This window comes from Alligator mississippiensis, chromosome 3 (assembly GCF_030867095.1).
Source record: "Alligator mississippiensis isolate rAllMis1 chromosome 3, rAllMis1, whole genome shotgun sequence".
Lineage (NCBI taxonomy): Eukaryota > Metazoa > Chordata > Crocodylia > Alligatoridae > Alligator > Alligator mississippiensis.
The window spans coordinates 224959726-225103497 of record NC_081826.1 but is presented as its reverse complement, the minus strand read 5'-3'; the positions used below and the strand labels follow the sequence as shown (position 1 = coordinate 225103497).

Here is a 143772-nt window from a genome sequence, read left to right as displayed (position 1 = left end):
CAGGACATTCAGAACGTCACACCATGACAAACACCTTCGCAGTAATACACATCGTGTCTAACATGCTATTTATATATATAGCCCTCGAGAAACGAACAATTCCACCCTTCCCTGTCCCATAGTACACGTACAAAAACCTTCAACTTCTCACCCCGAGAAAAAAAACAAAAGCAGCCTGGTGAGGGCCCAGGGCACGGCACAAGCCGGAAGCCACAGTCTGCCACCGCGCCCGCCTGGTCGCCCAGACCGGTCATGACATCAGAGCGCGTATTTGAGACGGCCGTCCTCCACGTGGCACAGCGCTCCCTCAAGGGCCCAGAGTGCCTCGAAGGCAGGAACCCCCCGCCGGAGCACAGCGTGCTCAAACTCCAGCGAGAGGCGCGCCCGCACTAGGAGGCTGAAGAGCCGCGGGGCATCGTCTGAGCCGGTGCCGGCAAGCCGGTTACGGCGGCTCTTGAGGACGGCCATCTTGGCCTGGCCCAGCAAAAAGTTGGCCAGGCAGATGGCGCCCCGCTCGGCCGCCCGGTACAGGTAGGAGCATATGTAGGTGGTCTCTGAGAGGCTCCTGCCCAGCGACCGCAGCGGCAGCTCGAGGGTGGCAAAGAGCGGCCGCAGGCAGGGACAGTCCAGGAAGGCGTGAAGGAGATCCTCCTCCACGCCCCCAGGGCAGAAGGGGCAGGCCGTCGAAACGGCTGGGTCAAAGTGGGACGCAAACATGCCACTGGCTAGGATGCCGTGCAGCAACCGCCATTGCAGGTCGCCAGTCTTCTTGGCGGTCGGCGGCTTATACAATGTGCGCCACGCCGGGTGGGCCGGTGGGGAAGCCGGTGGCCCCAGGCGCCGTTGCCACGGTGTATCGGGGTGGCCCGCCAGCACCTGAGCATGGCGGACACAAACCACCCAGGCATACAAGCTTCTACGCGATAGAGAAGCAAAGGGACAACCTGTGTCACTATCGGGAGGCATGGGGAGCCGCAACAGAGTGCCCGGCCCACCGGCCAACTCCGCGGCCACAGCCGGGGTGACCGGCAGCGAAGGGAAAGCCTCGCTCGCGGCATCCGCGGCCCGTGGGATCTGGTGCGCACAGAGATGTTCGTCCAAGGCGGCCGCCACCACCGGCAGGAGGGCGGTGCGGATGTCACGCAGGAGATGACCCATGGTGCGGATGGAGCGCACGCCCAGCCGTGCGGCCAGCGCCTCGGGCGAGAGCCAGGCTGAGCGAGCGGGGTCCAGGAGATGGTGCAGGCGGAGGACACGCGCCTGGATGAGGGTGGCCGTGAGGCTGGCAGAGGCCAGGCTCGGCACGGAGCCCCACAGGGCTGAGTTGTGCACCAGAGGCTCCCTCAGCAGCTGCAGGAAACACAGTGTCCGGGCTCGAGGCTGGAGCTGGAAGGCGGCCTGCCAGGCTCGTACCATGCTGCGATAAAAGGCCGGAAGCACCGCCCAGTTCAGGAGTGTGGGTGTCAACAAAAAGAGCTCCCGGTCAAAGCCAAGGGCGCCAACCCTCTGCAGGAACCGGCACGCCAGTTGTTGCCATGGCAGCTGCTCCTCGCTGTAAAGCAGTTGCTGAAGGGCCTGCAGGCGGAAGGCCGCCACCCTGCTGGCCAGGTCAACCAGACCCTGGCCCCCCTCGGCAACAGGCAGGTGAAGGACGGCTCGTGGGAGCCAGTGGCGCCCATCCCAGAAGAAGTCCACCAGGTTGCACTGGAGTCTTTCCAGTAGATCCGGTGGGGGGTCAAGCACGGCGCACCGGTGCCACAAGGTCGCTGCCACCAGGTTGTTGATGACAAGGACGCGCCCCCGGTAGGAAAGGCTGTGCAGGCGCCAGCGCCACCGCTGCAGGCGGGCTTCCACCCCGTCCTCGAGGTCATCCCAGTTGCGCGCCATGAAGGTCGGTGGCCCCAGGAACACGCCCAAGATCTTGAGGCCCTCGCGGCGCCATGTGAGCCCCCCTGGCAAGTCCGGGGGGGGCGTGCCAGTCCATGCACCAAGCAGCAAAGTATCGCTCTTGGCCCAGTTGATGCGGGGGGAGGAGGCGCGCTCATAGGCACGCTGGCAATCTGCCAGGGCCCGCACGTCTTCCTGAGTGTTGAGGAAGATGGTGACATCATCCGCATATGCCGACAGCCAGAGAGGAGGCCTAGCGGACGGGCCGGTGGCCACTGGCAGGGCCACACCACTCAGGCGGCGTCGCAGTGTGTGCAGCAGCGGCTCGATGGCCAGGGAGTAGAGCACGCCCGACAGCGGACACCCCTGACGAATGCCCCTGCATGCGGGGAACGGAGCACAAAGCACACCGTTCACCTTGAGCAGGCTGGAAATGTCTTGGTACAAGACCCGGAGGGCCCCGGTGAAGAGGGGCCCAAAACCAAAGGCCTCCAGAGTCCGGAAGAGATAGGCGTGGCCCACCCGGTCAAAGGCCTTCTCCTGGTCTAGAGAGATGAGGCCGATGTCAAGGCCAAAGAGCTCACTAGCCGTGAGTAGGTCACGCAGCAGGAACAGGTTGTCTTGAATGGTCCTGCCCGGCACGCAGTAGCTCTGCTCGGGCCCAGTGAGAGAGGCCATGACCGCGCGGAGGCGGGTGGCCAATGCTTTGGCCAGGATCTTATAGTCTGCACACAGCTGGGAGACCGGCCGCCAGTTCTTCATGTAGCCCAGGTCTCCCTTCTTGGGCAGCAGGGTCAGCACCGCTCGGCGGCAGCTGATCGGCAAGACCTTGTCGGCGAGGCTCTCCTGGAAAACGCGCAGGAGGCTGGGGCCGAGGAGAGGCCAGAAGGTCTTGTAAAACTCAGCAGGCAACCCATCAAGGCCCGGAGCTTTGCCGGAGGCGAGGCCGGCCGTGGCAGCCGCCAGCTCTTCCAGGGACAAGTCCCGCTCCAGCTCGCCGGCCTCCAGGGCATCGAGACGCGGTAGGCCCTCGTGGAGTTCCCGCGTGGCCTCGGGGCACAACGGCTCGGCCGCAAACAGGTCACGATAGAAGGCGACGGCATGTTTGCGTATTTCGCTGGGCTCTGTAATTACCCGGCCCTCAAGAGTCTTGAGATGGTCCAAGACTTTGCTCGCTGCCCTCTGCCGCTCCAGGTTGAAAAAGAAGCAGGTCGGGGCATCAGTTTCCACCAGCTCCTGGCAATGGGCACGGATCCTCGCACCGCGGGCCGCGCTCTCCGCCAAGTCGCGCAGACATCTCCTGCGGAACTGGAGGCTCTCGTTCAGTGCCGCATCGCTGCCAGTGGCCAGCAGAGCAGCCTCAAGCTCCGCCACGTCCTCCTCCAACTCCTGGATACGTCGGCGCGTCTCATTCGCGGCCAGCTGGGTGTACTGCTGGCAAAAGGCTTGGATCTGTACCTTGCCCACGTCCCACCACAGCTTCCAGGAGGAGTGGCTCGATCTCGCAGCCTCCCACCTCCTCCAGAAGTGGGCAAAGCAGTCCCGGAAATAGGAGTCCTGAAGCAGGCTGACGTTGAAACACCAATAAGGTGCCCGTGCACAGGCTCTCCCCGGCAGGCTCAGTTCACTGAAGGCTAGGTCATGATCTGACAGACCCGAGGGAGCAATGCAGCTGCTGCGCAGGAGTGGCAGGTGGTGCCTGGTGACATAAAAGTGGTCAAGGCGAGCCATGGTGACACCACCAGCACCCATCCTGGCCCAGGTGTACTGGCGCGCATCAGGATGCAGGGCTTGCCAGATGTCCACGAGGTCTGCCCCCTCCAAGGCAGATTGCAGCTTGCGAGCGGAGGGCAGATGGGGCTCAGGTCCTGTGCGGTCGAGGCGCGGGGCAGTGGTACAGTTGAAATCCCCACCGAGGAGGAGCAGGTCATCATCCTCACTAGCATCGCGCAGGAGGGCAGCCAAGGTCTCGAAGAAAACGACCCTCTCCTGACCATCGGAAGGCGCGTAGACGTTGATGAGCAGCAGGCGGTGTTGTGCGAGGGTGACGCGGACGGTCAGCAGGCGGCCGGGGATGACCTCCCGCGGCACCGCCGCGTCAAGCTGCAGCTGCAGTGATAACAGAGTCGCGACCCCAGCGCTAAGGTTGGTGCCATGGCTCAGGAACACCTGTCCTCACCAGGCAGCCCGCCAGGCCGCCTGGTTGAATCTGTCAGAGTGTGTCTCTTGAAGGAAGGCGACGGCCAGCCTCTTCTGTCACAGGAGCTCCAGGACGGCTTCGCGCTTCACCGAGTCTCGACAGCCGTTGATGTTGAAGGTGCCAATGGTTGTGGCTGCCATGGGTGTGGGTGTGGGAGAGGAAGAGCAAAGCAAGGTACGGGTGGAAGAACGAGCACCCAAGAGCAGAGCAAGGCAGTACAGACAGGTCAAGGAAGGCCTACTGTGCCCTACTCTAGTCGAGGGACCCGCCCAAGTCCCACTCAACTCTCACCCTCTGGGCAAGCTTCTCCAAACGGTAAGCCATCTGGCGTGTGCCCAGATCCTGCTGCATGAGCTTGGCAGCTGCCCTGGCATCCTTAACAAACACTTTGGGGTCTGCACACCACTGAGTGATGTGTCCCGCTACGTTCCTCTGCCCCTTAGTTAACTTCAACAAGGACAGGAGTCCCCCATAGTCTGGAGGGACCTAAGGGGGCTCCGCCAGCTTGGGGTGGATGTAGCCTAAGGAAGAGCGGCGAGTCCGCACCCCCGGCGGGAGCTCGTCCACAACCGCAACATCGACACCCTCGATGTCTAGACACATCAGCCGCCTCTCATCGTCCGAGTCAAGGACCGGCTCCACGAGGGCATTCCCTGTCTTCTTGGGGGGGAGAGGCCATCCCACTCATGACGCCTCTTGCGAGACTCAGTGAGCTGGACCTCCATCTCGCCAACTTCTCCATCTGATCCGCCAGGCTGGGGCATGACCAAGGGGGTAGCAGACTCTCCCGCCACCCCTGAGGCCAGGCCACCAGAAGAGAGGCATTCGCCACCATCCCCGCCGCCGCCTGACTCTGGAGGCTGGGGGACAGGCGAGGGGAGAGGGACCCCTGAAGCCCCCTCCCCCTCCGCCAAGTCTGCCCCGCCGATGGCTACATCCAACGGGGTGGGTGGTATGGGAGCCAGAGCGGGGCCAGGCTCTCTAGTGGGGGGTCCCTCGGCACTGGCCGAGGAGGGTCCTGACAGGGATAGGGCATCCTGAGAGGCCCCCTTCATCTTCCTCTCTTTGTCCTCCTTCTTCTTCTTCTTGGTGGTAGTGGGCAGCTGCCCCTGTGCTGGGGATGGGCCAGACTGCCCTGCCCCCCCAGCCGGCGGGGCCCCCGCACTGAGGGCAGGGGGCGCCACAGACGGGGGAGGCGGCGGCAGGGCCTGGGTAGTAGCACCAGCCTCTCCACTGGACGATGGTTTCACACCAGAGCCCCCAGACCCCTAAGATGGAGTAGGGGTGGAAGGAGGCTGGGAGGAAAACCTCCCTGCCTCCCTGGGCCTGCCGTGTGCCCCAGAAGTCGGCACGCCGTCTCTCGGCGCTGCCGCAGGTAGCGATGGTCCGGCCGCCTTGCCCTGAGGGCACTGAACAGCCAGGTGGGAGGAGCCACCACACTTAAAACACGTAGTCTCTCCCACAGACAAATAGATAATATACCTCCGACCCTCAAGCGTGAGGCTCAGGGAGCGAGGTAAAGACTGGGGGCCCTCCTTGAGGAGCATAAAGACCTGCCTCCGAAAAGACAGGATGTGCTTCCGCTGAGGGTCCTTGCTTCCCATTGGCAGCAGGCGAAAAGGACTCGTAGGAACTCCATAGGCCTTGAGTCCCCTGGCCAGCTCCCAATCAGAAACATGTGGTGGGATGTTAGAGATCACCACCCTCACTGCCTGAGTCTCTAGGGGCGTGACAGGGTAGTGGATGCCCGCAATGTCTAGGCCCTTAGCACACACCCCGTCAACCAAGGCAGGCGTGCTCAAATAAATCATCGGGACCGTGTTCACACAACCCGCATAGCGGATGGTACGCCATCCCAGGAGCGCAGCCAGAGCCTCCATGCAAACCTCGAGCCCCACATGGAGAGGGGTATGAACCCTCAGGCCATGCGTCAGCGGGAGGTCCTGAGAGACATCCTCATGCCAACTGCCAGGTGTAGGAGCAGCCATCCTCTCTAGGACAGGGTTAAACTGCAAAGCGAAAAAAAAAACTAAGGGAACGAAAAGAAAACTTAAACACAGGAGCTCAAGGCCAAGCTCCCGGGAATGCGGCCAAAACAGAAAGTGAAGATAAGCCACTGAAAGAGAGGGAGGGATTTGGGGGGTGAAAAAAAAAGCATGGATAGAACAAAAAAAGATGGGGGGGGAAGAAAAATGCACCCCTCAAGCGGCAAATGATAATAGAGACCTCCCCACAAAGGGGGAGGAGGGTGGAGGGGAAAAAAAACGGCAGGGGAAGGAGGGGGGGGGTTAAAACAGCGAAAAGAAAAAAGAAAAGGAAAACTAAGGGGTGAGGGGGGGATGGAGGGTTAATTAAAAGCACCTCTGGAAGGCAGGCTAATGGAAAAGGTAACTCCCCGTAACAAGCAGACAGAAAAAAGAGAAAGAAAGGGAAAGAGACAGTAAAAGAGAAGGCTGAAAGAAGCGTCTCACAGACAAAGAAACCGGAAGCAGAGGGGGAGGGAAGAGAGAGGAGAGAAAAGTGGGGGAAAAAGCTGCAAAAAAGCAAGAAAGGAGTCAGAAAGCGAAATAAACAGAGGCTAGAGACCTTTAGAGAGGTGGGAGTGAAGGAAGAAAAGAGATAGGAAGCCGGGGAGTCTTACACTCGGGATCGCCCCACGCAGCTCCAAGCAAGCATGGTCCGAAGCGTCCAAAGCGCAAGGAAGGCAGACAGACAGACAGACAGACAGACAGACAGACTTTGACTTTTAAAAGGCGTTTATTCCAGGGAGGGTGACAAATCGGGGCCAGTAAAGTGTATGTACAGGTTGGCCCGAACACCTGGGCCTCACGGACATGGTCCTGGGCTCACGGCCTGCCCGTACACTCTAGACTAAAAACCATAGCAAGCCAAAGGTCTATTGACATATTTACATTTCCGCAAGTGGGGACACCCATGGGGAGCCTCAGGGCTCGACCCGCGTCAGGCAAAATCCAAGGCCTCGGCCCGCTGGATGTGTGTCCGCAGCTTGAGCAGCCAGGGGTGTTACAGGGCGAGGAGCAGGCACCCCGCCTCGACTCGGCAGAGCGCCCCCTCGAGGGCCCAGCGTTCCTCGAAGGTGGGCACTGTCCGCCGCAGGACCGCGTGCTCAAACTCGAGCGAGAGGCGGGCCTGCACCAGCAGGCGGAAGAGCTGCAGGGCATCGACCATCCCGGTCCCGGCAAGTCAGTTTCGCCGGCTCTTCAGGGTGGCCATCTTGGCCTGGCCCAGCAGGAAGTTGGCCAGGCTGACCACGGCCCTCTCCGCTGCCCGGTAGGGGAAGGAGTGGACGTAGACATCCTCAGAGAAGTTCCGGCCCAGCACCCGAAGCAGTGCGCCCAGGGTGGCAAAGAGCGGCTGCAGCCGGGGGCAGTCGAGGAACGCGTGGAAAATGTCCTCGTCCGGCACCCCCGGGCAGAAGAGGCAGGCCACCGAGGCCGCTGGGTCCAGGTGGCAAACAAAGGTGCCGGTGGCCAGGATGCCGTGCACAAGCCGCCACTGCAGGTCGCCGGTCTTCTTGGCGGTGGGTGCCTTATACAGTGTGCGCCACGCTGGGGTCCCGGGCCGCGCCAGGCACCGCCGCCACGCAGTGTCAGGGCGGCCGGCCAGCACCTGGGCGTGCCGGGTGCGCACCACCTACATGTAGAGGCCCTTGCGGGGCAGGGTGCCAAAAGGGCAGCCCGTATTGCTGCTGGGGGGCACCGGGAGCCTGAGCAGCATGTCGGGCCGCTCGGCCAGCTTGCCGGGTACCGCTGGGATGACGGGCAGCGGTGGGAAGGCGTCGTGCATGGCGGCCATGGCGGGGAGGGTCCGGTGAGCCTGGAGATGGACTTCCAGGGCGGTCGCTGCTTCCGCCGGGAGGGCGCCCCTAACGGTCCGCAGAAGCCAGCCCGTGGTGCGGACGGAGCGCAGCGCCAGCCGGGCAGCCAGGGCTTCGGGGGACAGCCACGCCGACCGAGCAGGGTCCAGGAGGTGCTCCAGGCGGGTGGTGCGTGCCTCGATGAGGGCTGCCGCGAGGCTGGCGGAGGCCAGGCTCAGCGCGACACGCTGCAGGGCCGGGTTGTAGACCAGGGGCTCCTGAAGCAGGTGTGGGAACCGCAGGTGCCTGGCCTGGGGGCAGAGATGGAAGGCCACCCGCCAGGCCCACACCATGCTGCGGTAGAACGGGGGAAGGACCGCCCCATTCAGGAAAGTGAGGTCCAGCAGAAACAGCTCCCGGTCAAAGCCGAGGCCCCCCACTCTCTGCAGGAACCGGCACGCCAGCTGCCGCCACGGGAGGTGGCCGTCGGCGTACAGGAGCCGCTGGAGGGCCTGCAGCTGGTAGGCGGCCACCCGGCTGGCCAGGTAGATCAGGCCTTGGCCCCCTTCCCCGGTGGGCAGGTAGAGGGCAGCTCGGGGCAGCCAGTGGCATCCGTCCCACAGGAAATCGACCAGGAGCCGCTGCACTCTCTCCAGGAGCTCCGGCGGAGGGTCCAGCACCGCGCAGCGGTGCCACAGGGTGGCCGCCGCCAGGTTGTTGGCGATGAGGTCCCGGCCGCAGTAAGAGAGGGTGGGCAGGCGCCAGCGCTGCAGGTGGGCCTCCACTCCCTCCGCCAGGTCCTCCCAGTTGCGGGCCGCAAAGGCCGGCAGCCGCAGGAACACGCCCAGGGCTTTGAGGCCTTCCCGGCACCAGGCGAGGCCTCCCAGCAGGTCCGGAGGCGGCGTGCCGGCCCACGTCCCCAGCAGCAAGGCGTTGCTCTTGCCCCAGTTGATGCGGGCTGAGGCAGCAAGCTCGTAGGCACGCTGGCAGTCCACCAGGGCCCGCACGTCCTCCTGGCTGCCCAGGAAGACGGTCACGTCGTCTGCGTACGCCGTCAGCCGGAGCGGGGGGCCGGTGGCGGGGCCCGGTGCTGGTGGCAAGGCGAGGCTGGTCAGGCGACGTCACAGAGCATGCAGCAGCGGTTCGACGGCCAGGGCGTACAGCGTGCCCGACAGGGGGCAGCCCTGGCGTATGCCGCAACGCACGGGGAATGGGGAGCACAGCGCACCGTTCACCTTGAGCAGGCTTGAGGCGTCGTGGTACAGGACCCGGAGGACTGCGGTGAAGAGCGGCCCGAAGCCAAAGGCCTCAAGGGTGCCGAGCAGGTACCGGTGGTCGACGCGGTCGAAGGCCTTCTCTTGGTCCAGGGAGAGCACGCCGACATCCAGGCCAAAAAGCTCCGTGGCCGTGAGCAGGTCGCGCAGCAGGAACAAGTTGTCCTGGATGGTCCTGCCCGGCACGCAGTAACTCTGCTCGGGCCCGATGACGGAGGCCATGACGGTGCGGAGACGGTTAGCCAGCGCCTTGGCCAGGATCTTGTAGTCGGCGCACAGGAGGGAGACGGGCCGCCAGTTCTTCAGGCAGCCGAGGTCCCCCTTCTTGGGAAGCAGGGTGAGCACGGCCCGGCGGCAGCTGGTCAGCAGGGTCCCGGCGGCGAGGCTCTCGTGGAAGACGCGGAGGAGGCTGGGTCCGAGGAGGGGCCAGAAGGCTCTGTAAAATTCCACGGGCAGGCCGTCCAGGCCCGGGGCCCTGCCCGAGGCAAGCCCCCCCACCGCGGCCTCCAGCTCCGCCAGGGAGAGTTCGTGCTCCAGGGCTTCGGCCTGCGAAGCGCTCAGGCGCGGCAGGTCCCGATGCAGCTCCTGGGCGGCCTGCGGGCAGACGGGCTCAGCCGCAAACAAGTCCCAGTAGACGGCGACGGCATGCTCCCGCACTTCGCCCGGGTCTGTGAGCAGCCGGCCCTCCGGGGTCTTGAGGTGGTCCAGCATCTTCGCCGCGGCCCGCCGCCTCTCCAGCCCGAAGAAGCCAGTCGGGGCGTCGGCCTCTGCCAGCTCCTGGCAGCAGGCCCAGACCCGCGCGCCACAGGCCGCGCCCTCTACCAGCTCTCGCAGGCATTTCTTGCGGGAGCAGAGGCTCTCGAGGAGCGCCGTGTTGTTGCCCGCGTGGAGCAGGGCCGCCTCGAGCTCCGCCACGTCCTCCTCCAGCTCCTGGGTGCGGTGGTGGAGCTCGCTCGCCGCCAGCTGGCTGTACTGCTGGCAGAACGCCCAGATCTGGACCTTCCCCATGTCCCACCACAGGCGCCAAGAGGGGTAGTCTGCTCGCGTCGCCTCCCAGCTCCTCCAGAGGTGGGCGAAGCAGTCCATGAAGTGGGTGTCCTGCAGCAGGCTGACGTTGAGGCACCAGTAAGGGGCCCGCGTGCGTGCTCTGCCAGGCAGGCTCAGCTCGCAGCAGACCAAGGCGTGGTCCGAGAGGCCCGATGGAACGATGCGGCTGCCGCGCAGCAACGGCAGGTGGTGCTGGCTGATGTAGAGGTGGTTGAGGCGGGCCATGGTGAGCCCGCTGGCGCTCATCTTTGCCCAGGTGTACTGTCGCGCGTCGGCGTGGAGGATCCGCCAGGCGTCGACGAGGTCCGCCACCTCCAGCACAGTCCGCAGCTTGTGGGCCAAAGGCAGGTGCGGTTCTGGCCCCGTCCGGTCTAGCAGCGCGCCGACGGTACAGTTGAAATCCCCGCCCATGAGGAGCAGGTCGTCCTTCTCGCTGGCGTCACGCAGGAGGTCGCCCAGGGTCTCTAGGAAGGCGACCCTCTCTCTCCCGTCGGTGGGCGCGTAGACGTTGACGAGGAGCAGGCTCTGGTGTGCCAGGGTGACGTGGACGGTCAGCAGTCGGCCAGGGACGACCTCTCGCACCACCGCCGAGTCGTACCGCAGCTGTGGCGAGAGGAGGGTCGCCACTCCTGCGCTGAGGTTCGTGCCGTGGCTCAGGAACAAGCGGCCTCTCCAGGCAGCGTGCCAGTCAGCTTGAACGTACGCGTCGCTGTGCGTCTCCTGGAGGAAGGCGATCGCCAGGCGCTTCTGCGGCAGGCCCTCCAGGATGGCCGTCCGCTTCACCGGGTCTCTGCAGCCGTTGATGTTGAGCGAGGCAATTGTGGTAATCGCCATGAACAGGAGAAGGAGGAGGAAGGGTAGGCAGGGTACCGGTGGGAGAGAAGGTGACGGACGCCGGGCAGAAAAACCGCGGAGACAGGGGAAAGGCCTAGCGTTGCCCTGCCCTATTCTGCGGGCCCGCCTTGGCCCCACACCTCCCTCACCCGGGTCACCAGCTTCTCGAGCCGGAAGGCATGCCGACACATGCCCAGGTCCTGGCGCATAAGCTTCGCCACGTCGCTAGTGGCGCGGACAAACTGCGCGGGGTCCGGGCACCATTGCCGGATACTCTCGGCCACATTCCTCTGGCCCTTGGTCTGGTCCAAGAGGTTGAGGATCCATAGCTGGGGGCCACCCAAGGGGGTTTCTCCAGCAGGAGGTGGATACTGCCGACCGAGAACCGGTGGGGCTGTACCCTGGGAGGGGACTTCCCGGTGAGACCGGTGAACGTGCCCTCAATGGCCAGGCTCCCTAGCAGGCCCCCCTCTCTATCTGGGTTGAGGACCGTCTCAGGGAGATCGATCCCCAACCGCTTTGGGGGGCAGATGTCGTCCCGCTCCCGGGGCTGCTTGCAGCGCTCAGAAGGCAGGCACTCCATCTCCTCCTCCCCATCAGCCCCGGCAGGCAGGGGAGCGGGCGGTGGGGTGGCAAGACCCTCCACTGTCTCTCCTGCCCGCCGCCGCTCGGGAGGCCGGCACTCTCCCCCTGCCTTGCCGCTCACAGGCCCCACTGGCTGGGATGGGGGCGAGGGGTTGCCAGGCGTCTCCGGGACACCCTCAGTCGTGGCCGGAGGTGGCAGGGTTTCCAGCGGGGCAGGCAGAGTGGGCTCAGGTTCCCTGGCTGCCTTTTCCCCGGTGCTGTCTGAGACAGGCCCCGAAGGGGCAGGAGTTCCTTTAGACACTCCTTTATTCTTTTTCTTATTCTTTGCTTTTTGGGGAGTAGCTTGAACCCCCCCTGTAGGGGGTGGGCCAGGCTGCTGGGGTGTTACCACCTCCAGGTTCACCACCCCGGTTGGGGCAGGGGTGGAGGGAGGTGGAGGGGGGGTCTCGGGCGCTCCACCCGACGGGGCCCCAGTGCCCGAGACTCCGGCCACCCCGGGGAGGACTGGGACAGGAAGGGACTGGGAGGACTCCCCAGCCCCTCCACTGGAAGGGGCATCTGCCACGAAAGGGGCGGGAGAACCCTGGGAGGATGTCCCAGGCCCCCCCCTGGGTAGCATGCCACTGCCAGAGGGGTCGAGCCCCCCGGATGGAGCAGGGTCAGAGGGGGGCTTGGCAGGTCTCTCAACCCCACCCTTTGATGAGGGCCCTGCACCCGAGGCGGGTGCACCATCCTCCCGGGCGGGCGCAGCAGCCGGTGCCTCGGCTGACTGCCCAAATGGGCACTGGGCAGTTAGGTGGGAGCTGCCGCCGCAGCGGCGGCAGGAATTCCCCCCCAGGGAGAAATACACCACATAGGATCTCCCGTGTGAGGCAAAAGTCAAGGAGGGAGGCAGCTTCTGAGTGTCCCCCATGAGGAGCATGAACGCCTGCCTCCGGAAGGACAGGATCTGCCTCAGCTTGGGGTTCCTACTCCCTATGGTCAGCCTGCGCCAGGGTCTGGTGAGGACACCATAGCACTCGACCGCGTTGGTGAGGTCCCGGTCTGACAGGTGCCAGGGGCGTGACCAAGTGGTGGACCCCCGAGACTTCCGGCCCCGCTGCACACACCTCCCTCACCAGGTTGGGAGAGCTCAGATAGATGATGGGCACCGAATTGACCCGGGAGGCATACCAGACCCTCCGGCATCCCAGCAAGTCCACCAGAGCTCCAGCGCAGTCCTCCACCGTGACGTGGAGAGGGGCGTGCACCCGCATGCCATGGCTGAGGGGAAGGTCTGCAGAGACATCCCCATGCCAAGTGCCTTGGCTGCTGGCAGGCATCCCGGCAGGAGAGGGTTAACTCTCTCCTGGGAGCGAGGGGGGGAAAAAAAAAAAAAGCCTCAGGCTGACACGGGGGACTGGGACTGGGAGGGGGCTCAAAATGCCCCAAAATCGGCCTGAGGGGGGGCAGAGCAACCCTGCAGGGGCTCAGGGCAAGCCCCAAGGCAGGGGGAGATGGCAGGGACCAAGATAAGGGGCCCTGGGGGAGGGAGGCAGCAGAATCACAGGGAGAACTCAGGTGGGGGAGGGGCAGAGGCAAACAAGGCTGCCAGGGCCCAGGGGAAAAACGCTCAGAAAGCGGGGGAAGGGGGGCCCCAGGGACAGGGTGGGTGGAGGCAAGGTTTTTGGGGGGGTGGGGACAGGAGAAGGGTGGCACGGAGTGCAGGGAACGCGCAAAAAGGCACCCGAGCTGCAGGAGCTCAGAAGGGCTTCACCTGTCGGCGGCCATCTTGAAAGAAAGAAAGAAAGCAAGCAAGCCCACTGTTTATAGCATTTAGAACAACTGGTCTAAGAATGGAACAGCTCCTCAGAAAAGTTAGAGGCAGCAAAGCTCTGGGGATCTTTGGTATCCTGTACTAAGTAAGCCAGTACATTTGCCTTCAACTGTACTATTATTACATGGTAAAACTTAAGCAAATGCTTAAGTGAGTTCCTCCTTTGGCCTAACTGGTCAGTATCTTACTGAGGTATGTACAGACATTCGGGGAGGTTAGTTCAAGTTAAAAATGTACAGTTGTGGGTAGAAAAAGTACAGCCCCAGGGCCGGGGCCAGCAGCTGGGCTTTCCCAGCCCCAGGGCTGTACTGGGAACTGTATAGAGTTCAGTTATATGGGTCTCACTGGACCTGATCTAAGTCAGACTCCCTCTGATGTAGGGTTAACTTAGATCAGTCCACCATTTTTAGATTTATCTAACCTTCCTGAACTTCTGTACAGTTTGCACTCAGATCCCTAGTTAGGTCAGTCTAAGTGTAAGGTTTGCACCTGGGTGCACTCAGTTAGATCAGGTGGCCATTTTTAACATGTGTTAACTTCCCCAAATGTCTGTACCGAGCCTGGATCTAGCTTCTAATGCAAAAGACTAATCCCTGTTAGATATGGTCAGACCGTAAGTAGAGGAAAAGCAGCATGATTTTACATTTTGTGATTCCACTGAGCTATACAGATATGCAAAGTCCAATAGGACCATAATGTGTAAAACTCTGAACTGAAGTTGCAAAAGAGATCCTTGGAAAAGAAGAAAGAGGGAACCGCATGACGAGCATGGAATTATGCTTACAACTGCTTTTTATAAATTCTCCAATGACCAGTAGGGTTTTGCTCACAGAAGTGAGATTATCCCACATTTGCTATAGACAAATCTTCTGGATTAAAAAGGTCCTATCTTATTCTGCTGTATTTAAGAGCTGTCTTCATATACTACTCACTTTTTAGAATATGTGAAACATGATTATTGCAGACTGTAGCTGCATATGCTACACACTGGGAGAAAGTTTGCTCAAAGTAAAACACCCGTGCAAGCTGACTAAAATCTAAGTAGTTTCCAGAATATAGTGGAGCCAAATCTGGCCCTTTCTTTTTTAAGTACTGAAAAGCATATAAAAGGTTGAGAGGGTGCTGCTGAATGTTTATATACTTCTTTCTATCCTCCCATAATTCTTGAGTACAACTATTCCATCCATGAGGTAAATCTGTTGTGTCATTCAGTTATACTGATATACGTTACTTGTTCTTCTTGAATTTTAGAAATCATTAACTTGCAGACTGTCAACTGGTGATGTATAACAATTGTCAATTCTTCTCTTTCTTTTGGCCTTCAACCCTCTTTCTTTTGGCCTTTTTTAACTTCTCTTATCTTTTCTGACTAGTAAAATTGGAAAAGTCTTAACATTCCTTCTGCTGTGAGGCATGAAGATATTAACAGGTCTATAAATGACTTGTTAAAATAACAAGTTTTTGTCTGTCCATAACCAGGGTTCAAATTACAGGGGAGATTGCGGGGCTGAGCCCCTCCATAAGAGACGAGAGTTCCCCTGTCAGATTTGAAAATCATAACCTGGGGGCGTCTCTGATTCTACTAGGGCATTGTGATGGGCAGCCCAATTTTGTTTGCAGACCCTCCCTAAGAGTCACAGTGTAATTCGAACCCTGTCCTAGACAAGGGTTTTTGGCGATATTTTATCAGCATCCGATAAGAGTAATAATTAAGTGCTACAGTAAGGCTTAGAGGCATAACAGTTTAAAAAGTTATAGCAAGTACTTTCTCAGCATTGCTGATCCTCTCACTGTGTACTGGAATCTATAGATGGTACTGCAGAATTTATAATCAACCTGAGCATGATGGAATTGGAGTAGAAACTACCCCCAAATCTGAGATTATGAAAAAGGTTGACAACTCATGAGTTCTATTAAATGTTTCAGGAGAACGTGTTACTTTGAAAACATTTTCATAGCATTTACAAAAAAAGTAGGAACATCCCAGATTTAATCTGGACACTATGCGCGCTGAGAGGGATAATTGGAGTTTTCCAAAGTTGACTCATCTTTCGTTTAAGAGTGTCTTTTAATCCTTAATAGTCTCAAGTATGTATTTTACGATTGGCTGAGAGGCTGGTCAAAGGCCTGGCTGCTGCAACTGAAATAATTTAGATTCCAGAACTGCTTTTCCATGCAAATAGGGTAATTTCCTTGTATTTGCAGAACTGAGGTGAGACAAGTTACCTGGAAGTATTATATAACATCAGAAGTCCTCAGTTAAATCATAAAACCCCACTCTTCTAAAAGAGGGGATTAGAAACGCAAAGTACCTTTGCAATGCAGAAAGTTGTGGCAAGTCCTCAAGCATTGTTTTTTAATGGTCCACTAGCAGTTGAGCACTACAGCCTTCCATCTACTCATGAGTACACAGAGAAGACGCACGGTTACCTCTACAGTTGTGCACCTGTGAGGCAGGCCTGTGGGAATGCACAGGGTGCAGATTGTGGACTGTGGTGTGATTGGCTGCCTAGAATTTTACTAGTTTTAGTAGAAGGGAAATTTGCAAACCTCAGGCCATCTACATTCAAAGGACTCCGCAGATTCTTTCTGCTCCGTTACACAGGTGCATACTCAGCATAACTCCAGTGCTTGTAATGTATTTAGTCCGGATTCATAATCAGCATTTGTCTCCAATCTTCTTCTTGTACAAACAGCAGATTTGCACAGTTGTTGAGAATAAGCAATTGCCTTTTCCACCACCATCTGTTGCCTGAGCCTTTCAGTGGGGTAAACACAGCCTCAAGGTTATTACTTCTTCAAAGTAGCAGTACCGTATGTAGAGTTTATGGCAACTCTTAAAGGAATCATAGGGAACAGTAACATGTTCCATCTTCCAACCTCCTCTACTGCTGTGCTGACTTACACCTTATTCTGATTTGATAATGTAAGCTGAGCAGATGGAATATTGGTTTATGCACACTGGTGGTAGTAAACATTGTCCACCCAAGTTTATACTGTTTATTTGCACTCTTATTCCTTTCCATACCTGGGAAGGACTCATTTAGCATTCAGAAATAGAATTGTTGCTGTACATTCTGGTGAACTTTTCTAATATTCAGAGTAGCTGCATCAGAAGTTTGAAATTGCACCTCACTGTTGGTACTCATCACTTCCACAATTTGTCTTAGTAAAACCACCGACAACTGGCCCAGTGGTAGCTCTTGCTCTAGATCACTGTTGAAAAGCGTGACACATTAACTTTCAAATAACCTGCAGGATGTATTTGCTGTCACAGAACTCTTTAAATATTGACCTCTTTAAATGTGAAGCATTCCAGGCAAACACTCCAGAATCCCTGGTGCATGTATTGTGAAATAAATTACTGTTTAAGCCACAGAATGTGCAGCATGACAATTCAGCCTCTTGCTCCCTCCTGTCAGGACTACCTCCAACCACCTTTGTGAGAAATGTTTTCACCCTCTGCAGCATATGGGAAACATTAGTTTCAGATTAGTCTTGTTGTTCCATAAAATGTTATCACCAACTATCCAAGCCAGTTAACTGCTTTAGCTTTAATGACAGCAAATGCATTTCCTATCATTCTCTAATCTGTGGGGTTATTGCTTTAACAGTTCATGATGTCCTTGGTGCTTCAGAGACAAAATGACAGGTGTATGGTCCAAAAGGGTTACATTTTGAGTGGTAGGAATTATTTCTTGAAACACTTCCTCTCACTGCCAGACTTTATGGGCCAGCTCTTCAGCTGTGGGAAACCACTAACTCAACACAGCTTTGCCTTTTCACACCAGTGGTAGATCTCTCCCCTTACATTTAAAAAAATACAGAAATAGCTCCACTCTGGCAAGCACTGGATGAAAATAAATAATTTGGCTAGTATGTGCTACAATTTACCTTTTACTTTAGCTCAGAAGCAAGCTGAAGGACACTTACAAAGTAGGACTCTAAAAGAGAGAAGAGTTTTCAAGACGGTCAAAGCTGACAGACCTATTGCAAGATATACCCGTGGTTATCTGCTCTTACCTGGATAGCAGGGATGACTGAGTTATCCTCTGAACCTTTCTGATCTGATAAACTGCTCTCCTGGCCTCAGCTCATCCCGTCAGGTTTTCAGCTTGAATGTCAGGTTTTGTAAGTTTTAATTAACATAGAAAAGACACCTAGCCTTTTAGGGGCCCATGGGGGCTGCCAAGCCAAGCTTGATTATAAACTTTCTAACTTGTCAGACCTACCCTGAACTTTGGGATGTTTCCAGCTCTTGGGTGCCTGGGAGAACATTTTTAAAGATCTTTCTAGTTGTAGTTCATCAGGTTGCTGAGGAGTTTCTTGAAGGCAACAGGAGGGAACAACAGCAAATTGCTTTCCATTTATTTTTTTCTACTAAGACATGTGGGAAGGATGGGAAGCCTAGGCTAGCAACCAGAGACCCCTGTTGCTTTGTTTGTCAGAGCAATGCTGATCAACAGCAGATGAACATCTGGTCCAGTCACATCTTCCTAGAAGTATTGACCATATACATATTTAAGATTAGACTATTATCCCTCATTTGCTGTAGGCAAGTCTTCTGGATTAAAACAGTGCTATGTTATTCTGCTGTATTTAAGAGAAGTCTTCGTATAGTACTCACTTTTTAGAATACATGAAACATGATTGTTGCAGCCTGTAGCTCCATTTGCTGCTTTATTCCCACAGTAAAATTAAAAGATTAACTGCCAAAGATATGCAAGTGTACAAGAAGTATTTTATGTATGCGCCAACTGTAGCCCAGACTATTCACATTAACTGTTTTAACTCTTTTTGAATAATAGATTGATTCCAAAGTTTTTCACCAAACTTTACTTTTGCTGCTTTATTTTTTATACAAAGAAAGCATCCAATACTAAGAAAATATGTGAATAAAATGAATGTATGTTTAATTGACATAAGGCCCTGTGGTGAACAGATTGCAGTTTAAAAAAAATACTTGAAACACAGAAACCATGAAAATTGTCTTGGTAACCAGTCAGCCATGGTAGCCTGTCAGAACAGATTAGCTGACAGTGCTTTTTATCATGGATCCTATCTTTCTTTCTTTCTTTCTTTTTGTTGCCAAAATCCATGTAGCATAACTATAAAAAGAGTGCATCCACGCTCCTTATTTCAGCCAGTTTAAACTCCTTCCCATTCAGCATGTTGGGCAGATAGTATAACATTCCCCAGCCAGGCTTTATACATTTTGGGATTTCTCCCACAGTGTTTTGTCATAAGCTAGTTTAAATCTACTGGAACTCTGAGATTTGGCGTCAAGCCAAAAAAAATTTCCAAGAATACATTTCTTGGCATTCCATAATTCATCTGATTTGTGAGCTAACATAATTACTGAACCACTGTCAAAATGGAATATTGCTTAGTGTGTTCCCGATTCAATGCGAACAGGCTGCTCCATACGAATGGCTGGATGAAGAGTGAAGACTACTTTCCTAGAGATCTGTACAGATTTCAAGCCAGAGCCACAGTGGGCAAACACCTATATGATCATTCCCCTTCATTCTAAGAAGCATGTGTCCAATTTCACTTACAACCTCTGCACAAAGTGCCACTTTTCTGTAGCTAGCAGCTGCCAGAACTGCTGTCTTAAAGTTGCACGCTGCTATTGACAGAGTGCTGCTAGACATGTGACAGCGCACAGGAAGTCACTAGTAGATTTTGAAGTTTGGGAGTCTCAAATTGTATTGGAACATTGATAGGCCCATGTTGCTATTGTTTGGCCCTCATATCAGGCTTCAAGATTCATCAGCAAAATAGGTATTTCTTGATGGTGTGACAAGACTTGGTTCATCAGCATCAAAAGTTCAGCAATATTAGGGAGTGGGGGTGATCTGGAAAAGTCTGTGATGCCAGAATCTTCAGAAAACTTAGCACTGTTTATTGCAATTAAAAAGAAAACTTTTATTCTAAGAATAAATACTAATGGTACTGCAATTGTACAGCAATGGTACAGCTGCGAAAGGTTGGTCAGGAATTTCAGCTTTGTTGAATACTTTGTTGATGTTTGCCCCTTATATACTTAAAGGCTGCCACCAAGACCCCTCTGAGTCACTTCCTTCAGAGATTTTTTTTCAGATGCTCAGCTGAGAATGCCAGCCCCTGAAGGTCATTGCACTCCAGGTGCTAAACAAATAAAGAAACACCAGAAATCATTTGCCAAACACAGGTCTTCATACCCATAATGACAAAAAATTGCTTTGTTGTCAGTTTTGAAATGGCATTACCATACACTCTTAGAAAGGTGCTTGGAAAGGGCAAGAGGTTTTCTGTTTTTCTTCAGGGGTTAAACTAAATGACCTTCCAGGCCTACTTTTCTATGATTCCCCTTTCTATAGGATTCTCATACCCATCTTTGGCCTGGGGTGGAATGGGAGAAAAGAGTAGGTGTTAATAACTGCATGTGTATTTCTATAGACTGTCCTTATGTTTAAGAAAAGTCTGAGGCATATCCTCAAGATGTAGAGAAGAGTCATGTTCAAAAAATGCCATGGGAAAAATCAGGAGATAACATAGCACTAGTACTTAGCAGGTAGTTCTCTGGCAGTTGGTGCAATAGTAGAAGGGAAACTTGTACAAAAACATTTTGCCTCAATGTTTTTTTCTTTTGTAACAACTGCAGATGTGCAAAGTTCACTGCAAAATAAATAGATGGTTGAAGTAACTGGTTTGAACCTACACATGTCACAAAGCTTAGGTTCTGATTAAAAGTGACCTTGAATGCTTTATACCCTCCATGTATTGAAATGTCTTGGTAGCCTAATCTTGGTAAATTTCCTCCTAACATGTTAAAACAGCTTAAAATTTGGGACACCAATCAAACTGTGACCCAAAATACTTCTTTAATTGTGTTTTTCTCTTTTTATGTATGCCATTAAAAATACATATGCCCATGGTACAGTTGTTTCTTCAACCTTCATGTTGTCAACTTTAGGAGGTGGGGCAGATAGCTTGAATCACAACAGGATACATCCCCTGGAAAGGTGACAGTCAGTCAGTCCCAATCTCAGAACAATAGAGGGCACACACCGAATGCTGCCAGCTTCAGGAGGCGAGGAGAGAAATATGTTAGAGTTTAAGGCTTGTGATACAAATGGCATTTTAAGTCTGCTTCAGGGTGGAGAGCCAAACAAACAGAGAGGAGATCACACCTTACAGCTCCCCAAATTGGTAGCACCAAAAAAAAAAGTCCCCTCCAAGTCTTCTGTTCTCCAGCATGAAGAGTTCCAAGGCCCTCAGCCTCTCCTTGTATGGTCTGTTCTCCAGACCTCTAATCATTCATATGGCCCTCCTTTGGACTCTTCCCAGCTTCTCCACATCCCCCTTGAACTGCAGCGCCCAGAACTGGATGCAATATTCCAGCTGTGGCCTCACCAATGGTGAGTAGAGCAGGAGGATGACATCCTTAGTCTTGCGTGTGATGCATCAGTTGATACATACCAGAGTGTTGTTCGCTTTGTCTGCTTCTGAGGTCTTTTTAAAAAAGTTAGACAAAAGAATGGTGATGTTGGGCTACACTTTGACCAGCTGCAGAATTGTAGTGGCAGGTGCATTTGGGAGACAGAAAAGTAAAAGAACATGCCTCACAATAAAGCTGGAAGATTGTGAGAAATATCTGCCTTGTGTTATAGATACTTGCTGGGGTTTGGACACCTCTAAGGGCAAAGGAGAAATGCTGTCCAATAGCCGGGAGGCAGAACTAGAGAGGTTTTTCTGGAAGTTATGAACAGGCACAGATAGTGCCTTTCCAAGGTTTCCTAACAGGTCAGGGATGCACTGTGCTCCTAACTTAAGATGAGAGTATAGGGGTGAAAAATGAATGCACTGAAGTCAAAGGAAGGAATGAATGAAGTGTGTCTCTGTAAACATTTGTTTCAAGAATTGCTAGTACTGGGTGAAATTTGTACTTTGGTGAACTCTCCAATGTAAGATTTCATAATAAAAAATTACTGATTCAAGTTAACAGTAGAGACAAAACCATAAAACTCAGTAGATCATGGCTGAAGTGACGTGCTCACATTTATGCCAATGGGGTCACAAATATAAATTCATGCAAGTCCAAAGTGTTCTCTGGCCTCTAGTGTAGTGCTATAGTGCACAAGGCTCCAATGTTCGGGGAAAATGAAAGATGGTTTCTAGTATCCTGTATTCCCTATAGATTAGGTTTGGGGGTTGGTCCTCACAATAATGTCACCATGTTTTCCAGAAGAGCCATTTGCTTCTGCCTCATTTCCACTAGCCTTTCTTCCGTGTGTTACATTTTCACAGCTAGGCACTTCCTTAAGTTTAGAGTCTCCCTGGCTACAGTGAGTAGTCTGACCTACTGTGCTTTCCTGGGCCTGCACAGAAATGAACTCGAAGTTAGCAAATATTTCCTCTCTCCCCTTCCCCCCATCACTTCCTTCGGAGGTTTTTTTTCAGATGCTCAGCTGGGAACACCAGCCCCTGAAGGTCATTGCACTCCAGGTGCTAAACAAATAAAGAAACACCAGAAATAATTTGCCCAATACAGTTCTCCATAACCATAATGACAAAAAATTGCTCTGTTGTCAGTTTTGAAATGGCATTACCATACACTCTTGGAAAGGTGCTTGGAAAAGGCAAGAGGTTTTCTGTTTTTCTTCAGGGGTAAAACTAGATGACCTTCCAGGCCTACTTTCCTATGATTCCCCTTTCTATAGGATTCTCATACCCATCTTTGGCCTGGGGTGGAATGGGAGATAAAGAGTAGGTGTTAATAACCGCTTGTGTATTTCTATAGACTGTCCTTATGTTGAAGAAAAGTCTGAGGCATATCCTCAAGATGTAGAGAAGAGTCACATTCAAAAAGGCCATGGAAAAATTCAGGAGATAACATAGCACTAGTACTTAGCAGGTAGTTCCCTAGCAGCTGGTAGAGACTGAACAGGAGATTACTTCCCTGAAGGCTCTTTCAGCCAATACCAGAGCCAAAATACCTTCTTTTGGCTTTTCTCTGGCAATCTACTGTTCTTGCCCTCTTATCTCCTTCTCTTTCTCTCTCTCTGTTCTTCTCTCAACTTTTCAGACACATGCATGCTTATGCACAACCCAAAGCCCAGCTGGCCAGATAATAATTCAAATTCTTGAGTGGATTCATACCCACTTTTGTTTGGAGCAAGAATATGCAGTAAACTGGTCTCTTACAGGTATCTTTAAAGGATCCTGATTAGATTCATCACTTCAAATGCCATTTACCATACCCCACCACTCCCCATCTACAACAAAAACTTGTTCCTTATGTTCCCAAGGGCAGAATTTCAGGTTATTTCTCTACCTGGCATCTCTGGATGCTGGTTCCCTGGCTTATGCATGCCTCATGTCAAAAGGATCTTAGCTGATCCAGAGTCATTTGGGTGCTTCCTTCCAGAACACCATGCCAGGATTCAGTAGTAATCTCCCTCATACTGTGGGTTGGTGGCAGGAGCCTTACCTGGGGCCCTGTTCTTTTTCCATGCTAGACCTCCTTTCCTTTGAAGCTCTCCTCCTGGTCTTTGTCTCTTCTCCAGTTTTTGTTCTTTAAAGTTGCTCCTAAATCTTGGCATTTCAGTGACTGGTGTTCAAATAGCCCTGTAACTGCTCTACCCAGAAGGCAAAAAAAATAAAAAACATAATAACTGATCCACACAGGAGCATGGATCAGAGCTGCTACAAGAGGAATCTGACTCTGGTTCCAAGAACTTACCACAAACTATAACTGTATAAGACACCTCCTTGAAAAGGAGACACTAAGTTAAGATAACCTCAGTGTTATAGAGGGCACACAGATAAACAGAGACTGATTCAGGTGCAAAGCTATACAGCACAGAATAGTACTCAGAGGATTGAGCAAGCGGAATAGTCAATCCGAAATACGACAGCTGTGACATGCATCCATATAGATGTTATTCTTTAAAAAACAAAGAAACAAAAAAATCATGGCACAGGGCACTAAGGTTCCTGCTACTTTAAGGGCATAAACTGCCTAGAGAGAGGGCCCTAGGAGCCAGATAGAAACCACATAGGTGCAGGTTACCATGGCAGTAGGCTAATGAGGGAATGAGCCTGCACCTACACCCGATCAGCTGACCAGAAGAAGGCAGGGCCCTGGGCACATATAAGCCCCAGGGCTGGGGACTGAAGGCAGTTAGGGCCCTGGCAGCTGCCAAGGGGAGTGGAATTTGTGCAGAAAACCTCCATGGAGATATCTGGGTGCCTGTGCTATTGCTGGTGAGACTGATGAAGTTTAGGAGCTCCTAAAGTATCCAGGGCTAGGAGGCACACATTGTTGAGGGAGAAACTGGCCCTCTTAAAGCGACAGAGTGTAACCTCCATTGTTATGGCTACTGTTGTGTTATAGCCCATGGGCTCATATTTATGTTGTTGCTTTTAATCTGGTGGATCAGGCTGAGGCTATTGGGGAGGAGGAAGCCTCATTGGGGTCCACTACCATGCAGAGCCCCAGTGCTAGAGGGCACAGCAACAGGGGGTGAGGAGACCCCAGCGCCAGAGGGCACAGTTACTAAGGCCAAACTAAACTGAGGCCTCATCATGAGAGACAACTTCTACATAACATGTGTGAGGCATGGGGCATGATAAAGGGGTGGTTTTGGAGTCACACATCTAGCCCGTAAGGCTTGTGGTGTCCCAGGAGGCACTTACTTAGAAAGAGACCCAGTAAGGGGTCTAAGAACCCACAAGGTTTAGTGCCGTCCACCAGGACCATGACTGCATAGCACCTTGAGGGCAGCTTCCCTATCTACCATCTATTATCTTAACCATCAAGACATGGCAGGTGAGAATAGAAGGCACCTGTAGGGCAAAGTTGGCACGGTCACAGGGCTGTAGGTGCATCATGGCCATCCCTAGGGATCTCACCCCTTGATACCCCAACAACCACCACCAGTCATCATAAAATAGTCTCCCATTGGAAGTGAAATTAGTCTAATTAATGTGGGAGAAGACAGCTGTTCATTCAAAAAAGAAAGTGTGCATGTGTGGATATAAGGCACTCAATTCTGAAAAAAATAAAGGTATTCTATCAACAACAAATTTTTCCCATGTGCATAGATCTATGAAAAAAGGTCACAAGTTTAATTTCTACAGTAGAACTTGGGCCCACTGCCAAAGCTAAGCAAGCATCACAGCAACATTGGTGAGCTGTGCTCATAACAGTGCATTTGTGATCATTGTATCATCATACGCTTAAAAAAGAAAAAGAAAAAACGGTGCTGGCTGTTACATGGGAAACTCACATTCTTCCTACCACCTTTGACAGAAGACAAAAATCCAGAACACTCAGTAGTAGTAGTAGAGGGTAACCTGGCCTTTTTAGCCAATATTCCCTTTCATCAAAACAAGGTTGAATGATCAAATGTTTGAGTATTATTTTCAGGCACATAATGGCTCCATTCAGTTATTTGCAAAAAAAGCACTAGCTAATTTGGCTCAAACTGGGACATTTTTAGATACGTCTATAACAAAAAAGACTATAGAAATAGCACACACAATTTTCTTTTTTTTATACATGACTGTCATTTCACAGCCTGCAATACCTGATTCATGGTTTTTTAAAGAAATAAATCTTTTCTCTTCTCACCTATTTTGACACCTGGCAGAGCTCGTAATGAATAAAGAATTTACTCTGTGAGTGGCACTCTCATTCATTTCAATGGATTATTCAACAGAAGGATAGCAGAATAAGGGCACCCTCTGTGATCAATTGCAGGATGTCTTAGAAATTGATATGACAGCTTTTTGTATTTTAGATATCAATTTAGTAATGTAAGCATTTATCTAACTTTAAAAATATGATTTGTTCCCAGTTACTCACATGCTACAGTTAAACATATCCTTGGATGACTTGCTGAATCAGGGGGATTATACTGGAAAGTTATTTTATAGCCCAAGATCAGTTTGGCCCCTTTTTATTGCTGCTGGTAAGTCAGAAAGAGAAATCCTTGACCTTAAATCAGCGTTTAAAGAAAAGACCAAAATACCAGTTTATCCAAGTAGATGAATTATTCTATTTTATTTGTGGACTTGATTTTTATTTGCAATTAAAGTACCACACCTGATTGATAGTATGGAAACTGGTCAGTCTTTTGCTAAAGTTCTTAGGGAGACAATTTAGCAAAGATATGTGCTGTGGTCCTTGCACTGATCAGGAATTTCTGCTTTGTTTTTAACCCTCGTTCAAAAGATTTTTTGTTTGAGCTCAGATGTGTGCTTTCAAAGGCCTGACAGAAATAGTCACAAAAGCACCATTCATGTTTCTATTTAACTATTAAGCAATGCCTCCTCTCCTGCCCTCTGGTGAATGCTTGCCAGATTGTAGCCTTGACCCTAAGGAGCTCTTGGTGAAACTAAACCACCATTTGGATACCCTGACTATCCATTACCTTTCGAAACAAGGGCCAGGTATTGGAAGGTATTAAAGTGACAAACAACCAGGTGGTAGTGAAGCTCATTTTATTTGGTCTTTTGCTATTATGGGGCCTAACTCTAAAGTCTGCATTCTATTGAGATATTTCCATCATGCTCATCAGTGAATTCTTACAAGAGGAAGTTCCTGAATGGTTTACTCAGCCTTCTCTCCCTTACTCAGCTGACAGAGAGAGTGGTTTAGTGTCTACTCTTCAAGGTTTTTAAAATATGTTACTGTGAGAAAGCTAAAGAGAAGGAATAGGTCTGAGGTTTTAAATTATTTTGAGGTTTTAAATTATTTGGATCTCCCCCTGATGTCATAGGTAGCTTTGCTTGGCCAAGGAATGAGACATGCTTCTGGGGGGTGCTCTCAGAAGCACTGGGAAAGCAATATAAAATGTTACCTACCTGCCAGGAAAGATATGCTGCACTTTGCCATTCAGATACATAGAAACATTGTGGTATTTTATTGGGGGGTGGGGGGATGACAGTACTAAGGGACACAATGGGGAAGGTTAGACACTTAAGAGACTGAGAATTTCATACATTAAAAAAACTTTTTTTGTGAAATGATGTGTAATTGTTGTAGCCTATACCACACTGGAAGGAAAAGGCATTGGAAAATTGGTAATCTTATTTCACTTCATTTTACAAAGTTTCTTCCACTCCAGCAATCCATAAAGAGTGAAATTTGAATAATTTAATGTGCAGAACAACCTGCATTTACTAAATATGAAAATAAATGAATTATCAGCATTAACAAGATGGGAGCTTATCAAGCAGAGGAGGAGAGTAAAAACAGGAAAGTGTACTGTCATAATTTCTTGTTCCTAATCCAGTAATTTGACAACCCACCAACCACACTGTACTGTGTACAAGATCCACTTGTCAGCTCCTGAGTTTGTAAACATTGGTACAGAACCATTTATATATCTGCTGTCTCAAGATTCATGGATTATATACATATCCCCCCATTGTTTAATGTAATGCAGTCACTTATTCTTTGCATCAACTTGATTAAATAGCAAAAAGCTGTGAAGGTCAGAAGGATATACCTTAGAGTGGGACTCTCAGCCCAGACCACAGGGTAAGCAAATGATAGATGCCTCCTTCTATTGCAGTAATGATGACGAAGATCATCTTTGATCCATACAGCATTGCAGTCTTATAGTAAATATCATTTTAATTGTATAACAATATGCTATAAGCACTTTGTGAAGACTTTTTGGAAATAAAAGGATAAAGAATAGACTTTAAAACAGTTTCCAATTAAACAGCTGGTGATATATGCCATTCTTCTACCTTTGGTTTCATATACACTTAACACAGAGAATAATTTAAAGAATTTAGAAATATTTTCAGAAGGCTGTCAGACATAACTGGGAAACTGTTCTTGCCAAACAGAAGGAGAATTCCACCTCAGGCCATACAGCCATCACCTTGATAAAGCACGTGCAAATACCTTACAATGAAGGGATTTACCTCACATAAAGGGATATGACAGAAATTCAAAATGATTTCTTTGAAGGAACTGCATATAAACGTCATTACACTTTGAGATGCAGAAAGGAACTGCTTTTCCTATATACAATGCAACTTTGTCCTACATTTATCTTTTCCTTCAAACAATGGTCTTGTAACCTTTTTGTACAGAGTTTTTTTAGTCAAATAGACAGATATACTTTGGCATTATAAAATGACTGACTGAAATTTTCAGTTCATTGCTGTAAGCATTTACCTGCTTTCAATGATCAATATAGTTCATATAATATATATATATTCTGTGAACTTATATTTATATGATATGAATTGTTATATATATATAGTTGAGTCCCAGTCCAACAGACATTCCTGAACATAATTAACTTTAAACAGTGTTTGTAGGATCAAGACCATATGATAATCACAAAAATCAACTGCTCTACCCAGGTATTTGGAAATGCATTAGCCTGTCTGATCCCACAATGACTTCAATCTAGCTTTGAACCAGCAGAGATGAAAAAGTGAGTACAAGTGAGTTGACTGGAAAGAGTCCCATTGCAGCAAGTTTTAAATCAAGCTCATAATAGTTGCTCCATCCTGAACTTTGTTTCTAATAAAGGGATCTTTTAGCTTCTTGCATTATTCATTTGCCATGATTTCTGTACTCAGTATCTTTGTTTGCAAGCAAAATGGAGACCCCTTGCCTGCCCCCAACCCTGTCTTCCCACCACTCTTGACATTTCTGAAATTCTACGAGTTTTCTATTTCAGTCATCATCATCAATAGGGGGCACAACATTCATCCTTTCAGGCTGACTTTTTCCCTTATTTGTTTATTTATTTTATATGCATAGCCCAGCCAGAATTTAAGCATTGAAGTCTAGGCCGCTGATCTCAAATATTTCAGTTCATTACTGTATGCATGTCATAGATATAATAGATTTCATGGACATTAGGGCTGGAAGACACCTCATAAGATCATCAGGTCCAGCCCCCTGCCCAAAGGACAGGAAGTCAGCTGGGATCAGATGACCCCAGCAAGATGAACATCCAAATGCTTCTTGAACGTGTCCAGAGAAGGTGCTTGCACCATTTCTGGGGGGAGTCTATTTCATACTCTGAAGACTCAGACAATAAAGAAGTTTTTCCTTATGTCCAGTCTAAAACAGTCTTCCAGCAGTTTGTAACCATTGGACCTTGTCTTCCCTTGGGGTGCCCTGGTGAAGAGATGTTCTCCCAGATCCTGATGCACACCCCTGACATATTTATAGGCTGCTACTGAGTCCCTAAAGAGCCTACGCTTTTCCAAACTGAAGAGTCCCATGCCTCAGCCTCTCCTCATAAAGCCCGCTCTCTTGACCTGTGATAATGTGTGTGGCTCTCCTCTAGACTCTGTCAAGCTGCTCCATGTCCTTTCTAAAGTGTGGAGCCCAGAACCGGACACAGTACTCCAGCTGCAGCCCCACCAAGCCAAATAAAGTGGGAGGATGATATCTTGGGTCTTGCTTGAGATGCATTGGTAGATGCAAGCCAGGGTTTTATTTGCTTTGCCAACTGTGGCATCACATTTGTGGCTCATATTCATCTTATGGTCAATCATGCCCCCAAGTCTCTTTTGGTTGTAGTGCTAGTGGGTGTAACACTGCTGAGCCTATAGGTATGATGTGGGTTCTTTCTCCTGAGGTGGAGCACCTTGCATTACCCTATGTTGAAAGTCACCAGGTTTTGATATGCCCACTTTGCAAACCTTTATCTGCTTACAATACTCCCTGTAAAAATGTTGTCCCATAGCATGGAAACAAAATAAAGAGATGGTTTTGTGGATAAAGACGAGACAACAGGGCTCAGCCTTCCACATTTTTGTGCAGCTCCAAGTACATCAGTTTCTCGCTGCAGATTACCCGTGAAAGAGGATAATAAATGCTACCTCCTGGGCATGTCTACATGAGACACATTACTGTGCATTAGCTTCATTTACTGCACAGGAAGGGTGAGTGTCTACACTTGAGTGTCCTTACTGTGCAGTATATTCCCTTAATTGAGACTAAATTTGCAAATTTAGTCACTATTAGTAAATGCGCAGTAATGCACACGTAGACATGACCCAGCACTAAGTTTGGTGCTGGGTTTGGCCAGCCACTAGGGAGCTGGCCTAAGATCAGCCCCAGGGCTCTTGGCTGGGAGCCTCTCCTGCTCCAGGGCTGGGCTGGGTCTGTGACAGCTCCTAGCTGCAGGCTATAAAAAAGCATTCAGCTATTTTGTGCCCTGGGGCACAATTCACCAGAGCCTGAGGGAACTGTGAGCCCTGCATGCCCCCCTGGGCAGGCCACAGGCTGTCTCTGCCTGTCAGCCTGTGACCCTCAGCTGGTGCTTGGCCACTGCTGGGCAACACAGCTGCCATGGCATCCCCATTGGGCCAGGTGGGTGCTGCTCAGGGCTGCAGGCTCCTGAACTCCCTCACCAGCCCAGGCAGTTCCCAGGGCTGCTTATAGGCTGCCTTTGGCAGTAGGGGCAGCACCAGCTCCCTGCTGCTCACCACCAACAGCCTGGCCTGTGCCTCCAAGTGCTGTGGGGCATAGCCTCTGCCATGTGGCTCCCAGTCCCTTGATGTGCCCCTGGGCTGGGTGCTGCTGGCAGCTGTCCAGAGCTGGCAACAGAAAGACAGCCGTGCAGGGACCCGGAGAGCTGGTGTGGGAAGCAGCATGTTATCCTCATCGTTCCCATCAAGGCCCAGCCTAACCTGCATGCGCACATCCATGCCGTCCACCCGGGCCTCAAACTGCAGCCGAGAGGTGATTAGGGAACTCGTGGTGCTCTGGGGTGATGCAAAGGTCCAAAGGCAGTTTGAGTAGGGCAGATGCCATTGCTGATAGGGAGGCCTGCACCGAGCTGCCAACCACACCAGCCTCATCCATGTGGTAAGTCCCACATTGGGAGGAGGGTCCTCCCAGCGCTAGTCCCTGTCCCCAGGCCCCAGCCCCCCCGGCTCCTTGTTCCCCCCCCCCCTCCACAGCACACAGAGAGGCAGGACACAGTTCAAAACTTTATTGAGCAGTCTGTATCACCACAGCTGGGTGGGCACAGGCTTCTCACACCCCAAGGAAGTTGTCAATGTCAGCAGCAATGTCCTCCTTGGTAGCTGGAGGCAGGGATGTGTAGCACTGCCACAAGTAGCTGTCTGGGTGGCAGCAAAGGTTGCAGGGCAACCTGGGTTTGCCCCCATGCCATCATAGCTCAGGGTCCCAAACCAGGAGTGCAGGTGTGCCCAGGGCACAAGGAGGATCAGCAGCAGCAAGGTGTAGCTCAGGCACCCATCAGCCTGCACAAGCAGCTTATCATGCACTGCCTGGGGCACATGCAGCGAGGGCACTCTTGGGGTCCAGCAGTGGTGGTGCCTTCCTGGGCTACCAGCCCTGGGGTGCCTCCCTGGAGAGGCCCCAGATGGGGAGGTTGGGAGCATGGCCAACTCCTCACTTCAGTCGACCAGGAGCCTTGTGTGCCCCAAGCCTAGGTGCCATGGGCTGGGCGGCAGTGCAGCAGAGTGGCTGGCCTGCAGGGGGAGAGGTGAGGGAGCAGGGTCTGGAGCCTCAGAAGCAGGTGCTTCCAGGAGCCTGGAGTCTAGCCTAACCCACTCTAGGAAAAGGGCAGGATAGGCAGGCTGCCTGTGGCCAGCACCCAGCAGCCCACTAGCCCCAGGGGAGCATGTATGGATGGGGGGCTTGGCCAGTGGCTCCCTGGGCCAAACTTACCATGGTCCCTGGGCACCTGTATATGGCCAAGCCTCGATCTGAGGCTAGGCAACACATGGCCCCTGGTGCAGAGCATCTTATCTCTGAAATGTTACAAACTCTCACAAAAGGCTTCTGTCTCATTGCTCTGCAGAGCCAGCATCTAGATGTGGGGAAGAGGCCATCAGCTCTAGTGGGCATGCGCTCAGGGTCACTCACTACCACCCAGTGCTGGATACCTCCACATGTGCCAGCTTCATCAGCAGTGCACACAAGACCAGACCCTCCTGTTTCAGCAGCTGGGGGTGGTGGCTGAGGAGCAGGAGGAGCAGGCTCAGGCCAGGAGAGGTGGATGGTGGAGGATATCACCCAGGAGACTGCCTGGGAGGAAGCGTGGGACTAGATGGAGAGGGAGTACTGGGCCAAACCCCTGGCCCTGAAGAATGAGCACCTGAAGATCATGCAGGAGCAGAATGTCATCCAGGCCCAGGCAGTGGAGGCCATGGACAATTACCCAGAACACCATCTTGGGCCTGGCAGTCATGTGCATGTTGCCCACTGCTCAACCCCCATCCCCCACAGCAGGTCCCTGACTGGGCCTGGGGTGAGGTCCTCCAGCATCTCCCACCCACGGGATCCCCTGGCCCAGCCCCCCCCCCCCCCCCCAGGTCTGCTGCCACCCGCTTGGGCCTAGGCCTGCTGCTTGCCTGGGCCTCACATGGGTATGGAGCCAGAGGTGCCAGGATCCTCACCACAATCAGATGCTGGCCCTGCCTGCCCTGAATTCAGGCAGCTGGAAGGAGGAGCCACTTACCCCAGAGGAGCACTGGCTGCCATTACCCCTGGACTAGTCCCCCACCCGCTGTGGTCACCATGGCCCCCAGATCCATGGGGGAACAGCCATAGGCTGGGGTGCTGGGTACCTGCCCCTGGGCTTTGCCCTCTAGGCACCCCCACCCCACAGGTCCCCACTCTGGGACTCACCAAAAAAGCACTTTGTATATAGTTGTCACTTGGAAGAGGGTGCTGGTCATTGCTGCCAGAAGCCAGAGCGGAAGCATCCAAAGTGTGGGGAGGTAGAGTGGGGAAGGAGGGAGCTGCCACATGCTGCTCCTGCACTGACCACATTGCTCCTAGGCAGGGAAGGTGCTGCCCAGAGAGCTGAGAGCAGGGCTGGCTTCTACAGGTGGCTGCTTGGTGCTGCCAGCTGGGGCCAGAGCCTAGAGCTCCACCCCATGGCTACAGGGGTGCACAGCAAGGCTGCAGGGTACTGGGAGCAAATTTGTTGCCTAAGCTCTACACGCATAAACACCCAAAAACTTTTACTCAGCATTAGCTTACTGCACAGTAAATTTAAGCTGGAGTAAATGCATGTATAGATGTGCCCCCTGTCTCCTAATTCTTTGCCTGTCACATCTATATATTGTAAACCCTTGGGGGCACAACATTTCATTGTTAGCACAGTAAGGACTCCATTTTAGTTGGACCCTCTAGGCACTATCATAATACCCATCATATTAAAAACAAAAGTACCTGGACATTTGTTGAGGCTTTTCAAATTAGTAGTAATTTAAGCTATTACTTTGTCTTGTTATATCAGATAGTTATTTAAGCTGCTGACTCATTATACCAACATAGCAGGGAAACACTAAACCAATTAAGGAAAACAGGAATTTAAGAAATTAAACCACTAAAACAAGTCCCCACCAGAAACCAATATTTTCATGAGGTGCTTTGTCACAGAAAGTTTACAGCAAGGATTGATGTAACCAAGTTCTTGTGCAATGGACAAATGGGGTCACCAGTACTGGCCACAGTCTTTGCTACAAAGAACATATCTTCCTGTGTCAACAGCGAGAGGTGACCTGCCCTCATCCTCTGATGCAAAAATACTGGAGAGTTTACTGAACTACAGCTGGCCAAGCAAGAAGCTGGCTCTGTGGCTTTTATTTGGGGCCAGGTCACTGAGGCTGAAGAGCATAGCTTTGGTTTAGTTGCTAATCCTGTTAATTTCCCATCTCTTTCTTCAGATATGTTCAAAAAGATCCCCAGTGCACAGAGAGCAAAGGTTCTTCTTGAAAAATTACTAGCAATGGAAGTTTAAAAGGAAAGCAGCTTAGATATCTCCATCTAGGCAAAGCAAGTCAAGGCTAAAAGGTAGACTGGTCCCAGGTCAGATTCTGAACCTTGCTGCATATGTTTGGCTCCCATTGTAATCAGTAAGGACCACAGGTATACATATTATATATCCAAGGACAGAGTTTAAAGCTGATGGCCACAAATTTGTTCTCCCTATTGATTTCCACAGGGCTGTATGAGTGCAAGGCAGGGAAGAATTTGGACCCCCACAAATGGCCTTAAACTTAGATTAAAATATGGGGTCAAATTCAGAAGCAAGTTTTATACTACTCCTAGTCCCTTCAGTGACCAAGTTAGACACGAAACCAATTACCAAAGTGCAACTTAGATATTACCCCTGAATGCAATGCTCCAAGTCTAAGGGACTTTATGCTGGTATAACGTACATGCCAAAAAACCAGAAAAGAAGACTGTAGGAGGAAAAGTAATTAGAAGTGATTAGAGTACATATACATATATACACACATACATATACATATATATGTATATATGTGTGTGTATGTATGTATGTATGTGTGTGTATACACACACACACACACACATATATACATACATATACATTAGTAGCATTTCATCTTAGTCACTGACAAATATAGATTTTGGGATACTTTTTTTAATCCAAGAATTGAGGATTTTTTTTTTAAATCAGAGAAAACCAGGATCCCCGATGAGGATTAGAGAATCACAGTTCAATTTTGGAAATATTCACTTCAGTATGCATTTCAGCAAATACCAAATCTACTAAACTAAAGCTAATATACTAAACTAATTTCTTGAACAGTGGGAGACAGAGTTAAACTAATATGTTAGAGTGGGAAGTGAACACAGTTAAAAAAAAACAAACCTCTTTAAAAGGTTAAATAGTTTGGTTTTTTGTTGTGGGGGGGAGGTTGTATATGGTTCTGATGGAATTTGAATATTAAACAAGCACTCTTTAGAAGGTTTCTGGTCCCCCTTATTGAAGCCAAAGGATTTATATGAGAATAGTTTACTATGTGTACTGCATTATGAGATAATAAAAGGCTTGTCTGCTAATGGAAGAGCTCTCATGCTTGGTGCAAACAAGTAAGAGCATAAGTGTCAGATGCAATAAAAATTTCATCTAGATGAAGAAACTTCAGAATCAAAAGACAGGGATTTGTAGATTTCAGACTATGGTACAATTTCTCTTTTGTTGTAATCTCTTCCCTCCTCAATATATGTGGAAACCATGGCTGTACCACAGCATCCACGCAGGCTAAGGGCAGGAAGTCTGGGCACTTTTTACACATGCTCTGGGGGTAGTGGAGATGGTACTTTAATTAAAGCAGCTCCAAGAGCCATTCTAATTAAAGCACCACTGCTTCTCATGTGTCAGCATCCCCGTGCTTAAAAATGGCAGTTGGGGCATTTGCACTAAAGGTTGTTCAAGGAGCTTTAGTTCAAGTGCCCTCACTACCATTTTTTATGCATGGGGATGCTGATACATGAGACACAGGAGGCTGCTGAAGGATGGTAATTAACACCTTCCAGCATAGGCGGTGGAAAGTGGGGACTAATGCACCTAAGCCCCCCCAAGCACCAGGGCAGACCAGCCGCAGGCTGCTGCAGCAGGGGAGGTTGTGGGGAGCCAGGATAGCAGCCGGCCCAGCAGAGCATTCCAGTAAGTTTCTTTTGATTGTCTGGGCTTGGGGGAGGCAGATCGAGACCCCAACAGTGCAGGAGGGAGCGGAGTAGGGGCAGGGGCAAATCATTCACCCCTGCCCTGCTCCCTGCTGCACTGTGGGGATTGCCCCATGAGCCGGCTCAGCTGGGGTGGGTAATGGGGTAATGAGAGCCTGGTGGTTTGTCCAGGGGTGTGGGCGGGTGGCTCCTGCCACTGCATGCACCACAGGGGAGCTGAGGAAGGAGGCACATGCCACACCCCTGCACGAGCCGCTGGGCTCTGATTGCCCCACAACCAGCTCAGCCAGGGCCTTGTTCACAGTGAATGAGGCCCCAGTGGGGTCATGGGACAATCAGAGCCTGGCGGCTCCTCCAGAGCCACAGTGCAAGGTAGCCAAGGTGGCAGGGGGTGGGGGAGGGGCGGCCATGGCCCCTGATCTTTGCATGGGGCAAAGGCAGGCTACAGCTGCACTGTGCCTTCTCCCTGCTTCTGCACCTCACTGCAGCCTTTGAAAGCTGCGCCATGTGCCTTGCTGCCTGGCTTGCTCAGCAGCGGGATGCACATGGCACCAAATTGCTTTCAAAGGCTACAGCGAGGCGCGGAGGTGTGGAGCAGACAGAGCGCAGCTGTAGTCCACCCTTGCCCCATGCAAAGATCAGCTTCCTGATGCTGCGGCTCTGGAGGAGCTACTGGATTCTTCCTGGGGTGGGGTGGGGTGGGCACAGGTGTCCCGGGGGCTCTGTCCCCTCTGGCCTCAGCATACCTACTGCCTAGGAAATGACCTGCTTGGTGGCATGGAAGCGAAAAGGGATCTTGGAGTCCTAGTGGACTCCAAGATGAACATGAGTCGGCAGTGTGACGAAGTCATCAGAAAAGCCAATGGCACTTTATCATGCATCAGCAGATGCATGACAAACAGAACCAAGGAGGTGATACTTCCCCTCTATCGGGCGCTGGTCAGACTGCAGTTGGAATACTGTGTGCAATTTTGGGTGCCGCACTTCAAGAGGGATGTGGATAACCTGGAGAGGGTCCAGAGAAGGGCCACTCGTATGGTTAAGGGCTTGCAGGCCAACCCTATGAGGAGAGACTAGGGCACCTGGACCTCTTCAGCCTCTGCAAGAGAAGGTTGAGAGGAAACCTTGTGGCTGCCTATAAGTTCATCATGGGGGCACAGAAGGGAATTGGTGAGGCTTTACTCACCAGGCGCCCCCGGGGGTTACAGGAAATAATGGCCACAAGCTAGCAGAGAGCAGATTTAGACTGGACATTAGGAAGAACTTCTTCACAGTTCGAGTGGCCAAGGTCTGGAACGGGCTCCCAAGGGAGGTGGTGCTCTCCCCTACCCTGGGGGTCTTCAAGAGGAGGTTAGATAGGCATCTAGCTGGGATCATCTAAACCCAGCACTCTTTCCTGCCTATGCAGGGGGTCGGACTCGATGATCTATTGAGGTCCCTTCTGACCCTAACATCTATGAATCTATGAATCTATGGCCTGGTGGCACAGCTGAGGGTGGTCCTGCTCGAGGTCCAGCCCCACCTCCCCGGCAGTGTGGGATTGAGGCTGGGCCAGGGCTGGTGCAAAGAGGCAGCCAGGGAAGATGCAGGGCTGGGGGACAGTGGACACTGGTGCCGGGCAATGAACCTGGCACAAGGGAAGGGGCAGCTGCATGGGTGCAGTGGGCCCCAGGCCTGATCCCTGCCCAGTCCCAGCCCCACCCTCACTCCCTGCCCCCCTGCCCCTTCCCCCACAGACTTTGGTGGGGTAGCATGTGTGTGCATGTGCGCATGTGCTCAGCCCCCCCCCCCCCCCCCGCTTTTTTTTCTCCCTCCATCTATGCCTTCCAGCGGACATGCTAGAATTCCAGTGCATGGGAGCAGCCTCTGCACTTATGTATAGGTCCCCTCCATTTCTTCTGACACAGAAATATAATTCAAGGCTGATAGGGTTGCCTACAGAAATGCATGTCTTTCAATTTGAAGGCCCATAGGCCCTGATATATTAATGTCATGTGAAAAGAACCTGGCAGAAAGAAAAACAGAAGTCTTTGTAGAGACAAGGCAAAAGACACTCTGAGTTCAGTACAGTTAGTTACTTACTAACTTTCAGCCTTTAAATATAGAGCAGTATGTTTCAGAAGTTGTGCAAGAACATTTTAGAAGGACCTAGTGGAGAAATCTATGTACCACCATCTGAGATGGCTCTCTCTTGATCCTCAAGAGTAGCATCTTCCCTCACATGAAGCATCATTTGTCAGCTGCTCCACTGTACACAGTCAGATTCCCCTTTCCTGTCTGCAACCTATGAGAGAGAAACACTAAACCAAAATTGAGATGTGAAAAGAAGAAGCAGAGAAAGAGAGAATAGGAGACTGTAGGTGGGGAAGTGCGGAGGAGAAAATGTGAAGAAAAACAGAGTATGCGAGCTAATGTCACAAGTCACATACTACCAGTAAGTGGTAAATAAAATACTAAAATATCAAGACAAGGTTCCTTGGGTGAATTTGATATCTTTTATTAGACCAACCCAAATAGTTGGAAAATAATTATTAAGCAAGCTTTCGGGTTCAAAAACCCTTCGTCAGGCTAAGGAAGTTCCAGCAGTTGGTGTGTGCTCTTCCTGGATGGAATGAAAAGTAAAGAAGCCAGCGGCTGGGCTGGTATGCATACAAGACAGGTAGTCAGTGAAAATATAGATTGAGGAGTCAATGCGTGAGAGACAGGCTGGGGGGGAGAGGGGGGGGAGAGAAGGGGGATGAAAGTGGAGAGATACCTGGGGAGTCAGATGTCAGGCAGGTTTTAATGTGTCATAAATCCAATGTCTATATTTAGTCCATGATTTTTAGTATCCAGGAGGCTGATGAAGTGGAGTTCATAGGCTTGTCTCTGGGAAGTGTTTTGTAAGTTTCCTTTGAGGATCAGGACTGAGAGATTGGAGAGAGAGTGGTTTTCTTGTGAGAAATGTGCCCCCACCGGTAATTGGGTATTCTCGTCTTTAATAGATTCCGGTGTGCATTCATTCTGGTGCGCAGTGGTTGTTTGGTCCTGCCTATGTCCTTAGACCAATACAGCTACAGCCTACACCCCTGTAGAAGGAGAGATACTTTTGTTGCTTAAAAATGCATTATTATACAACATTATGCATATTCTATTAATAATGAATAATAATGAAAAGTAAACTTAAGCTACCTGGAGATTCCCACTGGAGAGGGGGAATACTGAGGAGTTAATGTAGCAGCTGCCTCTCTTCCTAGATTCCAACACATAGGATATCCTTGAGCCCTAGGTGGTCTGACATAGTGCCTGTAGTTATCCCCAGCTACTCCCGTGGTGCAACAATGGCTATGCAGGCATTAATTATAGGTACAGCTTCCCAGAGATTATTCATGGCAGGAGCCAGGCAGATTTCTGGCCTGCAAGGACCCCATGCAGATGGTATAAGGTTGTCTAGGAAATTTATGGAATCTCCTTCACTAGATGTTCCAAGAAGAGGTTGGATGAGCATCTCTGGCGGTTAAATTGGGATGACTGAACTAGCAGTCCCTTCCAACTTTCTGACTCTAGTCTGGCTAACATTCTCTTTCTCTCTTGCCTATTGAGAAATTGTATATGTATAATTTTCTGAATATTTTCATAGTTGTTTATATGCGATATTTAGACAAAGGGCAAAGAGCTGGGCCTTGATTGAGGAGATACGGACTATAATTCCGGTTCTGTCACAGAATTTGGATACAACTCTGTGAGGTATTAACGCCCAAAACATCCACTCCTTCCAGGACTGAGCCCTCAGTGTGTGACCCTGATCAAATCATGTCACTTATTTGTGACTTGGTTGCTTCTGCTGTGCTATGGAGATGTATTTTCTCCCTCTCTCATAAGAACACATTCAATTAATGTTTGAAAAGTGTGTTCTGATTTTTGACAGAAGTACTATGGAGGCACCTGCTTGTGAATTAGGTAGTAAATCCCTAGTTAGAGGCATAAATTCAATACCCTCCTCCCCACCCCACCCCCCCGAAAAAAAAAAAAAGGGGCCAATCAGTAAGGAAAAAGAGCTTTACCTTTTCACTCACTTTTGTTGTTGACTCCAAAGGGAATAATACTTGATTCAATGAGAGTGAACCCTTTTCTCTTCCCTGGTAATATGTGTAGTCATTTGCTATTGCTAGGATTAGAAAGAGCAATGGCAACAATACAATATCCTTTGTGTTGCAAAAAGCTCTTTTTATTCCAGTCATCCCTCACTGTTATCTGTTGACTCTGTTGTGAAGAATAAAAGACAAAATGTTTTTACAGAAGGTGACCAGGTCAGTACCTGGTGTCTTAGCCAGAATTCAAAACCTGCTGTTGATTTTCTTACACTCCTGATTCTCAGGTATCTCTGTGTCTATGTTGTGTTGTGTTACTGTTCGGGCCGGGAACTGTTTGCTGTAGTGGTGACTGGATTTTGAAGTGATTACTGGAGAGCAACAAACTATGACACAGTAGACCCATGAAGATTTTCATATCTTGAGAGTAAAATTAATCTTTATTGGTGGGCTGGGATGGTGCCGATGTAAGGCACATTGTTGACAGCTAGGCATGTGAAAGGTTACATGATTAATTTTTTAGCCAATAACAGCAGTGATAACCAGTTATCTTACCAGTCATCCTTTAGCTCTGGGTGGTCACTTGGAGTCTGGCAAGGAGGTGGGGAAGGGAAGCTGTGGGGTGCCCCAGCAGGAATCAGAAGGTAGCAGGGCAGATGGGAGGGAGGGAGGGAGGAGGTTAGAGGGAGAATAGTACCTGTAAGAGGAAAACAGCTAGCATCCTAATGACTCATCAGTTAAGCAATTAGTTGCTCATTTACAGGTGCTCCTTCCCTCCCAGGGCAGGGCTTCACACTGTGTTGTCTGGCTAGGCTTGTCTCCTCCCCCTCTTCCTGTTTATCTTTTAATCATTTAACCAATATAATTAGAATTTTACTTTAAATTATATTTACATCCCTATTGACAACCCAGGAAGTCACAAGTTCAAGGCCATACCAGGAAATTCTGCTAAGTACCATGTCACAAGGACATAAAAAAGGAAATGAGGTCTTGTTTGGTCTCTCCTATGTATTTTCCATCAGGGCATTTAGTGCATTGGATGAGATGCTTTACATTTCTGGAGGTACAGCTGTAAGATCCTGGGATGCTGATGGCTCTGTTGTGGGGTGTAGTAATTGTGGGGTGGTGGAGATGTGTTGGCAGGTTTTGCATTTCTTGTCATGTCACGGTCAGGATCCTTTTGGTGTGTTCTGGGCTTGAGGAAGTTTGCTTCTGGTGATAAGGTTAGCGAGGTTTGGTGCTTGTTTGAAGGCTAGGATTTTACATATGGGTTCGAGGAAGGGGTATTGCACACCTCTGGTTATGACATATCACCCCTCCCTTGAACCTGTATAGAAAATCCTCAAACAATTGCAACCCATACTAGAAAGAGACCCTATTCTTAAAAAGATCTTCCCAGAACCACCCATCCTAGTGTTCAAACAAGCACTGAACCTCACTAATCTCATTACCAGAAGCAAACTTCCTCAGGCCTGAACACACCAAATGGATCCAGACCGTGCCAGGACAAGAAATACAAAACCTGCTAAACACATCTCTACCACCAGCACAATTACTACACCCCACAACAGAACCCTGCATCTTACAGCAGTACCTCCAGAAATGTAATGCATTTCATCCAATGCACCAAATGCCCTGATGGCAAATACGTTCGAGAGACCAAACAACCACTGCGCACCAGAATGAATGCACACCGGAATCTATTAAAGACAAGAATATCCAATTACTGGTGGGGGCACATTTCTCACAAGAAAACCACTCTCTCTTCAATCCCTTGGTTCTAATCGTCAGAGGGAATTTACAAAACACTTTTCACAGACGAGCCTATGAACTTCGCTTCATCAACCTCCTGGATGCAAAAAAATCATGGACTAAATATTAGGGCTGTGCAAAATGGCACCATTCCATTTTGAATGGTATTTTGACATTTCAACAGAACAGCATTTCATTTCAAATTTCCTTTCGATTCAAAACCGCTGTTCATTTCAATGTTTCGCCCATAGGCTATAATGGGGAAGCGTGAAACAACCTATAAAACTTTGTCATTTCTGGCCTGATTTGGATGAAACTTGCAGAAATGGTAGCCCCTTCTGAGAGCAAAAAGTCTGCCAAGTTTCAGGGAGATAGGTACAGGGATTTTGAAGAAACTGCACCTCAAAGTCTTGAAAGCAAAAACCTCATGTCATGTGTATGTGTTAAGCCACAGCAGGGTCAAAACTGCAAGCATGCTAGCCCCTGCTGAGCCCACAAAGCTTGCCAAGTTTCAAGGATATAGGTGCAGGGGGTTGGGAGAAACTGTACCTCAAGCTGCGGACAAACACATGACATGGGTGACACTGTGTGCGTTAAGGCACAGCAGAGTGAAAGCTGCAGGCTTGCTAGCCCCTGCTGAGGCTATGAAGCCTGCCAGCTGTCAAGGAGACAGGTGCCGGGGTTTTGGGGGAACTGCACCTCAAGCTACGGACAAGCAAAACTCATGACATGGGTGACACTGTGTGTATGTTAATGTGCAGCAGGGTGAAACCTGCAGGAATGGTAGCCCTTGCTGAGGCCATGAAATGCCAGCTGTCAAGGAGATGGGTGCAGGGGGAGTCTGGGTTCTGGGGCCCTGCACCTCTGGCTGCTGACAGGCAAAACTTGTGACATGGGTGGGTGACACTGTGTGCGTTTGTTAAGGTGCGCCCTCACTGAACTGACACCAAAGCAGAAAGTAGGGCAGTTCAAATGACGCTGCCTTTTATGCAGTTTTTCCATCCCTCCCCCAGAGCACTGGGATTGGAAGGGACCTCAGGAAAGGATGATAGTCACTGGCCAGCTACACAGTCCATAATGAAAGCACTCCTTCCCCCCTTCCCCCTCCCGCTCCTTACTTTAGTTTTGTTTCCCTGCAAACAAGCCCAGCTTGAGCTTCGAAATTCAAAACATTTCAAAAATTTCGAAATGTTTCGACTTGCTGTTTCAAAGCTCTCCATTTCATTTCGATTTTGCTGTTTCGAGCTCTAAATGAGTCAAAACGAAACTGCTGGTGAAATTTCGCGCAGCCCTACTAAATATAGACATTGGATTTATGACACATTATAACCTGCCTGATATCCGACTCCCCAGGTACCTCTCCTCTATTTAACTGCTACATTCATCCCCCTTCTCCCCCAACCCCCTAGCCTGTCTCTCACCCACTGACTCCTCAATTTACAACTTCACTGACTGCCTGCCTTGCATGCATGCCAGCCTCTGGCTTCTTTACTATTCATTCCATCCAAGAAAAGCACACACCAACTGCAGAGACTTCCTCAGCCTGACAAAGGGTTTTTAAACCCAACAGCTTGCTAAATTTTTTTTTCCAACTATTTAAGTTCGTCTAATAAAAGATATCAGATTCACCCAAAGAACCTTGTCTGCCTCTCTCCTTCTACAGCACTTACAGTCTGAAGTCTCATTGATTGATATACTTACTTAGCCTGCTTGGAGCCAGGCAAATCAGAATTAAGAATCCCCCCCCCCGCCGGCAAAGGCTTCAGCCAACTGTTAAATCTTCAGTTGGTATAAAAAAAAAAAAAAAAATCATAGTTCATTTGACACCAAGGGCACTGCTACACCAATTTATAGCATCTTCACTTAGCATCCAAACCCAGCAGTTCCCAAAGGCTTCTAGCAGCCTCTTTAAGTGAATTTAGAAGCTTTGTGCAGTGCCCTTCAAGAAGGTTCTTTCAAATACCATTTTCCTCTCCAGGAACAATCTGGCTTCTAATACCAGCAACCCCAGATCTCTTTCCTCCAAAGTCTGAGCTAAACTACAAAGCTAAATCTGTGCCAAGGGCACAATCCATATTTTCTTATACACTGCTATCCAAAAGGTTAAAAACAGACAGTCTCTTCATACTGAACTTCTTTGCATTTTTAAATCTTATCTAGAGACTAAAGGCATAGCATTGTGCGAGGTCACAGAGCATGATGGTCATCTCATTAACATCAAAAGTTCAAAATCTGCTTTAACCATACCAGACCAAAAAAAAAAAAAGCCTACTGTAATGTTATCAAATTGCCCTCCACTCCCATGGTGGACATAGCCAGGGAGGTGGAACCTTAGGGTGCCTGTAGAGGTGATGGGAGGCTGCTCCAACGTGCTGTAATTACATTAATCAAGTCTGCTGGAGTGTGCTAATCAGTGCCATGGCAAGGAAGTGTGGCACCCAGGGCAAAGCCTGCAGTGGCAGCCCACCCTCGCCCTGTGCACAGATCTGGGGGGCACACACCCATCCCATGCGTGCCTGGGAGCGCATGCAGCAGCAGGAGCCACCCTCCCCCCATACAAGCTACTTGTGGCTCCATCCCGTACCCCACCCTGGCTGGGCAGCACTTGTTGGCACCCCTTCGCTTCAGTGCCCGGGGTGGTCTCCCTGCTCACCCACCCTTGCTATGGCACTGGTGCCAATTAGTGCACTTCAGCCAGCCTCCATGTCTTGTGTGTCAGCATCCCCGTGCTGCAAAATTGCAGTGGGGCACTTTAACTGAAGCTTGTTGAATGAGCTTTAGTTAAAACACCCCTGGCATCATTTTGAAGCTCAGGGATACTGATACCCAAGATGCTGCAGGCGCTTTAATTAGAGCAGCTCTGGTGCCACTCTAATTAAAGTGCTTCCACCCCCACAGCTCATGTAAAAACACCTTTAATCTGCAGAGCAACTTCTGTAAGCCACCCAAACAAGTGTATTGCCTCTGCCTTGGCCATCTAGTTCTGGTTCTCCTTTTATGCAGAAAGTGCATGCTACTTTTTTCCTATTACATGACTTAAAGGCACCAAGCCCCAAGCATTCACGGGGCTGTTTTGCAATTCAGTTAAGGGCAAAGCCATGCACTTGGCTGCAGTGAGAGAGTTGCAGAAACACATTCCCTCAGCATATTTTTTGGGTAGAGCTCTGACTGCAAATTGGTCGTTTGTGCCAGGGAAACATGTTTCCAGTTCGGGAGAGGCAGGGAAAAAAAGAAGAGGATTTAATTTTATGGCTTCTGCTCTCAAGTCTTCCCAAAGCAAGCAGGATTTGCAAACCAAGCCAAGAACTTGGCATGCAACAGCGGAATTAAAAAAAGTGATTTTTCAGGAGCTTAACCAGAAAACAAAACAGGGGCAGGACAGCAAGATGCAACTTGTTTTCATGGTAAAGCAAGCTCTCCTTCCCACCCAAGGAACATAACATTCTCCTGGTAATTTCATGCATCTTGCTAAAACACCAAGAGAATGACAGCAAGAAAATAAACAAGCAATGATAAAAAAGCCCTTACAATTTCTAGGGCACCATTTCTTAGTGTCAGAAGAATTATAATGCTGTAATACTCCCTGCATGTTAGGAAATTGTTCTATCTAGATTGCGGGGAAATGCTTCCTTCTAGAGGTTGTATTGACTTAATTTCAAATTAGCACATAAAGCCCTTTACCACTTTGGTACAAGGGCTAATCAGCCAGCCTATTTTCATTTCTTGTGAAGCTGGGATGGACACTGAAAATGCACTGACCATATTCAAGGAGTTGCGAGGAAACTGAGATAGGGAATAGCTGCTGATTATTTTGCTTTGGTTTGTATTTCTCATGCTGCCTAAGAGAAAGTATGTTTGTTTTAGATACCCTTCTGCAAAGTATGGGCATCTTTTTTCTTCATCTGTCATGTGTCCCTGGGGAGATAAACTGTAATGTAAGACATTGTGCCTTGAAGAGTCAGGAAAGGATCCTAAGGGCGCAGACAGAAGTGACATTTTTGAGCGATCTGACCCCTGAAAGCACTCTAAAGCTGTTGTAACACATGTGCACAGCTGCAAAGTGCTTTTAAAGAGGCTGATTGTGTGAATAATTAACCCTGATTAAATAAGGTGCTCAAAATGCAAGTGCCTTAGGTAAATTGTGTTCCCTCCAGGGTTAATTTTTCATGTGGGGTCAGGGCTGGGCTGGTGCCTAGCCCCACTGCCAGGGGGAAGGAGACAAACTCCCAGCTGCTGAATGGCCAGAGCTGTGGAGGGTGGGGGGGAAGGAGGCAGGGAATGGGGCTCCCTCACCTTGCAATCCTCTCCCCAGCTCCCCTGGCTGAGGTATTGAGGGAAGATAGGTCAAAGTGCCTGAGGTGAAGGACCTCCACTGCCTGCCTCCCTCTCAGTTCTGGCTATTCAGCAGCCAGGGAGCAGCCAGCATGGGAGCACTGGACTTCTGAATGGTCTGGGGGGGTTGGAGAAGACCTCCTTCACCATGAGTTGGAGCGGGACCCTAACATCCATCTGTGCCCTGCATGTCTTGGGGAATCGGACTTAGTCTGGCATACCTGGACCCATGAATGACCGTTGCCTCCCAAGACTAGGGGGGCACAATTTGTGGGTGGCAGCATCAGTGGTGGGGTGGCAAGCAACAACTATGCACAAAAGCGGTCAATGGGGCGGGGGGGAGCAGCGATCACCCGCAGAAGCTGGTGGTGAGCAGTGTCTGCCTGTGGCCACCACCAGCTTCTAATCTCAGGGAGGGGCACATGCCCCTCCTATGAGTTGTCTATGCCTGGACCAGCAGACAGTGTAATTCCACTTCTGGAAAGAGTACTAGGCAGAGTCTGTACCCAGGGACTATGCCAGAGATGCTGAAGCTAGAGTCAATGAACTGAGCCGATTCACAGACCAAGGAGAGTTGGAAAGTGCATGGGCTCAGCATGTACATCCAAACATGGCAACTGAAGTGTTAAACCAGTAGGGAGAGCTTGGCCAGGGGTGTGATAAGAGATTCTCCACCTCCACCCTGTCTCTTTCATGTGGACAGATTAATTTAATGTAAGATTTATTGGGCTGGCTGGCTGGCAGGGATTGCAGAGGTTTCACAAGCCCCAAAGGAAGCAGTAGAATCTCATAACTCTCCCCTTCCCCTCTGCCCACACTGATAGACCACCACCACACATAGTCTGATAAAAACAAGCCAAATAATTAAAAAGAAAGAAAAGAATTCTTTAAAACAATGAATGTTCCCAACTGATTGAAAGCAAGTCACCCAGTTTAACCTCAGAAGGTTACACCCTGGCAACACAAACAACTTTCTCCCAGGCATGGGAGGGGGCATGAAAAAATAATTTAAGAATAAGCCAGTGAATAGATTGTACATCTTGTATCCTTAGCATTGAAAAACAGGAACATTTTATTATTATTAAAGAAGTGTCTATAGTATGAAACTTGGCTATTGCAGTCCAATTCTGCCTCTTTCTACATGAAGAGATGAGGGGGAAGGAGGAATTGAGCTCTGGCCCACGGAGGGCAGTTTCAATTTTATCCTGCACATGCTTCTATTTAGAAATTGAAAATGGGTAACAGAAAAGCAAACAATTAGGACAGTGATTACGGCAGCATAGAGATTACTGAAACAACTGGTGGAAAGTTACAGTGTTGCCCTTTCTGCTCACATGAAGGCTGATAGCTATTGGACCAGCAATCGTAAACATGCACAAAGGGTGTCCGTCCATCCCCCCCCCCCCGACACCACACTTTTATGTGATTAACTGTTTGAGCTTCAGAAAATACAAGCGTGAAGGTACAATGCCACTGAGAAGATGCAAAAAGAAAACAGGTGGTGGCAGCTTTTGCGGGGAAAGGGCTATTTTAGTGCATTTATAGTGCTTTACAAACTGAGCAGCGTTAACCCCCATCTTACGGGTAGAAAAATTGAGGCTCAAGAGCAGAGGCGGGCAATTATTTTGGGTGGAGGGCTGCTTAATGAGTTTTGGCAAGCCATTGAGGGCCGCATGATAGGCAGCCAGGGGCAGATAAATATTAATTTTCTAAATTTTGTAAGGGCCCCGCAGGCCAGATAGAATGGCCTGGCGGGCCGCATCCAGCCCCCGAGCCACGTTTTGCCCACTCCTGCTCAAGAGTAAATCACTTGCTTAGGTCACACAAGTCAGTGGCAGAGTTCTAGTCTCCTGATTCTTAGGCCAGTGTCCCAGGCCATGGCCTTACAGCTTCACTTATGGCCAAAGAAGTTGCATTATCATAACTAAGTTATCCTCAGCAACATAAATCTGTTTAAAACCTGCTTAAGCTGGTCTTATTTGGATCAGTAATTTACCAAGTTGAGATAAAGCAATTTAAGACAGGCTTAAATTGGCTTAAGTACAATTGCACAGTAGGAGTGCTTTGGTTCAATATCAGTTCTCTCAGACCAGTTCAATTATTCCTGTATAGACAAGGTCCAAGGAAGAGAGAAAGATAACACAGCAAAGGGATGGGGTGGAGCAGAGCCACAGGCAACTGGTAAGTGGGGCATGTGGCCCCCTGACAGGGCCATCCCCACTGTCAACACCGCCAGCGGCTTCTACAGATGCTCACCAGCTTCATCCCCACCATCAGTGGCTTCTGCAGGTGCCCCCCCAGACTCGAGGCACCAATCACCCATGGGGAGAGCAGCCATAAATTAGCAAAGAAATTGATCTTTTTAAGAACACAAATTGGATTTGCAGAAGACTAGCCCTGCAAGGTAGAGAAAAGAGATCATTGATTCTCAGTCACTTGGAAAAACACAAACAGATCATGCCTGTACCTGCTGCTACAGCTTCTGAGCAGCATCAGGTTCTCTGGCTCCTATACCCCACCCCTCCTGAGAGGCAAGACAGCCCCTGGCTCCTCATTAACAATAAGCCCACTCCACAAACTTTTTCAGTGTTTTTATTGAGGAAGTAATTATACAGCACGTGTGGACCTTTAATAAAGCAGATAGTTACCAGCCCTTCACTACCAATACAAGGAAAGCAGCGGCTAATCTTCCACAAAACAGATTATGTATAAAACCAAGGCTCTTTAACAACTAGCATGTCCTCATAGTGAATTTGCAATTATTTCCCCCCAAAAAAGAGGCAATTAATTAGCCACATAAAAACTTATTCAAGCTTTTCCTTCACATTTTCTCCTTCACCTAGCTCAGATTCCAAGATTTTTAAACTCCACATTCTTAGAACAAGGTCCTGAGCTCACTGATTAGGAAAATTTTATTTCCTCTTCTTAATACAGGGTCTATGGGAAAACCCATGTAGGTTTAATAAAAGGGAACATTCCCCAAGAGTGCTTTTCCAAGTTAAGGGTGAGAATATGTTAGAAACACTCACTGCTTCTATTTTGAAAGAGAGTATAACCGTCCTGCATAAAGCCTGATCCACCACAAGGATCTGAGACACCGAACACCTTTTTCCAGGCCAGTGAGAACTAGCGATCTGTCCACAGAGCAGCAATGCTACATCATTAGCAGGCCAATTAGGCTTAATCTGAAACTCATGCTGCCTCTCATGCCAGAGGATTTAGTAAATTAACCAGCTGCTCAGCCACAGTTAATATACACGTGCTATTTTATTATTGTGGCTTTCTGTATTTTAAGCTAATTCAAGATTTTTGGAACAATAGAGAGTCTATCTAAGAGTGTGATGATAGAAGTTTATCACTCTGCACCTAGGTATTTTTAGACATTGCTGCTCCAGACAGCTACTGTCTTCAAATGTGTGATGTGACCAATACCATAACAGTGCTTAATAGGTAACATAAAATAAGCCACAGTACAAGCCCTAAAGAATTCTAGACTGTATTTATACCCGTAGTTGGTCTGAAGGTTTCTGGTGTTAGCACCTCTGTTCACTGCCATTTCTTGTCCGATTTGTTGAACATGCCTCTCCAGTGCTGTCTGGTGACATATGCACTAACATTGCAGTACAGTCATATTCAGTGAAGATTAAACAAAGTCCCTGGGCCAAGACTGACAGATGCCTTCTATCTCTGGAGTTGAGATTTCCTCTTTCTTACCCCTTTGCCACTCCAGAAGTCTCTTGGTACCATGTGCCAGGAAAGTCTACAGATAGCTGGATTCCCATCATATCTACCGAATGAAATACCTATACCAGCACATCTCAGTGTAGTCTTTCAGCCAACTATTGTCACATTGCTTCCCTTCCTCAGTTGCTATTTTTTTAAGTTTTTGAACTCCTCAGTTACTGACCATCTATAGATACCATATTTCTTGATTTTACAAGAAGAGCAAAAGAAGATGGAGTGAAAATGAACTTGAGTCACTTCTTCTGAAGAGCACTAATGTGCTGCCACTATAGCAGTACCTCCAAGCTGGAAAACTCAGGACAAAGGTTCAGGTTGCACAGGATTTTAATCATATATCAGATCAGGACAGACCATGGCGCCCTTGAATAAATTAGAGTCCACGGCACGCATCATTAGGCCACATTATATATGTAAAAGAGTTACCCTTTGCTCCCAGATTCTACTGCTCATTTCCCTTCCCACTTTGGGCCAAACTTGTTCATGTAACCCACAGATTCTCTAAAGGGAAAGTTTCCAAAGTAGACATTTTTCACAAACTTCTGATCTCCTTATATTTACCTTTAGTAAGGGGCAACCTGATGTTTCTTCTTTCCCACTCTCAAGAAGAGAATTATTGTAGTGTCAAATTAACCCATTGTAAAATTTTGGTGAGAGTTTCTAAAGTGCCCAAAGTAACTGACTGTCCAAGTCCCACTGACTTCCAAAAGTTGCCTAACTCTTAAGAGCTTTTGAAAATTTCCCATAGTCTAATTTTAAACAGACTGTTTTTTTTCCAAAAATTTGAAAAATATCCCAAGATTTAAGCAGTGTGTAGGTATATTACAAGATATAATGTAAATGGTTATTACTGAGGTAAAACATTTCTGTAGTGCTATAGCCAAGGATGAGAGGATCTGTAACTCATTTGAAACAAAGCACTATTCAAACTTTCTGTTGCTGCTCAGTGCAGGTAACAGTCATGTAAGAAGAGTGTGAAATATTCAGCAGGTTCTATAGACAATCTCATTTTCATCTAACTTTCTTACATTTAGGCAAATGGATGTGGGAACTCAAAGAAAATTAACCTCATTAGTTCTTGGTAAATTTGTTTGAATTTTATTTGTGAACCCCTGAATTACATCTGTTTATTATAGCCAAGAGTGACATGTAGTGGGTGCGTGTGCACCCCCTACAAAGAGGCACTGCCAACACTGTTGGCAGCACCTACAAGCAGTCGCCACTTGCCACCGCCGTCTGTGGTTGGTCTGTGCTTGCCGCTATTGACACTGCCAGTGGCACCTGCGGGTGGTCACCAACCCCAGTTAGCACTCGCTCCCCCCCCCCCCCCCCCCCCAAGACAGCACCGGTGGCATCTGCAGGAGCTCTACACTTACCACCACCGCACTCCCGCCACCGCCAGTGCAGCCATGTCCACCCACCTGCCAGGGGCATCAGTCATTCATGATTGTGGCTGCATCTTACAGATAAAATCTTGATTTCAGTGAAGTCAATGACTAAATCCATATTAACTTAACTAAGGTCAGGATTTCATTGTACATTTCAAATGCCTTGGCCTTTTGAAATTACTTTGTAGAGCATGGTAAGATTTGAGATGTTTATGAGAGAAGATGACACTAATCAGTGAAACTTATCACACCCATGTTTTAGTTACCATGAAAGAGAGGCTACAGGTTTTGAAATCTGTGCTCAACTCCAGTTTTATTCAGGCTACCTGAAAGGAATTCAGCAACTGTAAAGAGTTCTCTGAAAACTGGCAGTTGGCCATGTTAAACATAATTAGTCCTGTTAAAAACCCAGACCTTTGCCCAAATCAGTTCACTTTTCAAACTCCATTGTCCCTGAAGCATATAATTGCTCCTATTTAAAAAGAAATCCGACAAATGCGATTGTAAAAAATAAAAAAAATGCACACAACTATCAAAATACTCTAAAGTGTTCGACCCTAAAAAGTTTAATAAAATAAAACCCTGCTTCTAACATCACTGAGTACACTATCAATGGATACAAGTGTCTAGTGACTGGAAGGTATAAGTTTATATCATTACTAATTACATTGAGAGCATATGTACAGGTAGACCTGTTAGGTACAGTCAAATGGCATTTCAAAACCCTACTACTGATATTCCAGTACAGTATCAAAAGAGTGGAATTTTAAGGAGGCTTGAATAAACTACTCAATTCTGACTTTTCAATAGTCTAAGAAAAGGCCTCTGACCTCTGAAGTAGTTTATAGCACTAGACAACTTCATGTCCCATAATCATCATTCATTCAAGATAACTACACATTGTCTAGAAGCTACCCTATGTTCTATGTACATATTATTCAAATATAGCTGGCTATGGGTATCAGCTATACAATTCTTCTGTTCTTGACTGAACATTCAGCAGGTCTTGCACAAATGCCTCCTGGCACTTCTCAGTTGTTCTCTTGAGACACTGCTGTTGCCTAAAAGAAAGAGGAGAAATTCATTTTTTTAAAACAGACTTTACAGTAAACCCTTACTCTACCTCTGCTTAAGGCCCTTACACTGTCCCCATTAAGATACAGCCCCTCTGTCTCTAACATATTTCTCTTCACAAAATTCTTTGCATGGTAGGAAAAGTATTATTCTCATTTTACAAGTAAGGAAGAGAGACTAAGTTCCCATTAGTTAGATGTCTAACTCACACTGAAATCAAAGAAAATATGGACACAGAAGACTTCCTGTGCAACTCTGGGCAAATCCTTGGCAGGACAGGAAACTGGTCTCCAGTTTTCCAAAGTCCCAGGCCAGAGTCCTATGGCACCTCTCCTTTCAGACATATTGAGCTGAGTTTGATTCTGTCAGAAAAACTGGTAGCTCAATTTGCTAACAGGGAAGGAGAAGAATCATTTAAATATATTGCATAGGAACTCCCAGAAGCAAAACCTTATGATATGTGACACATCTCAGAAGGATCTGATCAAATTAATTCTATTTTCCTTGGTGTGCAAGTTTTCCATAACATCATGTCAGAGTGGTACTCATATGGTGCCACCTATGTCCATGTAGCATACTTTAGCTAAGCACATAAGAAATTTTTCTGAACTAAGTCATTGGTAAGTTAATAATAGACATGGTAATCCTGTTGTTCACTATTAGGTAGGTAAAACTAGGCACATGTACAATACCTGCATAAGTGGTCAGCTAGTTAAAATACATTTCTACCACAATCAGATGCCAGGTTCCTCAACTAAACCATAAAAAATACATTTTCATTAAATATATGTTTAAATAAAAAAGGGGTACGCCAAAAGTTTACTAGCACATATTAGCACAGATTTAGTTTCCCTTAAAAGAAAATCCAAAAGAAAGTATATAGTTTTCATATTTAGTGTGCTATATATCCTTTCCTCCCCGTATTCTTTTGAGATGTGGTAAACAGCAGAAGGCAGCTTCAGTTCCAATGAGCTTTCCAGAAACCATCAATGAAACTAATATTTTTTTTTTTTTTTTTTACCATTTGGTCATTTCAGACAGTTGAATGATCAAAGCCACATCCAGCCTTCATCTGTTACCTAGCTGCAGTTACAGAAGTTTAGTGTAGAGCCCCTACCGATAAAGATGTTTCACATTCCCAAGTCAGGCTGGACTTCCCACCTAAGTAAAAGTGCCACCAGTTGTTCATTCAGCAAGAGGGGGTAAATATTCTAGATTAGTGTAACTATTTTCCAAGCAATTCACTTGTTATCTTACTTACACACGCAGGCACCTATTCACATCAGCTAAAGCTATTTAAAACAAAAGAAATTCAAGCATCAAAAGTCTTGAATTCTCGTTTTCATACCACCATGGAGGTCACTATTATTTTCTTCACTATACTTTACTTTTTCTGTACGGCACAAACTCAGATTTGAGTGAAGTTTGGGAGGCCCCCACAATTTAACTTAATTTAATTTAATTTAGTTGTTATTGCTTTTATGTGAGAAAAGTGCACAAAAACAGTTTACATTGTGTCTGCTGCTCTAGATGAGTCTGCCTATTATTTAAGGCCTTAGCCTCATTGAGGGCTTGATTCTGCAAGGCGTTAAGCAATCAGTTCCAACAGGTTCTGATGAGTAGTGAGGGGTTTCTGCACTCCTAAACTGAGCCCATGGCTGACCCAAATAAGGTCTCAAGATCTGCCCCATTCCTTCTCCCTCTGGTGAATATCTTCGTTCTTATACAGTGCCCAACAATGGCCAACTTTTCTAAGCCAGACATACTAGAACACTCCAAAGGGAACTCTATTAACTCCATTTTCAGTCCTGACACAGACTGTTCTAGACAGAGTTAAACTTTGACTTAACACTGTGCTGATAAGCTGGTACAATGCCTCAGGGTTTGTTTGCCACCCTGGTTTGTTACATTCCAGTCCCACTGTCCAAGTTATGCCTTAACATGAACAACGGGCAGCTGGCTTACAGCTTCTCTGAGAAAGCGCTTCTGTTTTCAAAGATCCTGTTTCAAGAAGTCAGAGAACTTTACTGGATTTTGGTGCCAATAAATTATATGGAGGAAAACAACTTTCACTTGAAACGCAAAACTGCTCAGCCAAAGAGCTGAGGCGGAGAAATTACTTTTAAAAGTTGGCTAAGAAATAATCTAATTATGTGACATTTTCCATAAGATAAATAGTTTTCTTCATCTGTTTAATGCCTGAAGATGCTTTACCAACACCAAGGTTCGGATTGTTCCCTCTGCATGAAAGCAGTGTGTATCCCAATAAACTGCAGAGCAGCCTTGACCCTTTTTATTATCAAAAGGCTTTACAGCACTTTGAAAGATTGGACCCATTTGAAGGAAGGGAAAGAGAAAAGATGGGCGAAAAGAGCCTGGTGCAGCCAAAATCCAGTCTCAGCTCTAATGAAGTGCAGTCTCTCTGCATCAGTTTCCTTATCCATAGAGATAATGCTTGCCTCTTCCCTAGGGATTCTGAATGAGTTATATTTGTATAATATTTTGAAGGAGCAAAGAAAGAGTGGCAATGTAACTACAGTAGGATTTTAAAAGTCAGCATATGGGGAGTGGGGGACAACCTTTTTGGTAGGCACGCCACAAGTTATCTCCACACCCTCCCTGAGTGCCACTCCAAGACCCCCTACCCCATCTGATTGACTGCTCTGCTTTCTGTTCCCTACCCTGTTCTCCCTGCCCAATCTGCTGCTCTGTTTTCTGCTCCCTGCCCTATCTGTCACTGTGCTGTCTGTCCCCTTCTCAGTCTGCTGTGTGCCACACAGTGACTGCCCATGCCATTTGTGCCACAGGTTGGCCAACACTGATATAGGAGATGTTGACTTTACATTGCCCAATACTGAGCTCCCTTTTAAAATGTTTCGACCTTAATCTAAAAGATAACCAGATGCTCTACAAACAGGGACTGTGCGACTGCTGGAATTCCAGCTTGTGCTGAACAGCTCACCAGAGCCAAGGTTTGGTATACAATGCTGGGCTCTTCTGCTTCCTCCAGGAACAGAGAAGGAGCTGAACACAAAGTTAAGGCAGGGTGTGAGTTTTGCTCTACTTACATAGGGAGTCCTTTCTCCAAACTGGCTATAGAATGTCATTTTGACTTTGTGCTTATGCCCAGTTCTCTGATCAAAGGTGTTGCAGCTGTCAAAGGGTGGGCTGTACAAATGCAGACTAACAGCAGGTTCTGTGTGGCTTGTGTTTTCCACACGGTGCAGTCCAATGGAGTCTAGACAAGCAAAGACACGAAAGAAAGGGTTACATCAGCATGCAGATCTGATAAAAATCTTATCAGTATTTGGAGAAGCGCCATTAGTACTGGAAGTGATGAATAAAATACACCCACACTTAAAGGCCAAATTTGTAACAGTGGAGGGAATTTGTTTTTTATTCTCTACAGCAGATTACTAACTCTTGGGATTTCAGAGGGCTTTGCTTCTTTTGACTTTTCACATGACTCATTTGTTACCTACTACAGAACACAGGCTAACAGCAATCTATGATCGCTTAAGGAAGAACACACTGTCAGTAAGTTATTGGCTGCAGTCCCCAAAAGAGTTCAAGGTTATTTTCTTTCCTAGGAGACACTGCTGCTTTGAAGAAGCTGAAAGATTTGTTTTTCCAAAGAATCAAAAATAAGACATTTCAGAAGGGGAGAGGATTTTGTAGCACTAGTTTTCACCCTGATAACAAGGACATTAGTCACACTGAGACTGGGCTACTTGTACTTTGAGTGTAGACTCATGGGCAAGGAGACAGTTATTTTCTTCTGCAGTCATCTGTCTCCAAAATGCTGTTTCCAATATAGAATAGAACCATCTCTTCATTTGTCTGGCCTTTTGATTAAAGTGACAAATTACCAGTGTGTGGCCTGCATCCAAACTTAGTCCAAATAGCAAATATAATTGAACAGATAATAAAACAAGGCACTGTCTGTTGAGTGGCTATTAACAAGATAATGGGAACACATTCTGGGGCCAAGGGGGCAGAAAACTGAGGCGTTACAAGGTATCTAACACATGAAAATTAAACCTACAAAATTCCCCTCATTTTGATTCAATATGAAGGTAAAGGTTGTAAATAGTCCCTGATTTTAAGTTAATGGTTCCCACAGCAAATGCACAGCAAGCACATATATGACAGTCAGGCTTTAATTGTGCCATGCAGTCAAGTCTCAGTTACTAGGAAAAACACGGGAGCTTTCCCAGCTTTGGTACCTTTCAAATACTGACTGTAGCATTAATGTAATTATTATATTTACATAAGAAAAAAATCCCTAAATTCACATTCATATCATAAGAGTGTCAAACAGACTTACTCATAATAGCAAGTGAAGAAACAGCCAAATCACTTCTCTGTGCTAGTATTGCTTAAATTATAGTATGCAAATATTCAGATAGAAACAAAGATGTGATGGCCTTGTTAAAGAGTTAAGATAATACATTATGAATTCATAATATTATGCTTTCTTTAACTTACAACTTTTTTTTTTTTTTTTTGCTTTAAATCAGAAAAAATGCAGGCACGTCAGAGAACTGTAAGTCATGTCTGAAGCATTTTGGTTGTTTAAAAAAGAAAGATAAGCAGTTGGCATTCAAGATCATACACCCATAAAAGAGTATGATTATTTCTGACAAATTCTTCCTATTGGCGGCAAAAAAGGAACCTAAACAATTGACCAGATTGCTATTCCCATCACTCTCTTTTGTGGCCCAGATCTTCAAAGGCATTTATGAAAATAACCCCCGCCTGATTTCAAGGGAGGCATCTAAGGGCCAAATCCACAAAAGGACTCAAATATATCAAGACTGAGTCTCAGCAACACTCATGCATAATTGCTGTGTGTCCAGCTCCCGAGGGGAAATTTGCAAACCTGAGCTATAAGCTGAAGTTCCTTTTTGTAGATATGACCCACACATCCACCTCTCCCATTTCATAAAACCACCAGACTAAGGACCAGGTGAGGGTGGGGAAACTATCCACCTCTCCTGTCAGATCTGTGCCACTGTTCAGCCAAGAATTCAAGATTCCTGGGACCAGATAATGAACAAGAAAAGAGGAACATGACTGTTGACCATGACTGGTAATTTGCCTCGAAGGGAGAAATCTTGGGTTATCATCTACGCTCTAGAGATTACTCACTAATTTTCCAATGAAGAATGATTAAACAGGATGCACAAAACAGAGGCCAGAACCCAGGACTCTTTGACACAGGCTCTCCTCATTGGGCTACAGAGTCATGCTTCCTCTTAATTAGTTTCTCTTTGGCTTTGTGAACTTTGAATCCTTTGCATTGCATCAACAGGAGAGAAGAACACCCCATTCTAGCCAAGGCCCTATTGTGGTGGTTTAGACTCTCCAGGGAGCTGGGAAATGATGGTTGGAAACCCCCTAGACTGAGGAGGGCACTGAACCTGGGTTATTATACAATAAGCCTGGCACCCCCTCTTTTCAAATGGAAGTGACAGCTCCTATGTTCGGTGCCAAACTCAGTTTTGTCTATGTGTATTAGGCATGTTCCAAACACTTTTGGTCCCTCAAGGTACTTAGTTGGAGGGATGCCTTCTTTGTGATTTCCAGTCTCGGGTATAAGCTGGGTGCTAAGATACACAGCTCAGCCCAGAGGATGGTGCCTCTTAGCATGCGCAGTTACAGAACTTTAGGGGTTGCAGGAACTTAACTGGGAAACATGTAAGTACACAGTGATTTCCAGGTGTCTAAGTGGTTTTGGCAGAGTTTGCATGGATCACTTGGACTTCAGCACTTAAATTCTGCCCAAGTTGCTCTTTAGGCACCCGAGGGTTTTTGTGCATCTGTGCTCCTGGCTGGTAGACTTAGTAAGTGATTAAGCTTCCCACTGTAGAACAAAGCCAAAGACTATTCATAAATGCAACTAAGTATTTCTATATGAACTTAGTGTTCTCTTGCTTTCACTGATTGGATTTACTTGTACTTTTATTTTATATTGTGTGCTTACATGCATTTTCTAACACTTATTTGGGGCTAATTCCTAAAAACTTGTACATATTAAAGAATTGTTCAAGAGCTTAAAGGATCAGGCCTTTCCTCCAGTCTGCTTAAATGAATTGACATGAATGAAGGGTCTTTTAGATCAAGTCTAAACACAGGTCTGAGGGGAATTTAAATAATTATTTCCCAAGCAGGATGTAAAGATGCTGATATATGAGAGAGTTAAATGTGATATAGCAACCTAGTTAGGCAGGTTTCAAAAGGAATTAACTCTTTTGCTGAGTTAAAATCACTGATTTGTAGCAAGAGAACTGTAGTATGCAAAGCACTCATCTATCTTACCGTTGATGTAGGCACACTGATTTTCCCTCAGAACTCGTTCTGATTTCTTAGTCATCTCGCCAGTCCCTTTTTTCCCAGGCCATTCAAATAAAGTCTCCTTTAGATTCCCCTGGAGGATCTTCATAAAGCAGTGCGAGTCAGTGTGATCATGGATACTGCTATATATATACACAGAGAATAAATGGCACTCAGTGTGATGTACATATTTAATTTCACATGCTAGAAATACAGCAAATACCCTGCTATACTGCAGATTATAACAGCATTTCCCAACTGGTGTGCCATGGTGCACTGGTGTGCCATCAGGTATGCTGCGGCATTTTGAGCTGGAGCCATGCCTTCTGCCTGGCTGGAGTCATGCCCCTCCACCTGCTGCTGCTGTGGATGCAGACAGACAGGGAAAGTGGCTCCAGCTAGGCAGGGGTAAGGGCTCCAGCCCAAAATGCCGTCCAGCTGGCTGCACAGCACTCCTCCCAGTTGGCATCTAGCCAACTGTGCACCATGCACCCACTCTGCCCGCCCCCCCCCCCCCCCAGTGTGCCCCAGTGCTTTTTTATTTAGGTAAGCATGCTATGGGGTGGGAAAGGTTGGGAAATGCTGGATTATAAAATTATGGACAAGAGATTTTGGTTTTGCACACTTCTCACATAATCAAAACCCCCACAAATCTTACAGAAACATTTACTGGGAGTCAACTAAGGCTAATGTACTAGTTATTTCAATAATCTAGCATTTCACAGCATGCCTAGAAGTACTTAGCAGATCACTATCAGTGAAAGGATACCTAAGAAGAGGTAAAGTCTAGGGAAGAAAGCCTGTCTATGGGGAAACAAGAGGGTGCTGAGGGCTCTAGCAGGCATATATCAGTTGCAGGCTAGCAGGAAACTAATAAATGTGCAGATCCACACCTCTCCCTGGGAGAAGGAGCTTCCTAGCTCTTCTCCATCTCCATGACCTCTTAGCTAGTGTCACAGGCATGAGGTACACAGATGAAAGGAAGTTTCACTGTTTCCCAGTGGTTCTAACAGCATCAGTAAAACTGACCAGACCAAGCTCTTAATTTCACTCACTTAGGAGAACCTGGGCATCAGCAGGGGTGCTGGAACAGTTTACCTCTTTACTCAGAAATACTTCTGGAATACCATATTTGTAGTCAAAAGGGTAATAAAGGTGATTTAATTAAAGACATCAAAGCTTCCTTGCTGCAAAAACAAGTGGCTTTCGGACCCAGGCCTCCCAAGAGAAAGCTTCCTACTCATCCCAACAAGTGGATGGGTTTTGAACCCTGATGTACAATGTTTAATGCAGAGGCGTTCAGTGCTTATGCACAACAAGTGCTATCCAATAAGAACAGACATTGTATTGCTTTTGATTTGCAGGAAGCCCAGGGCAGGGCTTGTTTTTTGGCATAGGAAAACTCATGAATGCCACGTAGTCACTCCCTCAGCAATCTCCTCTACTAAATCCTGGTAACAATTTGATCCTGCTTATTTAGACAGTGAAAACAAACTATGGTATCATTCCAGTCTCCAGCAAATGCTTCTGCAAGCCACAAACAGTTTGATTTAAATCACAGTCTCTACCTAAGAAAACCCCTGTAACCATAGCTGGTGGGCTGCATGTCTAGACAGCACTTTTACTTTCATTTGGGGAAGTCTACATGGCACCTTCCCAACTGGTATCTAGCAATATTAGTTCATTTTCACACTTAAAACAAATGGATAATTTTCTCTTTACGTGCAGATCCAATGACCAGCAGCCAAACTCTCGCCCCCACAAAAAACCCAACCCCCACAACCCCTCCTCCCCCCACAGGCTCTTAAAGCTATTTTTTAAGCCAACAGCACTGGGAAAGAAGGAGAAACTGATCCTACTACCACAGGCTTGTACAATCTAACAGGTCATATCTTCAGCAAGGTTTGCTCTGCTAGAGGCAGCATAATGTGTGGAATATATGCAGGAAGGTCCTGTGTCTCAGGGCTCTGGGGGGGCTTCAGTGACTAAGGTAAGGGCTATGACTGCAGATGCACTAGGCATTTCCCCAGACTGGTCACAGCAGCTGCAAAGGCTAATATCACATAATGGCTGTGAAACCAACAAACAGCACAGCTGGAATAGGATTCCACTTCTCTCCAAACTCTAAGCCTCCTAATCCCTAGTCTATTTTCTTAAATCTAGCCTAACAGACTTGATTACATGGAGCAATGAAAAACTACATGAGATTTATTCTACTGTACAGACCTGATCCTCTAGGGCATATTCAGGCAGAATTCCCCTTAAAGACAAGAGGGGTTTACTGCAGGATCCTGTACATTTAAAAAAAAAAAAATCTAAAAGATAGAAACTTCAAAAATGCCCTAAAATCATAGACAATGAGAATATTTTTTGATACAGCAATCCATTATCACTATTAATGTTTGTGATGATCAAGATTTTGCCCTCTACCTGTTTTTTTATGCTACAACAATGGCACAATCTTACAATGGACCAACTGAAAAGCAGTGTGCCTTTCCTTTTATTTCTCTCTTTAAATCAAGATCTTTGGATACAAACCTGCCATGCCCTTCAGCCCAGCATAAGACCATCAAGTTGAACTTTCCATTTCCTTTATCCACAAGATTTCTTGTGTACCTGGAGTAGAAAAAAATCCAAACATTTGTATATTTTTAAAATACACAATATATAAAACCATACATTATGTATTTGCATACAAAATGTAAAGACTACAAGTATGGTACATCACAGTATATAGGGTCTGTTTCCCTTGGAAGAAAAGCTGTATTTAGAGAAAGTGAAACTAAATTTTAATTGTTTCTGCCCATGTATTTTTTCTGGTTGGAAAAAATGAGACAAAATTCACATATTTTATCACCCATTCAGCTTTTGGTTTACATCCATCAGTGGGATTTGGAAACTGTGGATCGGAGATTGAAGAACGGATAAAATCAAAATAGTTGCTGAATGAAGTCACTCCAGCGGCAAGTTTATAATTAGAAGCAGATTACTGCCACGAAGAAATGAAAATAAAGAGTGACATTCCTCTACAGCTCATTTTCAGAGATTCCTGGCTTTCCGTTCTGTTGAATGGAGCTCCTTTGCATGAGGACAAAAAATAATTAAAATGTAGGGATTGCCATAAACGGTAAAGGTTACTATTTTGTGGAAAGTTCTGTTTGTACTTGTAACATTTTTGTACTGATAAAATACCTACATAGTTATGTCTGCCAAACATCTGCTCCCAAAACAAAGTCCTGTATGGTGGAATATACTAAAAATGTTTCCCATAATAAGATAAAATAAAAAGGCATAAAGAAGTTTACTGTTTAAAAACATTAACTAATAGGTTATTCTAGGGTATTTGCCAGTCTCAGGACCTCTTTTACCCACAGTTACACAGCTGACTGTTTCCTTGTGCTCTGGTGTTGATTTATACATGTCAAATGGTTGACTATTGTCCTGCATGTATTATCTTCCTCTCTAAGGCAAGGACTGTCTTTTTGTTCTGTGTTTGTGCAGCACAATGGGATCCTGGGCTGCTGGAAGCTATGGCAGTACAAATAATAAGGCTCTTCACCCTCTGATTTGTAACTGAAGGCCCAATCCTGCAAGTGTACACAAGCATCTTTGGTCACACAGCTAATCTCACTGACACTACATAGCATCAATGCAAAGCAAATGCTTATGTCCTTGTGGAACTGTAACTAAGTAGTATGAGAGTCTATAACAAAATGACACACCATGTTCTCAGTCACTGATAAACTGTGGGAGATTTTCAATGGCATGCAGGAGGAGGGGTTTTTTTTATTCATGTTAACTAGCTCTTTGTTTTACATACCTTCCCCATGAGATGGCTAGGTTTATTTTGCCACGGTAAGATGGTGTAACAAATTATTTTCATTTGATCACATTTTCTTTTACCTTCATTGCACTAAAGTTAGTTCCTTTACTTTCTCTCATTGCACTTCCACCTTCTGTTGTGTCGATACAATTTTCCCTTGTATGATGCTGGTACTGGACCAAATGTTTCATAATCTGTTATTTCTTTGCTGCATGAGTGACTGGTCAAGAGGGAGGTCATCATACAGATTTCTCATGTTACAAGTGTTGTAACAGAACACAAGATTGAACTGGAGAAATGAAGACTTTTGAACTTTGTTCTGAATGAAAAAAAAGTCAAAGTGAAAAGAAATAGAACTGATCCAAGATAATGTTTTCTTGATAAAGGGAAAAATAGAAAGGAACAAAATGTAAAAGTGCTGAAACAAAATAGTCAGCTGTAATAACAGATTACAAGGGAAAAGATACCAGAGGCAAGACAGAAAAAAAAAAAGATAAAGAGCAACTTAAATTCTTAACTAATATTATACTTCCTATCCCTTAAGCAAGAGTATAACAAAACAAAACAAAACAAAAAAACACTAGTCCAACAATATCTACAGAAACTAAGAAGAAAGAATTAAAGGAATTAAAAAAAAAGAAGGGGCAGGATGCTTCTTATCACAGACAGGCAACAAGACACTACACCCAGTTACCAAGTAAACAGAAAATCAAGGGTCCAATAAAACTAGACCCCACACTTTAAGATGTTGTGTTTTCCCAAATCTATGGTAGATACAGGTATGTTTATGTACACATACCATGATGCTCACCAACTAAATGAAAGTGCCTGTATCTGTGTGAATACAAGACTTGTATTAAAGGGCTGAAACAATCTGAGAGTCAGTGTATTACTGGGTAGGGTGGCTTTGAGCTTAAAGCACGTGACTGAAATTCAGAACATCTACATGGTAGTGTAAGAGTAATGTTGCCATGATGCGTGGAATTTTGCAAGAGGTAAAGATTTCTTAGGGTAATAACTACATAGCTGGTTCAATAAAAGGTAAGAGTCAGACATTCTAAAATAAAGCTGTTTTTAGATTGCACCTTAGGTGCATTTCAAGATACAATTCCTGATTCCGACAGAACTAGCCTGTGTGAAAACACATCGGGTGCCTCTGTGCTGGGAACTGTTAGCCCACCTCTCCCAAGAAAGCAGATCTGCCTCAGTCACACTCTCCCCTGTGGGCAGGCAGAGTGCAGTCAGCAGAGGAAGTGCTGCCTGGAGGCAGAACTCCTGAACTTTGCAATGGAGCTGCACCGATTCTGGGCTGAGTGCCAGGCTACATCTCCGTGCCTTAGTCCTTGGTCTCCAACACATTGCTGACACCTCTCCTCCCATACAGCGAGATCAGACACTGCTGAGAACCATGGCAAATCCTACAGACATGTGATGTCCAGCAACCCCCACTCTGGTGCAACAGCATAGGTCAAAGGTGCCAAACTCATCTGGCCCCAGGGGCTGGATGAGTGGTGTGGGCCTGGTCCAGGGGTCAGCCCCACAAGCCACCCTGGACCACCAATACATACTCCAAACCCTGCATGCCAAATCTAGCACCTGCTCTGGGACCCACAGCGTCCCAGACTGGCTGCAGCAGGGTGCCGAGTGCAGCTTGCGACCTGGACCGGTCATAGTGACCCCACAGGTACTGGATGTGGCGGGGGGGTGACGACAACACAGGACTCCTGGACTGGCCGGGTGCAGGCGCTGCATGGCTCCGTGTGGGCATGAAGCAGGTCCCGTGCGCTGCGTGGGGCTCATCTTGAGACCCAGGGCCAGGGGCTGGGGGTTGCATCTTTGACAGCCCGGGGGGGAGGTGCCTTCCCATGCACTGGGGAACCGCAGGGGAGGCGCGGAGGGAGCAGGGATCCAGTCCCAGCCCCAGCCAGGGCACTGGGTTCCTCCACCTTCCTGCTGTAAGGAGCGTCATGTGCCCAGTTTATAGGGGCCACAAGGGTCCAGATAAAAATAATCGATGGACTTTTGGCCCGTGGGTGGGGGGAGGCAGCCGGTATCACGGCAGGCACGTGACGCCCGCCCCGGGCTCTGCAGCAGCCCGCAAACAAGCGGCGGGAGGGCGGGCCCTGCTGTCACCCAGGCCAGGCGCTAGGCTCGGATTGGGCGACCGGACAGGGGTGTAGCTCGGGGAGCGCCCTGATTGGCTGCCGGAGCCCCTCCCTCTCTCTGCCTCTGCGCAGCCCGCGGCGGGGCAGCCTGGAGCCCCCGGGGGATGTGGGGGTGGGGGGGCGGCGGAGCGCGGGAGCAGAAGCGCCCCCCGGGGGGACACGAGGAAAGCTGTCGCCGCCACCGCCGCCGCCCTGCAACAGGCCCCGGCTGCGCCTTGTCTGCAAGGCACCGGCACCTGGCGGGTCAGCACCACAGGCGATGGGGAGCGGGGGGAGACGGCCCCGCTCCGCCCGCGCGCGGACGGGCCCCCTCACCTGAACTCGTCGAACTGGGCGAAGCCGGCCCAGTCGGCGGGGTTGCTCTCGTAGGACTCCATCAGCGCCTGCACCTCCTCCACGTTCACCTCGTCGCCGGCGAAGAGGCGGTGCAGGAGCTGGACCAGCTCGTCCAGGCTCCGCGCCTTCCACACCTGCGTCTGCTCCATCGCCGCACGCCGCCTGCTACTGCTGCTGCTGCTCCTAGGCTGCGCTTGGTGGCAGCCGCCCCTATTTATGCTCGGGGAGCTCCGGCGGGAGCGTACCAAGTGCCCGAGGAGGTGGGGACGGACACGCGGGGGAGTTGCCCGCTGCGGATCCAGTGGCTGGGCCGGCCCAAGAGCGGAAGCCCCCTCCCACCCGCTCCAGGCGATGGTCCCCATCTCCACCCGCGCGGCTGCTCTCTGCCTGGGCCGCATCCCAGTGCCACCCCGGTCCTTCATAGCAGGGGAGCTGTTTAGGTGTGCACGCACGAACACACACACACGCACACACACAGTCTCTCTCTCACTTAATATTAACACGCGCACACTTTAATATTAACCCTCTCTCTGGTACGATATTAATCATCTTCCTCACTGTCCCTTCATAAAAGCATCCCTCCCACTTTGGGACGTTGCACTGAGGTGATGCAAACGTCCCTTTTTCTTTCCTCCAACAAAGGGAGGCGGAGGTGCCACATTTTGGTGTGCGCAAGGCTCTTTGGGTAAATCGGAGATCTTTGATTAGACCAACTCACATAGTTGGCAAACTTCTTAGCAAGCTTTCTGGTTTAAGTGCCCTTCATCAGTCTGAGGAAGCATTTGCATAAAATAAGAAGAAGTTTGCCAACTATGTGAGTTGGTCAAATAAAAAGATCTCCAATTTAATCTGGTCTGCCTATGTCCTTAGACCAACACTGCTACGTCCTACACCCCTGTCACGTATTGGCTCAAGGGCAGTCAGAGGGCTGGGGGAGAGAACCAGAGAAAATGAGGGTTGGAAGGGACCTGAGGAATCATCTAGTCCAACCCCTGCTTGAAGCAGGACTGTCCTCAGCTGCATCCTCCCAGCTCAAGTTTTGTCTCTCCAAGTCTTAAAAACCTCTAAGGATGGAGCTTCCACCACCTCTCTGGGCAGCCTGTTCCAGTGCTTTACTACGCTCCTCAAGAAAGTTTTTCCTTATAGTTAACCTCAGCGTCTCTTGCTGCACCTTGAGACCATTGCTCCTTGTTCCGTCATCTGCCACCACTGAGTCCAGCTCCATCCTCTTTGGAACCCCTCTTCAGGTAGTTGAAGGCTGCCATTTCACAGTCCTCTCTTCTCCAGACTAAATAAGCCCAGTTCCCTCAGCCCCTCCTCAGAAGGCACGTGCCCCAGCCCTCTAACCCTTTTTTGCTGCCCTCTGCTGCACTATCTCCAATTTGTCCACATCCTTTCTATAGTGGGTGGCCCAAAACTGAACACAGTACTCCTGTTGTTGATGCTCCAGTGCCAAACAGAGAGGAATAATCATTTCCCTCAATCTGCTGGCAACACCCCTACTATTGCAGCCCAGTATGCTGTTAGCCTTCTTCACAACAAGGGCACACTGTTGGCCCATTTTCAGCTTATTGTCCACTGTAACCCCCAGGTGGCTGTCACTGACAGAAGAGGGCATCACCATCAGCATCTCTCTCCTGCTCCTGGATGGCCTCTCTGTGGGCACCTTCTTCCTCTGAGGCCAAATGCAGGGTGAACAAGCAAGATGGGAATGCAAAGCATCTGTCGACGTCATTCATTGAGTTACTTCGAAACAAAGAAGGTGAAGCTTCAAAAAAGCTTCTGAGCAAAAATAAATAAAAGCTGCCACCCATGTTAACTTGAAATAAAGCTTTAAAAAAAAAATCTCAGGTTGGATTTTTTTCTAGAAAGTGTAAGTGGAACAATAAGGATATCTAATGCATGCAGAAATGTGCTGTACCAGACTACATTAACAGAGGTTACTTATGTTCTTGAATCTTTAAAACCACAATTACAGTCTGATTCAGTTCAGTGGAATGGCTTGTGTCCATTAGTACCATTAGTATCTATAAAGTGGCTGGCATTCTATAAATAGGATGCATGTTTGCCATGATTTTTGCCAGAATTTCACCTTTGGAAAAATAAAAGTACTGTATAGATCAGATTTTTAGGCGTGCCAGATAGGACTGATGATTGTTGTATTGCTCATTAGCTTTTGCATGGGGTACTGGCGCTGCACTAATCTAGCCCCTCCACTGTGGACTAAACAAAACATAACCTTTTTTGTGATGAGGATGCATCTTTCCAGGGTGATGATCATTTCTCTAGTGTATCCAGGTCTTTCTGACTCCTAACCCTACCCTCCACAGGGTCTACAGCAGAGGTGGGCAAAGTCCAGCCCATGGGCCGGATCCAGCCAGCAGCGGACTCCATTTCCCAGCAGCCCCTGCTCGCATAGCTGGGGCTGGTCTCTATGGAGACACCAGATGCAGCTGGCCTGTGATAGCACAAGGCTGGGGTTGCCATGGAGGTTGGCCCCAGCCCTGCTGGCAGGGCAGGGGGATGCTCTGGAGCTTCTGGGATCTTGCAGCCATGGCAGCTTGGTCAGGGCCAGGACAGAGCCGCGATCTGCAACCTGCTCACCCCTGCCCTGGCATGGACTATCTAGTTCTGACTATGTGTGAATACATATATACAGCATGCATAAGGTATACAAAATTCTACTACAAAGCAGGCAGAAAATAAACCTCAGCCTTGCTATCACAGCACAGCTGCAGCTGGGGTCTCCATGGAGACCAGCCCCAGCCATGTGGGTAGGGTCTTCTGGGAAATGGAGTCCAGCTGCTGGCCAGATTCTCCATTTTGCCCACCCCGGTCTACAAACTCTACCCAACTTGGTATTGTCTGCAGATGTATTAAATGTTCACTCAATTTCAGCCTTCAAATCATTCATTAAGATATTAAACAACAGCAAACCCAGGCCAGACCCCTGGGAACTCCACTTGATACCTCCTCCCAAGTAGACATCAAGCCATTGATGACTACCAGGGGCGATGCATAGGGGTGCACATGGGTGCACGTGCACCCCCTGAGTGTGGCAGTGCAACCCCTGCAAAAAGGCGCCGGTGGTCTGTGATCCCCGCTGACTGCCGCTGGCAACAGCTGCAGGTGGTTGCTGACCCTTGATCGGTGCTCACCTCCACCCCACCCCGGCGTCTGCGGGAGCTCCTAGCTCACCGCCGCGGCGCTGCCGTGCCCCCCCCCCCCCCCGCTGCCAGGGACACACGCCATTCATGATGACTACTCATGTAGCACAATGATCAAGCTAGTTATGTATATATCTTACAGTACTTTCTTTCAGTACGTATTTCCTTAGCTTGCTTATTGCTCATCATATCATTGCTGAGGTGTCATTCATCATCCCAAGTTCTTTATCAAAAACTGAAATATCTCCCCAGCATTTCTTGAAGGCCTTGAGGTGGCTTCCTGATTTGACCTGATCTTGTTCCATTTCATTCTTAGCCTCTCTAGCCACGATCCACCAGACAATGGTGGATAATTCTTTGAATCACATATAAAACTGAACTGACCAGGGGTTGATCTAGAGGGGACACATTGATGTGGTTGCATTCCCTTTTCCACAGTGTATATTGGCAACTCCCATTCCTTGCTACCCCAGACATCTGGATCCCTTGCAGAGTCTAGCCCACACCATGGGAGCAGCAGCAGGGACATTAAGTCCCTAAAGCAAGTAAGAACCTGCCTGACATCTGATTAATCAGGTACCTGCCAGACTTGACCTTTTATACTTTTCTTCCGCCCTTCTCCCCCGCCCTGCCTTTTCTGCCCTTTGTCTTCCAAATTTCCAGCCATTTCCTTTTTCATAGCTAGCCTCTTTTCTACCTTGAATTCTACCACTATAGAGTCTCCCTTACTCAGCTTTGGCTTTTTTCTCCCTGCTCCCTCCCCACTTTCCTGCTTTACCTTTTTCCCCCTAATTTCTACTTATTTACATTCTCTCTGACATCCTGTCACATTTTTAGTTTCTCTCATTCCTTGGAGTCTTAGAACAGCAGAGATTTCCTATGCCTGAAAAAGGGTGACTATGCCCGAAAGCTTGCTAAGACCTTTTTTTCCAACTACTCAGTTGGTCTAATAAAAGATATCACATCTACTCAAAGAACCTTACCTGTCTATGTCCTTAGACTAACACGGCCCCAACCAAAAACCCAGCAACACGGATCAGCCTATAAAATTCACGGACTCCTAACTGAGTGGAACTGTCACCTGAAATACTCCCTTTGAGGCATAGGCAGTGGAAGGGGGATGGGGGAGGCTAACGGGTCTCAGGCCCCCAAAACGCCAAGACAGCCCAGCCACAGACTGCTGCAGCAAAGGGGAGGGGTGCACCGGGATCGCAGCCAGCCCAGCACAGCATGCCAGTAAGTTTCTTTGACTGCCTGGGCTTGGGGGAGGCAGCTCGAGACCCCCACAGTGCAGGAGGGAGCAGAGTAAGGGCAGAGGCAAATCATTCACCCCTGCTCCACTGTGGGGATTGCCCCACAACCCAACCTGACCCGGCTGGGGAATGGGGCCCCAGCCAGACCAGGTCATGGGGCAATGGGAGCCTGGTGGCTAATCCAGGGGCATGGGCAGGTGGCTCCCACCACTGCGCACACCGCAGGGGAGCCAGAGAAGGGGGCATGTTCTCCTCCCCCTGGCTCCCCTGCACCGCACCCCTGCATGAGCTGCTGGGCTCCGATTGCCCCACAATTAGCCCAGCCAGGGCCCCGTTCACGGTGAATGGGGTCCCAGCCGGGTTGTGGGACAATTGGAGCCTGGCGGCTCCTCCAGAGCCGTGGCAAAGGGTAGCCAAGGTAGCGAGACCAGCCATGGCCCCAGATCTTTGCACGGAGCAAGGGCAGGCTGCAGCTGCTCTCTGCTTGCTCCCTGCCTCTGCGCCTTGCTGCAGCCTTTGAAAGTGGCGCCATGTGCCTCGCTGCCCGGTTCACTCAGCAGTGGGATGCACATGGTACTGCACCACTTTCAAAGGCTGCAGCAAGGCACAGAGGTGGGGAGCAGGCATAACGCAGCTGTAGCTTGCCCTTACCCTTACCCTGTGCAAAGATTGGCTCCCCAGTGCTGTGGCTCTGGAGGAGCCACCAGCTCTTCCTAGGGTGGGATGGGTGCGGGTGTCCCAGAGGCTCTGTCTTCTCTGGCCTGGTGGCGCAGCCGAGGCTGGCCCTGCTCAAGGCCTGGGTCCCGCCCCACCCTGGGCGCTGCAGGACTGTAGCCAGGCCAGGGCCAGGGCCGGGGCAGGACTAGGAGGACTAGGAGGCGGTGGACACCAGAGCCAGGCAATGACCCCTGGCACAGGGGGAAGGGGATGCCACATGGGTGCTGTGGGCCTCAGCCCCTGCCCAGTCCCACCCCCAGCTTTACTGTCTCCCCCTTCCACTCCTCCCCTCGCAGACTTTGGGGAGGAATGCATGCGTGCATATGCTCAGCCTGCCCCCCAATTCTTTTTTTCCATTCACCTATGCTTTGGGGGCACCTTTTCTCCAGTGCAATGCTTCAGAAGCTTAGATGTTTTCTCCAAAGGTACCGGTGATAAGGTCTGATTATACATAGATGCAGGTGTTAGGTGAACAGTAACTCCAGTATTTAGATCCATTCTTACAGGGACTCTTTCAATTAACTATGGGACCTGGGTGCCATCTCTTATCACCACTTCTGATAGTGTAGTACAACTTCAGGTCTTAGTGTCATTAAAGTTTTCATCATCTCCCACATTACATATTCCAGACTTAGGTCCCCTTCTAGGCTACACACTGATGGATGCCTTTTTGGTTGCATGGGTACAAGCTGTTACTGGTTCTTACACTGTCCATCAGACCACAGAAGTGTGTCCTTTTTTTCTTTCAGGTTATCTGATATGCCCAGCAATCTTTTTCTGTGCGAGTCACTTACATAAAACCATCACATAGGAAGTTCCTCAGTCTCATGACTCAAGTGATGCAGATTCCAGATGACGCAAACTTCCAGGGATTCCTTCTTAGCATGGGAACTGCTATTTCTACAGCCTCTTTCAATGTATGAATTGATTTGACAGTCAATAAGTTCTTCCAAATGTGGTCATGATGCAACCGTGAAACAAGCTCTTCTCAAGGGACATTGCTTCTTACCTATCCAAACTGATAGTGCTTTGACGAAACACCCACAAATTGTGTTACTGAATCTCCACTCTCCCAAGTTCATTAGTGGAATCTGTATCATTATGTAATTATTGACGAAGTATGGGGAAAATGTTCTGGATTATTTAGGCTGTGGCTCCTGGCACGGACACAAATGAAAATTTCATCCTCATCAAAAAAAGTTTGTGTCTTATTGACTCCACAGTGGAGGGGCTAGACTAGCTCAGGGACAGTACAGTACCCCATGCAACAGCTAATGAGCAATACAACAACCATCAGCCCCATCTAGCATGCCTACAAATGTGATCTATACAGTACTTTTATTTTTTTAAAGGTGAAATTCTGGCAAAAATCATGGCAAAAATGCACCCTATTTATAGAATGCCAGCCACTTTATAGATGGGTGCTAATGGACACAAGCCATTCCAGTGCGTCTGAAAGGGACCAGGGGTGACAACTGACCAGAGGATGAATATGAACCGCCAGGGTGATGAAGTCACCAACAGAGCAAATAGAACTCTGGTGTGCATCAGCAGATGTGTCGCCAATAGATCCAGAGGGTGCTCCTCTCCATCTATTTGGCATTAGTGAGACCACAGCTGGAGTACTGTGTCCAGTTCTGGGCACCACACTTCTAGATGGATGTGAACAAGCTCGAAAGGGTACAGAGAAGGGCCAACCTGCATGATCAAGGGCCTTTGGGATAGGTCTTATAAGGAGAAACTTCAGGACCTAGGTTTGTTCAGTCTGAATAAAAGAAGGCTAAGGGGTGACTTGATAGTTGCCTACAAATATGTCAAGGGAGAACACCAGGATCTGGGAGAGCAACTTTTGAGAAAAGCAGACCCTGAGAGGACAAGGACCAATGGGCACAAGCTAGCCAAGGAAAAGTTTAGGCTGGGCATACGGAAAAACTTCTTTTCCATTCGGGTAACCAAAATCTGGCACCCTGCGGCCATGCATTGCAGCCCTAGGCCCCAAGCCCCATGTACCCCGCAGCTGGGCAGCAGCTCCAGCCCCAGTCCTGCCAACCCCCTCCCTCCCTATGGGGACCTTATTGCCCTCCCCCCGCCACTTACCTGCGGAGCTGCTCTCCAGGCTGCCTGGCAGCCTGGCATCCATATGCATATACATGCACATGGCACTCTTTGTCTGACTGCCCCACTCTTGCCCCCTCCCAGTCCCTTGCAGGCTGGAACTTTGCCAGCCTGTAAAGGGCTTTTTGCAAAACTGCAAAATCTGAGGGTTTCTCTGTTAAAATGAGAAATCTGCGATTTCCTCCAGTAAAGTGGAAAATCTGCATTTTACTCCGTTTTTCTGTGGGAAAAGGAAAACCCAGATCCCTGCTAATCACCATTGCTGTTAATATTTGTGCCTTATTTTTCACTGGACTGTAACTCAATCCAGTTTCCAGCCAATAGTCATTCTGTTTTTTTACACTAGGTTAAAGAGAACTTTAGTATCTGCTATATTCTTTTTGGCTGTGGACAGACAGCATCTTTGAAATGTTTTAAAGAAGTAAGCAAACAGACATACACCCCCCCCTCAATAAAATACTCCCAAAGTGGTTGAAATGTAACAAAAACATACCTAGAGGAAGCAGGTACTATTTTGCACCATTTTATTTTGGAATATTTTGTTACTTGTGCATGGTAGGTCTGTCTTCCAGGATGCACCCTGGCTGCTGCTGCCTCTTTGCTGGCTCCCTGCACCCTGGCTGCTGCTAGTGTCAGAGCTACCCACCCAGCGTGTCGGAAGATGCACTGCCCACAGTGCCCAAACTGCCAGGAGCCATAGTGCCTGCAGTAGCAAGGGTGTGAGGACCCTGGCGGGGCAGGAGCAGTGGCTAGTGTGTGGGGAGTGCTCACTGACTCTGCTCGGTGCTCCCCTTGTCCCCTCTTGTTGGTAGTGGGGAGCCACAGGATCAAGCCAGTCCCTATTGTACTCTCCCGGTGGAGAGCACTGATGCTGCAGGCCATTTTGAAATTTAGTTGGGGGGGCTGCATGTATGTGTGTGCCTGGAAAACTGCAGTTTTAAATATTCCAAATGTTACTTGTCTGCACTGTCTGTGAAAGTACTTACACCAGCTAGTCAAGTTGCCTTAAAAAGTTTTTTGTTTAAAAACAAGGTCTTGCAAAAGTCTCCTTGAAAAAAAAAAAAAATCTCAGTGAGATCAGCCCCGAGAAAGGGAACAGATATGCAAGGAACATGGGAAAGCTTTGCTCCCCTGAGATAACATCAAACATAGGGATTAGGTGACCTTCTGCAAAGATTAAAATAAAACTTGGAAATCAAAATAAGGTATGGTGGTGCAACAGCAGCAAGTATGCAACCAGAAGCTCATCCTGGCTGGCTATGCCATTACTTTTCATTAGTTCCAAATATACTCAACACATCATCCATCTCCCCTCCCACACCTTGAGGTTCTACTCTTTTCCTCTTAAGCTAGATAAATACCTAATAATGCAAGCAAAACAAAGAACATGAATAAAAACCTCTCAATACCACAATTTTTTTGCCTCCACAAAGAATGAACGTTTGTATGGTCTTCCTTACATTTTCAATGTAAAAGGAAGGATCATAATAATTGTAGTAATAGAAATAAACAATTCACACAGGTATAAAAGATCTTACATTGGAGAGTTTTTGTTAGCATCATAATAACTACAAGAGCAAAGCTTAAATGGATTGTGGTATAATCCCTAAAAGATCCCTTCAGCCATAACCCCTTTTCATCTTAAAACTCAAAAACCACCATTAAATCATTTTCATATGAATTACAAGAAAAACTACAGAACTTGATCCCCCCCCCCCCCCCAACTACCCAACCCAGGGATTTTTTACATGCTCCTTAACTTATCAGGGAACTCTTCAGTGAGCTAAAACACAAAAAAAGAAGCTTACAAGTGGAAACTTGGACAAACAACTAGGGAGGAGTATAAGAGTCTCTCTCGAGCATGCAGGGATGAAATCAGGAAGGCCAAAGTGCAACTGGAGTTGCAGCTAGCAAGGGATGTGAAGGGTAACAGGAAAGTTTGCTGACATACTTGTAGAAAGAAGAGTAAGATCATGGAAAAAAGCATGGGTCCCTTATGAAATGGGGGAGGCAGCTTAGTAATAGATGAGGAAAAGGTTGAAATAATTCAATGCCTTGTCCACCTCAAATCTTTACAGGCAAGATCAGCTTCCACACTGCTGCACTTGGCGGCACAGTTTGGGGAGGAGGTAAACAGTGGGCAGTGGCAAAAGACTAGGGTAGGGACTATTTAGTAAAGCTGGAAGTGTACAAGTCCATGGGGCCAGATGCGATGCACCCAGGGGTGCTGAGGAAGTTGGTCAATGTGACAGCAGAGGCACTGGCCATTATCTTTGAAAACTTGTGGTGATTGAGAAAGGTCCTGTATGATTGGAAAAGGGCAAATATAGTGCCCATCTTTAAGAAGGGAAAGAAGGATCTGTGGGAATTACAGGCCAGTCAGTCTCACCTCAGTCCCTTGAAAAACCATAAAGCAGATCCTCAAGGAACCCATTTCTAAGCACTTGGAGAAGGTGATTAGGAACAGTCAGGATTCACTAAGGGTAAGTCATGCCTGACCAACTTGATTGCCTTCTATGATGAGATGACTGGATCTATGGATGCAGGAAGAGCAATAGATGTGGTGTACTTTAGCAAGGCTTCTGATATGGTCTGCCACACCATTCTCGCAAGTAAGCTAAGGAAGTACAGGTTGGATGAATGGACTGTAAGGTGGACAGAAAACTGGCTGGATCATGGGCTCAGATCAATGCCTCAATGTCTAGTTGGCAGCCAGTATCAAGTGGAGTGCCCCAGGGGTCAGTTTTGTTCAATAGCTTTATCAACACACTGAAAGATGGTATGGAGTGAACCCTCAGCAAGTTTGCAGATGACACCAAGTTGGGGGGAGGAAAATAGTAGATAGACTAGAGCAGCAGCTCCCAAACTATGGATCACAGCCCCAAATGGAGTCACAACATCAGTGGATGGGGTCACAATAAACGTGCCCCCTGAGATTTCTGTGCTCACAGTGGGTTGCAGGACCAGCTGGACCAGCTCTGAGCAGGAGCTGTCTCTGTGGCCCAGTGGGATGGAGCTGTCTCTGTGGCCCATTGTAGGATGGAGTGCCACACCACCATGGCTGCAAAGGTGAGGCAAGGCAGGGTTGGTGGCACAGAGTTGTGCCCACGCTGCTGCCAGGTGAGCAGGAGGTGCCTCAGCTTGGCAGCCAGGGTGGTATAGTGCAGTGCTCCCTCCTTTCCATGCCAGTTCCTGCAGGCAGCCTACATCATCCCCCTGCTCCTCCATGGGCTCGGCTCCAGCAGGGCTGCCTGTGAAGATAGGGGCAGGCAGAGACAACCCGAGCAGGGTGCAGGGCCCTGCCACCGGATGTGAGGAAGATGGTAGTGGATTCAGTGACGGCGGCGTGGGATGCCGTGCAGGCAGACATGAAGCCAGTGGCAGCATAGAATCACTGCACTGCTCCTCCTGTGTCCGCGGGGCCCCCAAATAATGGGGTCCAGGGCAGTTGCCCCGATTCACCCTCCCTAGGGAAGGCCCTGGGGGGCAGGGGGTGGGGGGAGGGCGGGGGTTGCTAGGCTCTGCACTCTGCTTTGGCTGCAGCAGCTGCCACCTCCTGCAGGTGGTAGTCAGGGCTCGGGCTCTGCTGGGGGGAGCCAGAGGGCTGTGGGCCCTGGTTCTGGGGCACTGGCAGGGCCAGGGGACTGTGGGCTGGGAGTGAGGGGCCATGCTGAGGAAATGGTGTCATAATTGGGGTCGCACTGAAAAAAAAATTTGGGAAGCACTGGACTACAGAGTAGGGCTAGGATTCAGTGAGCCCTTGACAAATTGGAGGATTGGATTAAAAGAAATATCAGGAGAAGTGCAATGTCCTGCACTTAGGACAGAACAATCCCACATACCTATACAGGCTGGGAACTGATATAGCTAATCAGCAGGTCTGAAGAAAAGGACCTGTGGGTTACAATAGACAAGCTGAATTGAACAAACAGCGTGCCCTTGTTGCCAAGAAGGCTAATGGCATACTGGACTGCATTAGTATAAGATGGAGGGAAGTGATTATTCCCCTCTATTCAGCACTGGTGAGGCCACATCTGTAGTACTGTGTTCAGTTTTGGCCACCCCACTACAGAAAGGGCACGGACAAATTGGAGATTGTCTAATGGAGGGCAACAAAAATGGTGAGGGGGCTGGGGCACATGATTTATGAGAAGAAGCTGAGGGAACTGGACTTATTTAGTCTAAAGAGGAGAAGACAGAGGCTATTTAATAGCAGCCTTCAACTACCTGAACGGTGGTTTGAAAAAGGATGGAGCTGGACTGTTCTCAGTGGTGGCAGATGACAGAAAAAGGAGCAATGGTCTCAAATTGCAGCAAGGGAAGTTTAGGTTAGATATTAGGAAGAACTTTCTCACTAGGAGAGTAGTAACACATTGGAACAGGTTACTCAGAGAGGTTGCAGACTCTCCATCCTTGGAGGTTTTTAAGACCTAGCTAGACAAAGCTTTGGCTGGGATGATCTAGTTGGGGCTGGTCCTGCTTCGAGCAGGGAGTTGGACTAGATGACCTCCTGAGGTCCCTTCCAACCCTAATTTTCTATGATGCCACCATCTAAAGCATGTCATGAGACATGTATGCTATGTAATACATGTATCACATGATGAAATTACTATAATACATGCTAAATCACCTACTTCACACAGACAGACCACTGAACAACATACACCCTATGTTGAAAATTAATACAACACTTAACTCCACACACTTAGGTTAAGATCACTTGGGTGAAAAATTAGGCTGCTTATGTGTCTGTTGTAAAGTTAAGGGTTTTTTTCTTTGTACATTGTATGAGGCAAACAGTTTTAAATTGTACATTCCCCTCTCTATGTGCAATATTTAAGTAAGTAAAATAAAACCTTGCTATACCTTTTCACTGCCTTTTTTTCCTAACTGGAATTCTTCTGCATTTCACAATTGTCCTGTTTTAGAACTGGAGATCCCTTTGTGCATTTTTCTTTCCAAGAGCTCCGATGCCAAGGTGGGAATCAAGTGATTTTGTCTTTTATAACTCTACTTATTGGCGTTTGCTTTTGGAATGCAGGAGTTGTAATTTGGGTCTACTCTTTGGATATGTTTTTGTGCTGAGGCCCACCACACTTGCTGTTTGATGCATATAAGTAACAATGACATTTTGATAAAAGTCTCACCAAATTCAATGACTTTACATTAATGAATTACAAAAAGTTATTCCTAGAGAGCACTGACCTTAGCTAACTTGTTTGTGGAACTAGAAAATTAATCTTGATCATCTGCCTCAGATATTACACGGATATTACCAGATCCCTGTGCTGTTGAGTAGAAAACAGCTCTGTAAATGATATTTCTTTGCTTTCTACATTTTACTGTCTTAAAAATATTTAAGGCATCTGTCTGCAGACAGGCAGCCATCTGGTACTGAGCAAGGGAAGGCACAAACAACCACACAATGGTCTTTGATAGAAACTTTACTGCCCTCCCCTCCCTACCCCCAGGGATTACATAATGTGAAAACCACTCAGACTGAAAGTATCTTTGCTCCTACATATGGAAAAATACAAAGGTGAAAGCTAACACCCAATCCATGCATGTTTTCTGCAAGGTTGCAAATGAAGAAATCATCACAATCCAAGATTCTTGCATTGTGTGCATTTATTCTTTTTCTTTCTTGCATTATCCCCAAATATGAAGCTGCTACAGTTTAAGTTATGTTCTCAGCAACATGTGCATCCAGCTCACTGCAGAATAACAAAGCTTTAGCCAGGCTGCTGAGAACACACACTGAAAAAAATTACTTGAATAGTTGTCAACACAAGACAGAATTTGGTTTACAGGATGCTTACACTAGGAATAACAAGGCAAGAAAAGCAGCTACCTCAATTCATGGCTTAGGCTGAGCTCATATAACTGCCAGGTAAGATGAGCTTTGCTTTATTGTAAGCTAAGCATTTTTGAGGTGGTGTTACAGAGATGAAAAATACAGAACTGCTTCTCCACTCCTATTTTGGCAGCCATTCTTCAAAAGTAGAAAGCTGCTTTTAAAAAGGGTTGACAGCCTTTGTTCAAGTAGGCCATCAGCTGACATCAATACATTTATTAGTCACCACCATGCTTCTAAATTTCCCCTATTAGCTGCTTTTAAATTACCCTACTTGGCAAACTTTTAGTTTTGTTTAAGCATCTCAGCTTCATTTACTAATTTATATTTGAAAAGGCCTACACAATCAAATCCCTTAAGGACCTAGGCAGAAAAATGCCTACTTTCTGGATGCCAGTTGGCTCAGGATAGAAACACCAGACTGGTTTCTATCCTGGGGTTAACTTGCTGTACCTAATCTGTAGACAACTCAATCCTTTATTGCAGAGGTTCCCAAACTTTTTCTTATTGCATACTCCCTTCCAGATTTACCAGCTGCCAATGTACCCCTACCAGCATGTTTTATATTTGAACACCTTAAATGCCAATTATTATTATAATGAAAATTAAATCCCATGCAACTGCCAAAAGATGTCTTGCATGCCCCCAGGTATATGCATACCAGTATGGGAACCCCCTGCTTTATTGGATCTAGTCCTACATCCCACTTGAGGAACTTACATCTTTTATTGGACCTGTACTTTTGAGTCACTTCATTCCAAACTGCACTTCCCTATCAGGTGGAACAGTTTCCTTATTCCCAGATGCCTGACCAAGCATTTGACTGTATTAAATCACGCGTTCAAGGTTCACTTCAGCATAGCTTACCAAGCAGTCCAATTACACTGCAACACTGGGCTGTCATAGCACAAATTTGGAGCGGTAAGCAATCTGCACATTTTCATATTACCAATGATATGAAATAGTATTAGACAAAGACAAGATGCCTGCAAGCACCAATACTGAACAATGCTTCTCTATTTACTTTCTTATATCAGAGAGCAAGTTTTTAATCTATTATAATGCATGCATTTTCTATGGTGTTTTTTCCATGGTGTTAATGCCATCAGGTATTAAGTTAAATTGCTTACAGAAATCTATGTCTACTAGACAGTCATTGTCAAAGGTAATGACTGATAGAGTAACTACGTTATGAGCCAAAGGTCTAATCTCAAAACAACTAATAAAGTTTATTTGATATGATGTACTGTCCATAGAACTGTATTGATTAGCAGTAATTATGCTACCAGTTTTTACTTTATTACTGATTATATCCATATCAGCCTTCCTACAATTTTGCTTCCAACTGATGTGAAGCAAACTGACCTATAGTAATTGTTTAACCTTTCTTTCCAATACTGGCACAACAGTTACCCACCAGATGTCTAAAGCTTTCCAAGGCTTCTTAAAAACGTTAACGAGTGACAGCTTTTCTACTGATTATTTTATTTCATGGTGCAGGTTATCTTTAACTTAAAACCTTAAGAGTTAAGGTTGTATTACTTTCCAAAATGATTTATCCAATTTTTCAGAAATGTTTAGCAAGCTTACAGAAGCAATGTCCACATACACCCAAGAAAAAAGTTATTCCTATACATCAAAACAGCATAGTAATGTCATTATGACCATAAACTGCACTTACCTGCTTTCTTAGCATACACTGACTGAGCTTGGATTCCAAGAGGCTGCATTGCCAGATGCAATTGCTAATTAGTGCAGCTTTACAATGGAATATATTTTAAAAGCATGCATCATCCCTGTTATTTGTCTTAGTTTCTTTTGCACTCACCCTACAACCTGAATGGATTTTACATTTTTTATAACATTTTACTAATTTTCTTAACCAAGTCCCAATCTTACCACTCTTCCTTACAACTGGTCACAACTAGCCCGAGAATGTCAATGCATACCCTCCATTTCCTCTATTGTAATAACTAATGCAATGTCCTATAAATTATATCCCACATACATAGTGGGATATTATTTCTGCCTAAACCATATTCCAGTTCACATTTTGCATATCAAAATGACACCACTTCCCTTCATTTCTTCACTGCTTCATTCACTTTAGACTCACCTACAAGTTGGGATGGGATGTATTATTATAGCTTTAACTAAATGAAATTTGAAAATATTGGCTCTACCTAGTGTCACAGAAGATCTGCAGGACTATAGGTACTAACACTAGTAGGAGACAAATGTCCAGATGAGAAGAGAACAAGCTATTATTTTAACATACTCCAAGACAGTATATCCAAGGGGGTGAGAAGAGAGAGAGGGGAAGAGGTCCAAGTGACCAAGCAATTTTATATTATATTCTGCAAAACTCCAAATCAGAATGGGGGCCGGGGGCAGGGAGGGCAGAGGCGGCTGGGAAGAAGTAAAAGATTGGAAAACGACATTTAGTGAAGAACACAATTAGGTTACCTCCCCATCCAAAAGAAGCAATGCAGTACTTTTAGGTAGGTGTAAATGACTATTACTTCCAAACATGAGAGGCAAGGATTGTTTGGGGGAATCTTTTATTGGCCCACTTAGACAGTTTTCAAATGCAGCTCATTCTTCTCACAGCTACAACATCATCTCCAAAACACTTAAGTTTTTTCTAAACTTCACTTTTCCTAGTAAGTTTTTGGGATGAAGGTTCCAAATAAAATCCCTAATCACAGCTTTAAGTATATCCAATACTAATATACAACTAGCCTTGTGCTGGGAATATGCTTGCAGTAAGGGAAGCAGCGTGCAACAGCTCACATCAAGTGACAGGTAAACCAAGTTATGCAAGTATTCTTTTAATACAAGATCCTGGTACAGTATATGTGAAGCATGGCATAGAAAAGGGATTGAAAAAACTATATTCCCTCTCAAAACCAGAAGCAACGAAAAAAAAAAAAAAAAAATGAATTCATGGGTTGGGAACCAAAATGATTAAGATCTCTCCCTCTAGATCCCTGTAGTTATTTAATTGAAAGGATGAAGTATGTAGTTTTGCTGAAAAAGTAAACAAAGAAGGAAGAAAAGAGCAATCCTCTTCAAAAACATTAAGAGGAAAAAAATAAGAATAAACTGGAATGAAGTTAGTGTTGGTCACAAGACATACTTAGCCTGGAAGAAAAAAAATGCCTTTTATATATCTATTTGAATAAAGAAGCAAGTTAATTTATATATGCTCATATGTTGGGTGTAAGGAGTTTCATTAGACTATAAAATAGTCTCCAAGGAGACTAAAAGAAACATCATTTCCTGCTTCCCTTACAATGAACAAAAACATAGCAAAAAAGTCACAGAAAGGAATTATATGTAACAGGTTGTCCATTCACCTAAGTCTTTATTTCCTTGGGCAAACTTGCCACACAAGGACCCAACACAAACCATCCACTCACAAAACAAACAATACATAAGCAATAAAGGGTTAACCAATATCCTGCAGCCTTTTCCCAGACCTAAGAGAGCTCCTGGAATCAATGCTGCCACCTCTATCCTCACCATCAGAGGTTCTCAACCACCAGACTGCAGCCTGGTACTGGGCCACGGTGGGTTGGCTGCTGGGTTGTGGCATGAACCCCCTGCTCAGACTGCCCAGGCAAGCAGCTTCCAGGGTCACAGCTGAGCTTCCAGAACTAAAGCCAGATAACGTGGGAGCCCCAGGCGGGAGGTAGCCAGCTCTATGAACCCTGTCCTGCTCCCACCAGCCACAGTAAAAAAAAAGGTTGGGAACCACTGCGTACCACCTTCTCTCTCTCCCAGCTCCCTTCTCTGGGAGCTTTTAATTTCCTTTGGGCCAGCCAAGGACCCCAATCAGCTGGCCCAGTTCTCTTAGGCAGGCTTGCAAACAAATTCTTACTGCCTGCAGCTGGGTTGCAGCCTGGGATGTGCAGTCTGCTACAGGAATAAATGACGATGACCAAAAGTGAATGCTATTATCTAGTAAGTTTCTTCCCTCACAGAGTTAGTCCTGTTTTTCTACTCCCTGTATCACTCTAAATGTTCAGGTGCACCCAGTGAATTTAGTGAGACCATGTAAAAATTAAACACCACAATCTAATACCCTTTAACAAGGGACAGATTGGTCGTTTTTCTCTTTGCCAAACATATTACTATGTAGGAGTCATAACCTTGGGAGCAGCATAATTATAAGCATTTGTGAAATGGAAAGAAACTTGGACAAATACAGTGACTTTACTTTAAAGAGAAATAGGTGGATATTTTTGTCCTTGAACTCCCCCTAGTGGCTATAAAAAGTCACAATGGCCTTGAATTAGCCCAAAAGGCCAAGGTTGGCTTTGAAAGGATAACAGGTATTTATTTTTCCAAGTTTGCACCTCAAACTGGCGTTTAAAATTTGTTTTTATAATTGTATGTATAGGAAAACATCCCTTCCTAAATACTCAAATTATGACTGTGCCATTTTTCTAAAATGTTGGAAATAAAATCTATTTGTGATTACTGTAAGAAATCTAGTACAACATTTTTTACAACCTTAAGAACACATCTTCAAAATACTGTACTCTCACTAATTTACATAAAACATGAGTTGGTTGCAACATTGATCTTTCTGGCATGAAAAATATGATACGAGTTTATTAAAATATTCCAATAGAATCAATAATGTACAATGCAGTCAGAAGATGTAGCTATAGTATTGGACAGTACATATTAGCATGCAGCCCATTTCCAATCCATATATTAACAGACTAGCAGGCAAAGTGTTTTTTTAAAATCATTTCTTCATGTTAACAGTAAAGGAAGAGACTTAATGGATGAACTTGCTACCTAGACAAAAAACAGCTGTTTTCCCAGTCTCCTTTCCCATATCGTGTACAGGTCAATGTAGAGAGTGGATGGAGACCAGGTAACCTTCTTCTGTTAACTGTTATTCCATTGCAACTTTATTACTTGTTATAGGTACAGAAGTGTTCTATTGCTTTGGCTGGAATGGCAGCTATTCATCATTTATTTCCTTGGAAACTGAAAGATTTAACTACTGGATTTCTCTCTAGCCTGTTGATAATGATTGAGATTTGCCATGGAAGTTTTTTAGAGCACCTTCTGAAGAGCAGGGACTTGGGAAAATACTAAAACAGTAAAGGAAAAATAGGAAGCATGTGTTCACATACTGTTAAAGGATTAAAGACAGTGTGTATAACCTGGGTTTCTTGAATTTGTTCCGTCAAGTATTTAAACTGATCAAGATGACTGAAGGTACAAAGGGTACTAGCATAAACAGCATGGCTACATACCTTGCCTCATGCACAATTTATATATAACACTTTTGAGACAAGCTCTAGAAAATGCTTGCTTGAAGTGAGGGGCAAATGAGACATCACACACTCAAAATAAAAACTTCAAATAAATAAAGAATAAAACGTGTGTAATAAATGAACATTCTATGTCAGGATGAAAATGAGTCCCAGTGTACATAGAAATATACTTTTTCCAAGGGGAAACTGAATATTCAGTACAGCATTTACAGTGATGCAGTCCACAAGTCATGAAACAATGTCCTTTCAAATACGGTAAACAGGGAGCTCATCAGTGGGAAAAGTACTTCTACTCTAGCAATGGCACATGAAGAACCATTTGTATGCCATGGCTGACACAAGAAAGAAAAGTATATGACCGAGCAGGCTTGCTGGTGTTTCTTGCATGCTAGCCATCTGCATGATTTTGCAGACAAATGCAGAGAATAAAGTAAATTCATAGGCAGTAATGTACAATCCTTCTCTTCAGTAAGTCCATGGGCAGCAAGGTTTCTGAAGATGAGAGCCCTTTTCTTTTCTGAATGTCACCCCTAAACAACAGCAGCTGCTCACCAATCATCCCCATGCCTGAGACTTGCAGTAATGGAGTACAAGTTTGCCATCACTTCCAAAACACTGCAGAAAAGAAGGAGAGAGAATGGAAACAGAAAGCATGCAACAGGGGGTTAGTTTATCAAAACAGCATTTTATTAATAAATATACCATTATTATCAGAACAATGTATCACGAACCACTGTCACATAATAAATACCTCAATGTGAGATACAACGTGTTGCACACAAGATGTCAACACTATATCAGGATTTTTATGAATGCATTTGTGTGATATTTTGCTCGACGTGATCGTGATGAACACATTCAAGAGGCCATCAACATGGACAGGCAGATGGCGGATTTTAAAAGGCAAATTAGTATACCACCCAGTTTCTGCTAAACAGAGATTAAGAAAGGGGAACACTTAAAACTATAGTTACCTCATAGAGGGTCCCAACTTCCTGGTCTGGAGAGGGAGCAAAGGATTGATTCACATATATAAACTGCAAGGGAAGAAAACAGAACATAAAAATCTAACTTGCAAATTATTCTCCTGTCTAAATTCTATCCCATAGCCTTGACATGGATGGGATAAACATTACTCTGTTTCCCATGCAACCCTGGTTCTGCATCCTGAAAGACTGCATCATAGCCCCTATCCTTTTGGCAGGGAGGGACTGTATGGTACCCAACAGTTTTGTTCCCTGATCATCCACTCTACAACACAGAGTACAGCCATCAATTCTGGGCCTTGCTCTTTTGCTTTCATCACCTGGCACTCCCACTCTGCTGCAGAACCTCCTGTACAGAGCAGTGTTCATGGAAGCATTTTCATCCCCTTATTTTTCAAACACTATTCCTTGCACTCTATAAAAACCATTAGTAAATAGTGTCATTCATTCATAAGAATAAAAAACTTCAAACAATGTGATATCAGAGTGCTCTTTCCTGGGATGCAAAACATCTAGATCACATTTTAGAGCAATTTTAGGAGTCTTACAATGGGAATCTGCTTCTAAAGTCAATCTGAAGCTGGAAACCACATGAGAAGAATATGGGGCTATTATAAGTTATTGAAGTGGTTTTGACAGTGAAAAGGAGGATGAACTAAATAGCCTATTCCATGGAAGAAAATTTCAACTATTTTTTGAAATACAGTGTGTTGAAAAATTACAAGGCTTACTAAAAAATCCCACCAGGAGGTGTCCTCCAAGTGAACAGACGTCTTGAAGAGACTATTGGCAAAAGTGTGTACGTGTGTGTGAGTGAGTGCATGAAGAAGTAATAATATTTTATTGTTCGTGGAAGTATTTTTCCTCCAAGCAATGCAAATAGGTTTTTTTATCCAGCTTTATTGTACATGCAGCTCAATCCCTGAAACAAACCCAAGTTCCTTGTAATGCATTTAACATAGAAAGAATTTCTAGTTAGAGAGTCATCCCAGAAAATATAGTAAATCAGTGGTTAGAAAACTCAACCAGGATGTAGGGGAACTTAGGTTTTCAATTAGCCAGAGAAATGACTTGAACCCAGATCTCTCACAGATCACACAACAGCACTAACCACTGGGTTACTGGCATTCTGAGGTAGCTCATGTCATTCCCTAATAAGAAAGGTTCATACAATCTCTATTTCATGCCATAAAACAAAAAAAAAATTGACATCTTAAAAATAGGCTGGACAGAAGAACCACTTCTGACCTGGTTCTAATGTACAGATGTGCTCATATGACTTGAAAGAAACAAGGAAAGCGGGTTTCTTCTAATTATAACCAGAGAACAGCAATCAAGAAGGAAAGGAATAATTCTACATTTACAGTTAGAAAATTCCAACCAGGCAAAGATACAACAAAGACGCTTAACTTGAGGTAACTGCATCTACTCACAGTTCATAAAGTTAAGTATGTGCATAGGTCTTTACAAGAGCAGAGTCTTAAAGATTATAACCTTGAACACTCCATCGTATGCAATAAAACAAGGATAACATACAGGGATATTCACTGCAAGCATTCATTATAACAGCAACGCAACAAATTCCCTTGCTATCATCAGTACTTGGATTTGTAAGATTTCACTCACGACACCTTATCACCAATGAAACAAATGTTAGAAAAATCTCCCTATGTAAGCACTATTCACTCAGAGCCTTACTCTTCATTTTCCTTCTACAGACTGTGCACTTCCTAAGACCTTCACAAGAACAGATGACTAAGGGAAGATGAAAAGGCTATTATCACTGGACTACTACAATGATTTTTCCAGAAAAGTGTTTGCTTCCATTGCCTGTGAACTTTAAACTCATCATAGAAAGGCATCTTTGTTCCTGAACTCCGCTTGCAAAGGTGTGATCAAATAAACTACTAATTACATGAGTAAGGGTTTCCAAGAGCAGATATACATACGAGAGAACCAAAAAAGGAAAGATTGGAGTATTGTACCACTAGAAGAAAGGAGTCAGGTTGTTTAACTGCATTGACTATATATATTTGCGGATGTTTCAATTGTACTTGTGCTTGTTTTTAACGGATTTTTTTAGATCTCATGCTTTTTTTTTTTTCCCCAGCTACAATATCTATGCAAGAAGTTTGCCGCATTAAACAAAAACCCTGTTCATTGGCAGGTCTCAAAGGATTATCCACTATGTAGGATAATGCTCATTTAACTTCACCCTTTGCATCACTTTCTCTCTGTGTTTTTACATTTTGAATGCGATAAACATTCTGAGTCAATACAGAGCGATAAATGCACCAGTGCTTAGGAACTCAATCCCATGTGACTTAATGCTTCTAGGAGTTTCTCAAGCATCTCATTTTTGAGGCTTCAGCCCACATTTTAGCCCTATACAGACTGTGATGTGTGTATACAAGTTATCCTGTAGCCCTACAATCCTACCAGACTAACTGAAATGGAGAGGCACAGTGAGACACTCTGGGGATATGGTGGCAGCATCAGCCTGGAGTTGCATTCCTTTGGGGAATTACAGCCTGACTCCTCAGTATGTTATGCCAGACTAGATTCTTAAAAGGACACTTGAATACTGTTTCTGTATTCAATTTGCCTCTAAATTTCATGGCCTCAGTTCTAATAGCCTTGGAGCAGGCCATGCTTTGAACTGGTCAGCAAGTGCAAACTTTGGTGGTTCGTTCCCTCCTCTAGGAAGGCCAGCTGGGTTGCATACAGGACCAGCCCCACAGCTTGAGCGGCCAGGGGCATGATGCTGAAGGTTTCCAAGCTGGCCTGACCAGCTACAGGGGAACTTCTCCTAAAAGGGGCAGCCCTTTCTTATGGTTTGAGTGCAATGGTGCTGAATTTCTGGCTTGTGGAGTCATCATCCTGCCTGAGGGGGTCTCCCCACAGGTCTCAAAATCTAGCAGCGGGGAGCAGCAGAGCTTTACTTGCTCCCAGAGCCACAGCAACTAATACTGCTGCTGCTTCCCTGCCACCAGATTTCCAAACCCAGGAGGATCCCTGGGGCATAGAAGCAGCTTATGCAACTGTGCTGGTTTTTGGGCCGTAGCTGGATCCAGCCATGGGATGACCCTGTGAGCAGGATCTGGCAGGTGGCCCAGCCCCAGGCAGCTCCTCCATCCAGCCCCTGGGCTAAAAAGGATGAGCACCACTGCTCCAGAGCCCTGCAGGGGGAGGCACCGGGCAGTCCCTACCAGCTGCTCCGAGGCCGTCAGCTTGAGGAACTTCTTGATGAAGTCAATGAGGCCCTGGATGGTGCGGGTCCGCTCCACTGTCCACTTCTTGGTCTTCATGATGGGGGTGTCGCCAACAGCCTTCAGCAGGACATCAACTGGGAGCAGACATGGAGGTTAAGGAGTGGGATCCTGCTGCCACCATGCCCCCCCTCCCCCATAGCAACTGGTACGCTCTGCCTTCTCATGATTGGTGTAGCAGCTCGTTTCTTTGCCCCCCCCCCAACTGGCCCATGCAACAGCCTATCAGAGCTTTTAGCTCTCATGCCCTCCCACCTCCCCAATACCCAATGGTAGGCTCTGCCCTTTCAAGACTGGTGGAGCTAGGTCTGTTTTGTATTACCGCCCCCATTGATCCACAGAGCGGTTAACTCTCGAGCCCACCCCCTCCCGTATACCGAATGGTATCCTCCGCTCGCTCATGATTGGCACAGCTACGTCCACTCTTTGCCTCTGATTAGCCTAGGCGCGGGGCCATCAGAACGGTCAGCTCTCGGCCCGCCCCCAAAGTCCTATAGCTGTCGTTCGCATTACTTTTCTTTTTGGCGTCGCCCGCAGGTTCCTCGGTGCCGGGGGAGCCCGCCGTTGGGGGCGGCGGCTCGGCACCTCCCTCCGAAGACCCCGTTTCCGGGGCGTCCTCCCCACCCTCCCCTTGGCCGCCATCCTGAGGAGAGAGAGGAGGGGACGGCAGCAGCTGCCGCTGCTCCTGCACTTCCGCCATGCTGCTCCTTGGACAGGACGGGCGGAAGTGACGCCCACCGTATACCGGGCGCGCCATGTTAACTCCTGGCAAAGGGCAGCAGGAGGGCGGGTCCCGGTCTCGACTGACACGTTGCTATGGGGTTGCGCACTTGCCGGATTTTGACCCTCGCGCGACGCCGCCGCCGCTCGCTCACGTGACTCGGCTCCAGTCAGTGGCCGGAGTGGGGAGCGGCCCCGAGCTGCGCAGGGGCAGGGCTGAGTGCGGCCGCCCGACCCTACCCCACCCCACCCTACCTCGCCCCCGCCCGGCCCCGCCGCCGCCTCGCCATGATCAAGGCCATCCTCATCTTCAACAACCACGGCAAACCGCGCCTCTCCAAGTTCTACCAGCGCTATGTACGGGGCGCGGCGCGGGGGAGCGAGCTGGGCCTCGGGTGTCCCGGCCGCGCTGCGGGGTCTCCCCTCGAGCCCGGGGGCGGTGGGAGCGCGGGCTTGGAGCGGTGCTTCTTATCCTCTTCTGCACCGGGACCCACTTCTCAATAGCAGAGGGCTGTCCCGGCCCCAGTGTGTGGGGCAGGTGGGCCCCAAGCAGCGCCTCCCCCTCCCCCCCCCCAGGCTGGAGCTCTGCCAGGCGGCAAGGGGAAAGGCACGTCTTCCCACGTTTTTCTCCTTGAAAGGAGAATCTAGTTTAAAGTTTATTCGTGACCCTGTCATATATTCTTGCGACCCACTTTTGGGTCATTGAGAAATGCGGATCTAGTGCACCCACCTGCCTGAGGCAGGATCAGCCCTATCCGTTGCCAGAATCTGGAATGGGCCTCCAAGGGAGGTGGTGCTCTCCCCTACCTTGGGGGTCTTTAAGAGGGGTCTGGACATGCACCTGGCTGGGGTCATCTAGTGCTCTTTCCTGCCCAGGCCGGGGGGTTGGACTCGGTGATCTGAGGTCCTTTCCAACCCAAACATCTATGAAACCCTCTCGTACAACCTATCATCTAAGCTCTACATAAGCTTACCCTCGACCCTGGCACCCCACAGACCTAACGCCTTAACGCACCACAGGTCAAGCAGGGCAACCAGTGCAGTCAACATCCTGCTTCTATGAAATGTTGGCAATATATGCTCTCCAAACAGGTTTTTTTCCCTTTTCTTTCTGTCCCAGGGTTTGGTTCTGTCTCTTTCTCCACGTGCCTTTGTTGTCAGTATACACAGGAGCTGCAGCAGCCCTGGGAGAGAAACATTAAAAAGCAATGTTTCATGTAGGGGAGGTGTTTTTCCTAGTGTCTAGACCAACAGCCAGCAACATTTTCTGGCAATGATTTCTGCCCATAATGACTTAGTTTTGGTACGAGTCAGTTAGGACTTGCCCCCTGCTGCCACTTCTACTCCCATTGCCCAATTGTGATGTGGCATCAGAAAGCTCCCTGCCACCTGGCTGCTCACTGCTGGTGCCCCACTTGCCCCCACTTAGTTACACTGCTGTAAAGGAAACAAAGCTGAGGAAGTAAATCAGTGGGTTTGCAAACAGGTGACAACAGAAGATAGTTTTGGGAAAGTATTACATTCCAGTATCTTAGGAAGCTATTTAAATTGAGGAGCTTTGTGGGGGAGGAGCTGAAAAGTGAATGCCGAAAATTGGCATGCCTGAAGATTTTCATGATCCTTTCATATATTCTCATAACCCACTTTGAGTCTTTGAGAAACATGCATCTAGTCCACCCCCTCTGCCTGAGGCAGGATCAGCCCTATCCAAACCATCCCGTACAAGCCATCTTCTAAGCTCTACATAAGCTTACCGTGACACCCCACAGACTTAATGCCTTAATGTGCCACAGGTCAAGCGGGGCAACCATCGCAGCCAACATCCTGCTTCTATGAAATGTTGGCAATATATGCTCTCCAAGCAGGTTTCTTCTCTTTTCTTTCTATTCCAGGATGTCTTGGTTCTGTCTGTATCTGTGTGCCTTTGTTGTCAGTATACACAGGAGCTACAGCAGCCCTGGAAGAAGTAAAGATGTTGTTTTGTAGATAACTGGACTTACCTTTTTCTGAGTTGTGTATGTCTAGTTGACCAGACAACTGAGGAGCAGTAGAGTAGCCAGCAGTTGGCATAAGCTGTAGATATCGCATCCTGTTAAGTAGGGTTATTCTGCTAGGGAGAAGCGAGGTTGTGGGAATGTGTAAAAGCTCCCCAGTTCCCCTAAACTTGTAGCAAATGTAGAGCATAAAAACTTTTATTTTGAGTCATAGCATAGTGATAGTAGTTGCAAGTTACTGTTGCATTGAATAATGTGTATGTGGTCACATGTTTGCTCATAGTTTATTTCTACACATCTACAACTTGCTCACCAAGCCATGTGCATTATGATAAATCAGTGAGTTTTTTTTCAAATACTGTGGGGATACCTTGCTAGCCTAGGGACAGAATGCAGACTCCTAGCGCTTGGGATCTGCTGGGATGCTGGGCACCAGTATATAGGGTACTAATGCTGAAATAGGCAGAGATGGATACAGTTTGCACTAGTTTTCACTAGCTAGTTTGTACTAGCTTTCCCTATTTGTGAATCTGAGGTAACTTGCACTGGTGCAAATCCAGTTTTTGTGTCTACACTGGCGTTTTTCAGTGTTTCAGCAGCACCAATCTGAAATTAGCAGAGAAATGCCCAGTGCAGACAACAAATTCTGTTCGTGTGGAAAGTTTTACGAACCTGCAAAAAAATGGAAGTGTTACCCAGTTGTAAAAATAGTCTTTTACAGGCCTTGCAAACCAGACATTCTGCACTGTGCTGCTTTATGAGAACTCCCTTTCCCTGAAGACCCGTGAAGTATATAATATAATATTGGTTTGTTTGTTTGTTTTTTAAATAAGATTGCACTATCTATGTGCTCTTGTCAGTTAGATGTTTGCAGAGTTGTATATAAGTAGACCCAAAACTCTGATTCTGGAGACAAATTTCTGCTGTCTCCCAGCAGGAACTGTGTAATTTGGGAGGGGTTTTTTTTTGTTTTTTTGTTTTTTAAGTAAGGAGGTTTACATGTCATAGCTTTAGCATGTAAGCTCACAGTTGCAGCTTGCACATGTGAAATGTTCCTGAGCAAATTTTCAACAGTTTGTTTTATTTTTATTTGAAGAAGTATATATCCCTGGGTGACTGCTAGAAATTGATTTGAAATAATATGTTGTCTTAAACTGAGTTAGTATAAGCCAAGTGAATGTGTAGTTCTAATACTAGTTCAAGAGCAGATAAACATGAGTCTGTAAATTTTTTTTTAATTAAAATAATTTAAAGACAGATTGGATTAGTCTTCTGCAAGCGTCTTTGTGACGGTCTTCTCGTGTGGCCAAGGAGTGAGTTAGCTATGGGGAGATGTGGACACGCTGGAGGGCAGGGAACAGCTGCAGGCAGACCTGGACAGGTTGGACAAGTGGGCAGAAAACAACAGAATGCAGTTCAACAAGGAGAAATGCAAAGTGCTGCACCTAGGGAGGAAAAATGTCCAACACACCTACAGCCTAGGGAATGACCTGCTGGGTGGCACGGAAGTGGAAAGGGATCTTGGAGTCCTAGTGGACTCCAAGATGAACATGAGTTGGCAGTGTGACGAAGCCATCAAAAAAGGCAATGGCACTTTATCGTGCATCAGCAGATGCATGACAAATAGGTCCAAGGAGGTGATACTTCCCCTCTATCGGGCGCTGGTCAGACCGCAGTTGGAGTACTGCGTGCAATTCTGGGCGCCGCAATTCAAGAGAGATGCGGATAACCTGGAGAGGGTCCAGAGAAGGGCCACTCGTATGGTCAAGGGCCTACAGACCAAGCCCTACGAGGAGAGACTAGAGAAACTGGATCTTTTCAGCCTCCACAAGAGAAGGTTGAGAGGTGACCTTGTGGCTGCCTATAAGTTCATCACGGGGGCACAGAAGGGAATTGGTGAGTATTTATTCATCAAGGCGCCCCCGGGGGTTACAAGAAATAATGACCACAAGCTAGCAGAGAGCAGATTTAGATTGGACATTTGGAAGAACTTCTCAGTTCGAGTGGCCAGGGTCTGGAACGGGCTCCCAAGGTAGGTGGTGCTCTCCCCTACCCTGGGGGTCTTCAAGAGGAGGTTAGATGAGCATCTAGCTGGGGTCATCTAGACCCAGCACTCTTTCCTGCTTATGCAGGGGGTCGGACTCGATGATCTATTGAGGTCCCTTCCGACCTTAACATCTATGAATCTATGAATCTGCCCGCTAAGAGTAGCAGGGAGAAGGTTTGTAGCTTGAGAGGAGACAAGGCTTTGGATATTACTGCATTTCTGACTTGACAAGTGCATGTTAGTTGTTTCATTTTTCAAGCCTTGGGGCTAAAGCACTTGCTGTCAGTAATTGGAAACAGGTTTCCAATGTATGTCTATAGAAGTTCCGCCTATTATTTAGTTATTGCAGGTTCTTTGCACTTACTCAAAATAGCTTATTCTAAAGATACTTGTATCAATTTAAATTTCTGAAAATCTGTGAAACTCTGGTGTTATTTTAATGTGTTTTTATGTTTGTTTTGTTTAATTTAAAAAATTCCTCACGTAACTTAAAGGCAAACCATAGTGGCACTAAAATAGGTAAACATCAGTGCATAACTTCTCAGCTGACTGATTATAAGACATCAAAACCAATTGACTGAAATGGAGTACAAAACTATATGAGTTTAAACTTCAAGATGCTGTTAATTCACTTTAATAGTAAAATACATTTTCTTTTACAGAGTGAAGATATACAACAACAAATTATCAGAGAAACTTTCCATTTAGTATCCAAACGTGATGAAAATGTTTGTAACTTCTTAGAAGGAGGCTTGTAAGTATACATTTTAGAGTAAATGTCTAATACTGTTTCAGTAGTAAGGACAGAGCTCTGGCAACCTTTTTTGACTACAAGCAGGAGTGACCCACCCGAGGTCAGAGGTGCTAGGATGAGTGGTAGGGGGAAAGTGCTTGCAGCTGAAGCCCCACATTGCTGAATTACCTCTGAAGCCCCACATCCTCAGGCCAGATCGAATGGTTCCATCCTGACCCCTGGTTAAGGATATCATTATAACCTTCATGAGTACCATCTTGTATAGTAGGAATTTAAGTGTCTGTTTAGATATTTCTGGTGTACTCATGTTGATAGCCTCTTGACAACATACATCCCTTTTTAAAGTGCTACAATTGAGATATGTCTTTCACAGAATATCTTTTCTAAGGTCTACTTTAGAGAGAGAACTGCGTGAGGGATCATGATGGTATCAGAGTTCTGCTGGATAGCAAGAGAAAATATAGATCCAGATGGTACCTAACTACCTTCATCTAACACAGATAACACTTTTAGGGCAATCTGAGAGACCTTTTTATCCCCTCTGTGCCCCTGCAAGATCCAGCATTTCTACTAGGTTCCTGCATTGGGCTAAATCAGTGGTTCTCAACATTTTTAGATGCAAGACATCCCCTGGAAAATGTCCACTCCTTAGTTTTCATTTGTTTTTTGATTATGAAAAAAGACTAGAGTAATTCAGTTGCAAAGATCTCAGAAAGACCACAGTGGGTCAGAATGTCTTTGGAACTATGGATTCCTATTTGAAACCTCATACAAAAAACTAGAACTCTTGGTTCCAAAATGATACCTTTTATTAGACCAACTAGAAAATGGCAAGAAAATTGTCCTTTTCTGCATGCTTTCAGGATCAAAGTCCCCTTCGTCAGGCTCTGGGAAAAGTGTAGTTGGTACAAGATGGTACAAGTCCCCATAGGTAGGAAATAAACTTCATTTTGGCACAGAGGAAGCTGAAGATGGAAGGCTGTCCCTCTGGGCCCATGAGAGTGTCTTTGTGAGCTGTCTTTGATGTGTTGATCAGGTAGAATTCCTTCCCTGGAGGTGTCAGATGGCAGGCAGGGAGATAAAAAAACAAACCAACCCAGGGTTTATCTTGTATAAACATCTACTTGTGATTCACATTTACCAGTGCTAATATTGTGTGACATTCCTTGGCGCTCATGTACCCTGGTTGAGAATTGCAGTCCTAAAGTTTGTATGCTGAGTTGGGTTGGTGGAGAGTCTCTCGCAATAGGTTTCCCCAGGGTTTTTACCAGAGTCCAACTTTACTGTCATGTTGAGCAAGTTCAAAAGAGCAAAAACAGTTGCTTTTAAAAATGAGTAGACTGACTTGGTTGTGAGCAGGACTTTGCTTCTAGTTTAGTGAGAGCAAGTTGCATTTAACAGTATTAGCTGTTTGGAGTTAACTCTTGACCCCCTCCTCCCCATCTCACCTCCTTTTGAAAGTGTCCTGCCTAGGGAGGTGCAAAGCTTTTAGATGTGCCCTTAGGCTGGTGCTTAACTAAAGCTTTTGTTTTATCTGTCATAAACAGTGGTTCTGGACCTTTTTGGACTTGAGGTATTCCTCCATTTGTGAATTGAATGGCACCCAGTTTCAAAAACTTATTTATATATTACAGTGCTTACCTCCTTACACAGGTGCTCAGCAGTAGGTGTTGGGAGATCATCCAGGCAGGGACAAGCTTGAGCCTGGCTTATTTGCTTGGTTTATCTACTTATTTCCTTTCAACTTGCTTATCTCTTCATACCTCTTGGCACCCTTCAGAGGATCTGGCAGCACCTGAGGGTACTGTTACACCTGGTTGAGAATCACTGCTCTAAAACTATGAAATGTTTTCCACCTCGTATCAGCCATCCTAGTATACAAAAGATATGAGTGTCGACATACTCACTGATTGAGTATTCTCATTTTAAGGGTGACCTTTACAAGATTTTATTTTACTCTAGACTTATTCAAATGTCAACTTTAGCTTTTCCGTCATCTTGCAGCCTGTGTATTTTGAGTTCTTCCTGAACTGGATAACAGACTTCCAAAAATAAGACTTCTTTAATTAGTTAATTAGGCATTAAAAACACTTCTGGGGAAAGAGGTCACAGTTTTTATAATAACTAATGTGATTTTGATCGTGGTGTAGACTAACAAATGGCACTTAACGTACATTAATAGCTCTGATTTATCTATGGTGAGACTCAAGATTTGATCAAAAACAGTTTACGATAGGTGCAAAATTATGGTTTGAAGTTGTAGTAGTTGATATGATATCAACCACGACTGTCCCATTTTTACACACACAAACACACACTCAAGACAATCGGTCTAACATTCTGACTAGAAGTTTTATTCCTCTTAACTATTCTTTTTTCACTCTCTTGACTCTTGGAAATGCCATTACAGTTGTTGTCTAGGCACCATACAGTAGTCTTCTGAGATAAAAAGGAGATAAATTAATAAGGTATACAACAATTGGGACAAAAATCTTTTTAGGTGTTCTTTATATATCATAGATGAGGGGGGAAAAAAAGGTGGGAACAGGGAATCATAAGCCAAACTTTTTTCCTTTCTGCAGGTTCCCTTTCCATAAAAATCTTGGGGGCAAAGACTGTCTTCCTATATGTATGTGGAGCATCTTGCATGTTCAGTCATTGCTGTAATATAAATAACCAAAAGCCTTAGTAAAGAGTGTTTTATTAACCTCATCTGCTCTGCAGCATCTTGGTTAATGGTCGGAATTAAGGATGCAGTATGAGCCTTCACTTAAAAAGCATTTCTTTGCTTTTAAGACTTTGCCTGCAAGTAATGTAATGAAAAAAGTTCTGCATGCAATTTTTGGGAGCAGGTCCATGATACTTTTCTGTTCATTAATATAAAAGAAAAAAACTAAAGAAACGTTTTGATTTGGTTGGTTTGGTTTGGTTTTAAATAGAATTGTTGCCCCTCAAACTGACAGTTTTTCTTTAGGTCCAAATTAGGCAGAATGATAATGTTTTTCAGTGTGGGAAATGATCAGCTTAATCCCTATAAAGCTATGTACCACAAAGTAATTTTCATTTTATATTTAAGCTATGTTTCTATAAAGATTGGATTTTTACATAAGTAAAGGAGGAAAGCTCCACACCTTGTGAAAAAGCTATTTCCTGGGAACAAGTTATAGAGGATGGGCAAAGACTATCACTGTTTCTTTTAATATAGCTCATTTCCCTGAATTCATTAATTTATTGGTAAATGAGCAATATAAGGAATTATGTTTTGTCTGCAGTGCACTTTAGCTTCATATGACATCCAATATAATGTAATACAGCTATGGAATGTGTTCTAGTTTATCACACAGAATGTGAATTTGGTTTAAAAAAGTATCAATGTAGTCCAAACGTTTTAACCTCAAATTTATGCCGGTGTCCTTAAAGTTATAAATTGATTTCATTGGCTTCTGTGAAGGATTGTGAAAGGTGCTTAGGCAGTCTGCTTAGGACTTCATAATCTTTGCGGAGTGCCTGCTAGTCTGTCATGGAGTTACACTGTTTGGGGAACATTGGCCTTTTTGAACTATTTGTAATGACTCTCGTGTGTTTGTGTGTGCTTCGCTGTGATTAGTATGTTTATAGATTGTAATAACTGATTATGCAATAATTACAATTTATAATTAAGGTGTCTTCATTTAGCTTGTGGGGGAGGGGGTTCAACAATAACACCGGATTTTGTTTGCATCGTGAAACATGTTGGAAGTACTTCTGCATTTAAGAGGTTGCCAATAATCTTTTAATTTAAACTACATACTAAACTGTTTTCACTTGCTGGTTTTGCTTGCCTCGTCTTGATATATTGACCATTCTTTGCTGTCTTAATTTAGATTAATAGGTGGATCTGACAACAAACTCATTTACCGACACTACGCCACATTGTACTTTGTCTTCTGTGTGGATTCTTCAGAAAGTGAACTTGGTATTTTAGACCTAATACAAGTAAGTTTGGATCATAATCAAAATTCCATATTTTTAAAAGGACCTTGGTGTATCAACACTTAGGTTGTTTTAAACTTGAAAATGAAAGTAACTTCCATTATGGCTAAAAGTATTACATGTTTCTTTTAAACTTTGTATGGTTTTCTGCCATTGTGAGAAAGAGGTCTTTCCTGAGTTAAATTTTTAGATAAGAAAATAGTTCATTGAAGGACTACTGAACCTAAGTTATCTATTAGTCATATTTTGGTGCAGCTTTGTAGAAAATTGGAATCTGGTTGCATTCATTCAGTTCCTCTTGCTGCAGTTCAGATGATCAGCAAAGTAAGTCTGGATTCATTAAGCACCAAAGATGACTCTCTTGCACACATGTGTACATAAATGTAAAATTAGCCTATGGAACTGGTGCCATGGCTCATAGAAAACATGAGTGCTTTGGATAACGCTTTCAAAAGCATCTAAGTAACTTGAGAGCTTAAGATAAGATCTGCACTAAAAAATGGCTGGTATAGGAAACCCATCTTGTGTTTTCGTGGTAAAGTGATTTTGTTGTAAACATGATTCAGCGCATGAAATAGTCTGTATCAGCAAAAAACTCAAGTACATCTGCGTTAGTGCTTTTATGTTTAAACTTATTGCAAAACAAAATAAACCATAATTGACATGATTATACTGGCAAAATTTTCATGTGTAGACCTAGCCTAAATACGATTTGCAAGAATGACTTGAATACCTATGTTCTTTGTGGAAATAGAACTTTGGCTTCGAAGTTACTTAGGCTTTTTGAAAATTATACTCAATAATTCCAACAAATAGGCTTATAATAAAACTGAATTGTATTTTACTTGACTGAGACTTGCTTGCTTTTGAGTACTAAAATTAAAAAAGAACACTGAGCAAATACTGAATGTTAAAATGATAATATTGTGATGCTTCCAAAACATGCCTATGAAGAAGCAACAGTTGCTTCATTTTAGTCAGCATTGTCAGGAACAAAGACCTCTCAGTTCCCTCTAGATCTCTGATTGAACTGAATGGCTTCCTGTAGTCATGTGTTAATTTCCCTGCTGCTCGTTCGTGTTCAGTACTGTTTTTAACAGTTAAAACTATTAGTTGCTTTTTCAAGTGGAGGGGAAATGTTTTATTTTTTTTTCTTACACTGGTATTCTGGAGCACACTATCATGCAATTAATTATCTTTTCATAGCTGTTTACTCTGCAGAGAAACCTTCTTTTGTACCATATCTTCTTACTCGAGGTGTTAAAATATTTACAGTGAGAAGAGCAGTTCTTTAATATTTAATGTATCTTCTTAGATATTTATAAATGTACCACATCTACAAAGCATTTATCTTCATGTTCAGTTGGAGACTGTAGGATCAAAAAATGATACTTGAATTATCCAGTCTGGTATACATTGTGTAGGGACATCCATTCTTGTAATTCCAATTGATAGCTGATTCAGTTGTATACTGTGTAAAGGTTGAGTAATCACTTGGGTATTTGCCTACCCATTACACTGTCTAACTTTCAGTTTCTTACCTTCAGGCAAATTACTTAATGCCCACTGTCTTGTGCATATCTCTTAAGTACGTATGCAAACATCTTCAAAATGCCAAAGTTAGGCAGTTGTCCTTAAACTTCATTAGTTGAGTTACTTATAGCAAAGGTTCTTTTGTAAGCATGGTTTACTTTTTATCTCCCAATCCCTATTTCACATCTTCTCTGGAGCTGTAATGCTTGGCTATGTGGCCCTATAGGTTGATACAAAACAGTAGGGTTGTGTGAAATGGCTGTGTTTCGATTTGGTTTTGGAGGACTGATTCATTTCCGTGTTTCAGATCACTGTCCTGTTTCATTTCAGCTGAATCTCCTCTAAACCTGTTTTGAATAGGCTCAAAGGAAGCTTCACACAGCCCTACCCAGCCAGGTGGGGCTTGGGGCCCCAGCGGGGAGCAGGATGGGGCCATGGATGGGTCATCTGGGGGAGGGGGAGGGCCGCTGCCCTTCATGAAGTCGAGGAGATGCCCGTGTGGATCTCTGATCCCTGCGGGGTCATGGGGCAGGGAAGAAGCACAGAGCAGCGAGCAACCCTGTTGGTTCCTACCGCACAACTCGGCTCCACAGGGAACAGAGATCTGCTCTGGGGGTCTCCTCACCACTGCTGCCTTCCCCGCGCTGCCCCGGTGATGCGGGGTGGGCAGCGGCGGTGAGGAGACCCCTCCGTGGATCTCTGCTCCCTGCAGAGCCAGGTCACACGGCAGGGACCAGCACTGCTCTGCCACGCAACTTACCTCTGCAGGAAGGAGAGATCCACACTGGGGTTTCCTCCCTGCTGCTACCCGCCCCATGCAGCCCCAGATCTCTGCCCCCTGCGGAGCCAGGTTGTATGGCAGGGACCAGCACTGCCTTGCTGCATGACCTTGCTCCGCAGGGAGCAGAGATCCGCACTGGGGTCTCTTCACCACTGCTGCTTACCCCGTGCAGCTCTGTGTCACCGGAGCAGCATGAGACAGGCGGTGGCAGCAAGGAGACCCCCCAGCATGGATCTCTGCTCCCTGCTGAGTTGAGTCGCATGGCAGGCCAGCAGCGTGCAGCTTGGCTCCGAAATGCCAAAATTTCCCCCAAAATTTCCAAAATGCTTTGGATGTCTCGTTTCATTTCGGAGATGTTTCTGAGCCTTCTGTTTTGATTCAGATTCAATGTTTCAGGTGTTGAAATGGCCTGAAAGACCTCCAAAATGAAACAGCTGCAAAAATTTCGCACATCCCTACAGAACAGGTGCACTGGAAAGCTATGTCCTTTAGATACAATCACTGGCCGCCTAGTTGCATCTCTCTTTGTTTCTAGTAGTGCTGTTGATGTCTTCAAACCACAGGATGTTGTTTATAAAGATTCTCTCTCACTTAGCTGTTTTCAGCCTCCTCATTCCAGTCTGTAAATCACTTTGATCTGTGCCACGAGTTCTCAACTTGCTGGTCCTGCTTGGTGGTGGTGGTCTGTAGCTCAGGTCTGTAGGCAAGGTTGGTCTGTGGGCTGATCCAGCACAGGGTCAGCACATGGAATTAGTCCATGGGTGCGATCTGGCACACTGGCATGCCTCTGCATGCCAGAGCTGGTTGCTCAGTGACCCAGCACACTAACCTGACCTCATGGTCCGAATCTGGCTGCACAGTAACACAGCACGCGGATCCAACTTCACACTCCGGATTCAGCCACAGCCTGACCCTGCACGCTGCTTGGTTGCATGCTGGATCCAACCTCAGAGTGACCTGGTGTATGGGGCTGTGTCATTTGGCCTGCAGGGCTCCCCATGTGGCAAAAAATTTGGTGATTGGGCAGTGGCAGTGTAAATTGCTGCTGCCACTGCTCCCCTGCCACCAAATTTTCAGACCTGTGGGGAGTCCCATAGATTGGAAGTTGAGCATCACTGGTCTACACTGTGTGCATGTTGTTGACTTGATTATATATTGTGAATAATTTGATTTGTAGTTGAAAGTACACATGGGTTCTAGGCATTGCTGTACTAGATCACACCATGGTCTGTTTAACTCTGTCACACACTAACCTGACCTCATGGAGCCAGAACTATTTTTTTATAAATTGTTATACCAGAGGAGCACCGTCCAAGGAGTTAGGTTATTGGATTCCAACTGCTATGCAGAAGCCAAACAAATACTGCCTACATATATGAATTTTGGTAAGGAGGCCTGTTTTTTAGTGTGTATCGAGGATTGTACCATTTTTACTGCAACTGCTTTCAGCTTGGTTTACTTTAAATTTCAGAGTCGACACATCTGAGTTTTAGCCAGCTGGGTTATGTTGGGGCTCACAAACCAACTAAATTGTTAAATATATTTCTATTTCTGCAGTCAAATTCTGGCTTCATCTAAGCATGTTCAGTCTCTTTGAAGCCAGAAGTAGATTTCTTTTTACCAGTGCCTGTACCAGAATATTAACTTTCACATTCTGTGTTGAATTTTCTAGGTCAGCAGTTAAAGGAAATCTGTTTACTTTCAAATATTATAAATTTAATCTAGAATTAGTGAGACTAAATATGGAAATTTCCAGTATATATTTTAGAGTAACTTTTTTTACAGAACTGCAGCATTTTAAAAATACATTTTATGAAAGCTTTCTGGGTCACCTTTAGCAGGTCATAGTATCCTATGGGTGCAGGTCTTTGATTACTGTTAGTGGATCTACTGTGCGTGTTTGCCACAGATTCTAATCCTCTTCTCAAAGGCATTTTATATTGCAACAAGCTAGTGGAACGTCACCTTAGCTCGATGCCATGTGTGGTTTGGCATTCATTCATAGATTGTCGAGTCGGAAGGGACCACAAAGGATCATCGTGTCTGACCCCCTGCCCCTGGCAGGAAAGAGGACCAAGGTCAGATGACCCCAGCCAGGTGATTATTAAGCCTTCTCTTGAAGACCTCCAAGTTAGGTGATAGTACTACCTCTCTTGAAAACCCATTCCAGCATTATGAATGTTTGTCCTCTTTTTATACAAATCATTTTAAGGCTCTTTGTATTGCTGTAAGTGATTACCTGGAAAGAGGACAGATTTGCATGTAGTACTGTTGTTATTAGGCATATAAAATCTGTGGCATTGGCTAATACCTGGAACCATATTAGTATGGGAAAACAGCCTCAAATTTGGACTAACATGCAACTGACAAGTTCCTAAGTGCCTATTTTGGTTTGGCACTGTTACCCCTTGTGCTTACAGCTTCCAAAACTTGCTACCCTCATCAAATCCCCCAAAGGAATTCTGACATCTAAGTCAGAGATTCCCAAACTTTTTCTTATTGGTTACCCCCTTCCAGATTTACTACCTACCCGTGTATCCCTATCAGCATACATTTTGTATTTTAACCCCTAAAATTCCAATTATTATTATAATGAAAATTAAATCTGCCATTACACAGTTTCTCTCACATAACCCCCAGAGTATCTTGCATACATGCAGAGGTATGAGTACCATAGTTTGGGAACCCCTGATCTAAGTGATTACAGCTACGCATACAAGTAGCATTTGTGCAGGGAGCAAACTGTTAAGCTTAGTAGTTTAGCTTGAGAAATGGATTTCTCAGTTTCATAACTATAAGTAATTTTGATCACAAATTACATCCCTTTTGAGAGCAGTGAGTCATATGCAAGTTTTCACATTCGAGGCATGTTAAATTTCAAGGTCCTGAAGCCTGAGCTTGGTCTTTAAGAAGCCCGTGGTCTAAAAAACTTAGTGCTAATTAAAATAAGGAAGTAAGGTACATGTTTCAGCTGGGAAAGAAATAGCTTTCCATCCTACAAGGATTTTCAAGGTCTTTCCATCCCACATCACGTTAAAAAGTCAACATTTCAACAACAAACAAAGTTTGCAAGCTAAAAATCTAAATATACAAACAAACCCCATTTTATTTAGGTCAATTAAACATTTCATCTTGTATTTCATTTTTGGTTTACCTTTTCAGATCTCTTATTAATTTAAATTTTGAAATGAAAAATAGCAGTATTCATTTTTGACAAATTTGACAGTTTTCTTTAAACTGAAAACTTGTCCCAACTGACCCTTTTCTGACACAATTTGTCAAAAGTTCTGACCAGTCCTAGTATAAGGTTAGCTCTTCTTTGTTTAAATGACAGCTGGATAGAAAAATGAGAGGGCAGAAATTCAAAGAACTTTCCTCCTGCTCTTTTCTTTCTTTCTTTTTATTTTCTCGAATCATTATTAGGATTTAACAAATGTGTTTGAACATTCACAAACTTGTACTTTGACCAGCAGAGGGAAGTGATTTCCACAATCTCACTTCTCCTTGTGTATTGAAACTTGGGCTTTTGTCAATAGAGTCTGTTAACTGCTACTTTTACACTTATTGCAACAGTCCAGATGTCTCAACCAAAGTCCTCTTGTGCTGGCACTGTACAAATAGAGAAAAATACAGATCTTAACCTAAGTACTTAGAATCAGAAGGCTGTTGGCAACAGTATTACAACTGATATCAGTAGTTTTAATAATGATTATGGTTCCTAAGGCAATCAACTCCAAGACCATATGGGAATTATAAATAAAATAGATGCTTCAAATTGTACCCCAAAGTAGGGAAAAGCCTGTGCTTTGCATGAAGAACAAGTGTAATGTATTCATGCTACCAGCTCACTTTGGAAACCATTAGAATTTGGCATGAGTCAGAATTCTTTAGTGACGTTTAAAAGTAGCTTCTTCTTATTATCACAACAGTCATTACATGAAATAACAATACTTCATGTCCAGCTTATGGGTATTAAAGACATGAATGACTTGCATATGCATTATCTAAGCTAGCCTTAACCTATCTATTTGAATGATGACATTACTGCTCACACAGCAAGAAACATGCTTTCAGAGGCAGACCAAATTCATCCCTTGAGAGTTGCTAGGCTGCCTATATAAGAGGCTGAGCTAAGAGAACTTGGGTGGCTCAGTTGATAACAATCGAGATAGCAGCTTTCTGGCTCGAAGTAGACATTCTGTAATTTAAAAAGACTCATTAGTCTCTGATAGCATCTCTTAGTTAAATGTCCTTTTTCATTTCATGTTGTTGTCTTCCCAATCTTCTGCTTGCATGTGGTACTCCTTTCTCCTGTTATTTGTCTGTTTTGAGTGTAAGCTCTTCAGGGGAAGGACCAGATCTCAAGTGTTGCTACCTTGCTGCCTACTATGCACAACAAGTGTTGATCAGGACTCTGGTAAAAACAATACCAAGCTGATGCCCTGATTTGGTTTTAATTTATTTACTCTTCTATCTATTAGAGTTTCTTAACATTTACTAAGGGCAATAGGTAAATCAAAGTCATACTTCACTTTATTAATTGTACCACCCACTATAATTCCAGAAGTAAAGCACCAGGGGGTGCTAAGAATTGGCTTTGATTTCAGAATTAGTTTTGGGACGTTCATTTTTGCATCCTCAGTCTGCAGATCTTGATCTGAAATTTTGTTTTAGGAATTCCTTTGAATTCTCAGGCCCATGTCTTGCATTGCTCTTGCAATATTGCTCAGTCTTTCTCTTTTTTTATGGAAAGCAAGGATTTTTTTGTGTTACCAGAGATGTTGGAAATATGAAGACAAGCTTTTGGGCACAAAAAAGTCCTTCTTTTTGCCTCTTGTAGCCATGGTGGTCTAGTAAATACACAGCAATGCTCAGTCCTTTTATGAAGTGTTCTGGTAGCCTGAAATTTCCTGAATGTCAGTTTTGGGATTCCTGTAATGTCTAGCGGTTACTCTCAGATGTAATAACATTCACTATAACATATCTGACCTGTAGCGCTTCCCTACAAGAATAAGGAACCTCCAGTTCTTGCAGCCTCTAAGTTCTGCCACACTGGGAGCAATTGCTGCACTATTTTGAGGTGTCTGTGCACTTTAGCACAGGTGTGGCATAACGTGCAAATGTTTGATTCTAAATTTTGTTTGGAACTATGTTGGCTGTCTTAGATGCTGATGCAGTGATGTTAACACTTTTTTTTAGCTTAATTTTGTATTAACATTCTGGATTGTAGTTTGTCTGCTAAAGTAATACTTTTAAAAGCAATAATATGTAAAAGCTAAGAGCAGTTTGTTTACAGTGCAGTACTGGGCTTTGATTTTACTAGTGTCACAAATAATCCCACTTCTAAGCAAGCTTCCTGTTCCCAACAGAGATCAAACATCAAGTATTTATCACTAGCAATCTTCTTCACCCTGTAAATATTCCACCTGTTGGCTTTGCAAAACTAGTAGCTTCCACTGAATTAGTGTCTAGTGCACTGTAATGATTATGCTGTCCATGTGGTCTTTGCTGTGTGTGATAGTCACCCTTTAAAACTTTCCTGTATTGTCTTAACTATCTGGATTCATGTTACCTTGATGTATACATTAATAAATCAAGTAAGTGTTTAAGAACAGCTATTGTAGTTATGAATCTAGAATTGTTATGCTGGCTGGAAAAAGAAACTAGTTATAGGAATCTATCATAGGAAAAGGACCTAAAATACTTCTTATTCCTCTCTGAATTTTTTTTTGCCTTTACATGTATGCAGATTACCAGTGAAGAAACTTCTCTTTGTGCATTTTTAAATATTTTGGCTAACGACAGTTTCAAGGAACTAAATGTGGTCTTAAATTAGGATTGTACAACTGGTGGCCCGCGAGGGATTAATTTATAGCCCTTATGCCAGGGGCGGGCAATTATTTCAGGTGGAGGGCCGCTTACTGAGTTTTGGCAAGCTATCAAGGGCTACATGACAGACAGCCAGGGGCAGATATAAAATTTAGAAAATGAATATTTAGGGGCCCTGCGGGCTGGATAGAATGACCTGGTGGGCCACATCTGGCCCACCCCTGCCTTACGCTCTCACCCAGTTGCAACTCTCCCTGTTGTTCTGACAGTAGCAGGAATCTATGGATGAGCTCACTCCCTCCTTTGACTGCTGCTTCCTGCTTTTGCCCCAGGGGGTGAGGCAGTGTGGTATAGCACAGGGAGCTGAGTGTAAGTCTGGGCTTCGTACAGGAGATAGTGCTAGGGGAGGGTGCCCACGAGGCACACTTTGCAGTGGGATGAGGATGCAGGCAACAGCAGGGGTGCAGCAGGAGGAAGAGGTGCCCATGCAGGTGTGTGAAGCAGTGTGGTAGGGACCGTGTCTGCATAACCCGGTGCCTTATAGCTTGCCTGGTGTGGTCCCAGGAGCTTAGAAGTCAGACAGACCTGTCTTGAAGTCCAAATGAGCATACTTCCATGTACAAGTGTTTATGCTTTGGATCAGATGGCTTTGCCTTTTCAATTCCTAAAAATAAACAGCACGAATATCTGATCCTTTGTAACGGAAACTTTGGAAAGAGGATATTCTCGTTTGCTCTTTTTTATAATATTTTTCTTCCCACAACTAAATATTGGACAAATCTATTCTTGTATGCATATTCCTCTCTAAAGTACCTGGAAGTTGAAAGGACTTTCCCTGGGCAATCTGTTTGCTTTACTGAGCTATGTCATAAACTGTGTTGTTTGAGTAGTTTAATATATGAACTATATTTCTCTTTGTAGAAAACACTTTCTGTCTTAACTTTTCCCTGCAAATATTTAGACATCAAAAAGGCTGTTAAATCTTCCCGACAATACTTATTTAATACTCTTTTCTTCTTGTTCTTGTGTTGCATCTATTTATAAAACCACCTAAGATTTCAGCTTAAATTCTGTGACCGTATTAAAGAATAATACTTGCACAAATCCACTAAAAATTGTCTGGATTTAATTTGCTTCTAAAGTAGAAGTTTAATATTCAAGTTCTGCCCAAAAACTTCGTGAAAAACATTTTGAAAATTCCATTTGTGCACCCACCATGTACCTGATTGCACTTCAGCAGTAAAATGTCCGTTGACTTCAAAGTTAGCACTTTCAGGCTGAATGGCAATATGTATTAATGGAAATTAAAGACTGGTGTTTGTCATTTACTGAACATTGTGTAGTCCTTCCTCTTATACCTCTATCCTAAACCAAAAAAGTATATCCATCTTGCATGGTAATTTACAGGTCTGTTAAAATAGTAAAGACTAAATTGTAAAACATGGAAACTTTTGCTGTATATGTAAACACACTATGGGAATAATTAATTGGGCTTTGGGGAAAAAAGGATAATGGTCACAAGTTTCTCCTCAGATATGTGGATGAAAGCAGACTTAATAGCTTTCTACAATTAGAATCAAGCCCTAAATGGTTTTTTTTTAATTAATGTTTTCATGAACTGTTTCATGAACTGCATTTTCATGGGGCATCCTTGGAAACCTTGGCTTCAATTTATTAAAAAAAAAAGTAGTTTCCAGTAGATTGGGTTGTGTGCAAGGAAAAATAACCACGTGCAAACAAGATTTATTGTCCGAGAGAGAGAGAGAGAGAGAGTTTGAAACTTTTCTTCTGATTTCATTAAAGCCCTAACTAATGAAAAAAATCTGTTATGTATTCTCCTAATGTATCATTATTTATGTTATAATGATATTCTCATCATTTATGTAATCTCATGTATTCCAGTAGCCATTGGTACTGCAGCCTTGTTTGATTTTTGTTATGGGCAGAGAACCACTTTTACCGTTCTGTTTCTCCTGGTGGAGGGCAGTTAGGAATCTTGTTTCACCTAAAAGAGTAAGTTTGGAAGAACAAGATATGCAGAGAAAAAAGGGACTTGGAACCAGGGGTTTTAATTGTACGTTGCTACAGTAGGGTTCAACTCTAGAATTATGCAAATACATAATCTACCAAGCAAAATTAAATTAACATGTATTTACATTATGCACATGTAATTTAAAAATCTGTACCTAAAGAAAAGAAAGTGATGTGACAGTTTCAGGTGATCGCTTTATTTATTTTATCCTGTATAAGATACCCCTCTAACCAACCCCTTGTTTATCAGCAGGGATCCAGGTTTTTGGTTTGCCATGGAAAAATGCAGTAAAACCCAGATTTTCTCTTTCTAAGGAGAAAAACATGGGAAATAGTGGGCTTCCCCATGCAGGCTGGCAGAGTTCCAGCTTGTTAAGGGCCTGGGTGGGAGAAGGGCGATCAGCTGGGTATGACATGTGCATGTGCGCACGTACACATGCACACGGCCTCCAGGCAGCCTGGACAACAGCTCCCCACAGATAAGTGTGGCAGGGGGCAGGGTGGGGTGTGGAATCAAGGCCCCCGTAGTGAGGGAGATGGGCAGAGCTAGGGCTGCTGCCCAGCCCAAGCGGTGTGTGGGGTTGAGATCTGGGGCCAGCAAGCACAGCCACAGGGAGCAGGATGGGGGTGTGTTGCAGGGGGGGCAGGCGAGCTGGCTTCCCACCATTGTGCATACTTCCAGGGGAAGCATGAGGGGCACTTGCCCCCACAAATTTCTGTGTGGAGCAGGGGCAGACTGCCCACTGCAGGCTCAGGCTTCCTGGCCTGCTGCTCCCCCTGCTGGGGCCTCTGCATCCTAATAGGCAGGACCTGGTGCTGCAGGCCAGAGTGGAGTAGGGAAGCTCACTGCCACAAGCCCTGCACCATCATGGTGAGGTGCCCACTGCCTGCCCAGCAGCAGCCGGGAGGGTGGTGTGTAGTTGTGCCCCTCACTGTTGCCAGGTGGGCAGGGGGCACCTCGCCATGGTGACACGGAGCTCCCAGTGGCAGTAATGAGCTTCCCTGCCGAGACCCGCTCTACCCTGCTACGCCGGGTCCTACCCTCTGGGATGTGGTAGCCCCAGGGGAAAGTCGGCAGGGCAGAGAGCCCTGAGCCCACAGTGGCCAACCTGCATCCCTCTCTCCCATCCCCCCTTCGCCCCTGCCCTCCATCAGGCTCAGCTTGAGCCATGCCACCCACAGGGACTCCACGCTCTACTTTGCTGCAGCAACTGCTGCCTCCCATGGGGTGGCCGCCAGGGTTTGGGTGCTACTGCAGGGGGAAGGGGCTGCAAACCCAGATCCCTGCCCCATAGCCCTGGTAGCTGGGGGCCCCCTCCAGCAGGACTGAGGGGGCCATGAGGCTGTGGGTGGGGAGTGAGGGTCACCAGTAGGGCCCAGGGGACTATGGGTTGGGAGTGAGGGGCAATGGTATGGGCAGGGCATTGGCATATCAGAGCTGCTCAGTGCCATAAAGCGGGGAGGGGCGCGGGAGCTGCAGCTGGATCTTTGTCCTGGTGAACAAAAGGGGTAGTTCTGATTTTCCATGATAAAAACCCAAAATCAAATGCGAAAATGTATATGTATTTAGAATTTATTTTGTTATAGTGACTGAGGCACTGGTAGGCTTCCACATTGTTTAAAAATTGTAAATATATCAATAAAATAGTCTTCAACTGGTACGTGTGTCTGTGTGTGTGTGTAATATAGATATATTAAACTGTGTATATAGTGGTGTTTCATTTTTAATCATGGAAAAATGTGGATTTTGGGTGGGGTTTAAATCAGAGAATTTGCAATTTTTAAACAGAAAACCAAGATCTCCGTTTATCAGTACAGGTTCAGTTTTTCAGAGTAAGGACTGTCTTTTACTCAGGACAGTGTCTGAAGCAAAAGGGCACTGATCTTGATTAGGTACTCCTCACTTTTACAGTAATGCAAATAATGTAATAATGACTTCCTTAAGAAATAATATCGGCTCTTTTGGGCAGTGGGAAAATGTATTTGGATGAAAGTATTTGCAAAAGAGAACTGTCCTGGAACATTACTTAACTTATTGATTAGAAATACCTGCCTTTTGTTTGGAACATTGTTCTCATGCATAAATATCTCAGATTTAAGCACGTGCTTAATATTACAAACTGAGTATTCTCATTAATCAATTAATTTTATGCACTGTGAATAATACTATTCTTGTGCATGCATTTTATTGTTTTGAAGAATTGATACCTATCCCTGTACAGTACTTGGCACAATGGTACCTTTATCTGCTTGGCTGTTCACAGGCTACTTGAATACAAATAATATATTAACCAGTTATGTAATTATAATGAAATTAGAAAAGTTTGAAATCACAACTGCAACATTTGTAGTGTAGATTCAGTACTGGTGTTCTTGAAATGGCTTTTCAGGGTTTGGATACTCTACATTGTAGAGCAGGGGTTGTCAACTGGGGTATAGCCCAGGGGTATATGTGGGTGGGTGAGGATGGAGCACTGCCGCTCAGCATCCTGTGCTGCCACGTAGGCGCCACCTGTCCAGCTGGACACGGGGAGCCGGGGGGAAGCTCACACGCGGCATCTACCGCCGCTCTGTCTCCACCCGCTGGGGTACACTGCTCCGCATCCGGGGGCCAGGGGTACACTGACCCAAAGAGGTTGAAAACCCTTGTTATAGCGTACATTGTGTGTGTGTGTGTGTGTGTGTGTGTGTATTGAGTGTCCAAACTCTCCATGTATGTAGCAATCTTTTGGTCACATTGTCAAGTTTTATTAAAAGCTGTCTGACTCTATACATTCTCTTTCTCTGGGGCTTGCCACTATCCTAAGACATCAGTAATTAGTGGGCACATGTACACGTGCCCACTATCAACAGCTGTTACTGTGCCATCCCAGTGGTGCACGGTTATTTTTAACAGCTATGTCACTGTAGTGACACACTATAACAAGGTAGCTCGTTGCTACTGCGATGCAGGATCAGTGTCATGGTTTATGCACACCGATGCTACATTGCTGTAGTGATGAACTACATTGCCATAGTATGTCGCTACAGCGACATAGTGTCTCGTGTAGATGCACCCAGTATTAAGCACACGTGCTGCAGACACTAGGATTTTTCATTTATGCAATTTTTGAAGCTTATACATAATGGAATGATGAAGTTTCACTTCAATCTTGACCTCTTTTCTTTTTTTCCCCTACAGGTATTCGTGGAAACACTTGACAAGTGTTTTGAAAATGTCTGTGAACTGGATTTAATTTTCCATGTAGATAAGGTACTGTGGTGAGCTACTACAATATTGATTGGACCAAACATTCTACCTGACAAGAAACATTTGGTCTTGTGTGTGGCAGAGTGGATAACAAGCCTCCCCATGTTGTTAGTGAAATCTAGTCCGTTTCTTTCAACAATTTGTTTTTAAAACTTAAAAAAAAAGTGCTGGAAGACCTGTTTCAAGGAAAATGTGATTCATTAATACAGTTAGGACAGAAGCATAAAAGATATGACTTGCAGAGCCCAGGCTTCCAGCTGAAAGTGCTGGCCACCGTGGGTCTTGAGTTGACCCACACTTGGGCAGGGCCTGGGTTGTGCACTGTACACTCTGGGATCTGAGCTACATGTAGTGCACCTCCCCAGGATGGTCCAGGACAGCTCCAGCCAGTCCAGGACACATGCTACACAGCACCTGCTCTGGGCTGGAGTGCACCACACATAACAGCCACACCAGTTTCTACACTTCGTGCAGTACCTGCTTCAGCCAGTGCAGAATCCACTCTGCAAGTGATTTCTGCAACACCATATGTGGTGGAGCCAGCATTCAGGGACCGGGTAAGTTTGCCACCCCTGATGTAGGAGATGTCACTGATGTCATTGAGTATATCAGGGGCATCAAAAATACAGCCTGCAGACCAGATCAGGCCTATGGAGCCATATCATCTGGCCCCGGGGTTGCTGGACTGACCCCATGTGCTGGCCCTGGCACTGCATACTTTATGCAGCGCACAGGCAGGACCCAGTGTTGAAGACCATACATATAGCACAGAGAACCGGTCAGAGGTGTGCACTACATGCTGTGCTGCACCAGACTGGCCCTGTGCACTGGCTCTGGGACCAGTCTGGATTGTGTAAGGGTGAAGCCAGTGCATAGGGCTGATCCAGCAAGGTGCTGCATTCAGTGTGTTCCCTATGCCAACCCCCTGTGCAGTGTGCAGCACATGCAACCAGTCCAGCTCGGGATGAGCACGTGGTATGCGTTGCCCATGGTACCCCAGACTGACCCACTATGCTGCCTGCAGCACTGTGTCCAGCCCACACACTATGGGCAATGCATGGCCCTTTTGCCAGCCCCACATACTGCATGCACAGTCCATGCAGGCCAACACATGCTGCAAGGGGCATGCAGGCAGGACCCAGTACTGCAGGCAGTGCACAGAGGGTCAGTCCCATTCTGGCCTGCAGACTGGTCCAGCATCCCTCATCTAGACTGTGGACCCTCTGGTATATATAATTGCTAAATTATTAGAAGTGCAGTTGTTGTGTCCAAACAATAATTGTGTGTGTGCAGGAAGGAATCTGTCCTTATCCCCCTGCAACACAATAAGTTAGTAGCTGCTAGCATTGCTTATGTATTATTCTTTGGGACAGTGGTGTGATCCACATAGGAGCATATCTACCATTAAGCTCCACATTTTTGGTAGAACTCCCTAGCACTTTTGACTGTGAGGGAGGAAAGAGGAACTCTTGTATTATGAAGGAGAAATTGGGCTTGCTCCTAAAAAAAAAAAATAAAAAAAAAAAAAAAAAAAAATTACACTTCTTGACTCCTATGTTAATCTGTATTGAAATTGCTTGCACTCAGCTGTGTGTTTTTATTATCACCTTGTTGGTTTCCCTTTGCCAGAACAGTTTCCATCAAGAAGACTTGCCCAATCTACTGGTTATATCCATAGGGCTCCTTTAGTACTTAAACCAGTATTTTCAAAATAGTAGGCCTAAAGTTAAACCTTACTCTTAAACTCAGACTACTGTTCCTTAAACCAAAAAGGGGTGGGGAAATAGACTAACACCCTGTCTGAGAATCACTGAACTACAGTAAGTATTGGGTTCAGTTTGATGAACAGGACAGAAGTGAGATGGAAAATGAATTGTCAAAGGCAAATGCTATGTTTCTTCCTTTCTTTAGCTTCAGAACCCAGAACAAAGGGCTAATTCTCACTGTGGCAAAGCTTTTCTCTAGATGAGGAGACTGTCAGCCCCTTATGCTGTCAAATTCAATCTGTGATAAAAAACATAATTTTTAGAAGATGCTTAGGTAACTACTTAACCTTCTTGGATTCTTAATTGTATGCATTTCTGCAGATATTGCAGTACTCTCATTTTCTGGCACCTGTGGTGGATGCTTTGGGAGTGTCATAATTTATTTCAAGAGTGTATTTTCTGACTGGAATAGTGAAACCCAACACCAAACTATAAAGTTTTTGAAGACCAGAAAATATTTCTTCAACAGATTTTTCCTAAGAAAGCTCTTCCTACATGCATTCCTTATCAACAGTTACTAATGCCACGCATACAGCTGTGCTGGTAGACAGCTTGTGGAATGGGAGCAGGAAACAGTCTCGCTTTCTTAAAAATACTTTATAACTAGCATCTTACAATAAAAAGATTTCTGTTTAAAAAAAAAAGATTTTAACAGCTTGACCTCTCAGGGTATGATCCAGTGCTATAGATCAGTGGTTCTTAACCTTTTTTTAGACTCAAGGCACTCCTCTGCAAGTTTTCAGAATTTAGTGGTATTCCATTTTGAAAGCTAATGTAAATATAGTATAAATATTATAAACACTTAATTAACATGTTAGTAATTAATTGCATTATGATATTGTAGTCACCTTTTCAGGCTGCTCCTTCCTAGCTCTGGCTGGCCTTGCTCATATTTGCTCCCAGTGCAGTACCTGGATTCTCTACACCTGGGTCCAGGCCACTGTTGGGGGCCAGGAACTGGTGGGCCAGTTTCTGCCCTTAATTTGCCCACAGCGATCCCCCCTGTACTTCAGCCCTAGGATCAGACAGAACTCAGGGACACCCTGGCTGCAGGGTTGAGGTGCCAGGCTGCACATACATGGCATGTGCAAGGTGCTGAGGGAGTTGAAGGAACAGGAGGGGAATGGATCACATGGGTCGGGGGGGAGGGACACGACTTCTTCCCTGTCCCTAGTCCGTACTGGAGGGGGCAAGTGTGGACCCTGCTGCTGCAGCTGCTCCTTTGGGGACTCCCATGCTCAGATCCAGAGCTGCCTGCCCCTGTAGCCACTCCTGCTAGACCTGGGAGCATGCAAGGAGCTGGGGAATGAACCAGGCTGAGCACCACACTGTATCCATGCATCTGCTTGCCCACAACACAGCATACTCCTCAAAGCGGCTGACACAGGGGCTGCTATAGGGCAAAAGGGGGCAGCCATGAGTGCCCCTTGTCCAAGAGACTGAAGTGTTCATTTGCTATTTTAAATAATTAATTTCTAAGGATTTTTGGCTGCATTTTCATAATCCTTCAAATTGCCTAATCTGATCATTCGACTGCTTCAAAAGAACCTTATGTATCATTCTGAAACTTGTAATGAAACATTTAAAGCTAAGCACACTGAAAGGAAGTTTCTTAGTGAACAAGAAAGGTGTAGAAATTATTCTTGGTGTTTCTCAGTCAGTATTTCAAATACTTTTTCTGTGAGGTCATGTATATCGGAAAATTTGTACATACTTATGTACTATGCCACTAAGTCATTATATGCATGAGCATGCATGTATGTGTGTTTCCAGTGGTATACAATTGCTGTTTAAGCTAAATTTAAGCAGCACTAATGTAAATGTAAACAGTTCCAGTGCAGACAGATTAACCTGTGTAAAAACAAGTATACAGCCGGAAACTGGTCTTCTGGGGGTGTGCATTTTTTATTTTTCATGCCATAGTCTAAATTTCAGCAGTACTGCCTTCTGTACTACTCCTTTCTCTGCAGCTGTCTTGCAGCATTTCTGGTGCTTTACAGGTTATGTAATAGGAAACTAGTATCCAGTGAGCTGCAGTTAGCGAACCTGTCAGATAGTCTGTCTCCCTCTTCAGTGTATGTGTGTTAATTTGTTTTGTTGTTGTGGGACTGCAGCCTTACTAATACAGAGTATTTATAAAGTCCTTGTGCAACTTTAAACTTTATTAACTTTGGAGGTACACATGATAGAAGCAAACTGTAAATGGTGATTGAAAGCAGAGTTCATTAAGTTTTAACATAATACTCCATGTGTAGCTGAAACAAGGGGGCGTGTGTGCATGGCGCTTTAAAGCGGGCTAAATGCTTTTGCACTGCTTTAACGGTGTTGGTGTTTGCAAGCCTTGGTGGCATATTATGCGTTAATTCCAGCCGCTGCAGGAAATTTGGCGGTGTAATGCCCCTTAAATGACTTGGGGTGCAGTAAAATAAAACTCCTCCAAAGAGTTTTAGTTTGCTGCCCCTGCAGCTGTGGAGCGAAGCACCAGGCTCCGTGCAGCTCAGGGGCTCTGCAGGCAGCCTAGCAGCAGCCCGGGAAACAGGGTCCACCCAAGAAAAGTGGCAAGCCTGAACTTTTTTTACCACCCCCCTGGAGCCTGCCTGCCTGTCTGATCTGCATGGGTGCCTGGTGCTTCCCTCTGCAGCTGCGGTGGCCCCCAGGACCACCCGAGCTGGGTGCCTGCAGATGGGTGCCACCTGGGAGGGGTGGGGGGGCTGCTGCTCCCCCCCCTGCAGCCCAGGGACCACTTCGCCTGTTGGCAGCTTGCCCTTCTCTCCCTGCCAGAGAGGTAGGTAAGTCAGCAGGGTATGTGCACGACACAGGGGTTTAATCAGCTCTAAATTGAAGTGATGTTTTTTAAAACCCATCGCTTCAATTTAGGGCCCCTGTTTTGTCCATACATGCCCATACAGCTGAAATTTCTAGACTTCAACATAAGTGCCGTCTTTCATGATGCAGCGTTCAATCCAATTTTCCATTTTGGAAGTTATTTTCATTTTCAGTTATGGGGTCTGAAATAAAATGGAAAAAAAACTATGCTTACACTGTGCTAAAAACTTAATGAATTATGCTTATCCAATGGGTACCAGGAGTTACCTGGGGGTAAAGGTGGCGAGAGCTTGGTTCTGCCCATATCATCTCCTCCTCATGCAGAGGTTAAAGAAAGAGTGGTGCCATGCCTCCACTGCCCAAATGGGCTTCAGTGTCCTGTACACTGGACACTTTTACCATATGATGTATACCTTTACAAAGTTAAGATATAAATGACCTAACAATATTACATATCAAACTATTAAAATTATTAAAACTGATAATGTGCACTCACCTAAGAAATAATCTTATTAATATTTGAAATAAATTTACATTAAATTATCTAAGTCTTAAAATCTTAAAAAGCCTCTAACAGTGGTCCTCAACCTTTTTAGGTATGAAACAACCCTTGGAAAATACCAGCTCTTATTTTTTACTCTTTTTTTTTTTTTTTGACTACTGAAAAATAATAGAGCAGTTCATCTGTTGCAAAGAAGCAAGACTACATCAGCTCATGATGTTTTTAACACTGGATTCCTGTTTGAAAACTCTGCATTTATCTTGTGAATCCTATTTGCACACTTAAGTTCCATGGCACCCTGGCTCATAATTGCTTTGCTAACAGGTGGCCAGTCTTTTATGGAAAACAATTTATCTGGTTTTCAAAAATTAAGTTTGTAAACAGTGCTAACTTGCCCATCTGCAGGTGCGCCAATTCAGCAAGAACTGTAGGTCAAGACTGAAGAGCAAAAATCCCAGAATGGACCTGGATTTTTTTTATTACCTGGCTTAGTATTGGAAGCTTACTAAAGGCTAGAAAAATACAGAAATCATCCTAATAGATTCTACTCTATTTGATATTAATGTACCTGTTTTTATCCCTTCTTTAAACTATATCTTGTCCCAAACAAGATCTAACTAACATAAAATCACTCTGTGACCTGTGCGCACCTTCTAAACTGTTCTTACCTGTGACATTGTCTTGCTCACTCATTTCCTTTGCTGTCTTCCCCCACACTTTGGTCAAGTGAATACAAGCAAATGGTATAGCACATTGGTTTTCAACCTTTTTTCACTTGTAGACCCCACTAGACATTTCGAATGTAAGTGCAGACCCCTTTGGAAATTCCAAATGGCTGTGCAGACCCCTCTGAATTGTAAGTGTGTGTATTCACATACTTTTGATTGATCGTAGTCAGTTTTCATGGACCCATTAGACATTGTCTGCAGACCCCCAGGAGTCCATGGACCACAGGTTGAAAGCCTATAGTATATTGCCATTAAGCAGTTTATGACTTATTACTGTCTGCAGTGTGTTACACAGAAAAATATCAGAAAAGGAAGAGTGAATTCTGTTGCACTTTTTCATAAAAATGGTATAAAACTATTTTGGTTATTAAATATTTGTTGAAATAATTTATTGTAAGAAAACAGGTATAATTTTACATTTCTCGGGCTATAGCTTGGAGGCCATTCAGTTTTCTTTATTTTACAAGTATTTTGCATATTTTAAAAATTGCTGACCTTTGCATATCCTTCTGAGAACTCCTCTATTTGCATGACATGAGGGATAAGGGAGGAAATGATTATAAGCATGTCTGCAAGATGTTTTATTATGATGAGTCTTTGCAAAAGAACTGTGTTATTTTGGATTAATGAAGCATATTTGTGGTTTACATGCCTACTATTGGGATAAAACACATTCATCACATACTGTATCCTCCGAGTCTCTGCAAATGCAGCATAAACTTAAGGAGTTAGACAGTTGGCCATCTTGGTCACAGCTTTTTAAAAAACACTGTACCATCTTCAGGGTAATTCACCCTCACTAGTAATGGATTTATTGCATCTTAGCCCAATGTTTCATCCCTCTTTGGGATTTTCTTTAAATTGACAGTTGAACTAATTTAATAAAATTAAACTATATAATGTAAAGGATAGCTCTTTTCTGCACATTAGCACTAATATACAAAAGTATCTAACTTAGGATTTATGAAATGCGTTGTTTTCTAACATTATGGGTTAGCTTTCTCTCACCCTGATTTTTTGATGTACTTATTTTATCTAAGTTATAGAGTTATGTAATGCAAGAAAATATTCCAATGATTCCAACTAAAAAATACAGCTTCTTTTTTGAAACTGCTTTTTGAGGTTACCCTTTTTCATTTTTGTCTTCAGTCATTTTGAACTGTTTAAATAGAATACATTTATGGCAAAAATCTATGTTTGTGTTTTCTCTGTTTGAATTTTTGGATGTAAGCCAGAACTGAAAGAAAAAATTGTCTTTTGCACTATCCTTATTGTTCCCTTTCCACAGAAGTTCTTGCTATATGACACATACAGTCAGTTGATGTGTCTTTTCCAAGAGAAATACCCCATTCTGGTAAAGAATTTTTAATCATTCCCCTTAAGGTTTGATAGTCTGACTTAAGACTTTGTGTAACAGAACTATCTATGGGGGAGGAAAGAACTGTTCGTCTCTCTGAATGTTTACCACATGTTTCAGTTGAAGTATCCTAAGAAGTTGTCAGAGGAGTCCTGTTCTTTAGGATATCCCTTCAAAGCTGTAGCACCAAAGCAGGAATTTTGGTGGTTCTTTTTTGGATCACAGTGTAAGCTCCTCACACTTGGATATTTTTGCAGTGCTTTGACACCGTTGTTTGCCGCCTTTGATCTACTGGGAAGCAAGATGAAGAGCCAGAATCATGGAAGGAACGTGCTTTGATGTGATGGGTTGTTTGCAAACCACGATTTTAACTCTACAAATGTGATCCAAAGTCTGTAGAATTATTATGGGGTTGAAATGCTGCATGTTTCTTAATATATAGAAAGTTGTTTTTTTTCCTGAAACTGGGGCATAAGTCTTTATATAAACTTACAACAATAATGGTAGCTCAGAGAGTTATTGATTCAGTAATAGCACATGAATTCCACAATCTTAGGCTTAGAGCTTTAAAAGTTTCCACCCTCCCTGCCTTGCCTCCATCACTGATCAGTCCATCTTTAAAATTGCTGAATTTTTTTTAATCTTCAAGATGCTTTTATAGGTGCTTCTATTTTAGAATTATTTCTTGCTTCTGTAGCTTTAAGCATGGTCAATGTTTAAATACATATGTAAGTAAATGAACTTGCAAAAAAGCACAAAGAAAATCATTACAGACTGCTTGGCTATATTTATTTATTTATTATTCAGTACCAAAAAGTGCCTGCTCAAGGTTGTACGTGTGTGTGTATACACACACATGTACATAAACTGCTGATATGTATAAGGGAGTTTATTCTTGTAAATGCTCACATTTTACAAGTGTTATGTGTTGGCAGTCTCTGGGAAGAAAGGTGCTCAAAGGAATGGAATCCTGGAGATCCTCTTACCTTTAGTAATCTGCAAAGAAGCAGACCTGATGATCTTGCTCAGGCATGAGCAGGATACAGCCCACATGTCAGATCTGGCCCACAGAGCTGTGCCATCCAGCCTGCAGGGCTCCCTATGAGTCCAGAAATTTGGAAGCAGGGGAATGGTGGCAGCATTAATTGACATAGCTGGAGCTATGGCAAATAACACTGCTGCTGTTCATCCTGCCACCAAATTTTGGGACTCCTGGGGAGCCCCGTGAGCCAGATGAAGAGGCTGGAATGGGCCCGCAGACTAATGCTTCATGCCAGACAAGGCCCGTGGGGCCAGATGAGCTGAACATGACTGATTTAGCTGTACCAGTGTGGTAAACCAAGATTTTGACTCCAGGAAAAGCATTTTTGGGCACGAACAAGCAGTTACACTGCAGTAAGCTAAAAGGGGGTCAGGAGTTACTGTCTGCAGTAAGGGCCATTTTCTTTTCCACCTATTGAGCATTCTTGGCCCCTGGCATATGTGCAATTAAAGGCATAATGGAATCTAACGTACATGCCCCACAATTGTGCTTCTTGCTGTGCCACATGTGAATGGCAGGAGGCATGATTGTGAAATTGAATATCGGATTCCCATCACACTGTATTGCCGGTGCAAGGGAAGCCTGGGATCCTGATCCTGAGCTCCCCCTGCCCAAGCTCCCATGGATGTGAGAGCCCTGATCAGCAGATCAAAGCTCCCAGTTGTGAAAGTGAAATGGAGCCCTTGACTCCAGCTGAACCCCTAAAGCTGGGAGCCCAGATCTGCCACTACTCCCAGCTGAGGCTGTATCAGAGTCAAGAGCTCTGATGTGCCCTTGCAGCTGGGAGTGGCAGCTAATTGTGGGACCCATTGGAAGACCAGCCCTTGACTCCAATGGGCCCCTGAGGCTGGGAGCAGCCATCAGCCTCTGGAACACATGGGAGTTGAGGGCTTCTATGCATTCTGGAGGCTGGGAGCCCCAATCAGCCTGGCCATGTGGGCATGATGGGAACATGTGGCCAGGTAACTACTTAAGATGTGAGTAACTTATCACATCTCAAGTGTAATGTGTCAGAGGACTACGAGTATGGATGCAAGTACATTTGGAGCCATTTAAAAAAGGGGAGGAGAGACTTTCTCCAAACCATGCAGCAGCTATTATATTCTAACAATTGCAGTTACAACTGGAACAACCAAATGTAGCAAAGCTGCTCTGACTCCAGCAGCACTTCAGCCAGGGTTCAAGATGAAGCAGTTTTGCTATATTTTTATTGCTCACAGCTTATTAACACTATAGTTAGAACACAAGAGCTTCTTCATGCTCCTGGTCAGCACCTCAGCTTTTGAAATATTCTCTTTTGAAATGGATCCATAAACGAAGTGGATTTAGGTCCCTAAGAAATCTATTCTCTCTCAAAATCCATTAATGTATCTACTTTTGTAAAGCACCATCATGTGATCCACAAGACTGAATCACAGAAAAGCAGTGAGGAGGAGGTTCTACCACTTTGCATCAACTTTTTTTTTGGAGTTTTCAGCAAGGTAGAATTGGAATGCATTTAGGTGCCTAAGTCCACTTCTGTGCTTAACAGATGCAATAGGATCTGGCCTTGACTCCGCTACCCCTGACTCATTATTACTGTTTGCTGATTTGTCCATACCCTCTTTTTTCTTCTTCCTGGATCCTGCACTTGTGGTTTTCAAAAAGCCCTCTGCACTTGCAGTTTACCTTAATCATGTGATGAAAAGAAGTATAAATTGTATAAAAGTTGTTTAGTTGGCACCTAGATATTCACAGATTGTTATTTTGCTAATTAAAGGAAATATTGTGTGATCTTTCTTAGGTCCATAACATTTTGGCTGAAATGGTCATGGGTGGAATGGTTTTGGAGACCAACATGAATGAAATTGTTACTCAGATTGATGCACAAAATAAACTGGAGAAGTCTGAGGTAAGAATGAGACTCTGTAGTGGACCTGAACTTGATGCGCTATCTGCATGATAAGCAACCTTTGCTGTTTGTCCTTCAGTACCATCCTGTATTCAGCTGTTTGCTTATAAGGCTAGATATTGACAGTACACATATAGTATGTGATACATTTCATCTTCTTTGATAATTACATAGAATAGTAGCTACTTATTCCTTTTTTAATCAAAAAAGCCACATTGCCATTGTTACATGTGACATTTGATAATATCTTTTATTGGACCAACTGACAGTTCTTTTAATCTTCGTTTACTTGAAGCCTCTGGCTTTTTTAGGATGAAACCCAATATTGGCTGCAAACTTTAAGGGACAACATTATATTATATAGATCTCTGTCTCCTAACAAAATAAACTTTGACTACATGACAGGGTATTGAATCACAGTAATTTGTGACACCAAGGATAAACAAGCATTAACAGAAGTGTAGTAATATGTTAATGTAATGTCTAGTCCCATTGAAGTAGGTGCAGTTTTGCCATTTTTTTTCCAGTACAAAGATTTGGGCTTCATTTGAGCATCTTTAGGTGGGAAGACAACATTCTGCATATACCATGTCCAGATCAGTTCAAATGGGGAGATACACACATGTAAATCCTCTATTAGCTGACAAGATGTGTGTAATTAAATACATTCAATATCAAGCATTAGATTCTCCAGAATTAAATATCTAGATGGCTTTGCTTTAGTATTGCTGTACTTAATTGGGAGAGAAAAGAATCCTAGAAGTAATGTTATTGAGACACAGAATGGTAGGATGTTCATTTAAATAGTCTACCTTGCAGAGAAGAATCAGTAGGCTAGCAGTTCTTGTTACCTAAGGCTCTATGGTTGATTTTTGTTTGTGAGAAGCAGTAATTGTAGAACTGATCACATTATCAATTTCTGGACGCTCATTGCCCTCACTGCTTAAATTTCTGGACAACCTGTCAAAATTTGGAAGTGTTCCTTGAAGCTGAGGCAGGCTGAGCAAATTAACACTTTCTGAAATACATTAGTGTAACTTGTGTTTGCAAGGAGCCAAAATGTAATCTAAATTATAAACCTTCCAGTTAACATTTAAACAAATAGTTACCACATTTGCCAAATTAAAGGAGAAATGAGCTTACTAGCTCTCTTCTTTGATCATCTACACGTCTCCATCTTTTTTGTAAGCTGGCATTGCCTTAGGTTGTGCACTTTGTCCCACTTCCTAATCACTTCAAGTAAGTAAAAGTTAACACTGACAGGCACAAAAGTTAGAGGTAATACCATACTGTGTATGTCAGTGTGCATTTAACATTTTGACAGTCCTGGATGACAAGTGAAATTCATGACTTTATAATAAAATAAATAAGATCTACTTGAGTAACTTGTGCATACATTTCTTTTCTATATTGGGTACAGTGAAAGAGGAATGCAAAGTCCAGAAAGCAGCTTAAAACTTCTATGTATAATAGTATTTAAAGAACTCTAAAGTACTGCCTAAAAACACTATTTAAAGCAATAGTGTACAGATATATCAAGTCTATTGCCATAACATGAAGTCCTTGACTTTTCACATGAAACCTATCAGTGCAGTGCAGTAAGTCATATTATTTGCAGTTTCCCATGACCTCATCTATAAGTTAATTGCCCTTTTTCCTGAATATTGTCTATAATGTAAAAGTAGGTGGTAGAAAAGTACCAAAAGGTAACATTCATCTCTCATGGATTTTGTGTCCATATACCACACACCAATTTCACCTGTTATATACGGCAGTGAATTATAGAAGTTAAAGTACAGTACAGTGGGAGCCAGATGCTTCTCAGGGCTAGATTCCTCACCCCCTGTGAAGGTGAGTGTTTGTGAAGTATCCAGGGAAGAGAGAAGTGTATGCAGAGTTGCAGCAAACAGCTGCATGGGACTGTTGATGAGCTCCAACTGAGCAGGGGAGCAGTGCCTTTTGAAGTAAAAGCCACAGCAAACAGCAGAACTGTTTATTCTTAATTCAGCAACCCACTGTGAATTAAACAGGTTGCAAGCCACCTGGGTTCAAATAATCTGGTTCTGCTGTAGTAATAAATTAAAATACATGGTGACTGGGATGCAGTGTATGACTTCTCGATCTGCTCTTCATCAACGCAGATTTTGAGTGCAGTAACTGTTTTTCAGTTCTCAGTTACTCTAATATTAAGATACCTAAGAGTACTTTGAAAATATTTACTTAGTTTATTCATTAATCATTTGTTACACGTATCTCTAATCTTCAGCTATTTCCAGATCACTGGTTCTTCTTCTTTGCCAAAATTAGCACAAGTCTTTCAGCATCATTTTCTGGAACATGAATTCTCAAGATATAAAACTTAAAACCAGCATCAACATGGTGGATGTCAGTGCTGTTTTCTTTCTTTCTTTTTTCTTTAATGCAGCATTTCAAGAAATAAGAACCAGCGGATCTTGTCAGTTTTGAGAAATTTTGATTGAAAACAGAATTAGAAATAAATTAAGAGAAACTGGAATGCCCTTTTTTAATTAATCGGGCTTGTTTTTCATAGTTATAAGACTAAAGCATTAGCTTCCAAACATTTTACAGCTTTCTGATTGCCATCTCGGTTAATCACTCAAAGCGCTTGGATCCAGAAAGTATCTGTCAGGAACGAGCTGATTTTCCTGTCGCTACTAAAATGGCAAGTGTTACTAAATATAATTGTCCTACATCTTCAGGAATGACCACATTTTTTAGTTAAAATTTTACATAAAATATTGTGTGTGCAGATCACGGGGCATACTTTCATATTCAATAGAATAAATGCAGGATGATTATATTGAGGCAATCAGTTTAACTATTTTATGTCAAACATGATTAGTTATTCTGCTTAGGTTTCTAAATGGGCCATCAATTGAAGTTTATCATGAAAAAGTTTAAGTATATGTTTACTTGATTCACAGATGTCCAGTTGATTTGTTTTTTTAATCAAATCAAAGGTTTGCTCATCCCTTTGGCAGAGAGGCACTGCCTTGTAGTGCTGTACAGAGGTCCTAGGTTTGGTTTCTGGTTCCTCTGTTTGCTACCTAGACTGGTAGAGCCTGAAATTGCTATTCAGGAAATTAGTAGTTTTTTACCCTGGGGAGAAGTATCCCTTGTGCTGCAACATTTGGCCCCTAGGTTTAAGGCCCAGCATTGATGGTCTCTGAATGGATTCCTCGTCAATCCCTCTGTACCAAAACAATTACTGTGATTTGGAATCGAAGGAGGGAAATTTGGGAGAGGTGTTCTTGGGGATACTGTCAGAGACATGAAAGGTGCTCTAGGTAAAATGGGGCTACTTGGTTCTATTTGGAGTGTTCAGTTGGGTATTAATTTAGTCTTTTAAGTCGGACCTCATTTTTCCGAACCTCCTGATCTTTTCTAGCTCTTTCCATTCTTCTCTCTTACAGACCTTTATCTTTCAGTCTCCCAGACAGGACAGGTAGACACAGGTATTGCCGACTTTGAGAAAAAATGTACTTTTAACCAAAAGGGAAAGCAAAATGATGTCAAAGCCAATAAATTATGTAGGCCAGACTCAAAAATGATGTGTTAATATACCCATATCAGTCCTTGTAGCCTACTTTTTGTGCCAGTTTCTTCTTGTAGCTCCCTCATTTTATTGACTGTAGTGTATTTTACTAGCTTGTCATTAACTTCCTATGTTTGTTTTATTTTTTTTCTTGCATTGTAGAGTTTAACTTTGGTTTTTATGTCACCATTCAACTAACAAAGAAATTATACATCTGTTAGGAATAAAAATATATAAATAACTACCTGAATAGCCATTGAATACACAAATACCTAAATAGTTTTAATACTAAGAGCTGAAAAACTTACCTATAACTGAATGTTCTATCCATGAGGTTTTTAAGGTAGGTAATGTAAGTTCTTAGCAGAACAGCTGCAAAAGTCGGTGTCTAGAATTAAAAAAAAATAATTTTTAGGTGCATATAGGGGAAGAGTGAAGTTTTAGAAAACCTTGCAGGTAAAACATTTTGTTCATGGTCCCAAATAATTAAGTTATATAGATATTAATATTGTAAAAATGATCGATGTATTAAAATCTGACTCAGTTAAAATTATTGTCCTGAATGTCCCTAAGAAGCAGAATTGGAAGAGCACTCGGCACATATGGGGCTTCAGATGCACACTTTCTTCTTCTTGTAAATTTTGATAACCAAGGCACTTATGGATCACTGGATCCTATACCTCAGGAGACTTTCTGACATGTTTAGAAAGTCTTTTGAGTCAACAGCCATTGGACCAAGATGGATATGTAAAAAGAAGGAAAGCCATATTTGATGTTTGAAATATGCTGAGTACCCCTGCCACCTAGCTTTTAGAGCTGTTCATAGCTCTGTAACCTGACTATCAATGCACGTTAAAAACTAATAATATTTCAACATTCAACTCCACTTAAAATGTGCTTGGATTTTATATCCATAGTCTTTCAACCAGTTGGAGTCTTAAGAATTTTTGTTAAAAATAACAATAACCGTTGTTCACTTTTACTAGAATCCTTTATTGGATAAAGAATGGAATGTATATGTAACATTTTAAAAAAGTAATTATAACTGGTATAGCTGTCTCTTGTTAGATTGGATTTAATAAAGTTGCATTTTAAAGAGTTCATCCTAAAAAGATTTGCAATGATTAGAATACATTTTACTTAATTTTGAAACACCTTGCAGTAATTAAAGGAGTAGTCCAAGTCAATGACCATGCTCACCCCTGCTACCTCAACACATTGAAAACAATCTAGATTTCATTGTGTAAGAAAAGGTTATTTCATCTTTTCAATGAACTTTTTTTTTTTCCATAATGCTTTTATTTTCTGTTCTGCTTGCACATGTGTTTTTTATTTTTGGGTCTGGCAATTTAAAAGAAAAAAAAACCAAATACAAATTCATTCCCATCCATTACTATCTTTGTGATTCAAGTGCTTGGAATTTCTAAGAGTATGTCTAAGTCTTCTATCTGTTTGGCCTCATTTTGATATACTTGCAGACTTCATTTTGTTTTTTCTCTAATTCTGTTCATTTATTTAACCTCATGAGCAGAAAACATGATCATTCCTTTATATTCTGTACTGCATCCTTTCACTCTATTCATAACCCTGCTGCTTTGAAATCATACTTGTTCTGGAGAGAGGAGTTGGTATAAAGCACCAGCAGCAGTGATGTTGCAAGTACATTGCAATACATTGGGAGGGAAAAGCAGCTTCTCTCACAGAGTTTCCGTTTTCATGAATTCATTTATAAATAAGCTGTATGTTTCTGTTCCTCCTTTTAAATGTGATAGCTAGCTCCTTGTAAAGCTGTTGGGAGGACAGTCTAAATGTTTTTCTGTAGGTATAGAACAGAAGCTTCTATGAATATTGGCTAAACTTGCAAAAGGATTTGCAGTATGTTTTTAATGATTTGATACTTTAATGACCACAATGCTTAAACTTTTCAGTCAGGGCACCCCTCCAGAACTCTCTTAAACGTGGTGGCATCTCCAGTTGAGAGTCACTGTCCTCAACTTTACCTCTGTGCTTGTCAGCTGGGTTCTGCTGCCTCCAGCTAAAACTGCCTGCACATTGGGCGGATCCAGGGGGTTGCAGTGGTGTGGGCCACTCTGCAAGAGAAGCAGCCAGGGACTTTTTTTAGTCCCTGAAGCAAGTCACAATTCCTCCTCCTCTCCCTTCCTCTCTGCTCAACGGCACCTCCCCTTCCCTTCTGCCTTGCTCCCCTGCCCACTGCTACTACTGTCTCCAGTTGCCCCAGGGTAGAGGAGGAAGCTTTCAGAGCTGCCCTTGCCCACTCCAGCCAGGCTCCTCATGGAGCAGGGCTCAGCTAGGCACAGTGGCAGCAGCAGCAGCAGGCAGGTCCCTCCTCCCTGCCCGATCCCTCTGGTGTTCTTTGCCGGTCCAGGAGCAGGCAAGGGGAAAGGGGACCCACCTGCTGCCACTGCTCTGTCTAGCTGAGCCTGGCTCCACGTACAGCTCAGCTGCAGCAGGGCAAGAGTGGTTCTTGAACACCCTCCCCCCCCCCCCCCCAGCTCAGCTGGGGACAGCAGCAGTGGTAAGCACGGGAGGGAAGGGAATGTGTGCAGCTAAGAACAGAGAGAAAGTAGAGGGGAGGGGATTCAAGTCCCCTGCTGCTGCTTCTGCAGCATGTTTTGCCAGCCCTGACTTTGAGGGGTTGGGAGGCTGGGAGCCGCTATTGCAGTGCAAGTTGCTGCTGTCATACCCCCTGTTGCAGAATTCTGGATCCACCCATGGCCCTGCACACCTACTGCACAGCCAGACTGGGCAGGCTTGTGGCATGAGCATGTGCTCCTCTTGCAGTAGGGCTTGCTGATTAGCTTAAAGCAGGCAGGAGAGCAAGCTTGTACTCCCGCCCTTCCTGGTCCAGCCCTGCCCAGCATCTTCCAGAACTGTCCTGCACACTTCTGTTTCCAAGAGGAGTGTTTTATGGGGGATAGGGACAGGGGATGGGGGGTAGCAGAGGTGGCCCAGAAAGAGCTGCAGTCTGAGGCAGCTCTGCTGTCTGCTTTAAGCTTATCGGAGAGAGAGCCCTAATAAGAGGAGCATGCACTGCAGTGTTACCTGGCCACTGCCCCAGCAGCAGCTCTGAACCTGGGGGAGGGGAGCATGTCTCACAGCACCCTGGTTTAAAACCACTGCTTTATAAAAATGGGGGTTATCAACCTTTTTGGTTGATTTTTTGGGGACATCTTCATGTAATACATTAGTAGGGGTATCAGGAAAGATGACTGTAAAAGGAAACAAAAGCGACTTTTATCTTCTCTATTAGTAATGACCTAAGTAAAATAATGACATTTCAAAATTCTCATTTGAGAGCAAGTGAGAGAAGGAAAATTTACATTAGTGTTAATCAACAGAATTCCCTAGCTTTGTTTTTACAAAAGACATTCAGGTTACTTTTTTATTGTGGTTTTGACAATTCATGTAAAAGCCACAAGCCTTTAAGTATATTATCAAGTGTACAAACTGTTCTTGCAGTGGCTGTGAGTAAACAATTGAAACATCAAATATTTCAGGATCAAAGTACCTAATTTCTTTAACAGTGAAACTGAGAATGCAAAGCAGCTGGGGGGTAATATGGTGTTTGGTTCATTGTAATACCAGCTGTATGCAAGTTTGTACAGTACTTCTAAAGCTTCATGAACATGCTTGAGAAATTTCATTTTCACTTGCTTAGGTCATTTGCTTGCTGTGAATATTCATCATTCACTGCATGTTTAAGGCTTGCTACATATTTTTTAAAGTGGTACGATTTTCTTGCACCACACTGACATTTATACTGAAATATGGGATAATGAAGGCAGTTGAAAGTTATACTGTACAATATTAAAGTAACTATTTTTCATCAGGTACCTGTAGAAAATCTGTTGTGAACAAATTGAATTTGAAATATTTCTTGTGGTACCTATTCTTTGTCAAATGTAAATTTAATTTACTCTTTGCAGCAGGATTGATAGATAAATAGCAGTTTACATAATAAGCATCAATAAGAGTCTGCTGATTAAGTCAATATATATCAACATAATGCAAGCGCTTAAAAGAAACACTTTCACTTTAGATTACTTATTTTTAAATTAATGTAGCAACTTTCAGACACTTTCTGCTTTATCTTAGAGGTACTTAATGACAATGTCTTGTGCTTTATAAAGTTGTGACATTGGTTGTGATAGAAGGGCATTCCCTTCTGTAAATGCACTATTTATATCAAATCACAAAAACTTTTAATAAAGAGGAGAACCACAGAAAAAAAGGGTATGAGATGGTATCTTCATTCCAGTGTCTAATGGATGTATCCTTCTCTTCCACTATGGAAACTCTCTGGCTTACTGGAAAGGGGCAATAATGGAATGCCTTGGCACTTCTGTCAAGGATCTTCTTAGATCAGGGGTGGGCAAAATGCAGCCCAGGGGCCAGATGCAGCCCGCCAGGCCATTCTATCCAGCCCGCGGGGCCCCTAAATAATTTAGAAAATTATCTGCCCTGGGCTGCCTATTATGTGGCTCTCGATGGCTTGCCAAAACTCAGTAAGTGGCCCCTCTGCCCAAAATAATTGCCCGCTCCTGTCTTAGATTGTAAACCAAAACTGTCAGATGAAGTTGAACCAAGGGTGTGGTTATCTCTGGGCTGTTTGGTTGGGGGATTTTGAGGCAGAATATTCATATTTTAAATAATTTTTAATTGTTTCCATTTTCTTGGGATGGGAAGCAGGGAGTGGGTATGCCCTCTATCAAGAGCATAGCTACAGGTAGGTAAAGATAGTAACTACTTATATTCAAGGTTTCATGTGTACATTTAAGAAAAATAACCTTCATTAAATTAGGGTATGTTCTGCCTGTACCCTAACCTTTATTAAATTTAGGGTAAAGTATCTCCATCCTAGTCACCTAGAAGGCCCTGCTATTTTAAATTACTAACCATGCTTGTCTGGACCATGTCCATCACTTACAATATTTCATTGGTTTCTCATTGGTTTAGTTTTGAACTGTATTGTTTTTATTGCTGCTTTAGCATTATTTGCTGCTTCTGTATGGAAAACAGTTTACATTGTCCCATTTTTGGAATTGCTTAAAGGATTTTTCCTTGTTACTAAATATTGCCTTTAAGAGAAAAGGAAGAGAGAAGCTAAGTTAAATGGAGGAAATTGACAGATTTTGGTATCTTGTAATACTGTCTCAGCAAGTATTTGAGCATTCAAAATTTTCAAAGGGAGCTTTAAAATGAGTGCCTTACATAATATGTGAATTACAGTTTTGTTTTTTTTAAAAAAGGAAAATGCTGCACCTGCTGCTGCTCTCTTATGACACAAAAATACAGCCTCAAAGGTGTGGAGCGTGTATATGTATTTTTTTTGTTTTGTGTTAGTAATATCAGATCATAACTTTCTCTCTGGGGAAGGATGGGAACTAAGATAGCTGTGGAAGTCTGCCAGAAAAAAGGTGAGGCCAAGGCCCAAAACTTCTGCTGTTCTTTCTGGGTGATATCTCTGCTGAGCCTCTCAGCCCAGCAATAGGTGACTTCAAGCCTCCTTTTGCACCTTTATTGTCCTGGGCTACTTCACACTCCCCAGAATAATTGAGACAACCTCAGAGGGTTGCTTAAGTGATTACCATTTGTGCTGATTGCCAGTGCACTGCATCACAGTCTATACTCTCCAGTGTTGCTGTGACACCCTTGACATGACCTTCCCAGTTCTGTTGCATTTCCTCCAATCAGCTTGTCAGGGCTTCTTGAAAGGCAGGCTCAGGACTTCCTGCCTCTTTTTCTGTGTTGGGAGAATCCTCCTGTGCTGGATTCTGGTAGACCTGTGTGAAGCAGCTACTGTTCGCTTTGGATTCGGCCAAATCTGATTCAGAGATTCGGCTGCTGCTGAATCATTCAAATTGCACAGGCCCCATCCCCTGCTCGATCTTAACAGCTACCTATCCTGGCCCCAGCTCCTGGTGCTTTGGCGGGGGGGGGGAAGCCCAGCACTCACCGGCTCCTGCCTGGTGGGGGGGTGATCCCCGCTGCCCACGACTGCCCCACACCATGTGGGGGCTCTGCCACGAGCCCCTGACCTCCGCCTGCTCTCCCAGCCCTCCCCCTCCCCCCTGCCCCAGCTCCTGGCCCTTTAAAAAAACAAACAAACAAAAAACCCCTGTACTCATTGGGGTACAACTCCTGCCGGGGGGGGCAGGTTGGTGATCCCTGCTGCCCCCCCACTGCCCCACGCTGCATTGGGGGGGGTCTTCCATTAGCCCCCAAAAGCTCTGAGGCTGCTGCAGCATCCAGTGAGACCAGGGGTTTTGTTTGTTTGTTTTTTTTAAAGGGCCTGGAGCGGAGGCAGGCCGGGCAGCCATGGGGGTCTGGAAGATTGGGTGGGGGTCAGGGGGCTTGTGGCAGAGGGGGCAGCGGGGATCAACCCCTGCCTGGCAGCACCTGGTGAGTAGGGGCTTTTTTTAAACAACCAGGAGGTGGAGCTGGGCAAGGCAGCCATGGGCGGGGGGGCTGGGAGAGCGGGCAGGGGTTGGGGGCCTCGTGGCAGAGCCCCCACATGGCGTGGGGCAGTGGGGGGCAGCGAGGATCGCCCCCTGCCGGGCAGGAGCCAGTGAGTGCTGAGCTTTTTTTTCAAAGCGCCCCATTCTCCAGCCCCCCACTCCCTACTTACCAGTATGGAGTCCAGGTCCAGCTCCCTGCTGCAGCCAGCTGGGAACTACCTGAATCACTGAAGCTCTCTGAATCTTTTCTGGATTGGTTCGGACCTTTTAATTGGTCCCGATTCGATTCAGAGATTTGGCTGCTGAATCAAGCCGAATCTCCGAATCTAATCAGCACCCGAAACTTTGCGCAGCCCTAGATTCTAGGTCTTTCATGGCTCTCTTACCCTAATACCTGACATAAAGGGGCTGGACCAGAACTGGCAATTTCATCCTTTACAAGTTTTGGTTGTCCTGGCTCTTGTTTTGATAAGGCAATGTTATCTTTTTGTTGCTAAATAGTCTGTATAGGGTTGGACTAAAACTTGGTGTCAACTTCATTCTTCATAAAAGAGCAGCAAAGGGTAAACGTATTCTTCAATCCATTTTTAAATCTGGATGCTGCATTGCAATGCGGTTTTTGTATACCAGTCCCAGTCAGACATACTCCTGAGCCTAACTTTCGCATCCTGCAACTGTTAAAAATTTATTTTGAAATCATAAATATACTTTATTCTTTGAATAATACATAATTACAAAAGCATCTGATAATTGGAGGCTTCTCCAATAGATCATTATTCCTTTTTATCTTGCTGTGTTGTTCATTCAGAATGATAGTCTCTCTAAATATATACTTACTTATCCTGAATCCTTAACAAGATGGTACTTAACTTCTGTTTTTGCAGTTTTAATCTTTTGCCTGTTTTGAAGTGCTCTTACTAGATTTTTTTCTTGCAGTTTGTTTATATTATTTCTATTATTTTAATCCCCCCAAGTAAAAATATATCAGATTACTGCTGTGTAAAATCATTCAGTTTTGAGACGTGCCTATGTAAGGATTAATTTAAAAAATAAGTGTTTTATATTAAGCATAAACTTAAATATCAGAATAAAAAGTTACTGCCTTTTCTCCACCTTTGTAATACTAAACTTTATCTTTCCAAGTAGCTTCGCTTTTAAAAATCATTTTACAAACTCTTAATATCAGCAAGAACAGCCAGCCATTTTGTATAACTGTTTTTTGTGTTGCAAACTTAACATAATGATGTATATGTTATTCTAAATATATTTGGGGAATCTTGTTGCTAATTTGGGCCTTATGCACAAAGAAGTATTTTACTTAGGGGAAAATTACTGTTTAAGCTTTAGTTTTTCTTCACGCGAGTAAATACAGTAGTAACTTACTTTTAATTGGTATTTTAATATAATATATTTATTTCAACCTGGAATGTCTAGATTTAGAAACTGTGAGTGGATGATGATTCTGTATGTCCCTTTTAGGTGTCTTGAAAACTGTTTTTGGCAGCACTTCTATTACAAATCCATGCATGCAGGCTTTTCAGCTGTTTTGTCCAAAAGGCAGTCATAATTAAAATCAGTTGCAAAATATCCTTATAGATTTTCAGAAAGACTAATGGCTTCAACTGATTAAATACCAGAGCAGAAAAAATAATGCAAAATAAACACAAGTAACATTTGACTTGACACAGCCAGTAAAATTAAGGTATGTTTATGTCCTGATATGCTCACGAATTTCCAGTGTCTGTGATAGATGATTTTCCACGTCCAGACTGCACATGTAGCATCAGCACCCTCAACCACACTGCTCTCTTGCATCTGTGCAACCACCCACATCCTTTACTAGTAAGATGTAGTGTACCCATGTCCACGTGGTGCTGGGAGCACACTGACATTGGGCACGTCTACGTGTTCATTAATTTTTCCTAGTTACTGGACATTAAGTTTAGTACTTGGTTACCAAGTACTAATTCAATGCTCGGTAACTTGTCCTACTGCGTGGTAGTGCCAGCACATGGGTTTTGACGCTTACTGTGCAGTAGTCTAATAACACTGCCCAGTAGCGTATTAGCATGGTTTTTGCCTGGCACGCTACTGCACAGTGTTATTAGGTTTCTGTACAGTAAGCATCTAGTGTAGACATGCCCACTGAGCAGTACTGTGCTGCACTACTTCTGGTTAGGGGTGATGTAGCATTCTTGAAGTAGAATAGTGTGATTAAAGTTCTGATACAAAGCATGGTAAGTTGCAGTCTAGATATAGCCACTGAAGTTGTGTGCCATATAAGCAACTCTCTTTGGGATCAGTAAAAATCAAAGACAGTCTATTGACTTTAAGTAACCATATGCTATTTCTTCTACAATCTGCATATTATATGGTTTGGGATTTTTCCTCCCCTCATATTTCTCATCGAGCTGGCACAACATGTATCCATTTTATTAGAATGTTTTGAACTTTCTACTTCCCAGTTTAGTACTCCAAATAACTCATTTCATTCCAACTGAAACTGTCATCTGATCTTTCTAATCTTATAACCATGAAAATAATTTTAACATAACTCTTCTCTGTGTGTGGTGGTGGTGATTGTTGTGATGGGCTTCACCTGAGTTGTATTTTTTTTTTTTTACTTCTATATACAGGCTGGTTTAGCAGGAGCCCCTGCACGGGCTGTGTCAGCTGTAAAGAATATGAATCTTCCAGAGATCCCAAGAAATATTAATATTGGTGACATCAGTATAAAAGTGCCAAACCTGCCCTCTTTTAAATAATATGACTACTTCAGGGAAAATCAAGGAAAACATGTAATGGAGATTTACCATATAATTGTTTACCAAATAAAGGAAATGTCTAAATTTTGCTATTTCAATAAGTGAAGGTACTGTATAGAAATTCTGTGTAAAATCAGTGTGTGAAGTTGAATGTTGCTTTTGTGTTGCTCAGTGAATTTAAAGGAAATGGATTGCTTCTGTGTGATTTTTAAATTACATTCCTATGCCCATATAAGGCATATCACTATGTTTTGGCTGCTGCAGTATTTTGGGAAAGTATTTAAGATGTTCTCTACTTTGTATAACCTATAATGTTGAGGTTTTTTTATGTCCACTTAGGTCCGTATTTAGTGCTTTCCTTAACTACTTTTGCTGTCATGATTATTTAAGATCCAACCACATGTTGCATGAAGACCTTATACTTTTTTTTTCTTTAAATAAAATCATAATGACCTGGACATCTAAATACCTGCTTGTTTGTGTGAAATCTATTTTTATTAATAACTTTATCTGATTTGTTGAGCAATAACAAATAATACTATCATAATCAGGGATCTGGGCTTTCTGTTTGCCATGGAAAAAATGTGGCAAAACCCAGATTTTCTCCTCTTAAAGGAAAAAAACCCAGGAAACCACAGGTTCCCCCTTGCAGACTGGCAGTGTTTCAGCCTGCAGTGGGCTTTTTGGAGCTGGGGGGGTGAGATGCAGGGAGTACCAGGTATACATGTGTGTGCACATGCAGGGGGCAGCCAGGCAGTGTGGTGGAGAACGGCTTCCGCAGCTCTCTGTGTAAGTAAGTCTATTGGGGCGGGGGGCACAGGCTATATGTTGGGGGGGTGTGCAGGGCCCCCCAGATTTCTGCATCCATAGTGGGACATGGGGCTGCAGCCTGGCCAGATCAGCTCCAGCCAGGAGTTGCCTTTACAGCCCAGTGGGCAGAACCCAGTGCAGGAATCATCACCAAGGTGAGACTCCCCCTGCCCACCCAGCAGCAGCCAGAGGAAGACATCCACATTGCTGCCAAACCTCACTTCAGTGTCCATGGTGGTGCAGTGATCCCTTCCACACCGGGTCCCACCTGCTGGGCTGTGGAGGCAGTTAGCTTGTTCAGCCAGGCTGCAGCCTCATGCCCTGCTGTGGGCGCAGAAATCTGGGGGGGCATGAGCATCCCCACACATTGCCTTTGGGCCCCCCCACACCCTCCACATGTCATCTATGCTCCCCACCCCCCTGACGCATTGCCTTTGCCCCCATCCCTCATCCCCACACACCCATACCTTCCTTGCAGGCTGGGGGCGGGGGACCAGTAGGTTAGGAGTGATGAGCACCAGCAGGGCTGGGGGGCATGGTTAGGGGACTGGGTATGGGCTTGAGGGGCGCCAGCGGAGCCAGGGGGCTGTGACTCAGGAGTGAGGGGCACCAGCAGGGCCAGGGAGCTGCACTTTGGGAGTGAGGGCCATGAACAGGGCTCAGGGAGCAGGGGACTGTGGGTCAGGAGTGAAAGGCACCAGCAGGGATGGGGGAATGTGGGTCTGGAACGAGAGGCACAGGCAGGTCTTGCATGGGGTGGGGGCTGTGGGTTGGGAATGAGGGGCAACAGCATATTAGGGCTGCTCAGCACCACAAAGCAGTGGGGGAGAACAGCGGCAGCTCTACCCATGTCCTGGTGAGCGAAGGGGGCAGAAGAAGCTCTGATTTTGCTATGATTAAAAAAACCCAAAATCAAATGCTAAAATGTATAGGTATATAGAATTAATTTTATTATAATGATTGAAGCACTGGTAGGCTTCCAAATTGCTTTAAAATTGTAAATATTAATAAAACATTGTGTTCAGCTGATACTATATTATATAGTGATGTTTTGTTTTAATCGCAGAAAAACACGGATTTTGGATTTTTTATCAGAGAATTTTGGATTTTTAAACAAAACCAAAATCCTTAGTAATACATTATGATATTGTTGACTTTTTATCGTCAGTGGGCAAAGAATCATACTCTTCTGGAACTATGGATTACACATAACTATTCAAGATAGTTGTAAAGAAAATTGCCTTTGTTAATCATGTGTAGAAATGTGTAAATTGCTATTACAATGCATATTTTTTGCATCAAGAATACACAAACACCTGGAAATTAGGTAGCATAGTCAGTTAACGTGGTCTTGAATGTGTGGTAAGAAGTGTATCCAAGGCAGAGAACCCTGCTTGTCCTGAATTTGGAACATACTGCAGAATTTCCTCTTTTTAATATTTTATTTCTAGACAAAGAGACAGTGAGCTTAGTTTAAAAAATAGATATTTGTTATCACAGTTGTGAAGTTTACTGTAGTATTTGTAATTAGTATAACAATGTGGTAATGTAAAATACTCCACAGGGATAAATATCCATTCTTCAAGGCTGTGGTGTGTCATTTGGAGTCTTCTATTTGTTGATAAGCTCTGTGATTATAGTGTAGGCATCTGCCATCTCTGAAACTTAATTCCGTGCAAGTCACCCAGCTGTTAAAATCTTCCTCTGTATCTAAAACAAGTTCAAATGATTAAACGATTGTTATGATTAGTTACAGAGACCCCAGAAACATTACCTTGATTTTAAATGTAAATGGGGTCATGCTTTCAATGCCTGGAAGGGTGTGTAAGACTATTGTAATAAGAATCAGCAGCATCTCATTCAGAGGCATTTGAAGATACTTGTTTAAAGGTCCCATAAAAGTTTTTTTTCCCACTGAAGATATATGCCTTATTCCTACAGCACCAGAACTGATCACCATTTGTCTGTTGAGCAATATGTTGGCTTAGTTTTGGGTTGCTTTGCAGTTTTCCGTTCAACTGACATTTAAGACGTCCCATAGGATAAGTTTGGAATTGGATAGCATTCTTTGTTTGGTCTGTAGTGACTGCCACAGGTGCCTTTGTAGAAAGTAAAACAACCTTGGATAGCATTTCCCAGTGAGATATATTACTTTTAAAGTAGAATTGTAGCTGAAGTGAGCCAATAGATGTTAGATCCCGACTCCATGCGGCGCCCAATGACTAGGGAGATGACGGTCCAATTGCTCGTGGATCCTGGTACTCATTAGCCAGAGCAGGCAGGGAGCAAACACGAGCACACATTGCTCACAACAGTTTTATTCAGAATGGAGACAACTTTGGGCGAGCTCCCTAATAGACACCTAGTCTATAAACAAGGGGAGCAGCACTGAACAAGTTTTTTTCCACATTTATACACTTGGGTTTATGCTCATTAACATTCATTCTACCCTCACTCCTCCTATGTTCCACCCATTTCTCCTCCCATCTCAAGTTCCTCCTCTGTTTACTGTTCATTTGATTAGCATGGAATTGGCTTTGCATTTCATTCATCTACATGTCTTTTTGCTATGAGCGCATGTCTAAGACATTAACTCCTTTTCTTCAGTCAAGGACTTGGACTTTGACCAAAACCTGGAAGCTTCTTCACCAATCACCATTCACCTTTTTGCATATGTTCATCTTGGATTCTGTTACCAATTATGTGCTGTTTTTCACATTCCAATCTGTTTTTCTGTCTCAGGTTATACCATCTTCCACATTTCTAAAATGTCACCTCATTCATAGCACACAGACTCACACAGATTCACTTGCTGCTTTTTCCTCAGAAAATGGTTGACACAGTTAAGATGGTTATTTAGCATAAGCAAATGGCTGGCTTAGCTATCATTCTGCCTTGTAGTCAGCAGCTCTGCTAGGCCACAGGTCATGCCTTTATTCAGCTGCAGATCCAGTGCTCCCCAAAAATCCACATAGTGTTACCCTAACAATAAATACTTTTGAAATGAAGATGGTTAAATGTGTTTTGGAATGGTGTTTAACCTAAATTGTTCTTTAGTTTAATAAATGTTAGTTGATTTGAGCAAGTTTTTGAAACATCATTTTTAATAAATATATATAATTTCCTTCTGGAGAGGACATTTTTTTCACTTCAACACCTGACCATTAACTATTTCATTTTCATGGGCCTTTCATTAAACTGCAATTTCAGAATAGGTTCAGGACTAGGAACAATGGCCTCAAGCTGTAGCAGGGAAAATTTAGGTTGGAGATCAGAAGGAACTTTCTGACTATTGCGGAGATCAAGCATTGCAACAGACTGCCTAGAGAAATTGTGAAATCTACATCCTGGGAAGTTTTCAAGAGCAGGATGGACAGACACTTGACTGGGATGACTGAGTCAGGGATTATCCTGCCTTGAGCAGGGGACTGGACTACATAACCTTGTAAGATCCCTTCTGGCAGCACTTTCTTATCCAAAGAAATTAAACATCAGAAGGAAACAAAGCCACCTGCATCATGCAAAGTCAACTTCTTTATTCTGCTATGCACCTACAAGGACTTGCTATAGGCTTTGCCTCCAGGAAGTGATGCGACAAGCCACTTCTCTGTATGCACATAATCAATGCTATTGTTGGTTTGGTTGCGTTGCAATGGAAAATGAGAGGAAGCATAAACAATTTGATAAATTATAATAAATGGTGGAATCAGGAAGAAAAATGTTGCTCAAGAATATGATGGAGCTCTAGCAACTGTGTCAATCTTAAAAGATAAATATCAAATTGAAAGTAAAATCTAGGAGGAAACACTTGGACTACACAGGAAGTGTTTCTGCAGCAATGATTCTTTTGGGTTTTTTTATTGGGTTTTTTGAAGATGCAGACAAAGGAGTGTAGAAGCGGTTTCTGGATACATATTATGAACATCCTAGGAAATGAATTGATACTGTGCAGTGAGGTGCTGGCATTTGCAAATAAACTCAATTGTTACCAAACTGCCTGGCTGCATTGCTTTTTTTTTGTTCATGTTACAGTATTATGTGTAGAAGGGTGTAGGACAGTGGTCTCCAACCTCTTTAAGTAGGAGATCACCTTTGGCATTTAAAAGCAACCCACGATCTACTGTGCATGCCCCACCCTCCCCACCCAGCAGTTAAGTCTGTGAGGAGGGAATGGGGGGTGCAGATCAGGGCAGAGTAAGAAAAAATTATTTGGGGGCAGCCCCCCCCAATAAGTAAGTCTGGGAAAGGGGGGGAGGGAGGGGAAAGGGCCATGGGGGGCAGATCCCACTTCTTTTCTCACTGCTCACACTTCCTTCTGCCCCCCCCCCGGGAGGGAGGGAGGGAGTGGGGCAGGAGCAGGCCCTGCACAGGTGGGGTGCAGGACAGAGCTGTGAGCGGCTCATCCAAGGGCTGCAGGGAGCGTGGGGCACGCACCCTGGGAGGGCACAGTGGGCACGTATCCCCAGATCTGCACGCTGGCCAGCCAGCTGCTGCTGCAGGCTCGGACTTGTGTGCCAGGCGGCACTGGGAGTGGGGCTACTCAGAGGGCTGCAGGCACCTGAAAATTCACCATAGTCCCCCTGCCAGCACCTCCACTGCCTGTCCCAACTACAGCAACGCAGCCCAGACTGCCACTGTGAAGAGTGCAGTGCTGCCTTCCAGCCCCAGCCTGCCCCCCCATGCATATCCCAGGAGGTGGGGGCAGGAGCAGAGGAAGGGGAAGGCCATGCTGCGCTCTTCATAGCAGTGGTCTGGGCTGTGCTGCGGTCAGACTGGGTGGCGGCGGCACTGGGAGGGGGGCTAGAGCAAATTTTCATGTGCCTGCAGCCCCCCACATAGCCCCACTCCCAGCACACCCCAGCCCGCAGTGACAGCCGGCATGCAGATTCAGGGGTATGTGCCCCCCATGCCCTCCTGGGTTGCATGCCCGGCCTCCCCCCCCACCCACGGCCCTCAGACAAGCCACTTGCAGCTCCGTCCTGCGCTCCAGCTGTGCAGGGCCTGCCCTTGCTCCAGCCCCACTTCCTCCCTCCCTCCCTCACAGCTGCTGCAGCTGTCTGCACTGCCCACCATTTGGGGAGGGGGGGACACGTGCCCCCCCATCTGTGCATGGTAGAGGCACTTGCTGTTGCAGGCTCGGCTTTGCGCCCCAAGCCCCACTGCATCCCACCCGGGAGTGGCCCAAAACCATGTGCGTCCTGCCACTGGACTGAGCCTTGTCCCCATGTGGGTCCAGTGGTTGGACCCATGTGGTGTCAGGCCACTCCTGGGTGGGCTGCAGCGGGGCTTGGGGTGCAAAGCCCAGCCTGCAATGGCAGCTGCCTCTGCCATACACAGATGGGCAGGCATGTGTCTGCTGGGGTCCACTGGGGTGTGCAAAGTGGTGGGAGTCCGTCTGTCCGTCGTCCCCCCCAGATGAGCTGCCCAGGCTTGATCCTCTCGCCACCCACCCAGCCGGAGCCCCACTCAACTTACCCCTGCTCCTACCTCTGTGGCACACTGTCCCTCACTGCAGGGGCCTCTATCTGGCCCCTGCCTCTTTACATCACAGAAGCAATACTCAGGAGAGTTAAGGGGAGGCTAGCACTTTGGAGGCCAGCTTAGAAAGGGTGCTGCAACAAAAGACACTGCTTGAAGTGTGGATCTTTTTCTCACCCTGGGGCAATTTTTTGGCTTACAGTGCATTACATATGGATGGAAAGAGTGGGTTAGTGCATAGTGTCATCCTGCAAGTTAATTTCAGTGCTGAGATTCTTTTTCAGTAGAAAAAGAAAGCACTGTTCTCTCCACACCCAGAGACTGAGATTTGAGTACTGAGATAAGCTATCCTTTATGCCAAGTTTTTTAGATATCTAGTCTTTATTTATTAATTGGATTCTCATGGGTTGAAATATAACATTCATAAGTAATTCAAAGTTCCCTGTTTGAAAACAGAATAGTAGGGGTAATAACATAAATTAAAAACAGAAATACTTGGAAATATACTCAGCTGTCACATGTTTGCTGTGTTGCTTTTGGTGACTTCTGCAAACAATTCATTAACTTGTGTAAATGCAGAGTGCCTGTCCATGTTTGGTATCACAAGAACATATTTGTGGTATTTCAGATTTCTTTCTGCATCACTGCAGCTGGTCTTGGCAGACACGGTGTTTTGTAGTAAGAATGAATGCTTCTTCACTGAGATTCCAAACAGCTGTAGAAATAACATCATAGTTTGGCTGAAGATAAAAAGGACCCTAATTAAATCTACAGGTTAAATAGGGGAAAGACAAGTGTGGAATTAGGTATGTAGGTAGGGAAGTAATAAAGAAGGATCTAGACAAGTTAGAAATACTGTTGGGACATAACTATGAGATCCAATTGCTAGTTTATAAAATTCTGGCTTATAGTTGGTATATAGAAATCAAAAGCAGATATTCCATTGGCAGGATAAACTCGGTAAATAGCAATATTTTAAAGTCATAAGGATGACAATAAACATGATGAAATTGGATGATTCTGTTTGCAAGTACTGCTTTGTGTGTTGCTGTGGGCAGGGTAATTAGGGTAGAGCAGGGTAATTTGCAGTGTCACTCAGCAGTGCTCATCATTCATGCTCACAGTGTCATGAAAGAACTAATATTGTCTTCTGGTTGAGGAGGCAATCTCCACAGAATAGTGCTGTTTGACAGAGCTGTTGTCAGGCATGGGAAGTTTGCAGGCTAGACATGGCTGGAGGTGTAAGAAGAGTAGAAAGGAATTAAAATTCATGGAAGAGGTGATATCTTTTATTAGACCAACTTGATCTTTGCAAACAAATTAGTTTATTTATTTGCAAGCTTTTGGGCACACACCCTTCATCAGACATAGGAGAGAGCAGAGATTGTAAAAGTTCTCCAAGGCAGAAATGAAAATTCATATTTCAGAGGAAAGCTGTAGAAGAATAAGAGTAGAAAGAATCCTTTGCCCAATAGAAATAGAAATGGGTTGAGTTGGACAGAGAAGGAAGTTATGCTGCTGGCATGCACATTTGGTTAGGTTTTGCTTTCCTCCTCTTGTCTGAACTCTTATTATTAGTCTGTTGGTACGTAGAGACTAGTCTTCCCTAAGAGAAGTAATCGGTGGCACTACAAACATCTGTTGACTATATAGCTCCCAAGAGGGTTACATCCCAAATGGTTCACATTCATGGCTAAGCACCAAGTACCACCAGTGGGTTTGACTGGTAAAGCTCTGTGGTTGCTCTGGTAGGAAGAACAGCATTATATTTGGGCATTGTGCTTGTTCCTCCTGAGCACAGAAACAGGCTCATTTTTTAGCCTCATATAAGGCTTTTTTTTACTGAACTTCTGCTGACTCCAAAGAGCATATTTTGTTTTAAAAATACCTGCTAATCATTTACAAAATACAGTTTTTTTGGAATTTCTGTTACATGTGAAATTTGTTTTTGGTCCAGTTGGGATCAAAACCAAACTAAAAAGAAAACTGAAATGTCCCAGAAGTCAAAAATCCTTCTTTTTCAGCCACCTGGAGTCCCAAAACTTAGTTTCTGTCTTGCCTCTACCATCTACTTACTATGTAACCTTAGGCAAGTCACTTCTTTACAAAATGTGGACAATGACAACTATCACCGTGATAAAGCACTTTGGGATTGAAAGAAAAAAGTATTTTGTCATGTGAATAAGTCAAATATTACCAGAGACAATTATGGTGAAAGCAGGAATTTCCAAACAGCCAGGCTGGTGCCTGCTCAAATAGCCTATCCATGTAAAGGTACGCATTACCACTTGAGACCATTCGTGCCTGTGGCTGGAAATAACTTTTGAAAATAAGAAGGGAAAACTAGAAAATGGAGTTTATTCATAAAAGCCAAAACTAAACATGGAATCAAGCTATTTCTAGTATCAAAGCAGTTTTTTTGCTTCTGTTTCAACATTTTGATGGGACTGTGTTTCGTTTTGAGTTTTGTTTCATTTTGAAAACACTGTTCCATTTCATTTCATCAAAACTGTTTTGCTGTTTCAATGCTGTTTTGACGTTTCGCCCATAGGCTGTTCTACACCCAGTGCTGGGAAGATCGGTGCTGCCGCTGGCCTCAGGTGGCAGCACCAGCCTCCTGTCATCTGGCAGGCAGATTGGGGGCCTGCACGCACCCCTGGGAGGGATGCAGGGGCTGTGCTGGACTGCTCTTGGGGGTGCGGGCCTCCGATCTGCCTGCCAGATGACAGGAGGATGGTTGTGCCACCTGGGGCCAGTGGTAGGCAGGGCCTGGGGCAAATCAGCTTGTGTGGGAACCTGCCCCCATCCTGGGATCACAGGGGTGGGTCCCTGCAAGAGCTGATTTGCCGCAGGCCCTGTACCAGAGCCAACCCAAGGAGGGTGTGGGTCCCAGGGTAAATCAGCTAATGCGGGAACCCGCCCCCTCCCTGATCCTGGGGAAGTGTTCGGTCCCCACACCAGAGCTGACCCAAAAAGGGTGCAGAGCTCATGGCAAATCAACTCGTATGGGGAACTGCCCCTGTCCTGGGGCAGAGGCAGGCCCCCGCATGAGCTGATTTGCCCCAGGCCCCACACCAGATCCGATCTGAGGGTGCAGGCGGGCCCCCAGTCTGCCTGCCAGATGACAGGAGGCTGGTGCTGCTGTCTGGGACCAGCAGCAGCACTAATCTTCCTAATCAGCTGGTAGCACCAGCCTCATGTGATCCAGCAGGCCAATCAGGGGCCTGCACCCCCAGGAGCAGTCCAGCACAGCTGCCACAGCCCTCCTGGGAGTGTGGGCAAGCCTCTGATCTGCCTGCCAGATCAGAGGAAGCTGGTGCTGCTGGCTGGGACCCACGCTGAAGCCAAGTAAGCCTGGCTTTGAAACTCAAAATGTTTCAAAAGTTTCAAAACATTTTGAGTGCCCTTGTTCCATTTCAAAGCTGTTTTGAAGGCTTTTGTTTTGCTTTGATTTCGCTGTTTTGAGCTCAAAATGCATCGAAACAGCTTCAAAATGAAACACCAGATGAAATTTCACATAGCCCTATTATGCAATCACCTCTATACACACCACACAAATATAAATCATGACAAAAACATTTGTTGTAATACATATTTAGTAGGTGTTTGACTTTTAGTGTATGATTTGTTTTTTTTCTGGTTTCAAAATTTCAACCCTTCCCTCCCAAAAGGAGTATTTCAGGGGGAGTGGGGAGGTGCAAAGGGAGGGACTTCCTGTGGCAGGGGCTAGGGGCAGAACTTCAGGTCCTAAGATGGAGACCAGGGGGCGGAGCAACTGTGAAAGGGCAGGGCTACCCATGCGGCCCTCAACAGCTCACCAAAATTGGTTAAGTGGCTCTCCAGCCGAAATAATTGCCTAGCTCCATCCTCTTTGCAGTTACCCTTCTGGTAGTTGAAGGCTGCTATTAAATCCCTTTTGAGTCTTTTCTTTTCCAAACTAAATAAGCCCGGGTTCCTCAGCCTCTGCTCATAGCCCCCTAGCATTTTTGTTGCTCTCCATTGCACTCTCTCCAATTTATCCCCAATCTTTCTGTAGTGGGGGGCCCAAAACTAGACACAATACTCCAGGTGCGGCCTCACCAGTGCCAAATAAAGGGCTGGATCACTTCCCTCAGTCTCCTGGCAACACTCCTACTAATTAGGGCTGTGTGAAGCTTTGGGTGCTGATTTGATTTGGAGAAGATTTGACCCAATTCCGTGGCTGAATCTACAAATATGAATGGAATCAAGGGACCAATAAAAAGGTCTGAATCAATTTGAAGCTGTCTGAATCTTTGGAAAAGAGTCCCTGACCCCTACCTGCCCTATCTCTGACCCTTTAAGAACAAAAAAAAAGAGAAACCCCAGGACTCACCAGCTCCTGCAGTAGCCTTGGGGCTTTGGGAGGCTCATGCAGAGCCCCCCATGTGGTGTGGGGCAGCAGGGATTGCCACCCCACTGGTCAGGAACGGTGAGTCCTCAGGTTTTTCTCAGGTTTTTATTTCTTAAAGGGCTGGAGCTGAGGCGGGCTGGGCAGCCATGGGGGAGGACTGGGGGAACAGGGGTTGGGGGGCTCGTACAGAGCCCCCCATGCAACATGGGGCAGTGGGGATAGCCCCGCCCCGCCCAGCAGCACCAGGTGAGTCGGGGCTTTTTTTTCCAAAGTGCTGGCAGCTGGGGCAGGCAGGGCAGTCATTGCTGGGGCTGAGAGAGCGGGCGGGGAATGGGGCCAGTTTGGAGATCTGGCTGAGTCGACTGCAGATGAATCTCTGAATCAGATTCGGCTGAATTGATTTGGGGCAGTGATTTGAATCACCGAATCGAATCACTGTCCCCCGAATCGGCCAAATCCGAGTCCGAAGCAAATACTAGCCACTTCACACAGGCCTACTACTAATGCATCCCAGTATGCTGTTACCCTTCTCCATAATGAGGGCACACTGTTGGCTCATATTCAGCTTACTGTCCACTGTAAACTCCAAGTCCTTTTCTGCAGAGTTGCTGCTTAGGCAGCCAGTCCGCAGCCTGTACCACTGCATGGGATTTTTCTATCCTAAGTGCAGGACTTTGCACTTCTTATTGAACCT

The 143772-nt window shown here is 45.4% G+C and overlaps 3 protein-coding genes across 4 annotated transcripts; 1 reads left to right on the top strand and 2 right to left on the bottom strand.

Moving 5' to 3' along the window:
• Positions 1-50494: 50494 nt before the first annotated feature.
• Positions 50495-64143, bottom strand: CDO1 (cysteine dioxygenase type 1). The gene is made up of 5 exons (XM_006261528.3): positions 63914-64143; positions 60149-60226; positions 57596-57753; positions 54343-54512; positions 50495-51261 (listed from the first exon to the last, which is right to left on the bottom strand). Exons 1-5 carry the CDS (start codon positions 64081-64083, stop codon positions 51232-51234), a joined length of 606 nt encoding a protein of 201 aa, XP_006261590.1. The 5' UTR covers positions 64084-64143; the 3' UTR covers positions 50495-51231.
• Positions 64144-81631: 17488 nt separating this feature from the next.
• ATG12 (autophagy related 12) lies at positions 81632-87367 on the bottom strand. The gene is made up of 4 exons (XM_006261529.4): positions 87109-87367; positions 86536-86672; positions 83315-83377; positions 81632-82955 (listed from the first exon to the last, which is right to left on the bottom strand). Exons 1-4 carry the CDS (start codon positions 87350-87352, stop codon positions 82896-82898), a joined length of 504 nt encoding a protein of 167 aa, XP_006261591.2. The 5' UTR covers positions 87353-87367; the 3' UTR covers positions 81632-82895.
• A 114-nt stretch (positions 87368-87481) lies between these two features.
• Positions 87482-132884, top strand: AP3S1 (adaptor related protein complex 3 subunit sigma 1). Of its 2 annotated transcripts, none has more exons than XM_019484578.2 (6): positions 87482-87672; positions 92019-92110; positions 95974-96085; positions 109438-109509; positions 119511-119618; positions 123053-132336. In XM_019484578.2, exons 1-6 carry the CDS (start codon positions 87604-87606, stop codon positions 123086-123088), a joined length of 489 nt encoding a protein of 162 aa, XP_019340123.1. In that variant the 5' UTR covers positions 87482-87603; the 3' UTR covers positions 123089-132336. The 2 variants fall into 2 exon arrangements, with proteins under 2 accessions (XP_019340123.1, XP_006261592.1); XM_006261530.4 differs by having other exon boundaries at positions 87492-87672; positions 132290-132884.
• Positions 132885-143772: the final 10888 nt, after the last annotated feature.

What these genes read in the sequence shown, in the direction of transcription:
- CDO1 (XM_006261528.3), bottom strand. Translation starts at nt 64,083, where the DNA reads ATGGAGCAGACGCAGGTGTGGAAGGCGCGGAGCCTGGACGAGCTGGTC. An exon ending in TCAGTGTGCCTACATCAACG is followed by an intron (nt 54,513 to 57,595) that starts GTAAGATAGATG and finishes TTGCTTGTCTAG; the next exon opens with ACTCCATTGGACTGCACCGT. An exon ending in TTGGAGAAAGGACTCCCTAT is followed by an intron (nt 51,262 to 54,342) that starts GTAAGTAGAGCA and finishes TCTTTCTTTTAG; the next exon opens with GCAACAGCAGTGTCTCAAGA.
- ATG12 (XM_006261529.4), bottom strand. Translation starts at nt 87,352, where the DNA reads ATGGCGCGCCCGGTATACGGTGGGCGTCACTTCCGCCCGTCCTGTCCA. An exon ending in TGACGGCCTCGGAGCAGCTG is followed by an intron (nt 83,378 to 86,535) that starts GTAGGGACTGCC and finishes CTTCCCTTGCAG; the next exon opens with TTTATATATGTGAATCAATC. An exon ending in AAGTTGGGACCCTCTATGAG is followed by an intron (nt 82,956 to 83,314) that starts GTAACTATAGTT and finishes TCTTTTCTGCAG; the next exon opens with TGTTTTGGAAGTGATGGCAA.
- AP3S1 (XM_006261530.4), top strand. Translation starts at nt 87,604, where the DNA reads ATGATCAAGGCCATCCTCATCTTCAACAACCACGGCAAACCGCGCCTC. An exon ending in AACTTCTTAGAAGGAGGCTT is followed by an intron (nt 92,111 to 95,973) that starts GTAAGTATACAT and finishes GTCTTAATTTAG; the next exon opens with ATTAATAGGTGGATCTGACA. An exon ending in TAATTTTCCATGTAGATAAG is followed by an intron (nt 109,510 to 119,510) that starts GTACTGTGGTGA and finishes GATCTTTCTTAG; the next exon opens with GTCCATAACATTTTGGCTGA.